The sequence below is a fragment of the Lampris incognitus genome, chromosome 12 (assembly GCF_029633865.1).
Source record: "Lampris incognitus isolate fLamInc1 chromosome 12, fLamInc1.hap2, whole genome shotgun sequence".
In the NCBI taxonomy this organism is placed as follows: Eukaryota; Metazoa; Chordata; class Actinopteri; order Lampriformes; family Lampridae; genus Lampris; species Lampris incognitus.
Window position 1 is genome coordinate 43,918,977 of NC_079222.1, and position 144,179 is coordinate 44,063,155.

Below are 144,179 nucleotides of genomic sequence, written 5' to 3' on the forward strand. Positions count from 1 at the left end.
GAGGATGAAGAGCAGTCAAACTGATTTATAATCCGACGAAGAGCAGTCAAACTGATTTATAATCGGACGAAGAGCAGTCAAACTGTTCTATAGGAGGATGAAGCGCAGTCAAACTGGTCTATAGGAGGATGAAGAGCAGTCAAACTGCTTTATAAAAGGATGAAGAGCAGTCAAACTGATTTATAAGAGGATGAAGAGCAGTCAAACTGCTTAATAAATGATGAAGAGCAGTCAAACTGTTTTATAAGCGGACAAGGAGCAGTCAAACTGATTTATAGTCGGACGAAGAGCAGTCAAACCGATTTATAATCGGACGAAGAGCAGTCAAACGGTTTTATAAGAGGATGAAGAGCAGTCAAATTGATTTATAAGAGGATGAAGAGCAGTCAAACTGATTTATAATTGGATGAAGAGCAGTCAAACTGTTTTATAAGAGGACGAAGAGCAGTCAAACTGTTCTATAGGAGGATGAAGCGCAGTCAAACTGGTTTATAGGAGGATGAAGAGCAGTCAAACTGCTTTATAAGAGGATGAAGAGCAGTGAAACTGATTTATAAGAGGACGAAGAGCAGTCAAACTGATTTATAATCGGACGAAGAGCAGTCAAACTGATTTATAAACGGACGAAGAGCAGTCAAACGGTTTTATAAAAGGATGAAGAGCAGTCAAACTGTTTTATACGAGGATGTAGAGCAGTCAGACTGTTTGACAAGAGGATGAAGAGCAGTCAACCTGTTTTACAAGAAGATGAAGAGCAGTCAAAGTGTTTTATAAGAGGATGAACAGCAGTCAACTTGCGTTATAAAAGCATTCAGAGCAGTCAAACTGTTTTATAATCGGACGAAGAGCAGTCAAACTGTTCTATAGGAGGATGAAGCGCAGTCAAACTGGTTTATAGGAGGATGAAGAGCAGTCAAACTGCTTTATAAGAGGATGAAGAGCAGTCAAACTGATTTATAAGAGGATGAAGAGCAGTCAAACTGCTTTATAAAAGAATGAAGAGCAGTCAAACTGTTTTATAAGCGGACGAAGAGCAGTCAAACTGATTTATAATCGGACGAAGAGCAGTCAAACTGATTTATAATTGGACGAAGAGCATTCTAACGGATTTATAATCGGATGAATAGCAGTCAAACTGATTTATAAGAGGATGAAGAGCAGTCAAACTGCTTTATAAAAGGATGAAGAGCAGTCATATTGTTTTATAAGAGGATGAAGAGCAGTCAAACTGATTTATAATCGGATGAAGAGCAGTCAGACTGTTTTACAAGAGGAGAAAGAGCAGTCAAACTGCTTTATAAAAGGATGAAGAGCAGTCAAACTGCTTTATAAGAGGATGAAGAGCAGTCAAACTGATTTATAAGAGGATGAAGAGCAGTCAAACTGCTTTATAAAAGGATGAAGAGCAGTCAAACTGTTTTAAAAGCGGACGAAGAGCAGTCAAACTGATTTATAATCGGACAAAAAGCAGTCAAACTGATTTATAATCGGACGAAGAGCAGTCAAACTGATTTATAATTGGATGAATAGCAGTCAAACAGATTTATAAGAGGATGTAGAGCAGTCAAACTGCTTTATAAAAGGATGAAGAGCAGTCAAACGGTTTTATAAAAGGATGAAGAGCAGTCAAACTGTTTTATACGAGGATGTAGAGCAGTCAGACTGTTTTACAAGAGGATGAAGAGCAGTCAACCTGTTTTACAAGAAGATGAAGAGCAGTCAAAGTGTTTTATAAGAGGATGAAGAGCAGTCAAACTGCGTTATAAAAGCATTAAGAGCAGTCAAACTGTTTTATAAGAGGACGAAGAGCAGTCAAACTTATTTATAATCGGATGTAGAGCAGTCAAACTGATTTATAAGAGGATGAAGAGCAGTCAAACTGCTTTATAAGAGGATGAGGAGCAGTCAAACTGATTTATAAGAGGATGAATAGCAGTCAAACTGCTTTATAAAAGGATGAAGAGCAGTCAAACTATTTTATAAGCGGACGAAGAGCAGTCAAACTGATTTATAATCGGACGAAGAGCAGTCAAACTGATTTATAATCCGACGAAGAGCAGTCAAACTGATTTATAATCGGATGAATAGCAGTCAAACTGATTTATAAGAGGATGTAGAGCAGTCAAACTGCTTTATAAAAGGATGAAGAGCAGTCAAACTGTTTTATAAGAGGACGAAGAGCAGTCAAACTATTTTTTAATCGGACGAAGAGCAGTCAAACTGGTTTATAGGAGGATGAAGAGCAGTCAAACTGCTTTATAAGAGGATGAAGAGCAGTCAAACTGATTTATAAGAGGATGAAGAGCAGTCAAACTGCTTTATAAAAGGATGAAGAAAAGTCAAACTGTTTTATAAGCGGACGAAGAGCAGTCAAACTGATTTATAATCGGACGAAGAGCAGTCAAACTGATTTATAATTGGACGAAGAGCATTCTAACGGATTTATAATCGGATGAATAGCAGTCAAACTGATTTATAAGAGGATGAAGATCAGTCAAACTGCTTTATAAAAGGATGAAGAGCAGTCATATTGTTTTATAAGAGGATGAAGAGCAGTCAAACTGATTTATAATCGGATGAAGAGCAGTCAGACTGTTTTACAAGAGGAGAAAGAGCAGTCAAACTGCTTTATAAAAGGATGAAGAGCAGTCAAACTGCTTTATAAGAGGATGAAGAGCAGTCAAACTGATTTATAAGAGGATGAAGAGCAGTCAAACTGCTTTATAAAAGGATGAAGAGCAGTCAAACTGTTTTAAAAGCGGACGAAGAGCAGTCAAACTGATTTATAATCGGACAAAAAGCAGTCAAACTGATTTATAATCGGACGAAGAGCAGTCAAACTGATTTATAATTGGATGAATAGCAGTCAAACAGATTTATAAGAGGATGTAGAGCAGTCAAACTGCTTTATAAAAGGATGAAGAGCAGTCAAACGGTTTTATAAAAGGATGAAGAGCAGTCAAACTGTTTTATACGAGGATGTAGAGCAGTCAGACTGTTTTACAAGAGGATGAAGAGCAGTCAACCTGTTTTACAAGAAGATGAAGAGCAGTCAAAGTGTTTTATAAGAGGATGAAGAGCAGTCAAACTGCGTTATAAAAGCATTAAGAGCAGTCAAACTGTTTTATAAGAGGACGAAGAGCAGTCTAACTGATTTATAATCGGATGTAGAGCAGTCAAACTGATTTATAAGAGGATGAAGAGCAGTCAAACTGCTTTATAAGAGGATGAAGAGCAGTCAAACTGATTTATAAGAGGATGAACAGCAGTCAACTTGCGTTATAAAAGCATTCAGAGCAGTCAAACTGTTTTATAATCGGACGAAGAGCAGTCAAACTGTTCTATAGGAGGATGAAGCGCAGTCAAACTGATTTATAGGAGGATGAAGAGCAGTCAAACTGCTTTATAAGAGGATGAAGAGCAGTCAAACTGATTTATAAGAGGATGAAGAGCAGTCAAACTGCTTTATAAAAGGATGAAGAGCAGTCAAACTGTTTTATAAGCGGACGAAGAGCAGTCAAACTGATTTATAATCGGACGAAGAGCAGTCAAACTGATTTATAATTGGACGAAGAGCAGTCAGACTGTTTTACAAGAGGAGAAAGAGCAGTCAAACTGCTTTATAAAAGGATGAAGAGCAGTCAAACTGCTTTATAAGAGGATGAAGAGCAGTCAAACTGATTTATAAGAGGATGAAGAGCAGTCAAACTGCTTTATAAAAGGATGAAGAGCAGTCAAACTGTTTTAAAAGCGGACGAAGAGCAGTCAAACTGATTTATAATCGGACAAAAAGCAGTCAAACTGATTTATAATCGGACGAAGAGCAGTCAAACTGATTTATAATTGGATGAATAGCAGTCAAACAGATTTATAAGAGGATGTAGAGCAGTCAAACTGCTTTATAAAAGGATGAAGAGCAGTCAAACGGTTTTATAAAAGGATGAAGAGCAGTCAAACTGTTTTATACGAGGATGTAGAGCAGTCAGACTGTTTAACAAGAGGATGAAGAGCAGTCAACCTGTTTTACAAGAAGATGAAGAGCAGTCAAAGTGTTTTATAAGAGGATGAAGAGCAGTCAAACTGCGTTATAAAAGCATTAAGAGCAGTCAAACTGTTTTATAAGAGGACGAAGAGCAGTCTAACTGATTTATAATCGGATGTAGAGCAGTCAAAATGATTTATAAGAGGATGAAGAGCAGTCAAACTGCTTTATAAGAGGATGAAGAGCAGTCAAACTGATTTATAAGAGGATGAACAGCAGTCAACTTGCGTTATAAAAGCATTCAGAGCAGTCAAACTGTTTTATAATCGGACGAAGAGCAGTCAAACTGTTCTATAGGAGGATGAAGCGCAGTCAAACTGGTTTATAGGAGGATGAAGAGCAGTCAAACTGCTTTATAAGAGGATGAAGAGCAGTCAAACTGATTTATAAGAGGATGAAGAGCAGTCAAACTGCTTTATAAAAGGATGAAGAGCAGTCAAACTGTTTTATAAGCGGACGAAGAGCAGTCAAACTGATTTATAATCGGACGAAGAGCAGTCAAACTGATTTATAATTGGACGAAGAGCATTCTAACGGATTTATAATCGGATGAATAGCAGTCAAACTGATTTATAAGAGGATGAAGAGCAGTCAAACTGCTTTATAAAAGGATGAAGAGCAGTCATATTGTTTTATAAGAGGATGAAGAGAAGTCAAACTGATTTATAATCGGATGAAGAGCAGTCAGACTGTTTTACAAGAGGAGAAAGAGCAGTCAAACTGCTTTATAAAAGGATGAAGAGCAGTCAAACTGCTTTATAAGAGGATGAAGAGCAGTCAAACTGATTTATAAGAGGATGAAGAGCAGTCAAACTGCTTTATAAAAGGATGAAGAGCAGTCAAACTGTTTTAAAAGCGGACGAAGAGCAGTCAAACTGATTTATAATCGGACAAAGAGCAGTCAAACTGATTTATAATCGGACGAAGAGCAGTCAAACTGATTTATAATTGGATGAATAGCAGTCAAACAGATTTATAAGAGGATGTAGAGCAGTCAAACTGCTTTATAAAATGATGAAGAGCAGTCAAACGGTATATAAAAGGATGAAGAGCAGTCAAACTGTTTTATACGAGGATGTAGAGCAGTCAGACTGTTTTACAAGAGGATGAAGAGCAGTCAACCTGTTTTACAAGAAGATGAAGAGCAGTCAAAGTGTTTTATAAGAGGATGAAGAGCAGTCAAACTGCGTTATAAAAGCATTAAGAGCAGTCAAACTGTTTTATAAGAGGACGAAGAGCAGTCAAACTGATTTATAATCGGATGTAGAGCAGTCAAACTGATTTATAAGAGGATGAAGAGCAGTCAAACTGCTTTATAAGAGGATGAAGAGCAGTCAAACTGATTTATAAGAGGATGAATAGCAGTCAAACTGCTTTATAAAAGGATGAAGAGCAGTCAAACTATTTTATAAGCGGACGAAGAGCAGTCAAACTGATTTATAATCGGACGAAGAGCATTCAAACTGATTTATAATCCGACGAAGAGCAGTCAAACTGATTTATAATCGGATGAATAGCAGTCAAACTGATTTATAAGAGGATGTAGAGCAGTCAAACTGCTTTATAAAAGGATGAAGAGAAGTCAAACTGTTTTATAAGAGGACGAAGAGCAGTCAAACTATTTTATAATCGGACGAAGAGCAGTCAAACTATTCTATAGGAGGATGAAGCGCAGTCAAACTGGTCTATAGGAGGATGAAGAGCAGTCAAACTGTTTTATAAAAGGATGAAGAGTAGTCAATCTGTTTTATAAGAGGATGAAGAGCAGTCAAACTGCTTTATAAAAGGATGAAGAGCAGTCAAACTGTTTTATAAGAGGACGAAGAGCAGTAAAACTGATTTATAATCGATGAAGAGCAGTCAAACTGATATATAAGAGGATGAAGAGCAGTCAAACTGCTTTATAAAAGGATGAATAGCAGTCAAACTGTTTTATAAGAGGATGAAGAGCAGTCAAACTGATTTATAAGAGGATGAAGAGCAGTCAAACTGATTTATAAGAGGATGAAGAGCAGTCAAACTGCTTTATAAAAGGATGAAGAGCAGTCAAACTGTTTTATAAGCGGACGAAGAGCAGTCAAACTGTTTTATAATCGGACGAAGAGCAGTCAAACTGTTCTATAGGAGGATGAAGCGCAGTCAAACTGATTTATAGGAGGATGAAGAGCAGTCAAACTGCTTTATAAGAGGATGAAGAGCAGTCAAACTGATTTATAAGAGGATGAAGAGCAGTCAAACTGCTTTATAAAAGGATGAAGAGCAGTCAAACTGTTTTATAAGCGGACGAAGAGCAGTCAAACTGATTTATAATCGGACGAAGAGCAGTCAAACTGATTTATAATTGGACGAAGAGCAGTCAGACTGTTTTACAAGAGGAGAAAGAGCAGTCAAACTGCTTTATAAAAGGATGAAGAGCAGTCAAACTGCTTTATAAGAGGATGAAGAGCAGTCAAACTGATTTATAAGAGGATGAAGAGCAGTCAAACTGCTTTATAAAAGGATGAAGAGCAGTCAAACTGTTTTAAAAGCGGACGAAGAGCAGTCAAACTGATTTATAATCGGACAAAAAGCAGTCAAACTGATTTATAATCGGACGAAGAGCAGTCAAACTGATTTATAATTGGATGAATAGCAGTCAAACAGATTTATAAGAGGATGTAGAGCAGTCAAACTGCTTTATAAAAGGATGAAGAGCAGTCAAACGGTTTTATAAAAGGATGAAGAGCAGTCAAACTGTTTTATACGAGGATGTAGAGCAGTCAGACTGTTTAACAAGAGGATGAAGAGCAGTCAACCTGTTTTACAAGAAGATGAAGAGCAGTCAAAGTGTTTTATAAGAGGATGAAGAGCAGTCAAACTGCGTTATAAAAGCATTAAGAGCAGTCAAACTGTTTTATAAGAGGACGAAGAGCAGTCTAACTGATTTATAATCGGATGTAGAGCAGTCAAAATGATTTATAAGAGGATGAAGAGCAGTCAAACTGCTTTATAAGAGGATGAAGAGCAGTCAAACTGATTTATAAGAGGATGAACAGCAGTCAACTTGCGTTATAAAAGCATTCAGAGCAGTCAAACTGTTTTATAATCGGACGAAGAGCAGTCAAACTGTTCTATAGGAGGATGAAGCGCAGTCAAACTGGTTTATAGGAGGATGAAGAGCAGTCAAACTGCTTTATAAGAGGATGAAGAGCAGTCAAACTGATTTATAAGAGGATGAAGAGCAGTCAAACTGCTTTATAAAAGGATGAAGAGCAGTCAAACTGTTTTATAAGCGGACGAAGAGCAGTCAAACTGATTTATAATCGGACGAAGAGCAGTCAAACTGATTTATAATTGGACGAAGAGCATTCTAACGGATTTATAATCGGATGAATAGCAGTCAAACTGATTTATAAGAGGATGAAGAGCAGTCAAACTGCTTTATAAAAGGATGAAGAGCAGTCATATTGTTTTATAAGAGGATGAAGAGAAGTCAAACTGATTTATAATCGGATGAAGAGCAGTCAGACTGTTTTACAAGAGGAGAAAGAGCAGTCAAACTGCTTTATAAAAGGATGAAGAGCAGTCAAACTGCTTTATAAGAGGATGAAGAGCAGTCAAACTGATTTATAAGAGGATGAAGAGCAGTCAAACTGCTTTATAAAAGGATGAAGAGCAGTCAAACTGTTTTAAAAGCGGACGAAGAGCAGTCAAACTGATTTATAATCGGACAAAGAGCAGTCAAACTGATTTATAATCGGACGAAGAGCAGTCAAACTGATTTATAATTGGATGAATAGCAGTCAAACAGATTTATAAGAGGATGTAGAGCAGTCAAACTGCTTTATAAAATGATGAAGAGCAGTCAAACGGTATATAAAAGGATGAAGAGCAGTCAAACTGTTTTATACGAGGATGTAGAGCAGTCAGACTGTTTTACAAGAGGATGAAGAGCAGTCAACCTGTTTTACAAGAAGATGAAGAGCAGTCAAAGTGTTTTATAAGAGGATGAAGAGCAGTCAAACTGCGTTATAAAAGCATTAAGAGCAGTCAAACTGTTTTATAAGAGGACGAAGAGCAGTCAAACTGATTTATAATCGGATGTAGAGCAGTCAAACTGATTTATAAGAGGATGAATAGCAGTCAAACTGCTTTATAAAAGGATGAAGAGCAGTCAAACTATTTTATAAGCGGACGAAGAGCAGTCAAACTGATTTATAATCGGACGAAGAGCATTCAAACTGATTTATAATCCGACGAAGAGCAGTCAAACTGATTTATAATCGGATGAATAGCAGTCAAACTGATTTATAAGAGGATGTAGAGCAGTCAAACTGCTTTATAAAAGGATGAAGAGAAGTCAAACTGTTTTATAAGAGGACGAAGAGCAGTCAAACTATTTTATAATCGGACGAAGAGCAGTCAAACTATTCTATAGGAGGATGAAGCGCAGTCAAACTGGTCTATAGGAGGATGAAGAGCAGTCAAACTGTTTTATAAAAGGATGAAGAGTAGTCAATCTGTTTTATAAGAGGATGAAGAGCAGTCAAACTGCTTTATAAAAGGATGAAGAGCAGTCAAACTGTTTTATAAGAGGACGAAGAGCAGTAAAACTGATTTATAATCGATGAAGAGCAGTCAAACTGATATATAAGAGGATGAAGAGCAGTCAAACTGCTTTATAAAAGGATGAATAGCAGTCAAACTGTTTTATAAGAGGATGAAGAGCAGTCAAACTGATTTATAAGAGGATGAAGAGCAGTCAAACTGATTTATAAGAGGATGAAGAGCAGTCAAACTGCTTTATAAAAGGATGAAGAGCAGTCAAACTGTTTTATAAGCGGACGAAGAGCAGTCAAACTGATTTATAATCGGACGAAGAGCAGTCAAACTGATTTATAATTGGACGAAGAGCATTCTAACGGATTTATAATCGGATGAATAGCAGTCAAACTGATTTATAAGAGGATGAAGAGCAGTCAAACTGCTTTATAAAAGGATGAAGAGCAGTCAAACTGCTTTATAAGAGGATGAAGAGCAGTCAAACTGATTTATAAGAGGATGAAGAGCAGTCAAACTGCTTTATAAAAGGATGAAGAGCCGTCAAACTGTTTTAAAAGCGGACGAAGAGCAGTCAAACTGATTTATAATCGGACAAAAAGCAGTCAAACTGATTTATAATCGGACGAAGAGCAGTCAAACTGATTTATAATTGGATGAATAGCAGTCAAACAGATTTATAAGAGGATGTAGAGCAGTCAAACTGCTTTATAAAAGGATGAAGAGCAGTCAAACGGTTTTATAAAAGGATGAAGAGCAGTCAAACTGTTTTATACGAGGATGTAGAGCAGTCAGACTGTTTTACAAGAGGATGAAGAGCAGTCAACCTGTTTTACAAGAAGATGAAGAGCAGTCAAAGTGTTTTATAAGAGGATGAAGAGCAGTCAAACTGCGTTATAAAAGCATTAAGAGCAGTCAAACTGTTTTATAAGAGGACGAAGAGCAGTCTAACTGATTTATAATCGGATGTAGAGCAGTCAAACTGATTTATAAGAGGATGAAGAGCAGTCAAACTGCTTTATAAGAGGATGAAGAGCAGTCAAACTGATTTATAAGAGGATGAACAGCAGTCAACTTGCGTTATAAAAGCATTCAGAGCAGTCAAACTGTTTTATAATCGGACGAAGAGCAGTCAAACTGTTCTATAGGAGGATGAAGCGCAGTCAAACTGGTTTATAGGAGGATGAAGAGCAGTCAAACTGCTTTATAAGAGGATGAAGAGCAGTCAAACTGATTTATAAGAGGATGAAGAGCAGTCAAACTGCTTTATAAAAGGATGAAGAGCAGTCAAACTGTTTTATAAGCGGACGAAGAGCAGTCAAACTGATTTATAATCGGACGAAGAGCAGTCAAACTGATTTATAATTGGACGAAGAGCATTCTACCGGATATATAATCGGATGAATAGCAGTCAAACTGATTTATAAGAGGATGAAGAGCAGTCAAACTGCTTTATAAAAGGATGAAGAGCAGTCATATTGTTTTATAAGAGGATGAAGAGAAGTCAAACTGATTTATAATCGGATGAAGAGCAGTCAGACTGTTTTACAAGAGGAGAAAGAGCAGTCAAACTGCTTTATAAAAGGATGAAGAGCAGTCAAACTGCTTTATAAGAGGATGAAGAGCAGTCAAACTGATTTATAAGAGGATGAAGAGCAGTCAAACTGCTTTATAAAAGGATGAAGAGCAGTCAAACTGTTTTAAAAGCGGACGAAGAGCAGTCAAACTGATTTATAATCGGACAAAGAGCAGTCAAACTGATTTATAATCGGACATTGAGCAGTCAAACTGATTTATAATTGGAAGAATAGCAGTCAAACAGATTTATAAGAGGATGTAGAGCAGTCAAACTGCTTTATAAAATGATGAAGAGCAGTCAAACGGTTTTATAAAAGGATGAAGAGCAGTCAAACTGTTTTATACGAGGATGTAGAGCAGTCAGACTGTTTTACAAGAGGATGAAGAGCAGTCAACCTGTTTTACAAGAAGATGAAGAGCAGTCAAAGTGTTTTATAAGAGGATGAAGAGCAGTCAAACTGCGTTATAAAAGCATTAAGAGCAGTCAAACTGTTTTATAAGAGGACGAAGAGCAGTCAAACTGATTTATAATCGGATGTAGAGCAGTCAAACTGATTTATAAGAGGATGAAGAGCAGTCAAACTGCTTTATAAGAGGATGAAGAGCAGTCAAACTGATTTATAAGAGGATGAATAGCAGTCAAACTGCTTTATAAAAGGATGAAGAGCAGTCAAACTATTTTATAAGCGGACGAAGAGCAGTCAAACTGATTTATAATCGGACGAAGAGCATTCAAACTGATTTATAATCCGACGAAGAGCAGTCAAACTGATTTATAATCGGATGAATAGCAGTCAAACTGATTTATAAGAGGATGTAGAGCAGTCAAACTGCTTTATAAAAGGATGAAGAGAAGTCAAACTGTTTTATAAGAGGACGAAGAGCAGTCAAACTATTTTATAATCGGACGAAGAGCAGTCAAACTATTCTATAGGAGGATGAAGCGCAGTCAAACTGGTCTATAGGAGGATGAAGAGCAGTCAAACTGTTTTATAAAAGGATGAAGAGTAGTCAATCTGTTTTATAAGAGGATGAAGAGCAGTCAAACTGCTTTATAAAAGGATGAAGAGCAGTCAAACTGTTTTATAAGAGGACGAAGAGCAGTAAAACTGATTTATAATCGATGAAGAGCAGTCAAACTGATATATAAGAGGATGAAGAGCAGTCAAACTGCTTTATAAAAGGATGAATAGCAGTCAAACTGTTTTATAAGAGGACGAAGAGCAGTCAAACTGATTTATAATCGTACGAAGAGCAGTCAAACTGTTCTATAGGAGGATGAAGCGCAGTCAAACTGGTTTATAGGAGGATGAAGAGCAGTCAAACTGCTTTATAAGAGGATGAAGAGCAGTCAAACTGATTAATAAGAGGATAAAGAGCAGTCAAGCTGCTTTATAAAAGGATGAAGAGCAGTCAAACTGTTTTATAAGCGGACGAAGAGCAGTCAAACTGATTTATAATCGGACGAAGAGCAGTCAAACTGATTTATAATCGGACGAAGAGCAGTCAAACTGATTTATAATCGGACGAAGAGCAGTCAAATGGTTTTATAAGAGGATGAAGAGCAGTCAAACTGCGTTATAAAAGGATGAAGAGCAGTCAAACTGTTTTATAAGAGGACAAAGAGCAGTCAAACTGATTTATAATCGGATGAAGAGCAGTCAAACTGTTTTATAAGAGGATGAAGAGCAGTCAAACTGATTTATATTCGGATGAAGAGCAGTCAAACTGATTTATAAGCGGACGAAGAGCAGTCAAACTGATTTATAATCGGACGAAGAGCAGTCAAACTGATTTATAATCGGACGAAGAGCAGTCAAACGGTTTTATAAGAGGATGAAGAGCAGTCAAATTGATTTATAAGAGGATGAAGAGCAGTCAAACTGCTTTATAAAAGGATGAAGAGCAGTCAAACTGTTTTATACGAGGACGTAGAGCAGTCAGACTGTTTTACAAGAGGATGAAGAGCAGTCAACCTGTTTTACAAGAGGATGAAGAGCAGTCAAACTGATTTATAAGCGGACGAAGAGCAGTCAAACTGATTTATAATCGGACGAAGAGCAGTCAAACTGATTTATAATCGGACGAAGAGCAGTCAAACGGTTTTATAAGAGGATCAAGAGCAGTCAAATTGATTTATAAGAGGATGAAGAGCAGTCAAACTGCTTTATAAAAGGACGAAGAGCAGTCAAACTGTTTTATACGAGGACGTAGAGCAGTCAGACTGTTTTACAAGAGGATGAAGAGCAGTCAACCTGTTTTACAAGAGGATGAAGAGCAGTCAAATTGATTTATAATCGGACGAAGAGCAGTCAAACTGATTTATAATCGGACGAAGAGCAGTCAAACTGTTCTATAGGAGGATGAAGCGCAGTCAAAATGGTCTATAGGAGGATGAAGAGCAGTCAAACTGCTTAATGAAAGGATGAAGAGCAGTCAAACTGATTTATAAGAGGATGAAGAGCAGTCAAACTGCTTTATAAAAGGATGAAGAGCAGTCAAACTGTTTTATAAGCGGACGAAGAGCAGTCAAACTGATTTATAATTGGACGAAGAGCAGTCAAACTGATTTATAATCGGACGAAGAGCAGTCAAACGGTTTTATAAGAGGATGAAGAGCAGTCAAATTGATTTATAAGAGGATGAAGAGCAGTCAAACTGCTTTATAAAAGGATGAAGAGCAGTCAAACTGTTTTATACGAGGACGTAGAGCAGTCAGACTGTTTTACAAGAGGATGAAGAGCAGTCAACCTGTTTTACAAGAGGATGAAGAGCAGTCAATCTGTTTTATAAGAGGACCAAGAGCAGTCAAACTGATTTATAATCGATGAAGAGCAGTCAAACTGATTTATAAGAGGATGAAGAGCAGTCAAACTGCTTTATAAAAGGATGAAGAGCAGTCAAATTGTTTTATAAGAGGATGAAGAGCAGTCAAACTGATTTATAATCGGATGAAGAGCAGTCAGACTGTTTTACAACTGGAGAAAGAGCAGTCAAACTGCTTTATAAAAGGATGAAGAGCAGTCAAACTGCTTTATAAGAGGATGAAGAGCAGTCAAACTGATTTATAAGAGGATGAAGAGCAGTCAAACTGCTTTATAAAAGGATGAAGAGCAGTCAAACTGTTTTATAAGCGGACGAAGAGCAGTCAAACTGATTTATAATCGGACAGAGAGCAGCCAAACTGATTTATAATCGGACGAAGAGCAGTCAAACTGATTTATAATTGGATGAATAGCAGTCAAACTGCTTTATAAAAGGATGAAGAGCAGTCACACTGTTTTATAAGAGGATGAAGAGCAGTCAAGCTGCTTTATAAAAGGATGAAGAGCAGTCAAACTGTTTTATAAGCGGACGAAGAGCAGTCAAACTGATTTATAATCGGACGAAGAGCAGTCAAACTGATTTATAATCGGACGAAGAGCAGTCAAACGGTTTTATAAGAGGATGAAGAGCAGTCAAATTGATTTATAAGAGGATGAAGAGCAGTCAAACTGCTTTATAAAAGGATGAAGAGCAGTCGAACTGTTTTATACGAGGATGTAGAGCAGTCAGACTGTTTTACAAGAGGATGAAGAGCAGTCAACCTGTTTTACAAGAGGATGAAGAGCAGTCAAACTGTTTTATAAGAGGATGAAGCGCAGTCAAACTGCTTTATAAAAGGATGAACAGCAGTCAAATAGTTTTATAAGAGGACGAAGAGCAGTCAAACTGATTTATAATCGGATGAAGAGCAGTCAAACTGAGTTATAAGAGGATGAAGAGCAGTCAAACTGCATTATAAAAAGATGAAGAGCAGTCAAATTGTTTTATAAGAGGATGAAGAGCAGTCAAACTGATTTATAATCGGATGAAGAGAAGTCAGACTGTTTTACAAGAGGAGAAAGAGCAGTCAAACTGCTTTATAAAAGCATGAAGAGCAGTCAAACTGCTTTATAAGAGGATGAAGAGCAGTCAAACTGATTAATAAGAGGATGAAGAGCAGTCAAACTGCTTTATAAAAGGATGAGGAGCAGTCAAACTGTTTTATAATCGGACGAAGAGCAGTCAAACTGATTTATAATCGGACGAAGAGAAGTCAAACTGATTTATAATCGGACGAAGAGCAGTCAAACTGATTTATAATTGGATGAATAGCAGTCAAACTGATTTATAAGAGGATGTAGAGCAGTCAAACTGCTTTATAAAAGGATGAAGAGCAGTCAAACTGTTTTATAAGAGGACGAAGAGCAGTCAAACTGATTTATAATCGGACGAAGAGCAGTCAAACTGTTCTATAGGGGGATGAAGCGCAGTCAAACTGGTTTATAGGAGGATGAAGAGCAAGCAAACTGCTTTATAAGAGGATGAAGAGCAGTCAAACTGATTGATAAGCGGACGAAGAGCAGTCAAACTGATTTATAATCGGACGAAGAGCAGTCAAACTGATTCATAAACGGACGAAGAGCAGTCAAACGGTTTTAAAAAAGGATAAAGAGCGGTCAAAATGTTTTATACGAGGCTGTAGACCAGTCAGACTGTTTTACAAGAGGATGAAGAGCAGTCAACCTGTTTTACAAGAGGATGAAGAGCAGTCAAACTGTTTTATAAGAGGATGAAGAGCAGTCAAACTGATTTATAAGAGGATGAATAGCAGTCAAACTGCTTTATAAAATGATGAAGAGCAGTCAAACTGATTTATAATTGGACGAAGAGCAGTCAAACTGATTTATAATCGGACGAAGAGCAGTCAAACGGTTTTATAAGAGGATGAAGAGCAGTCAAATTGATTTATAAGAGGATGAAGAGCAGTCAAACTGCTTTATAAAAGGATGAAGAGCAGTCAAACTGTTTTATACGAGGACGTAGAGCAGTCAGACTGTTTTACAAGAGGATGTAGAGCAGTCAACCTGTTTTACAAGAGGATGAAGAGCAGTCAATCTGTTTTATAAGAGGACCAAGAGCAGTCAAACTGATTTATAATCGATGAAGAGCAGTCAAACTGATTTATAAGAGGATGAAGAGCAGTCAAACTGCTTTATAAAAGGATGAAGAGCAGTCAAATTGTTTTATAAGAGGATGAAGAGCAGTCAAACTGATTTATAATCGGATGAAGAGCAGTCAGACTGTTTTACAACTGGAGAAAGAGCAGTGAAACTGCTTTATAAAAGGATGAAGAGCATTCAAACTGCTTTATAAGAGGATGAAGAGCAGTCAAACTGATTTATAAGAGGATGAAGAGCAGTCAAACTGCTTTATAAAAGGATGAAGAGCAGTCAAACTGTTTTATAAGCGGACGAAGAGCAGTCAAACTGATTTATAATCGGACAGAGAGCAGCCAAACTGATTTATAATCGGACGAAGAGCAGTCAAACTGATTTATAATTGGATGAATAGCAGTCAAACTGCTTTATAAAAGGATGAAGAGCAGTCACACTGTTTTATAAGAGGATGAAGAGCAGTCAAGCTGCTTTATAAAAGGATGAAGAGCAGTCAAACTGTTTTATAAGCGGACGAAGAGCAGTCAAACTGATTTATAATCGGACGAAGAGCAGTCAAACTGATTTATAATCGGACGAAGAGCAGTCAAACGGTTTTATAAGAGGATGAAGAGCAGTCAAATTGATTTATAAGAGGATGAAGAGCAGTCAAACTGCTTTATAAAAGGATGAAGAGCAGTCGAACTGTTTTATACGAGGATGTAGAGCAGTCAGACTGTTTTACAAGAGGATGAAGAGCAGTCAACCTGTTTTACAAGAGGATGAAGAGCAGTCAAACTGTTTTATAAGAGGATGAAGAGCAGTCAAACTGATTTATAAGAGGATGAATAGCAGTCAAACTGCTTTATAAAATGATGAAGAGCAGTCAAACTGATTTATAATTGGACGAAGAGCAGTCAAACTGATTTATAATCGGACGAAGAGCAGTCAAACGGTTTTATAAGAGGATGAAGAGCAGTCAAATTGATTTATAAGAGGATGAAGAGCAGTCAAACTGCTTTATAAAAGGATGAAGAGCAGTCAAACTGTTTTATACGAGGACGTAGAGCAGTCAGACTGTTTTACAAGAGGATGAAGAGCAGTCAACCTGTTTTACAAGAGGATGAAGAGCAGTCAATCTGTTTTATAAGAGGACCAAGAGCAGTCAAACTGATTTATAATCGATGAAGAGCAGTCAAACTGATTTATAAGAGGATGAAGAGCAGTCAAACTGCTTTATAAAAGGATGAAGAGCAGTCAAATTGTTTTATAAGAGGATGAAGAGCAGTCAAACTGATTTATAATCGGATGAAGAGCAGTCAGACTGTTTTACAACTGGAGAAAGAGCAGTCAAACTGCTTTATAAAAGGATGAAGAGCAGTCAAACTGCTTTATAAGAGGATGAAGAGCAGTCAAACTGATTTATAAGAGGATGAAGAGCAGTCAAACTGCTTTATAAAAGGATGAAGAGCAGTCAAACTGTTTTATAAGCGGACGAAGAGCAGTCAAACTGATTTATAATCGGACAGAGAGCAGCCAAACTGATTTATAATCGGACGAAGAGCAGTCAAACTGATTTATAATTGGATGAATAGCAGTCAAACTGCTTTATAAAAGGATGAAGAGCAGTCACACTGTTTTATAAGAGGATGAAGAGCAGTCAAGCTGCTTTATAAAAGGATGAAGAGCAGTCAAACTGTTTTATAAGCGGACGAAGAGCAGTCAAACTGATTTATAATCGGACGAAGAGCAGTCAAACTGATTTATAATCGGACGAAGAGCAGTCAAACGGTTTTATAAGAGGATGAAGAGCAGTCCAATTGATTTATAAGAGGATGAAGAGCAGTCAAACTGCTTTATAAAAGGATGAAGAGCAGTCGAACTGTTTTATACGAGGATGTAGAGCAGTCAGACTGTTTTACAAGAGGATGAAGAGCAGTCAACCTGTTTTACAAGAGGATGAAGAGCAGTCAAACTGTTTTATAAGAGGATGAAGCGCAGTCAAACTGCTTTATAAAAGGATGAACAGCAGTCAAATAGTTTTATAAGAGGACGAAGAGCAGTCAAACTGATTTATAAAAGGATGAAGAGCAGTCAAACTGTTTTATACGAGGACGTAGAGCAGTCAGACTGTTTTACAAGAGGATGTAGAGCAGTCAACCTGTTTTACAAGAGGATGAAGAGCAGTCAATCTGTTTTATAAGAGGACCAAGAGCAGTCAAACTGATTTATAATCGATGAAGAGCAGTCAAACTGATTTATAAGAGGATGAAGAGCAGTCAAACTGCTTTATAAAAGGATGAAGAGCAGTCAAATTGTTTTATAAGAGGATGAAGAGCAGTCAAACTGATTTATAATCGGATGAAGAGCAGTCAGACTGTTTTACAACTGGAGAAAGAGCAGTGAAACTGCTTTATAAAAGGATGAAGAGCAGTCAAACTGCTTTATAAGAGGATGAAGAGCAGTCAAACTGATTTATAAGAGGATGAAGAGCAGTCAAACTGCTTTATAAAAGGATGAAGAGCAGTCAAACTGTTTTATAAGCGGACGAAGAGCAGTCAAACTGATTTATAATCGGACAGAGAGCAGCCAAACTGATTTATAATCGGACGAAGAGCAGTCAAACTGATTTATAATTGGATGAATAGCAGTCAAACTGCTTTATAAAAGGATGAAGAGCAGTCACACTGTTTTATAAGAGGATGAAGAGCAGTCAAGCTGCTTTATAAAAGGATGAAGAGCAGTCAAACTGTTTTATAAGCGGACGAAGAGCAGTCAAACTGATTTATAATCGGACGAAGAGCAGTCAAACTGATTTATAATCGGACGAAGAGCAGTCAAACGGTTTTATAAGAGGATGAAGAGCAGTCAAATTGATTTATAAGAGGATGAAGAGCAGTCAAACTGCTTTATAAAAGGATGAAGAGCAGTCGAACTGTTTTATACGAGGATGTAGAGCAGTCAGACTGTTTTACAAGAGGATGAAGAGCAGTCAACCTGTTTTACAAGAGGATGAAGAGCAGTCAAACTGTTTTATAAGAGGATGAAGAGCAGTCAAACTGATTTATAAGAGGATGAATAGCAGTCAAACTGCTTTATAAAATGATGAAGAGCAGTCAAACTGATTTATAATTGGACGAAGAGCAGTCAAACTGATTTATAATCGGACGAAGAGCAGTCAAACGGTTTTATAAGAGGATGAAGAGCAGTCAAATTGATTTATAAGAGGATGAAGAGCAGTCAAACTGCTTTATAAAAGGATGAAGAGCAGTCAAACTGTTTTATACGAGGACGTAGAGCAGTCAGACTGTTTTACAAGAGGATGAAGAGCAGTCAACCTGTTTTACAAGAGGATGAAGAGCAGTCAATCTGTTTTATAAGAGGACCAAGAGCAGTCAAACTGATTTATAATCGATGAAGAGCAGTCAAACTGATTTATAAGAGGATGAAGAGCAGTCAAACTGCTTTATAAAAGGATGAAGAGCAGTCAAATTGTTTTATAAGAGGATGAAGAGCAGTCAAACTGATTTATAATCGGATGAAGAGCAGTCAGACTGTTTTACAACTGGAGAAAGAGCAGTCAAACTGCTTTATAAAAGGATGAAGAGCAGTCAAACTGCTTTATAAGAGGATGAAGAGCAGTCAAACTGATTTATAAGAGGATGAAGAGCAGTCAAACTGCTTTATAAAAGGATGAAGAGCAGTCAAACTGTTTTATAAGCGGACGAAGAGCAGTCAAACTGATTTATAATCGGACAGAGAGCAGCCAAACTGATTTATAATCGGACGAAGAGCAGTCAAACTGATTTATAATTGGATGAATAGCAGTCAAACTGCTTTATAAAAGGATGAAGAGCAGTCACACTGTTTTATAAGAGGATGAAGAGCAGTCAAGCTGCTTTATAAAAGGATGAAGAGCAGTCAAACTGTTTTATAAGCGGACGAAGAGCAGTCAAACTGATTTATAATCGGACGAAGAGCAGTCAAACTGATTTATAATCGGACGAAGAGCAGTCAAACGGTTTTATAAGAGGATGAAGAGCAGTCCAATTGATTTATAAGAGGATGAAGAGCAGTCAAACTGCTTTATAAAAGGATGAAGAGCAGTCGAACTGTTTTATACGAGGATGTAGAGCAGTCAGACTGTTTTACAAGAGGATGAAGAGCAGTCAACCTGTTTTACAAGAGGATGAAGAGCAGTCAAACTGTTTTATAAGAGGATGAAGCGCAGTCAAACTGCTTTATAAAAGGATGAACAGCAGTCAAATAGTTTTATAAGAGGACGAAGAGCAGTCAAACTGATTTATAATCGGATGAAGAGCAGTCAAACTGAGTTATAAGAGGATGAAGAGCAGTCAAACTGCTTTATAAAAGGATGAGGAGCAGTCAAACTGTTTTATAATCGGACGAAGAGCAGTCAAACTGATTTATAATCGGACGAAGAGAAGTCAAACTGATTTATAATCGGACGAAGAGCAGTCAAACTGATTTATAATTGGATGAATAGCAGTCAAACTGATTTATAAGAGGATGTAGAGCAGTCAAACTGCTTTATAAAAGGATGAACAGCAGTCAAACTGTTTTATAAGAGGACGAAGAGCAGTCAAACTGATTTATAATCGGACGAAGAGCAGTCAAACTGTTCTATAGGAGGATGAAGCGCAGTCAAACTGGTTTATAGGAGGATGAAGAGCAAGCAAACTGCTTTATAAGAGGATGAAGAGCAGTCAAACTGATTTATAAGCGGACGAAGAGCAGTCAAACTGATTTATAATCGGACGAAGAGCAGTCAAACTGATTTATAAACGGACGAAGAGCAGTCAAACGGTTTTAAAAAAGGATAAAGAGCAGTCAAACTGTTTTATACGAGGATGTAGACCAGTCAGACTGTTTTACAAGAGGATGAAGAGCAGTCAACCTGTTTTACAAGAGGATGAAGAGCAGTCAAACTGTTTTATAAGAGGATGAAGAGCAGTCAAACTGATTTATAAGAGGATGAATAGCAGTCAAACTGCTTTATAAAAGGATGAAGAGCAGTCAAACTATTTTATAAGCGGACGAAGAGCAGTCAAACTGATTTATAATCGGACGAAGAGCAGTCAAACTGATTTATAATCGGACGAAGAGCAGTCAAACTGATTTATAATCGGATGAATAGCAGTCAAACTGATTTATAAGAGGATGTAGAGCAGTCAAACTGCTTTATAAAATGATGAAGAGCAGTCAAACTGTTTTATAAGAGGACGAAGAGCAGTCAAACTATTTTATAATCGGACGAAGAGCAGTCAAACTATTCTATAGGAGGATGAAGCGCAGTCAAACTGGTCTATAGGAGGATGAAGAGCAGTCAAACTGTTTTATAAAAGGATGAAGAGTACTCAAACTGATTTATAAGAGGATGAAGAGCAGTCAAACTGCTTTATAAAAGGATGAAGAGCAGTCAAACTGTTTTATAAGCGGATGAAGAGCAGTCAAACTGATTTATAACCGGACGAAGAGCAGTCAAACTGATTTATAATCGAACGAAGAGCAGTCAAACGGTTTTATAAGAGGATGAAGAGCAGTCAAATTGATTTATAAGAGGATGAAGAGCAGTCAAACTGCTTTATAAAAGGATGAAGAGCAGTCAAACTGTTTTATACGAGGACGTAGAGCAGTCAGACTGTTTTACAAGAGGATGAAGAGCAGTCAACCTGTTTTACAAGAGGATGAAGAGCAGTCAATCTGTTTTATAAGAGGATGAAGAGCAGTCAAACTGCTTTATAAAAGGATGAAGAGCAGTCAAACTGTTTTATAAGAGGACGAAGAGCAGTAAAACTGATTTATAATCGATGAAGAGCAGTCAAACTGATATATAAGAGGATGAAGAGCAGTCAAACTGCTTTATAAAAGGATGAATAGCAGTCAAACTGTTTTATAAGAGGACGAAGAGCAGTCAATCTGATTTATAATCGTACGAAGAGCAGTCAAACTGTTCTATAGGAGGATGAAGCGCAGTCAAACTGGTTTATAATCGGACAGAGAGCAGCCAAACTGATTTATAATCGGACGAAGAGCAGTCAAACTGATTTATAATTGGATGAATAGCAGTCAAATTGATTTATAAAAGGATGAAGAGCAGTCACACTGTTTTATAAGAGGATGAAGAGCAGTCAAGCTGCTTTATAAAAGGATGAAGAGCAGTCAAACTGTTTTATAAGCGGACGAAGAGCGGTCAAACTGATTTATAATCGGACGAAGAGCAGTCAAACTGATTTATAATCGGACGAAGAGCAGTCAAACGGTTTTATAAGAGGATGAAGAGCAGTCAAATTGATTTATAAGAGGATGAAGAGCAGTCAAACTGCTTTATAAAAGGATGAAGAGCAGTCAAACTGTTTTATACGAGGATGTAGAGCAGTCAGACTGTTTTACAAGAGGATGAAGAGCAGTCAACCTGTTTTACAAGAGGATGAAGAGCAGTCAAACTGTTTTATAAGAGGATGAAGCGCAGTCAAACTGCTTTATAAAAGGATGAACAGCAGTCAAACAGTTTTATAAGAGGACGAAGAGCAGTCAAACTGATTTATAATCGGATGAAGAGCAGTCAAACTGAGTTATAAGAGGATGAAGAGCAGTCAAACTGCATTATAAAAAGATGAAGAGCAGTCAAATTGTTTTATAAGAGGATGAAGAGCAGTCAAACTGATTTATAATCGGATGAAGAGAAGTCAGACTGTTTTACAAGAGGAGAAAGAGCAGTCAAACTGCTTTATAAAAGGATGAAGAGCAGTCAAACTGCTTTATAAGAGGATGAAGAGCAGTCAAACTGATTAATAAGAGGATGAAGAGCAGTCAAACTGCTTTATAAAAGGATGAGGAGCAGTCAAACTGATTTATAAGAGGACGAAGAGCAGTCAAACTGATTTATAATCGGACGAAGAGAAGTCAAACTGATTTATAATCGGACGAAGAGCAGTCAAACTGATTTATAATTGGATGAATAGCAGTCAAACTGATTTATAAGAGGATGTAGAGCAGTCAAACTGCTTTATAAAAGGATGAAGAGCAGTCAAACTGTTTTATAAGAGGACGAAGAGCAGTCAAACTGATTTATAATCGGACGAAGAGCAGTCAAACTGTTCTATAGGAGGATGAAGCGCAGTCAAACTGGTTTATAGGAGGATGAAGAGCAAGCAAACTGCTTTATAAGAGGATGAAGAGCAGTCAAACTGATTTATAAGCGGACGAAGAGCAGTCAAACTGATTTATAATCGGACGAAGAGCAGTCAAACTGATTTATAAACGGACGAAGAGCAGTCAAACGGTTTTAAAAAAGGATAAAGAGCAGTCAAACTGTTTTATACGAGGATGTAGACCAGTCAGACTGTTTTACAAGAGGATGAAGAGCAGTCAACCTGTTTTACAAGAGGATGAAGAGCAGTCAAACTGTTTTATAAGAGGATGAAGAGCAGTCAAACTGATTTATAAGAGGATGAATAGCAGTCAAACTGCTTTATAAAAGGATGAAGAGCAGTCAAACTATTTTATAAGCGGACGAAGAGCAGTCAAACTGATTTATAATCGGACGAAGAGCAGTCAAACTGATTTATAATCGGACGAAGAGCAGTCAAACTGATTTATAATCGGATGAATAGCAGTCAAACTGATTTATAAGAGGATGTAGAGCAGTCAAACTGCTTTATAAAAGGATGAAGAGCAGTCAAACTGTTTTATAAGAGGACGAAGAGCAGTCAAACTATTTTATAATCGGACGAAGAGCAGTCAAACTATTCTATAGGAGGATGAAGAGCAGTCAAACTGGTCTATAGGAGGATGAAGAGCAGTCAAACTGTTTTATAAAAGGATGAAGAGTACTCAAACTGATTTATAAGAGGATGAAGAGCAGTCAAACTGCTTTATAAAAGGATGAAGAGCAGTCAAACTGTTTTATAAGCGGATGAAGAGCAGTCAAACTGATTTATAATCGGACGAAGAGCAGTCAAACTGATTTATAATCGAACGAAGAGCAGTCAAACGGTTTTATAAGAGGATGAAGAGCAGTCAAATTGATTTATAAGAGGATGAAGAGCAGTCAAACTGCTTTATAAAAGGATGAAGAGCAGTCAAACTGTTTTATACGAGGACGTAGAGCAGTCAGACTGTTTTACAAGAGGATGAAGAGCAGTCAACCTGTTTTACAAGAGGATGAAGAGCAGTCAATCTGTTTTATAAGAGGATGAAGAGCAGTCAAACTGCTTTATAAAAGGATGAAGAGCAGTCAAACTGTTTTATAAGAGGACGAAGAGCAGTAAAACTGATTTATAATCGATGAAGAGCAGTCAAACTGATATATAAGAGGATGAAGAGCAGTCAAACTGCTTTAAAAAAGGATGAATAGCAGTCAAACTGTTTTATAAGAGGACGAAGAGCAGTCAATCTGATTTATAATCGTACGAAGAGCAGTCAAACTGTTCTATAGGAGGATGAAGCGCAGTCAAACTGGTTTATAGGAGGATGAAGAGCAGTCAAACTGCTTTATAAGAGGATGAAGAGCAGTCAAACTGATTAATAAGAGGATAAAGAGCAGTCAAGCTGCTTTATAAAAGGATGAAGAGCAGTCAAACTGTTTTATAAGCGGACGAAGAGCAGTCAAACTGATTTATAATCGGACGAAGAGCAGTCAAACTGATTTATAATCGGACGAAGAGCAGTCAAACGGTTTTATAAGAGGATGAAGAGCAGTCAAACTGCGTTATAAAAGGATGAAGAGCAGTCAAACTGTTTTATAAGAGGACAAAGAGCAGTCAAACTGATTTATAATCGGATGAAGAGCAGTCAAACTGTTTTATAAGAGGATGAAGAGCAGTCAAACTGATTTATATTCGGATGAAGAGCAGTCAAACTGATTTATAAGCGGACGAAGAGCAGTCAAACTGATTTATAATCGGACGAAGAGCAGTCAAACTGATTTATAATCGGACGAAGAGCAGTCAAACGGTTTTATAAGAGGATGAAGAGCAGTCAAATTGATTTATAAGAGGATGAAGAGCAGTCAAGCTGCTTTATAAAAGGATGAAGAGCAGTCAAACTGTTTTATAAGCGGACGAAGAGCAGTCAAACTGATTTATAATCGAACGAAGAGCAGTCAAACTGATTTATAATCGGACGAAGAGCAGTCAAACGGTTTTATAAGAGGATGAAGAGCAGTCAAATTGATTTATAAGAGGATGAAGAGCAGTCAAACTGCTTTATAAAAGGATGAAGAGCAGTCAAACTGTTTTATACGAGGATGTAGAGCAGTCAGACTGTTTTACAAGAGGATGAAGAGCAGTCAACCTGTTTTACAAGAGGATGAAGAGCAGTCAAACTGTTTTATAAGAGGATGAAGCGCAGTCAAACTGCTTTATAAAAGGATGAACAGCAGTCAAACAGTTTTATAAGAGGACGAAGAGCAGTCAAACTGATTTATAATCGGATGAAGAGCAGTCAAACTGAGTTATAAGAGGATGAAGAGCAGTCAAACTGCATTATAAAAAGATGAGGAGCAGTCAAATTGTTTTATAAGAGGATGAAGAGCAGTCAAACTGATTTATAATCGGACGAAGAGCAGTCAAATGGTTTTAGAAGAGGATGAAGAGCAGTCAAACTGCGTTATAAAAGGATGAAGAGAAGTCAAACTGTTTTATAAGAGGACAAAGAGCAGTCAAACTGATTTATAATCGGATGAAGAGCAGTCAAACTGTTTTATAAGAGGATGAAGAGCAGTCAAACTGATTTATATTCGGATGAAGAGCAGTCAAACTGATTTATAAGCGGACGAAGAGCAGTCAAACTGATTTATAATCGGACGAAGAGCAGTCAAACTGATTTATAATCGGACGAAGAGCAGTCAAACGGTTTTATAAGAGGATGAAGAGCAGTCAAATTGATTTATAATAGGATGAAGAGCAGTCAAACTGCTTTATAAAAGGATGAAGAGCAGTCAAACTGTTTTATACGAGGACGTAGAGCAGTCAGACTGTTTTACAAGAGGATGAAGAGCAGTCAACCTGTTTTACAAGAGGATGAAGAGCAGTCAAACTGATTTATAAGCGGACGAAGAGCAGTCAAACTGATTTATAATCGGACGAAGAGCAGTCAAACTGATTTATAATCGGACGAAGAGCAGTCAAACGGTTTTATAAGAGGATCAAGAGCAGTCAAATTGATTTATAAGAGGATGAAGAGCAGTCAAACTGCTTTATAAAAGTACGAAGAGCAGTCAAACTGTTTTATACGAGGACGTAGAGCAGTCAGACTGTTTTACAAGAGGATGAAGAGCAGTCAACCTGTTTTACAAGAGGATGAAGAGCAGTCAAATTGATTTATAATCGGACGAAGAGCAGTCAAACTGATTTATAATCGGACGAAGAGCAGTCAAACTGTTCTATAGGAGGATGAAGCGCAGTCAAAATGGTCTATAGGAGGATGAAGAGCAGTCAAACTGCTTTATGAAAGGATGAAGAGCAGTCAAACTGATTTATAAGGGGATGAAGAGCAGTCAAACTGCTTTATAAAAGGATGAAGAGCAGTCAAACTGTTTTATAAGCGGACGAAGAGCAGTCAAACTGATTTATAATCGGACGAAGAGCAGTCAAACTGATTTATAATCGGACGAAGAGCAGTCAAACGGTTTTATAAGAGGATGAAGAGCAGTCCAATTGATTTATAAGAGGATGAAGAGCAGTCAAACTGCTTTATAAAAGGATGAAGAGCAGTCGAACTGTTTTATACGAGGATGTAGAGCAGTCAGACTGTTTTACAAGAGGATGAAGAGCAGTCAACCTGTTTTACAAGAGGATGAAGAGCAGTCAAACTGTTTTATAAGAGGATGAAGCGCAGTCAAACTGCTTTATAAAAGGATGAACAGCAGTCAAATAGTTTTATAAGAGGACGAAGAGCAGTCAAACTGATTTATAATCGGATGAAGAGCAGTCAAACTGAGTTATAAGAGGATGAAGAGCAGTCAAACTGCTTTATAAAAGGATGAGGAGCAGTCAAACTGTTTTATAATCGGACGAAGAGCAGTCAAACTGATTTATAATCGGACGAAGAGAAGTCAAACTGATTTATAATCGGACGAAGAGCAGTCAAACTGATTTATAATTGGATGAATAGCAGTCAAACTGATTTATAAGAGGATGTAGAGCAGTCAAACTGCTTTATAAAAGGATGAACAGCAGTCAAACTGTTTTATAAGAGGACGAAGAGCAGTCAAACTGATTTATAATCGGACGAAGAGCAGTCAAACTGTTCTATAGGAGGATGAAGCGCAGTCAAACTGGTTTATAGGAGGATGAAGAGCAAGCAAACTGCTTTATAAGAGGATGAAGAGCAGTCAAACTGATTTATAAGCGGACGAAGAGCAGTCAAACTGATTTATAATCGGACGAAGAGCAGTCAAACTGATTTATAAACGGACGAAGAGCAGTCAAACGGTTTTAAAAAAGGATAAAGAGCAGTCAAACTGTTTTATACGAGGATGTAGACCAGTCAGACTGTTTTACAAGAGGATGAAGAGCAGTCAACCTGTTTTACAAGAGGATGAAGAGCAGTCAAACTGTTTTATAAGAGGATGAAGAGCAGTCAAACTGATTTATAAGAGGATGAATAGCAGTCAAACTGCTTTATAAAAGGATGAAGAGCAGTCAAACTATTTTATAAGCGGACGAAGAGCAGTCAAACTGATTTATAATCGGACGAAGAGCAGTCAAACTGATTTATAATCGGACGAAGAGCAGTCAAACTGATTTATAATCGGATGAATAGCAGTCAAACTGATTTATAAGAGGATGTAGAGCAGTCAAACTGCTTTATAAAATGATGAAGAGCAGTCAAACTGTTTTATAAGAGGACGAAGAGCAGTCAAACTATTTTATAATCGGACGAAGAGCAGTCAAACTATTCTATAGGAGGATGAAGCGCAGTCAAACTGGTCTATAGGAGGATGAAGAGCAGTCAAACTGTTTTATAAAAGGATGAAGAGTACTCAAACTGATTTATAAGAGGATGAAGAGCAGTCAAACTGCTTTATAAAAGGATGAAGAGCAGTCAAACTGTTTTATAAGCGGATGAAGAGCAGTCAAACTGATTTATAACCGGACGAAGAGCAGTCAAACTGATTTATAATCGAACGAAGAGCAGTCAAACGGTTTTATAAGAGGATGAAGAGCAGTCAAATTGATTTATAAGAGGATGAAGAGCAGTCAAACTGCTTTATAAAAGGATGAAGAGCAGTCAAACTGTTTTATACGAGGACGTAGAGCAGTCAGACTGTTTTACAAGAGGATGAAGAGCAGTCAACCTGTTTTACAAGAGGATGAAGAGCAGTCAATCTGTTTTATAAGAGGATGAAGAGCAGTCAAACTGCTTTATAAAAGGATGAAGAGCAGTCAAACTGTTTTATAAGAGGACGAAGAGCAGTAAAACTGATTTATAATCGATGAAGAGCAGTCAAACTGATATATAAGAGGATGAAGAGCAGTCAAACTGCTTTATAAAAGGATGAATAGCAGTCAAACTGTTTTATAAGAGGACGAAGAGCAGTCAATCTGATTTATAATCGTACGAAGAGCAGTCAAACTGTTCTATAGGAGGATGAAGCGCAGTCAAACTGGTTTATAATCGGACAGAGAGCAGCCAAACTGATTTATAATCGGACGAAGAGCAGTCAAACTGATTTATAATTGGATGAATAGCAGTCAAATTGATTTATAAAAGGATGAAGAGCAGTCACACTGTTTTATAAGAGGATGAAGAGCAGTCAAGCTGCTTTATAAAAGGATGAAGAGCAGTCAAACTGTTTTATAAGCGGACGAAGAGCGGTCAAACTGATTTATAATCGGACGAAGAGCAGTCAAACTGATTTATAATCGGACGAAGAGCAGTCAAACGGTTTTATAAGAGGATGAAGAGCAGTCAAATTGATTTATAAGAGGATGAAGAGCAGTCAAACTGCTTTATAAAAGGATGAAGAGCAGTCAAACTGTTTTATACGAGGATGTAGAGCAGTCAGACTGTTTTACAAGAGGATGAAGAGCAGTCAACCTGTTTTACAAGAGGATGAAGAGCAGTCAAACTGTTTTATAAGAGGATGAAGCGCAGTCAAACTGCTTTATAAAAGGATGAACAGCAGTCAAACAGTTTTATAAGAGGACGAAGAGCAGTCAAACTGATTTATAATCGGATGAAGAGCAGTCAAACTGAGTTATAAGAGGATGAAGAGCAGTCAAACTGCATTATAAAAAGATGAAGAGCAGTCAAATTGTTTTATAAGAGGATGAAGAGCAGTCAAACTGATTTATAATCGGATGAAGAGAAGTCAGACTGTTTTACAAGAGGAGAAAGAGCAGTCAAACTGCTTTATAAAAGGATGAAGAGCAGTCAAACTGCTTTATAAGAGGATGAAGAGCAGTCAAACTGATTAATAAGAGGATGAAGAGCAGTCAAACTGCTTTATAAAAGGATGAGGAGCAGTCAAACTGATTTATAAGAGGACGAAGAGCAGTCAAACTGATTTATAATCGGACGAAGAGAAGTCAAACTGATTTATAATCGGACGAAGAGCAGTCAAACTGATTTATAATTGGATGAATAGCAGTCAAACTGATTTATAAGAGGATGTAGAGCAGTCAAACTGCTTTATAAAAGGATGAAGAGCAGTCAAACTGTTTTATAAGAGGACGAAGAGCAGTCAAACTGATTTATAATCGGACGAAGAGCAGTCAAACTGTTCTATAGGAGGATGAAGCGCAGTCAAACTGGTTTATAGGAGGATGAAGAGCAAGCAAACTGCTTTATAAGAGGATGAAGAGCAGTCAAACTGATTTATAAGCGGACGAAGAGCAGTCAAACTGATTTATAATCGGACGAAGAGCAGTCAAACTGATTTATAAACGGACGAAGAGCAGTCAAACGGTTTTAAAAAAGGATAAAGAGCAGTCAAACTGTTTTATACGAGGATGTAGACCAGTCAGACTGTTTTACAAGAGGATGAAGAGCAGTCAACCTGTTTTACAAGAGGATGAAGAGCAGTCAAACTGTTTTATAAGAGGATGAAGAGCAGTCAAACTGATTTATAAGAGGATGAATAGCAGTCAAACTGCTTTATAAAAGGATGAAGAGCAGTCAAACTATTTTATAAGCGGACGAAGAGCAGTCAAACTGATTTATAATCGGACGAAGAGCAGTCAAACTGATTTATAATCGGACGAAGAGCAGTCAAACTGATTTATAATCGGATGAATAGCAGTCAAACTGATTTATAAGAGGATGTAGAGCAGTCAAACTGCTTTATAAAAGGATGAAGAGCAGTCAAACTGTTTTATAAGAGGACGAAGAGCAGTCAAACTATTTTATAATCGGACGAAGAGCAGTCAAACTATTCTATAGGAGGATGAAGAGCAGTCAAACTGGTCTATAGGAGGATGAAGAGCAGTCAAACTGTTTTATAAAAGGATGAAGAGTACTCAAACTGATTTATAAGAGGATGAAGAGCAGTCAAACTGCTTTATAAAAGGATGAAGAGCAGTCAAACTGTTTTATAAGCGGATGAAGAGCAGTCAAACTGATTTATAATCGGACGAAGAGCAGTCAAACTGATTTATAATCGAACGAAGAGCAGTCAAACGGTTTTATAAGAGGATGAAGAGCAGTCAAATTGATTTATAAGAGGATGAAGAGCAGTCAAACTGCTTTATAAAAGGATGAAGAGCAGTCAAACTGTTTTATACGAGGACGTAGAGCAGTCAGACTGTTTTACAAGAGGATGAAGAGCAGTCAACCTGTTTTACAAGAGGATGAAGAGCAGTCAATCTGTTTTATAAGAGGATGAAGAGCAGTCAAACTGCTTTATAAAAGGATGAAGAGCAGTCAAACTGTTTTATAAGAGGACGAAGAGCAGTAAAACTGATTTATAATCGATGAAGAGCAGTCAAACTGATATATAAGAGGATGAAGAGCAGTCAAACTGCTTTAAAAAAGGATGAATAGCAGTCAAACTGTTTTATAAGAGGACGAAGAGCAGTCAATCTGATTTATAATCGTACGAAGAGCAGTCAAACTGTTCTATAGGAGGATGAAGCGCAGTCAAACTGGTTTATAGGAGGATGAAGAGCAGTCAAACTGCTTTATAAGAGGATGAAGAGCAGTCAAACTGATTAATAAGAGGATAAAGAGCAGTCAAGCTGCTTTATAAAAGGATGAAGAGCAGTCAAACTGTTTTATAAGCGGACGAAGAGCAGTCAAACTGATTTATAATCGGACGAAGAGCAGTCAAACTGATTTATAATCGGACGAAGAGCAGTCAAACGGTTTTATAAGAGGATGAAGAGCAGTCAAACTGCGTTATAAAAGGATGAAGAGCAGTCAAACTGTTTTATAAGAGGACAAAGAGCAGTCAAACTGATTTATAATCGGATGAAGAGCAGTCAAACTGTTTTATAAGAGGATGAAGAGCAGTCAAACTGATTTATATTCGGATGAAGAGCAGTCAAACTGATTTATAAGCGGACGAAGAGCAGTCAAACTGATTTATAATCGGACGAAGAGCAGTCAAACTGATTTATAATCGGACGAAGAGCAGTCAAACGGTTTTATAAGAGGATGAAGAGCAGTCAAATTGATTTATAAGAGGATGAAGAGCAGTCAAGCTGCTTTATAAAAGGATGAAGAGCAGTCAAACTGTTTTATAAGCGGACGAAGAGCAGTCAAACTGATTTATAATCGAACGAAGAGCAGTCAAACTGATTTATAATCGGACGAAGAGCAGTCAAACGGTTTTATAAGAGGATGAAGAGCAGTCAAATTGATTTATAAGAGGATGAAGAGCAGTCAAACTGCTTTATAAAAGGATGAAGAGCAGTCAAACTGTTTTATACGAGGATGTAGAGCAGTCAGACTGTTTTACAAGAGGATGAAGAGCAGTCAACCTGTTTTACAAGAGGATGAAGAGCAGTCAAACTGTTTTATAAGAGGATGAAGCGCAGTCAAACTGCTTTATAAAAGGATGAACAGCAGTCAAACAGTTTTATAAGAGGACGAAGAGCAGTCAAACTGATTTATAATCGGATGAAGAGCAGTCAAACTGAGTTATAAGAGGATGAAGAGCAGTCAAACTGCATTATAAAAAGATGAGGAGCAGTCAAATTGTTTTATAAGAGGATGAAGAGCAGTCAAACTGATTTATAATCGGACGAAGAGCAGTCAAATGGTTTTAGAAGAGGATGAAGAGCAGTCAAACTGCGTTATAAAAGGATGAAGAGCAGTCAAACTGTTTTATAAGAGGACAAAGAGCAGTCAAACTGATTTATAATCGGATGAAGAGCAGTCAAACTGTTTTATAAGAGGATGAAGAGCAGTCAAACTGATTTATATTCGGATGAAGAGCAGTCAAACTGATTTATAAGCGGACGAAGAGCAGTCAAACTGATTTATAATCGGACGAAGAGCAGTCAAACTGATTTATAATCGGACGAAGAGCAGTCAAACGGTTTTATAAGAGGATGAAGAGCAGTCAAATTGATTTATAATAGGATGAAGAGCAGTCAAACTGCTTTATAAAAGGATGAAGAGCAGTCAAACTGTTTTATACGAGGACGTAGAGCAGTCAGACTGTTTTACAAGAGGATGAAGAGCAGTCAACCTGTTTTACAAGAGGATGAAGAGCAGTCAAACTGATTTATAAGCGGACGAAGAGCAGTCAAACTGATTTATAATCGGACGAAGAGCAGTCAAACTGATTTATAATCGGACGAAGAGCAGTCAAACGGTTTTATAAGAGGATCAAGAGCAGTCAAATTGATTTATAAGAGGATGAAGAGCAGTCAAACTGCTTTATAAAAGTACGAAGAGCAGTCAAACTGTTTTATACGAGGACGTAGAGCAGTCAGACTGTTTTACAAGAGGATGAAGAGCAGTCAACCTGTTTTACAAGAGGATGAAGAGCAGTCAAATTGATTTATAATCGGACGAAGAGCAGTCAAACTGATTTATAATCGGACGAAGAGCAGTCAAACTGTTCTATAGGAGGATGAAGCGCAGTCAAAATGGTCTAGAGGAGGATGAAGAGCAGTCAAACTGCTTTATGAAAGGATGAAGAGCAGTCAAACTGATTTATAAGGGGATGAAGAGCAGTCAAACTGCTTTATAAAAGGATGAAGAGCAGTCAAACTGTTTTATAAGCGGACGAAGAGCAGTCAAACTGATTTATAATTGGACGAAGAGCAGTCAAACTGATTTATAATCGGACGAAGAGCAGTCAAACTGATTTATAAACGGACGAAGAGCAGTCAAACGGTTTTAAAAAAGGATAAAGAGCAGTCAAACTGTTTTATACGAGGATGTAGACCAGTCAGACTGTTTTACAAGAGGATGAAGAGCAGTCAACCTGTTTTACAAGAGGATGAAGAGCAGTCAAACTGTTTTATAAGAGGATGAAGAGCAGTCAAACTGATTTATAAGAGGATGAATAGCAGTCAAACTGCTTTATAAAAGGATGAAGAGCAGTCAAACTATTTTATAAGCGGACGAAGAGCAGTCAAACTGATTTATAATCGGACGAAGAGCAGTCAAACTGATTTATAATCGGACGAAGAGCAGTCAAACTGATTTATAATCGGATGAATAGCAGTCAAACTGATTTATAAGAGGATGTAGAGCAGTCAAACTGCTTTATAAAAGGATGAAGAGCAGTCAAACTGTTTTATAAGAGGACGAAGAGCAGTCAAACTATTTTATAATCGGACGAAGAGCAGTCAAACTATTCTATAGGAGGATGAAGAGCAGTCAAACTGGTCTATAGGAGGATGAAGAGCAGTCAAACTGTTTTATAAAAGGATGAAGAGTACTCAAACTGATTTATAAGAGGATGAAGAGCAGTCAAACTGCTTTATAAAAGGATGAAGAGCAGTCAAACTGTTTTATAAGCGGATGAAGAGCAGTCAAACTGATTTATAATCGGACGAAGAGCAGTCAAACTGATTTATAATCGAACGAAGAGCAGTCAAACGGTTTTATAAGAGGATGAAGAGCAGTCAAATTGATTTATAAGAGGATGAAGAGCAGTCAAACTGCTTTATAAAAGGATGAAGAGCAGTCAAACTGTTTTATACGAGGACGTAGAGCAGTCAGACTGTTTTACAAGAGGATGAAGAGCAGTCAACCTGTTTTACAAGAGGATGAAGAGCAGTCAATCTGTTTTATAAGAGGATGAAGAGCAGTCAAACTGCTTTATAAAAGGATGAAGAGCAGTCAAACTGTTTTATAAGAGGACGAAGAGCAGTAAAACTGATTTATAATCGATGAAGAGCAGTCAAACTGATATATAAGAGGATGAAGAGCAGTCAAACTGCTTTAAAAAAGGATGAATAGCAGTCAAACTGTTTTATAAGAGGACGAAGAGCAGTCAATCTGATTTATAATCGTACGAAGAGCAGTCAAACTGTTCTATAGGAGGATGAAGCGCAGTCAAACTGGTTTATAGGAGGATGAAGAGCAGTCAAACTGCTTTATAAGAGGATGAAGAGCAGTCAAACTGATTAATAAGAGGATAAAGAGCAGTCAAGCTGCTTTATAAAAGGATGAAGAGCAGTCAAACTGTTTTATAAGCGGACGAAGAGCAGTCAAACTGATTTATAATCGGACGAAGAGCAGTCAAACTGATTTATAATCGGACGAAGAGCAGTCAAACGGTTTTATAAGAGGATGAAGAGCAGTCAAACTGCGTTATAAAAGGATGAAGAGCAGTCAAACTGTTTTATAAGAGGACAAAGAGCAGTCAAACTGATTTATAATCGGATGAAGAGCAGTCAAACTGTTTTATAAGAGGATGAAGAGCAGTCAAACTGATTTATATTCGGATGAAGAGCAGTCAAACTGATTTATAAGCGGACGAAGAGCAGTCAAACTGATTTATAATCGGACGAAGAGCAGTCAAACTGATTTATAATCGGACGAAGAGCAGTCAAACGGTTTTATAAGAGGATGAAGAGCAGTCAAATTGATTTATAAGAGGATGAAGAGCAGTCAAGCTGCTTTATAAAAGGATGAAGAGCAGTCAAACTGTTTTATAAGCGGACGAAGAGCAGTCAAACTGATTTATAATCGAACGAAGAGCAGTCAAACTGATTTATAATCGGACGAAGAGCAGTCAAACGGTTTTATAAGAGGATGAAGAGCAGTCAAATTGATTTATAAGAGGATGAAGAGCAGTCAAACTGCTTTATAAAAGGATGAAGAGCAGTCAAACTGTTTTATACGAGGATGTAGAGCAGTCAGACTGTTTTACAAGAGGATGAAGAGCAGTCAACCTGTTTTACAAGAGGATGAAGAGCAGTCAAACTGTTTTATAAGAGGATGAAGCGCAGTCAAACTGCTTTATAAAAGGATGAACAGCAGTCAAACAGTTTTATAAGAGGACGAAGAGCAGTCAAACTGATTTATAATCGGATGAAGAGCAGTCAAACTGAGTTATAAGAGGATGAAGAGCAGTCAAACTGCATTATAAAAAGATGAGGAGCAGTCAAATTGTTTTATAAGAGGATGAAGAGCAGTCAAACTGATTTATAATCGGACGAAGAGCAGTCAAATGGTTTTAGAAGAGGATGAAGAGCAGTCAAACTGCGTTATAAAAGGATGAAGAGCAGTCAAACTGTTTTATAAGAGGACAAAGAGCAGTCAAACTGATTTATAATCGGATGAAGAGCAGTCAAACTGTTTTATAAGAGGATGAAGAGCAGTCAAACTGATTTATATTCGGATGAAGAGCAGTCAAACTGATTTATAAGCGGACGAAGAGCAGTCAAACTGATTTATAATCGGACGAAGAGCAGTCAAACTGATTTATAATCGGACGAAGAGCAGTCAAACGGTTTTATAAGAGGATGAAGAGCAGTCAAATTGATTTATAATAGGATGAAGAGCAGTCAAACTGCTTTATAAAAGGATGAAGAGCAGTCAAACTGTTTTATACGAGGACGTAGAGCAGTCAGACTGTTTTACAAGAGGATGAAGAGCAGTCAACCTGTTTTACAAGAGGATGAAGAGCAGTCAAACTGATTTATAAGCGGACGAAGAGCAGTCAAACTGATTTATAATCGGACGAAGAGCAGTCAAACTGATTTATAATCGGACGAAGAGCAGTCAAACGGTTTTATAAGAGGATCAAGAGCAGTCAAATTGATTTATAAGAGGATGAAGAGCAGTCAAACTGCTTTATAAAAGTACGAAGAGCAGTCAAACTGTTTTATACGAGGACGTAGAGCAGTCAGACTGTTTTACAAGAGGATGAAGAGCAGTCAACCTGTTTTACAAGAGGATGAAGAGCAGTCAAATTGATTTATAATCGGACGAAGAGCAGTCAAACTGATTTATAATCGGACGAAGAGCAGTCAAACTGTTCTATAGGAGGATGAAGCGCAGTCAAAATGGTCTAGAGGAGGATGAAGAGCAGTCAAACTGCTTTATGAAAGGATGAAGAGCAGTCAAACTGATTTATAAGGGGATGAAGAGCAGTCAAACTGCTTTATAAAAGGATGAAGAGCAGTCAAACTGTTTTATAAGCGGACGAAGAGCAGTCAAACTGATTTATAATTGGACGAAGAGCAGTCAAACTGATTTATAATCGGACGAAGAGCAGTCAAACGGTTTTATAAGAGGATGAAGAGCAGTCAAATTGATTTATAAGAGGATGAAGAGCAGTCAAACTGCTTTATAAAAGGATGAAGAGCAGTCAAACTGTTTTATACGAGGACGTAGAGCAGTCAGACTGTTTTACAAGAGGATGAAGAGCAGTCAACCTGTTTTACAAGAGGATGAAGAGCAGTCAATCTGTTTTATAAGAGGACCAAGAGCAGTCAAACTGATTTATAATCGATGAAGAGCAGTCAAACTGATTTATAAGAGGATGAAGAGCAGTCAAACTGCTTTATAAAAGGATGAAGAGCAGTCAAATTGTTTTATAAGAGGATGAAGAGCAGTCAAACTGATTTATAATCGGATGAAGAGCAGTCAGACTGTTTTACAAGTGGAGAAAGAGCAGTCAAACTGCTTTATAAAAGGATGAAGAGCAGTCAAACTGCTTTATAAGAGGATGAAGAGCAGTCAAACTGATTTATAAGATGATGAAGAGCAGTCAAACTGCTTTATAAAAGGATGAAGAGCAGTCAAACTGTTTTATAAGCGGACGAAGAGCAGTCAAACTGATTTATAATCGGACAGAGAGCAGCCAAACTGATTTATAATCGGACGAAGAGCAGTCAAACTGATTTATAATTGGATGAATAGCAGTCAAACTGCTTTATAAAAGGATGAAGAGCAGTCACACTGTTTTATAAGAGGATGAAGAGCAGTCAAGCAGCTTTATAAAAGGATGAAGAGCAGTCAAACTGTTTTATAAGCGGACGAAGAGCAGTCAAACTGATTTATAATCGGACGAAGAGCAGTCAAACTGATTTATAATCGGACGAAGAGCAGTCAAACGGTTTTATAAGAGGATGAAGAGCAGTCAAATTGATTTATAAGAGGATGAAGAGCAGTCAAACTGCTTTATAAAAGGATGAAGAGCAGTCAAACTGTTTTATACGAGGATGTAGAGCAGTCAGACTGTTTTACAAGAGGATGAAGAGCAGTCAACCTGTTTTACAAGAGGATGAAGAGCAGTCAAACTGTTTTATAAGAGGATGAAGCGCAGTCAAACTGCTTTATAAAAGGATGAACAGCAGTCAAACAGTTTTATAAGAGGACGAAGAGCAGTCAAACTGATTTATAATCGGATGAAGAGCAGTCAAACTGAGTTATAAGAGGATGAAGAGCAGTCAAACTGCTTTATAAAAGGATGAAGAGCAGTCAAACTGCTTTATAAGAGGATGAAGAGCAGTCAAACTGATTAATAAGAGGATGAAGAGCAGTCAAACTGCTTTATAAAAGGATGAGGAGCAGTCAAACTGATTTATAAGAGGACGAAGAGCAGTCAAACTGATTTATAATCGGACGAAGAGAAGTCAAACTGATTTATAATCGGACGAAGAGCAGTCAAACTGATTTATAATTGGATGAATAGCAGTCAAACTGATTTATAAGAGGATGTAGAGCAGTCAAACTGCTTTATAAAAGGATGAAGAGCAGTCAAACTGTTTTATAAGAGGACGAAGAGCAGTCAAACTGATTTATAATCGGACGAAGAGCAGTCAAACTGTTCTATAGGAGGATGAAGCGCAGTCAAACTGGTTTATAGGAGGATGAAGAGCAAGCAAACTGCTTTATAAGAGGATGAAGAGCAGTCAAACCGATTTATAAGCGGACGAAGAGCAGTCAAACTGATTTATAATCGGACGAAGAGCAGTCAAACTGATTTATAAACGGACGAAGAGCAGTCAAACGGTTTTAAAAAAGGATAAAGAGCAGTCAAACTGTTTTATACGAGGATGTAGACCAGTCAGACTGTTTTACAAGAGGATGAAGAGCAGTCAACCTGTTTTACAAGAGGATGAAGAGCAGTCAAACTGTTTTATAAGAGGATGAAGAGCAGTCAAACTGATTTATAAGAGGATGAATAGCAGTCAAACTGCTTTATAAAAGGATGAAGAGCAGTCAAACTATTTTATAAGCGGACGAAGAGCAGTCAAACTGATTTATAATCGGACGAAGAGCAGTCAAACTGATTTATAATCGGACGAAGAGCAGTCAAACTGATTTATAATCGGATGAATAGCAGTCAAACTGATTTATAAGAGGATGTAGAGCAGTCAAACTGCTTTATAAAAGGATGAAGAGCAGTCAAACTGTTTTATAAGAGGACGAAGAGCAGTCAAACTATTTTATAATCGGACGAAGAGCAGTCAAACTATTCTATAGGAGGATGAAGAGCAGTCAAACTGGTCTATAGGAGGATGAAGAGCAGTCAAACTGTTTTATAAAAGGATGAAGAGTACTCAAACTGATTTATAAGAGGATGAAGAGCAGTCAAACTGCTTTATAAAAGGATGAAGAGCAGTCAAACTGTTTTATAAGCGGATGAAGAGCAGTCAAACTGATTTATAATCGGACGAAGAGCAGTCAAACTGATTTATAATCGAACGAAGAGCAGTCAAACGGTTTTATAAGAGGATGAAGAGCAGTCAAATTGATTTATAAGAGGATGAAGAGCAGTCAAACTGCTTTATAAAAGGATGAAGAGCAGTCAAACTGTTTTATACGAGGACGTAGAGCAGTCAGACTGTTTTACAAGAGGATGAAGAGCAGTCAACCTGTTTTACAAGAGGATGAAGAGCAGTCAATCTGTTTTATAAGAGGATGAAGAGCAGTCAAACTGCTTTATAAAAGGATGAAGAGCAGTCAAACTGTTTTATAAGAGGACGAAGAGCAGTAAAACTGATTTATAATCGATGAAGAGCAGTCAAACTGATATATAAGAGGATGAAGAGCAGTCAAACTGCTTTAAAAAAGGATGAATAGCAGTCAAACTGTTTTATAAGAGGACGAAGAGCAGTCAATCTGATTTATAATCGTACGAAGAGCAGTCAAACTGTTCTATAGGAGGATGAAGCGCAGTCAAACTGGTTTATAGGAGGATGAAGAGCAGTCAAACTGCTTTATAAGAGGATGAAGAGCAGTCAAACTGATTAATAAGAGGATAAAGAGCAGTCAAGCTGCTTTATAAAAGGATGAAGAGCAGTCAAACTGTTTTATAAGCGGACGAAGAGCAGTCAAACTGATTTATAATCGGACGAAGAGCAGTCAAACTGATTTATAATCGGACGAAGAGCAGTCAAACGGTTTTATAAGAGGATGAAGAGCAGTCAAACTGCGTTATAAAAGGATGAAGAGCAGTCAAACTGTTTTATAAGAGGACAAAGAGCAGTCAAACTGATTTATAATCGGATGAAGAGCAGTCAAACTGTTTTATAAGAGGATGAAGAGCAGTCAAACTGATTTATATTCGGATGAAGAGCAGTCAAACTGATTTATAAGCGGACGAAGAGCAGTCAAACTGATTTATAATCGGACGAAGAGCAGTCAAACTGATTTATAATCGGACGAAGAGCAGTCAAACGGTTTTATAAGAGGATGAAGAGCAGTCAAATTGATTTATAAGAGGATGAAGAGCAGTCAAGCTGCTTTATAAAAGGATGAAGAGCAGTCAAACTGTTTTATAAGCGGACGAAGAGCAGTCAAACTGATTTATAATCGAACGAAGAGCAGTCAAACTGATTTATAATCGGACGAAGAGCAGTCAAACGGTTTTATAAGAGGATGAAGAGCAGTCAAATTGATTTATAAGAGGATGAAGAGCAGTCAAACTGCTTTATAAAAGGATGAAGAGCAGTCAAACTGTTTTATACGAGGATGTAGAGCAGTCAGACTGTTTTACAAGAGGATGAAGAGCAGTCAACCTGTTTTACAAGAGGATGAAGAGCAGTCAAACTGTTTTATAAGAGGATGAAGCGCAGTCAAACTGCTTTATAAAAGGATGAACAGCAGTCAAACAGTTTTATAAGAGGACGAAGAGCAGTCAAACTGATTTATAATCGGATGAAGAGCAGTCAAACTGAGTTATAAGAGGATGAAGAGCAGTCAAACTGCATTATAAAAAGATGAGGAGCAGTCAAATTGTTTTATAAGAGGATGAAGAGCAGTCAAACTGATTTATAATCGGACGAAGAGCAGTCAAATGGTTTTAGAAGAGGATGAAGAGCAGTCAAACTGCGTTATAAAAGGATGAAGAGCAGTCAAACTGTTTTATAAGAGGACAAAGAGCAGTCAAACTGATTTATAATCGGATGAAGAGCAGTCAAACTGTTTTATAAGAGGATGAAGAGCAGTCAAACTGATTTATATTCGGATGAAGAGCAGTCAAACTGATTTATAAGCGGACGAAGAGCAGTCAAACTGATTTATAATCGGACGAAGAGCAGTCAAACTGATTTATAATCGGACGAAGAGCAGTCAAACGGTTTTATAAGAGGATGAAGAGCAGTCAAATTGATTTATAATAGGATGAAGAGCAGTCAAACTGCTTTATAAAAGGATGAAGAGCAGTCAAACTGTTTTATACGAGGACGTAGAGCAGTCAGACTGTTTTACAAGAGGATGAAGAGCAGTCAACCTGTTTTACAAGAGGATGAAGAGCAGTCAAACTGATTTATAAGCGGACGAAGAGCAGTCAAACTGATTTATAATCGGACGAAGAGCAGTCAAACTGATTTATAATCGGACGAAGAGCAGTCAAACGGTTTTATAAGAGGATCAAGAGCAGTCAAATTGATTTATAAGAGGATGAAGAGCAGTCAAACTGCTTTATAAAAGTACGAAGAGCAGTCAAACTGTTTTATACGAGGACGTAGAGCAGTCAGACTGTTTTACAAGAGGATGAAGAGCAGTCAACCTGTTTTACAAGAGGATGAAGAGCAGTCAAATTGATTTATAATCGGACGAAGAGCAGTCAAACTGATTTATAATCGGACGAAGAGCAGTCAAACTGTTCTATAGGAGGATGAAGCGCAGTCAAAATGGTCTAGAGGAGGATGAAGAGCAGTCAAACTGCTTTATGAAAGGATGAAGAGCAGTCAAACTGATTTATAAGGGGATGAAGAGCAGTCAAACTGCTTTATAAAAGGATGAAGAGCAGTCAAACTGTTTTATAAGCGGACGAAGAGCAGTCAAACTGATTTATAATTGGACGAAGAGCAGTCAAACTGATTTATAATCGGACGAAGAGCAGTCAAACGGTTTTATAAGAGGATGAAGAGCAGTCAAATTGATTTATAAGAGGATGAAGAGCAGTCAAACTGCTTTATAAAAGGATGAAGAGCAGTCAAACTGTTTTATACGAGGACGTAGAGCAGTCAGACTGTTTTACAAGAGGATGAAGAGCAGTCAACCTGTTTTACAAGAGGATGAAGAGCAGTCAATCTGTTTTATAAGAGGACCAAGAGCAGTCAAACTGATTTATAATCGATGAAGAGCAGTCAAACTGATTTATAAGAGGATGAAGAGCAGTCAAACTGCTTTATAAAAGGATGAAGAGCAGTCAAATTGTTTTATAAGAGGATGAAGAGCAGTCAAACTGATTTATAATCGGATGAAGAGCAGTCAGACTGTTTTACAAGTGGAGAAAGAGCAGTCAAACTGCTTTATAAAAGGATGAAGAGCAGTCAAACTGCTTTATAAGAGGATGAAGAGCAGTCAAACTGATTTATAAGATGATGAAGAGCAGTCAAACTGCTTTATAAAAGGATGAAGAGCAGTCAAACTGTTTTATAAGCGGACGAAGAGCAGTCAAACTGATTTATAATCGGACAGAGAGCAGCCAAACTGATTTATAATCGGACGAAGAGCAGTCAAACTGATTTATAATTGGATGAATAGCAGTCAAACTGCTTTATAAAAGGATGAAGAGCAGTCACACTGTTTTATAAGAGGATGAAGAGCAGTCAAGCAGCTTTATAAAAGGATGAAGAGCAGTCAAACTGTTTTATAAGCGGACGAAGAGCAGTCAAACTGATTTATAATCGGACGAAGAGCAGTCAAACTGATTTATAATCGGACGAAGAGCAGTCAAACGGTTTTATAAGAGGATGAAGAGCAGTCAAATTGATTTATAAGAGGATGAAGAGCAGTCAAACTGCTTTATAAAAGGATGAAGAGCAGTCAAACTGTTTTATACGAGGATGTAGAGCAGTCAGACTGTTTTACAAGAGGATGAAGAGCAGTCAACCTGTTTTACAAGAGGATGAAGAGCAGTCAAACTGTTTTATAAGAGGATGAAGCGCAGTCAAACTGCTTTATAAAAGGATGAACAGCAGTCAAACAGTTTTATAAGAGGACGAAGAGCAGTCAAACTGATTTATAATCGGATGAAGAGCAGTCAAACTGAGTTATAAGAGGATGAAGAGCAGTCAAACTGCATTATAAAAATATGAAGAGCAGTCAAATTGTTTTATAAGAGGATGAAGAGCAGTAAAACTGATTTATAATCGGATGAAGAGCAGTCAGACTGTTTTACAAGAGGAGAAAGAGCAGTCAAACTGCTTTATAAAAGGATGAAGAGCAGTCAAACTGCTTTATAAGAGGATGAAGAGCAGTCAAACTGATTAATAAGAGGATGAAGAGCAGTCAAACTGCTTTATAAAAGGATGAGGAGCAGTCAAACTGTTTTATAATCGGACGAAGAGCAGTCAAACTGATTTATAATCGGACGATGAGAAGTCAAACTGATTTATAATCGGACGAAGAGCAGTCAAACTGATTTATAATTGGATGAATAGCAGTCAAACTGATTTATAAGAGGATGAAGAGCAGTCAAACTGTTTTATAAGCGGACGAAGAGCAGTCAAACTGATTTATAATTGGACGAAGAGCAGTCAAACTGATTTATAATCGGACGAAGAGCAGTCAAACGGTTTTATAAGAGGATGAAGAGCAGTCAAATTGATTTATAAGAGGATGAAGAGCAGTCAAACTGCTTTATAAAAGGATGAAGAGCAGTCAAACTGTTTTATACGAGGACGTAGAGCAGTCAGACTGTTTTACAAGAGGATGAAGAGCAGTCAACCTGTTTTACAAGAGGATGAAGAGCAGTCAATCTGTTTTATAAGAGGACCAAGAGCAGTCAAACTGATTTATAATCGATGAAGAGCAGTCAAACTGATTTATAAGAGGATGAAGAGCAGTCAAACTGCTTTATAAAAGGATGAAGAGCAGTCAAATTGTTTTATAAGAGGATGAAGAGCAGTCAAACTGATTTATAATCGGATGAAGAGCAGTCAGACTGTTTTACAAGTGGAGAAAGAGCAGTCAAACTGCTTTATAAAAGGATGAAGAGCAGTCAAACTGCTTTATAAGAGGATGAAGAGCAGTCAAACTGATTTATAAGAGGATGAAGAGCAGTCAAACTGCTTTATAAAAGGATGAAGAGCAGTCAAACTGTTTTATAAGCGGACGAAGAGCAGCCAAACTGATTTATAATCCGACGAAGAGCAGTCAAACTGATTTATAATCGGACGAAGAGCAGTCAAACTGATTTATAATTGGATGAATAGCAGTCAAACTGATTTATAAGAGGATGAAGAGCAGTCAAACTGTTTTATAAGCGGACGAAGAGCAGTCAAACTGATTTATAATTGGACGAAGAGCAGTCAAACTGATTTATAATCGGACGAAGAGCAGTCAAACGGTTTTATAAGAGGATGAAGAGCAGTCAAATTGATTTATAAGAGGATGAAGAGCAGTCAAACTGCTTTATAAAAGGATGAAGAGCAGTCAAACTGTTTTATACGAGGACGTAGAGCAGTCAGACTGTTTTACAAGAGGATGAAGAGCAGTCAACCTGTTTTACAAGAGGATGAAGAGCAGTCAAACTGATTTATAAGCGGACGAAGAGCAGTCAAACTGATTTATAATCGGACGAAGAGCAGTCAAACTGATTTATAATCGGACGAAGAGCAGTCAAACGGTTTTATAAGAGGATCAAGAGCAGTCAAATTGATTTATAAGAGGATGAAGAGCAGTCAAACTGCTTTATAAAAGGACGAAGAGCAGTCAAACTGTTTTATACGAGGACGTAGAGCAGTCAGACTGTTTTACAAGAGGATGAAGAGCAGTCAACCTGTTTTACAAGAGGATGAAGAGCAGTCAAATTGATTTATAATCGGACGAAGAGCAGTCAAACTGATTTATAATCGGACGAAGAGCAGTCAAACTGTTCTATAGGAGGATGAAGCGCAGTCAAAATGGTCTATAGGAGGATGAAGAGCAGTCAAACTGCTTTATGAAAGGATGAAGAGCAGTCAAACTGATTTATAAGGGGATGAAGAGCAGTCAAACTGCTTTATAAAAGGATGAAGAGCAGTCAAACTGTTTTATAAGCGGACGAAGAGCAGTCAAACTGATTTATAATTGGACGAAGAGCAGTCAAACTGATTTATAATCGGACGAAGAGCAGTCAAACGGTTTTATAAGAGGATGAAGAGCAGTCAAATTGATTTATAAGAGGATGAAGAGCAGTCAAACTGCTTTATAAAAGGATGAAGAGCAGTCAAACTGTTTTATACGAGGACGTAGAGCAGTCAGACTGTTTTACAAGAGGATGAAGAGCAGTCAACCTGTTTTACAAGAGGATGAAGAGCAGTCAATCTGTTTTATAAGAGGACCATGAGCAGTCAAACTGATTTATAATCGATGAAGAGCAGTCAAACTGATTTATAAGAGGATGAAGAGCAGTCAAACTGCTTTATAAAAGGATGAAGAGCAGTCAAATTGTTTTATAAGAGGATGAAGAGCAGTCAAACTGATTTATAATCGGATGAAGAGCAGTCAGACTGTTTTACAAGTGGAGAAAGAGCAGTCAAACTGCTTTATAAAAGGATGAAGAGCAGTCAAACTGCTTTATAAGAGGATGAAGAGCAGTCAAACTGTTTTATAAGCGGACGAAGAGCAGTCAAACTGATTTACAAGTGGAGAAAGAGCAGTCAAACTGCTTTATAAAAGGATGAAGAGCAGTCAAACTGCTTTATAAAAGGATGAAGAGCAGTCAAACTGTTTTATAAGCGGACGAAGAGCAGTCAAACTGATTTATAATCGGACAGAGAGCAGCCAAACTGATTTATAATCGGACGAAGAGCAGTCAAACTGATTTATAATTGGATGAATAGCAGTCAAACTGCTTTATAAAAGGATGAAGAGCAGTCACACTGTTTTATAAGAGGATGAAGAGCAGTCAAGCTGCTTTATAAAAGGATGAAGAGCAGTCAAACTGTTTTATAAGCGGACGAAGAGCAGTCAAACTGATTTATAATCGGACGAAGAGCAGTCAAACTGATTTATTATCGGACGAAGAGCAGTCAAACGGTTTTATAAGAGGATGAAGAGCAGTCAAATTGATTTATAAGAGGATGAAGAGCAGTCAAACTGCTTTATAAAAGGATGAAGAGCAGTCAAACTGTTTTATACGAGGATGTAGAGCAGTCAGACTGTTTTACAAGAGGATGAAGAGCAGTCAACCTGTTTTACAAGAGGATGAAGAGCAGTCAAACTGTTTTATAAGAGGATGAAGCGCAGTCAAACTGCTTTATAAAAGGATGAACAGCAGTCAAACAGTTTTATAAGAGGACGAAGAGCAGTCAAACTGATTTATAATCGGATGAAGAGCAGTCAAACTGAGTTATAAGAGGATGAAGAGCAGTCAAACTGCATTATAAAAATATGAAGAGCAGTCAAATTGTTTTATAAGAGGATGAAGAGCAGTCAAACTGATTTATAATCGGATGAAGAGCAGTCAGACTGTTTTACAAGAGGAGAAAGAGCAGTCAAACTGCTTTATAAAAGGATGAAGAGCAGTCAAACTGCTTTATAAGAGGATGAAGAGCAGTCAAACTGATTAATAAGAGGATGAAGAGCAGTCAAACTGCTTTATAAAAGGATGAGGAGCAGTCAAACTGTTTTATAATCTGACGAAGAGCAGTCAAACTGATTTATAATCGGACGATGAGAAGTCAAACTGATTTATAATCGGACGAAGAGCAGTCAAACTGATTTATAATTGGATGAATAGCAGTCAAACTGATTTATAAGAGGATGAAGAGCAGTCAAACTGTTTTATAAGCGGACGAAGAGCAGTCAAACTGATTTATAATTGGACGAAGAGCAGTCAAACTGATTTATAATCGGACGAAGAGCAGTCAAACGGTTTTATAAGAGGATGAAGAGCAGTCAAATTGATTTATAAGAGGATGAAGAGCAGTCAAACTGCTTTATAAAAGGATGAAGAGCAGTCAAACTGTTTTATACGAGGACGTAGAGCAGTCAGACTGTTTTACAAGAGGATGAAGAGCAGTCAACCTGTTTTACAAGAGGATGAAGAGCAGTCAATCTGTTTTATAAGAGGACCAAGAGCAGTCAAACTGATTTATAATCGATGAAGAGCAGTCAAACTGATTTATAAGAGGATGAAGAGCAGTCAAACTGCTTTATAAAAGGATGAAGAGCAGTCAAATTGTTTTATAAGAGGATGAAGAGCAGTCAAACTGATTTATAATCGGATGAAGAGCAGTCAGACTGTTTTACAAGTGGAGAAAGAGCAGTCAAACTGCTTTATAAAAGGATGAAGAGCAGTCAAACTGCTTTATAAAAGGATGAAGAGCAGTCAAACTGTTTTATAAGCGGACGAAGAGCAGCCAAACTGATTTATAATCCGACGAAGAGCAGTCAAACTGATTTATAATTGGATGAATAGCAGTCAAACTGCTTTATAAAAGGATGAAGAGCAGTCACACTGTTTTATAAGAGGATGAAGAGCAGTCAAGCTGCTTTATAAAAGGATGAAGAGCAGTCAAACTGTTTTATAAGCGGACGAAGAGCAGTCAAACTGATTTATAATCGGACGAAGAGCAGTCAAACTGATTTATAATCGGACGAAGAGCAGTCAAACGGTTTTATAAGAGGATGAAGAGCAGTCAAATTGATTTATAAGAGGATGAAGAGCAGTCAAACTGCTTTATAAAAGGATGAAGAGCAGTCAAACTGTTTTATACGAGGATGTAGAGCAGTCAGACTGTTTTACAAGAGAATGAAGAGCAGTCAACCTGTTTTACAAGAGGATGAAGAGCAGTCAAACTGTTTTATAAGAGGATGAAGCGCAGTCAAACTGCTTTATAAAAGGATGAACAGCAGTCAAACAGTTTTATAAGAGGACGAAGAGCAGTCAAACTGATTTATAATCGGATGAAGAGCAGTCAAACTGAGTTATAAGAGGATGAAGAGCAGTCAAACTGCATTATAAAAAGATGAAGAGCAGTCAAATTGTTTTATAAGAGGATGAAGAGCAGTCAAACTGATTTATAATCGGATGAAGAGCAGTCAGACTGTTTTACAAGAGGAGAAAGAGCAGTCAAACTGCTTTATAAAAGGATGAAGAGCAGTCAAACTGCTTTATAAGAGGATGAAGAGCAGTCAAACTGATTAATAAGAGGATGAAGAGCAGTCAAACTGCTTTATAAAAGGATGAGGAGCAGTCAAACTGTTTTATAATCGGACGAAGAGCAGTCAAACTGATTTATAATCGGACGAAGAGAAGTCAAACTGATTTATAATCGGACGAAGAGCAGTCAAACTGATTTATAATTGGATGAATAGCAGTCAAACTGATTTATAAGAGGATGTAGAGCAGTCAAACTGCTTTATAAAAGGATGAAGAGCAGTCAAACTGTTTTATAAGAGGACGAAGAGCAGTCAAACTGATTTATAATCGGACGAAGAGCAGTCAAACTGTTCTATAGGAGGATGAAGCGCAGTCAAACTGGTTTATAGGAGGATGAAGAGCAAGCAAACTGCTTTATAAGAGGATGAAGAGCAGTCAAACTGATTTATAAGCGGACGAAGAGCAGTCAAACTGATTTATAATCGGACGAAGAGCAGTCAAACTGATTTATAAACGGACGAAGAGCAGTCAAACGGTTTTAAAAAAGGATAAAGAGCAGTCAAACTGTATTATACGAGGATGTAGACCAGTCACACTGTTTTAAAAGAGGATGAAGAGCAGTCAACCTGTTTTACAAGAGGATGAAGAGCAGTCAAACTGTTTTATAAGAGGATGAAGAGCAGTCAAACTGATTTATAAGAGGATGAATAGCAGTCAAACTGCTTTATAAAAGGATGAAGAGCAGTCAAACTATTTTATAAGCGGACGAAGAGCAGTCAAACTGATTTATAATCGGACGAAGAGCAGTCAAACTGATTTATAATCGGACGAAGAGCAGTCAAACTGATTTATAATCGGATGAATAGCAGTCAAACTGATTTATAAGAGGATGTAGAGCAGTCAAACTGCTTTATAAAAGGATGAAGAGCAGTCAAACTGTTTTATAAGCGGATGAAGAGCAGTCAAACTGATTTATAATCGGACGAAGAGCAGTCAAACTGATTTATAAACGGACGAAGAGCAGTCAAACGGTTTTAAAAAAGGATAAAGAGCAGTCAAACTGTTTTATACGAGGATGTAGACCAGTCACACTGTTTTAAAAGAGTATGAAGAGCAGTCAACCTGTTTTACAAGAGGATGAAGAGCAGTCAAACTGTTTTATAAGAGGATGAAGAGCAGTCAAACTGATTTATAAGAGGATGAATAGCAGTCAAACTGCTTTATAAAAGGATGAAGAGCAGTCAAACTATTTTATAAGCGGACGAAGAGCAGTCAAACTGATTTATAATCGGACGAAGAGCAGTCAAACTGATTTATAATCGGACGAAGAGCAGTCAAACTGATTTATAATCGGATGAATAGCAGTCAAACTGATTTATAAGAGGATGTAGAGCAGTCAAACTGCTTTATAAAAGGATGAAGAGCAGTCAAACTGTTTTATAAGAGGACGAAGAGCAGTCAAACTATTTTATAATCGGACGAAGAGCAGTCAAACTATTCTATAGGAGGATGAAGCGCAGTCAAACTGGTCTATAGGAGGATGAAGAGCAGTCAAACTGTTTTATAAAAGGATGAAGAGTACTCAAACTGATTTATAAGAGGATGAAGAGCAGTCAAACTGCTTTATAAAAGGATGAAGAGCAGTCAAACTGTTTTATAAGCGGATGAAGAGCAGTCAAACTGATTTATAATCGGACGAAGAGCAGTCAAACTGATTTATAATCGAACGAAGAGCAGTCAAACGGTTTTATAAGAGGATGAAGAGCAGTCAAATTGATTTATAAGAGGATGAAGAGCAGTCAAACGGTTTTATAAGAGGATGAAGAGCAGTCAAACTGCGTTATAAAAGGATGAAGAGCAGTCAAACTGTTTTATAAGAGGACAAAGAGCAGTCAAACTGATTTATAATCGGATGAAGAGCAGTCAAACTGTTTTATAAGAGGATGAAGAGCAGTCAAACTGATTTATATTCGGATGAAGAGCAGTCAAACTGATTTATAAGCGGACGAAGAGCAGTCAAACTGATTTATAATCGGACGAAGAGCAGTCAAACTGATTTATAATCGGACGAAGAGCAGTCAAACGGTTTTATAAGAGGATGAAGAGCAGTCAAATTGATTTATAAGAGGATGAAGAGCAGTCAAACTGCTTTATAAAAGGATGAAGAGCAGTCAAACTGTTTTATACGAGGACGTAGAGCAGTCAGACTGTTTTACAAGAGGATGAAGAGCAGTCAACCTGTTTTACAAGAGGATGAAGAGCAGTCAATCTGTTTTATAAGAGGATGAAGAGCAGTCAAACTGCTTTATAAAAGGATGAAGAGCAGTCAAACTGTTTTATAAGAGGACGAAGAGCAGTAAAACTGATTTATAATCGATGAAGAGCAGTCAAACTGATATATAAGAGGATGAAGAGCAGTCAAACTGCTTTATAAAAGGATGAATAGCAGTCAAACTGTTTTATAGGAGGATGAAGAGCAGTCAAACTGCTTTATAAGAGGACGAAGAGCAGTCAAACTGATTTATAATCGTACGAAGAGCAGTCAAACTGTTCTATAGGAGGATGAAGCGCAGTCAAACTGGTTTATAGGAGGATGAAGAGCAGTCAAACTGCTTTATAAGAGGATGAAGAGCAGTCAAACTGATTAATAAGAGGATAAAGAGCAGTCAAGCTGCTTTATAAAAGGATGAAGAGCAGTCAAACTGATTTATAATCGGACGAAGAGCAGTCAAACTGATTTATAATCGGACGAAGAGCAGTCAAACGGTTTTATAAGAGGATGAAGAGCAGTCAAACTGCTTTATAAAAGGATGAAGAGCAGTCAAACTGATTTATAAGAGGATGAAGAGCAGTCAAACTGCTTTATAAAGGGATGAAGAGCTGTCAAACTGTTTTATAAGCGGACGAAGAGCAGTCAAACTGATTTATAATCGGATGAAGAGCAGTCAGACTGTTTTACAAGAGGAGAAAGAGCAGTCAAACTGCTTTATAAAAGGATGAAGAGCAGTCAAACTGCTTTATAAGAGGATGAAGAGCAGTCAAACTGATTAATAAGAGGATGAAGAGCAGTCAAACTGCTTTATAAAAGGATGAGGGGCAGTCAAACTGTTTTATAAGCGGACGAAGAGCAGTCAAACTGATTTATAATCGGACGAAGAGAAGTCAAACTGATGTCTAATCGGACGAAGAGCAGTCAAACTGATTTATAATTGGATGAATAGCAGTCAAACTGATTTATAAGAGGATGTAGAGCAGTCAAACTGCTTTATAAAAGGATGAAGAGCAGTCAAACTGTTTTATAATCGGACGAAGAGCAGTCAAACTGATTTATAAACGGACGAAGAGCAGTCAAACGGTTTTAAAAAAGGATAAAGAGCAGTCAAACTGTTTTATACGAGGATGTAGACCAGTCAGACTGTTTTACAAGAGGACGAAGAGCAGTCAAACTGATTTATAATTGGATGAATAGCAGTCAAACTGATTTATAAGAGGATGTAGAGCAGTCAAACTGCTTTATAAAAGGATGAAGAGCAGTCAAACTGTTTTATAATCGGACGAAGAGCAGTCAAACTGATTTATAAACGGACGAAGAGCAGTCAAACGGTTTTAAAAAAGGATAAAGAGCAGTCAAACTGTTTTATACGAGGATGTAGACCAGTCAGACTGTTTTACAAGAGGATGAAGAGCAGTCAACCTGTTTTACAAGAGGATGAAGAGCAGGCAAACTGATTTATAAGAGGATGAAGAGCAGTCAAACTGATTTATAATCGGATGAAGAGCAGGCAAACTGATTTATAAGAGGATGAAGAGCAGTCAAACTGCTTTATAAAAGGATGAATAGTAGTCAAACTGTTTTATAAGAGGATGAAGAGCAGTCAAACTGATTTATAATCGGACGAAGAGCAGTCAAACTGTTCTATAGGAGGATGAAGCGCATTCAAACTGGTCTATAGGAGGATGAAGAGCAGTCAAACTGCTTTATAAAAGGATGAAGAGCAGTCAAACTGATTTATAAGAGGATGAAGAGCAGTCAAACTGCTTTATAAAAGGATGAAGAGCTGTCAAACTGTTTTATAAGCGGACGAAGAGCAGTCAAACTGATTTATAATTGGATGAAGAGCAGTCAGACTGTTTTACAAGAGGAGGAAGAGCAGTCACACTGCTTTATAAAAGGATGAAGAGCAGTCAAACTGCTTTATAAGAGGATGAAGAGCAGTCAAACTGATTAATAAGAGGATGAAGAGCAGTCAAACTGCTTTATAAAAGGATGAGGAGCAGTCAAACTGTTTTATAAGCGGACGAAGAGCAGTCAAACTGATTTATAATCGGACGCAGAGAAGTCAAACTGATTTATAATCGGACGAAGAGCAGTCAAACTGATTTATAATTGGATGAATAGCAGTCAAACTGATTTATAAGAGGATGTAGAGCAGTCAAACTGCTTTATAAAAGGATGAAGAGCAGTCAAACTGTTTTATAAGAGGACGAAGAGCAGTCAAACTGATTTATAATCGGACGAAGAGCAGTCAAACTGTTCTATAGGAGGATGAAGCGCAGTCAAACTGGTTTATAGGAGGATGAAGAGCAGTCAAACTGCTTTATAAGAGGATGAAGAGCAGTCAAACTGATTTATAAGCGGACGAAGAGCAGTCAAACGTATTTATAATCGGACGAAGAGCAGTCAAACTGATTTATAAACGGACGAAGAGCAGTCAAACGGTTTTATAAAAGGATAAAGAGCAGTCAAACTGTTTTATACGAGGATGTAGACCAGTGAGACTGTTTTACAAGAGGATGAAGAGCAGTCAACCTGTTTTACAAGAGGATGAAGAGCAGTCAAACTGTTTTATAAGAGGATGAAGAGCAGTCAAACTGCGTTATAAAAGGATGAAGAGCAGTCAAACTGTTTTATAAGAGGACGAAGAGCAGTCAAACTGATTTATAATCGGATGAAGAGCAGGCAAACTGATTTATAAGAGGATGAAGAGCAGTCAAACTGCTTTATAAAAGGATGAAGAGCAGTCAAACTGTTTTATAAGAGGATGAAGAGCAGTCAAACTGATTTATAATCGGACGAAGAGCAGTCAAACTGTTCTATAGGAGGATGAAGCGCAGTCAAACTGGTCTATAGGAGGATGAAGAGCAGTCAAACTGCTTTATAAAAGGATGAAGAGCAGTCAAACTGATTTATAAGAGGATGAAGAGCAGTCAAACTGCTTTATAAAAGGATGAAGAGCTGTCAAACTGTTTTATAATCGGACGAAGAGCAGTCAAACTGTTCTATAGGAGGATGAAGCGCAGTCAAACTGGTTTATAGGAGGATGAAGAGCAGTCAAACTGCTTTATAAGAGGATGAAGAGCAGTCAAACTGATTTATAAGAGGATGAAGAGCAGTCAAACTTTTTTATAAAAGGATGAAGAACAGTCAAACTGTTTTATAAGCGGACGAAGAGCAGTCAAACTGATTTATAATCGGACGAAGAGCAGTCAAACTGATTTATAATCGGACGAAGAGCAGTCAAACTGATTTATAATCGGATGAATAGCAGTCAAACTGATTTATAAGAGGATGTAGAGCAGTCACACTGCTTTATAAAAGGATGAAGAGCAGTCAAACTGTTTTATAAGATGACGAAGAGCAGTCAAACTGATTTATAATCGGACGAAGAGCAGTCAAACTGTTCTATAGGAGGATTAAGCGCAGTCAAACTGGTTTATAGGAGGATGAAGAGCAGACAAACTGCTTTATAAGAGGATGAAGAGCAGTCAAACTGATTTATAAGAGGATGAAGAGCAGTCAAACTTCTTTATAAAAGGATGAAGAGCAGTCAAACTGTTTTATAAGCGGACGAAGAGCAGTCAAACTGATTTATAATCGGACGAAAAGCAGTCAAACTGATTTATAATCGGACGAAGAGCAGTCAAACGGTTTTATAAGAGGATGAAGAGCAGTCAAATTGATTTATAAGAGGATGAAGAGCAGTCAAACTGATTTATAAAAGGATGAAGAGCAGTCAAACTGTTTTATACGAGGATGTAGAGTGGTCAGACTGTTTTACAAGAGGATGAAGAGCAGTCAACCTGTTTTACAAGAGGATGAAGAGCAGTCAAACTGATTTATAAGAGGATGAAGAGCAGTCAAACTGCTTTATAAAGGGATGAAGAGCAGTCAAAGAGTTTTATAAGAGGACGAAAAGCAGTCAAACTCATTTATAATCGGATGAAGAGCAGTCAAACTGTTTTATACGAGGATGTAGAGCGGTCAGACTGTTTTACAAGAGGATGAAGAGCAGTCAACCTGTTTTACAAGAGGATGAAGAGCAGTCAATCTGTTTTATAAGAGGATGAAGAGCAGTCAAACTGCTTTATAAAAGGATGAAGAGCAGTCAAACTGTTTTAAAAGATGACGAAGAGCAGTCAAACTGATTTATAATCGGATGAAGAGCAGTCAAACTGATTTATAAGAGGATGAAGAGCAGTCAAACTGCTTTATAAAAGGATGAAGAGCAGTCAAACTGTTTTATAAGAGGACGAAGAGCAGTCAAACTGATTTATAATCGGACGAAGAGCAGTCACACTGTTCTATAGGAGGATGAAGCGCAGTCAAACTGGTTTATAGGAGGATGAAGAGCAGTCAAACTGCTTTATAAGAGGATGAAGAGCAGTCAAACTGATTTATAAGAGGATGAAGAGCAGTCAAACTTCTTTATAAAAGAATGAAGAGCAGTCAAACTGTTTTATAAGAGGACGAAGAGCAGTCAAACTGATTTATAATCGTACGAAGAGCAGTCAAACTGTTCTATAGGAGGATGAAGTGCAGTCAAACTGGTTTATAGGAGGATGAAGAGCAGTCAAACTGCTTTATAAGAGGATGAAGAGCAGTCAAACTGATTTATAAGAGGATGAAGAGCAGTCAAACTTTTTTATAAAAGGATGAAGAACAGTCAAACTGTTTTATAAGCGGACGAAGAGCAGTCAAACTGATTTATAATCGGACGAAGAGCAGTCAAACTGATTTATAATCGGACGAAGAGCAGTCAAACTGATTTATAATCGGATGAATAGCAGTCAAACTGATTTATAAGAGGATGTAGAGCAGTCACACTGCTTTATAAAAGGATGAAGAGCAGTCAAACTGTTTTATAAGATGACGAAGAGCAGTCAAACTGATTTATAATCGGACGAAGAGCAGTCAAACTGTTCTATAGGAGGATTAAGCGCAGTCAAACTGGTTTATAGGAGGATGAAGAGCAGACAAACTGCTTTATAAGAGGATGAAGAGCAGTCAAACTGATTTATAAGAGGATGAAGAGCAGTCAAACTTCTTTATAAAAGGATGAAGAGCAGTCAAACTGTTTTATAAGCGGACGAAGAGCAGTCAAACTGATTTATAATCGGACGAAGAGCAGTCAAACTGATTTATAATCGGACGAAGAGCAGTCAAACGGTTTTATAAGAGGATGAAGAGCAGTCAAATTGATTTATAAGAGGATGAAGAGCAGTCAAACTGATTTATAAAAGGATGAAGAGCAGTCAAACTGTTTTATACGAGGATGTAGAGCGGTCAGACTGTTTTACAAGAGGATGAAGAGCAGTCAACCTGTTTTACAAGAGGATGAAGAGCAGTCAAACTGTTTTATAAGAGGATGAAGAGCAGTCAAACTGCTTTATAAAGGGATGAAGAGCAGTCAAACAGTTTTATAAGAGGACGAAAAGCAGTCAAACTGATTTATAATCGGATGAAGAGCAGTCAAACTGTTTTATACGAGGATGTAGAGCGGTCAGACTGTTTTACAAGAGGATGAAGAGCAGTCAACCTGTTTTACAAGAGGATGAAGAGCAGTCAGTCTGTTTTATGAGAGGATGAAGAGCAGTCAAACTGCTTTATAAAAGGATGAAGAGCAGTCAAACTGTTTTAAAAGATGACGAAGAGCAGTCAAACTGATTTATAATCGGATGAAGAGCAGTCAAACTGATTGATAAGAGGATGAAGAGCAGTCAAACTGCTTTATAAAAGGATGAAGAGCAGTCAAACTGTTTTATAAGAGGACGAAGAGCAGTCAAACTGATTTATAATCGGACGAAGAGCAGTCAAACTGTTCTATAGGAGGATGAAGCGCAGTCAAACTGGTTTATAGGAGGATGAAGAGCAGTCAAACTGCTTTATAAGAGGATGAAGCGCAGTCAAACTGATTTATAATCGGATGAAGAGCAGTCAAACTGATTTATAATCGGACGAAGAGCAGTCAAACGGTTTTATAAGAGGATGAAGAGCAGTCAAATTGATTTTTAAGAGGATAAAGAGCAGTCAAACTGCTTTATAAAAGGATGAAGAGCAGTCAAACTGTTTTATACGAGGATGTAGAGCGGTCAGATTGTTTTACAAGAGGATGAAGAGCAGTCAACCTGTTTTACAAGAGGATGAAGAGCAGTCAAACTGTTTTATAAGAGGATGAAGAGCAGTCAAACTGCTTTATAAAAGGATGAAGAGCAGTCAAACAGTTTTATAAGAGGACGAAAAGCAGTCAAACTGATTTATAATCGGATGAAGAGCAGTCAAACTGATTTATAAGAGGATGAAGAGCAGTCAAACTGCGTTATAAGCGGACGAAGAGCAGTCAAACTGTTCTATAGGAGGATGAAGCGCAGTCAAACTGTTTTATAATCGGACGAAGAGCAGTCAAACTGATTTATAATCGGATGAATAGCACTCAAACTGATTTATAATCGGATGAAGATAAGTCAAACTTCTTTATAAAAGCATGAAGAGCAGTCAAACTGCGTTATAAAAAGATGAAGAGCAGTCAAACTGTTTTATAAGAGGATGAAGAGCAGTCAAATTGTTTTATAAGAGGACGAAAAGCAGTCAAACTGTTCTATAGGAGGATGAAGCGCAGTCAAACTGGTTTATAGGAGGATGAAGAGCAGTCAAACTGCTTTATAAAAGGATGAAGAGCAGTCAAACTGATTTATAAGAGGATGAAGAGCAGTCAAACTTCTTTATAAAAGGATGAAGAGCAGTCAAACTGTTTTATAAGAGGACGAAGAGCAGTCAAACTGATTTATAATCGTACGAAGAGCAGTCAAACTGTTCTATAGGAGGATGAAGTGCAGTCAAACTGGTTTATAGGAGGATGAAGAGCAGTCAAACTGCTTTATAAGAGGATGAAGAGCAGTCAAACTGATTTATAAGAGGATGAAGAGCAGTCAAACTTTTTTATAAAAGGATGAAGAACAGTCAAACTGTTTTATAAGCGGACGAAGAGCAGTCAAACTGATTTATAATCGGACGAAGAGCAGTCAAACTGATTTATAATCGGACGAAGAGCAGTCAAACTGATTTATAATCGGATGAATAGCAGTCAAACTGATTTATAAGAGGATGTAGAGCAGTCACACTGCTTTATAAAAGGATGAAGAGCAGTCAAACTGTTTTATAAGATGACGAAGAGCAGTCAAACTGATTTATAATCGGACGAAGAGCAGTCAAACTGTTCTATAGGAGGATTAAGCGCAGTCAAACTGGTTTATAGGAGGATGAAGAGCAGTCAAACTTCTTTATAAAAGGATGAAGAGCAGTCAAACTGTTTTATAAGCGGACGAAGAGCAGTCAAACTGATTTATAATCGGACGAAGAGCAGTCAAACTGATTTATAATCGGACGAAGAGCAGTCAAACGGTTTTATAAGAGGATGAAGAGCAGTCAAATTGATTTATAAGAGGATGAAGAGCAGTCAAACTGATTTATAAAAGGATGAAGAGCAGTCAAACTGTTTTATACGAGGATGTAGAGCGGTCAGACTGTTTTACAAGAGGATGAAGAGCAGTCAACCTGTTTTACAAGAGGATGAAGAGCAGTCAAACTGTTTTATAAGAGGATGAAGAGCAGTCAAACCGCTTTATAAAGGGATGAAGAGCAGTCAAACAGTTTTATAAGAGGACGAAAAGCAGTCAAATTGATTTATAATCGGATGAAGAGCAGTCAAACTGTTTTATACGAGGATGTAGAGCGGTCAGACTGTTTTACAAGAGGATGAAGAGCAGTCAACCTGTTTTACAAGAGGATGAAGAGCAGTCAATCTGTTTTATAAGAGGATGAAGAGCAGTCAAACTGCTTTATAAAAGGATGAAGAGCAGTCAAACTGTTTTAAAAGATGACGAAGAGCAGTCAAACTGATTTATAATCGGATGAAGAGCAGTCAAACTGATTTATAAGAGGATGAAGAGCAGTCAAACTGCTTTATAAAAGGATGAAGAGCAGTCAAACTGTTTTATAAGAGGACGAAGAGCAGTCAAACTGATTTATAATCGGACGAAGAGCAGTCAAACTGTTCTATAGGAGGATGAAGCGCAGTCAAACTGGTTTATAGGAGGATGAAGAGCAGTCAAACTGCTTTATAAGAGGATGAAGCGCAGTCAAACTGATTTATAATCGGACGAAGAGCAGTCAAACGGTTTTATAAGAGGATGAAGAGCAGTCAAATTGATTTATAAGAGGATGAAGAGCAGTCAAACTGCTTTATAAAAGGATGAAGAGCAGTCAAACTGTTTTATACGAGGATGTAGAGCGGTCAGACTGCTTTATAAAAGGATGAAGAGCAGTCAAACAGTTTTATAAGAGGACGAAAAGCAGTCAAACTGATTTATAATCGGATGAAGAGCAGTCAAACTGATTTATAAGAGGATGAAGAGCAGTCAAACTGCGTTATAAGCGGACGAAGAGCAGTCAAACTGTTCTATAGGAGGATGAAGCGCAGTCAAACTGTTTTATAATCGGACGAAGAGCAGTCAAACTGATTTATAATCGGATGAATAGCAATCAAACTGATTTATAAGAGGATGTAGAGCAGTCAAACTGTTTTATAAGAGGACGAAGAGCAGTCAAACTGATTTATAGTCGGACGAAGAGCAGTCAAACTGTCCTATAGAAGGATGAAGCGCAGTCAAACTGGTTTATAGGAGGATGAAGAGCAGTCAAACTGCTTTATAAAAGGATGAAGAGCAGTCAAACTTCTTTATAAAAGGATGAAGAGCAGTCAAACTGTTTTATAAGAGGACGAAGAGCAGTCAAACTGATTTATAATCGGACGAAGAGCAGTCAAACTGTTCTATAGGAGGATGAAGCGCAGTCAAACTGATTTATAATCGGACGAAGAGCAGTCAAACTGATTTATAATCGGACGAAGAGCAGTCAAACGGTTTTATAGGAGGATGAAGAGCAGTCAAACTGCTTTATAAGAGGATGAAGAGCAGTCAAACTGCTTTATAAAAGGATGAAGAGCAGTCAAACTGATTTATAAGAGGATGAAGAGCAGTCAAACTTCTTTATAAAAGGATGAAGAGCAGTCAAACTGTTTTATAAGAGGACGAAGAGCAGTCAAACTGATTTATAATCGTACGAAGAGCAGTCAAACGGTTTTATAGGAGGATGAAGTGCAGTCAAACTGGTTTATAGGAGGATGAAGAGCAGTCAAACTGCTTTATAAGAGGATGAAGAGCAGTCAAACTGATTTATAAGAGGATGAAGAGCAGTCAAACTTTTTTATAAAAGGATGAAGAACAGTCAAACTGTTTTATAAGCGGACGAAGAGCAGTCAAACTGATTTATAATCGGACGAAGAGCAGTCAAACTGATTTATAATCGGACGAAGAGCAGTCAAACTGATTTATAATCGGATGAATAGCAGTCAAACTGATTTATAAGAGGATGTAGAGCAGTCACACTGCTTTATAAAAGGATGAAGAGCAGTCAAACTGTTTTATAAGATGACGAAGAGCAGTCAAACTGATTTATAATCGGACGAAGAGCAGTCAAACTGTTCTATAGGAGGATTAAGCGCAGTCAAACTGGTTTATAGGAGGATGAAGAGCAGACAAACTGCTTTATAAGAGGATGAAGAGCAGTCAACCTGTTTTACAAGAGGATGAAGAGCAGTCAAACTGTTTTATAAGAGGATGAAGAGCAGTCAAACTTCTTTATAAAAGCATGAAGAGCAGTCAAACTGCGTTATAAAAAGATGAAGAGCAGTCAAACTGTTTTATAAGAGGATGAAGAGCAGTCAAACTGTTTTATAAGAGGACGAAAAGCAGTCAAACTGTTCTATAGGAGGATGAAGCGCAGTCAAACTGGTTTATAAAAGGATGAAGAGCAGTCAAACTGTTTTATACGAGGATGTAGAGTGGTCAGACTGTTTTACAAGAGGATGAAGAGCAGTCAACCTGTTTTACAAGAGGATGAAGAGCAGTCAAACTGTTTTATAAGAGGATGAAGAGCAGTCAAACTGCTTTATAAAGGGATGAAGAGCAGTCAAACAGTTTTATAAGAGGACGAAAAACAGTCAAACTGATTTAGAATCGGATGAAGAGCAGTCAAACTGTTTTATACGAGGATGTAGAGCGGTCAGACTGTTTTACAAGAGGATGAAGAGCAGTCAACCTGTTTTACAAGAGGATGAAGAGCAGTCAATCTGTTTTATAAGAGGATGAAGGGCAGTCAAACTGCTTTATAAAAGGATGAAGAGCAGTCAAACTGTTTTAAAAGAGGACGAAGAGCAGTCAAACTGATTTATAATCGGATGAAGAGCAGTCAAACTGATTTATAAGAGGATGAAGAGCAGTCAAACTGCTTTATAAAAGGATGAAGAGCAGTCAAACTGTTTTATAAGAGGACGAAGAGCAGTCAAACTGATTTATAATCGGACGAAGAGCAGTCAAACTGTTCTATAGGAGGATGAAGCGCAGTCAAACTGGTTTATAGGAGGATGAAGAGCAGTCAAACTGCTTTATAAGAGGATGAAGCGCAGTCAAACTGATTTATAATCGGATGAAGAGCAGTCAAACTGATTTATAATCGGACGAAGAGCAGTCAAACTGCTTTATAAAAGGATGAAGAGCAGTCAAACTGTTTTATACGAGGATGTAGAGCGGTCAGACTGTTTTACAAGAGGATGAAGAGCAGTCAACCTGTTTTACAAGAGGATGAAGAGCAGTCAAACTGTTTTATAAGAGGATGAAGAGCAGTCAAACTGCTCTATAAAAGGATGAAGAGCAGTCAAACAGTTTTATAAGAGGACGAAAAGCAGTCAAACTGATTTATAATCGGATGAAGAGCAGTCAAACTGATTTATAAGAGGATGAAGAGCAGTCAAACTGTGTTTTAAAATGATGAAGAGCAGTCAAACTGTTTTATAAGAGGATGAAGAGCAGTCAAACTGATTTATAATCGGATGAAGAGCAGTCAAACTGATTTACAAGAGGATGAAGAGCAGTCGAACTGCTTTATAAAAGGATGAAGAGCAGTCAGACTGTTTTATAAGAGGACGAAGAGCAGTCAAATTGATTTATAATCGGAGGAAGAGCAGTCAAACTGTTCTATAGGAGGATGAAGCGCAGTCAAACTGGTTTATAGGAGGATGAAGAGCAGTCAAACTGCTTTATAAAAGGATGAAGAGCAGTCAAACTGATTTATAAGAGGATGAAGAGCAGTCAAACTGCTTTATAAAAGGATGAAGAGCAGTCAAACTGTTTTATAAGCGGACGAAGAGCAGTCAAACTGTTCTATAGGAGGATGAAGCGCAGTCAAACTGTTTTATAATCGGACGAAGAGCAGTCAAACTGATGTATAATCGGATGAATAGCACTCAAACTGATTTATAAGAGGATGTAGAGCAGTCAAACTGTTTTATAAGAGGACGAAGAGCAGTCAAACTGATTTATAATCGGACGAAGAGCAGTCAAACTGTCCTATAGAAGGATGAAGCGCAGTCAAACTGGTTTATAGGAGGATGAAGAGCAGTCAAACTGCTTTATAAGATGATGAAGAGCAGTCAAACTGATTTATAAGAGGATGAAGAGCAGTCAAACTGCTTTATAAAAGGATGAAGAGCAGTCAAACTGTTTTATACGAGGATGTAGAGCGGTCAGACTGTTTTACAAGAGGATGAAGAGCAGTCAACCTGTTTTACAAGAGGATGAAGAGCAGTCAATCTGTTTTATAAGAGGATGAAGGGCAGTCAAACTGCTTTATAAAAGGATGAAGAGCAGTCAAACTGTTTTAAAATAGGACGAAGAGCAGTCAAACTGATTTATAATCGGATGAAGAGCAGTCAAACTGATTTATAAGAGGATGAAGAGCAGTCAAACTGCTTTATAAAAGGATGAAGAGCAGTCAAACAGTTTTATAAGAGGACGAAGAGCAGTCAAACTGATTTATAATCGGACGAAGAGCAGTCAAACTGTTCTATAGGAGGATGAAGCGCAGTCAAACTGGTTTATAGGAGGATGAAGAGCAGTCAAACTGCTTTATAAGAGGATGAAGCGCAGTCAAACTGATTTATAATCGGATGAAGAGCAGTCAAACTGATTTATAATCGGACGAAGAGCAGTCAAACGGTTTTATAAGAGGATGAAGAGCAGTCAAATTGATTTATAAGAGGATGAAGAGCAGTCAAACTGCTTTATAAAAGGATGAAGAGCAGTCAAACTGTTTTATACGAGGATGTAGAGCGGTCAGACTGTTTTACAAGAGGATGAAGAGCAGTCAACCTGTTTTACAAGAGGATGAAGAGCAGTCAAACTGTTTTATAAGAGGATGAAGAGCAGTCAAACTGCTTTATAAAAGGATGAAGAGCAGTCAAACAGTTTTATAAGAGGACGAAAAGCAGTCAAACTGATTTATAATCGGATGAAGAGCAGTCAAACTGATTTATAAGAGGATGAAGAGCAGTCAAACTGCGTTTTAAAATGATGAAGAGCAGTCAAACTGTTTTAAAAGAGGATGAAGAGCAGTCAAACTGATTTATAATCGGATGAAGAGCAGTCAGACTGTTTTACAAGAGGATGGAGAGCAGTCGAACTGCTTTATAAAAGGATGAAGAGTTGTCAGACTGTTTTATAAGAGGACGAAGAGCAGTCAAATTGATTTATAATCGGACGAAAAGCAGTTAAACTATTCTATAGGAGGATGAAGCGCAGTCAAACTGGTTTATAGGAGGATGAAGCGCAGTCAAACTGATTTATAATCGGACGAAGAGCAGTCAAACTGATTTATAATCGGACGAAGAGCAGTCAAACGGTTTTATAGGAGGATGAAGAGCAGTCAAACTGCTTTATAAGAGGATGAAGAGCAGTCAAACTGCTTTATAAAAGGATGAAGAGCAGTCAAACTGATTTATAAGAGGATGAAGAGCAGTCAAACTTCTTTATAAAAGGATGAAGAGCAGTCAAACTGTTTTATAAGAGGACGAAGAGCAGTCAAACTGATTTATAATCGTACGAAGAGCAGTCAAACGGTTTTATAGGAGGATGAAGTGCAGTCAAACTGGTTTATAGGAGGATGAAGAGCAGTCAAACTGCTTTATAAGAGGATGAAGAGCAGTCAAACTGATTTATAAGAGGATGAAGAGCAGTCAAACTTTTTTATAAAAGGATGAAGAACAGTCAAACTGTTTTATAAGCGGACGAAGAGCAGTCAAACTGATTTATAATCGGACGAAGAGCAGTCAAACTGATTTATAATCGGACGAAGAGCAGTCAAACTGATTTATAATCGGATGAATAGCAGTCAAACTGATTTATAAGAGGATGTAGAGCAGTCACACTGCTTTATAAAAGGATGAAGAGCAGTCAAACTGTTTTATAAGATGACGAAGAGCAGTCAAACTGATTTATAATCGGACGAAGAGCAGTCAAACTGTTCTATAGGAGGATTAAGCGCAGTCAAACTGGTTTATAGGAGGATGAAGAGCAGACAAACTGCTTTATAAGAGGATGAAGAGCAGTCAACCTGTTTTACAAGAGGATGAAGAGCAGTCAAACTGTTTTATAAGAGGATGAAGAGCAGTCAAACTTCTTTATAAAAGCATGAAGAGCAGTCAAACTGCGTTATAAAAAGATGAAGAGCAGTCAAACTGTTTTATAAGAGGATGAAGAGCAGTCAAACTGTTTTATAAGAGGACGAAAAGCAGTCAAACTGTTCTATAGGAGGATGAAGCGCAGTCAAACTGGTTTATAAAAGGATGAAGAGCAGTCAAACTGTTTTATACGAGGATGTAGAGTGGTCAGACTGTTTTACAAGAGGATGAAGAGCAGTCAACCTGTTTTACAAGAGGATGAAGAGCAGTCAAACTGTTTTATAAGAGGATGAAGAGCAGTCAAACTGCTTTATAAAGGGATGAAGAGCAGTCAAACAGTTTTATAAGAGGACGAAAAACAGTCAAACTGATTTAGAATCGGATGAAGAGCAGTCAAACTGTTTTATACGAGGATGTAGAGCGGTCAGACTGTTTTACAAGAGGATGAAGAGCAGTCAACCTGTTTTACAAGAGGATGAAGAGCAGTCAATCTGTTTTATAAGAGGATGAAGGGCAGTCAAACTGCTTTATAAAAGGATGAAGAGCAGTCAAACTGTTTTAAAAGAGGACGAAGAGCAGTCAAACTGATTTATAATCGGATGAAGAGCAGTCAAACTGATTTATAAGAGGATGAAGAGCAGTCAAACTGCTTTATAAAAGGATGAAGAGCAGTCAAACTGTTTTATAAGAGGACGAAGAGCAGTCAAACTGATTTATAATCGGACGAAGAGCAGTCAAACTGTTCTATAGGAGGATGAAGCGCAGTCAAACTGGTTTATAGGAGGATGAAGAGCAGTCAAACTGCTTTATAAGAGGATGAAGCGCAGTCAAACTGATTTATAATCGGATGAAGAGCAGTCAAACTGATTTATAATCGGACGAAGAGCAGTCAAACTGCTTTATAAAAGGATGAAGAGCAGTCAAACTGTTTTATACGAGGATGTAGAGCGGTCAGACTGTTTTACAAGAGGATGAAGAGCAGTCAACCTGTTTTACAAGAGGATGAAGAGCAGTCAAACTGTTTTATAAGAGGATGAAGAGCAGTCAAACTGCTCTATAAAAGGATGAAGAGCAGTCAAACAGTTTTATAAGAGGACGAAAAGCAGTCAAACTGATTTATAATCGGATGAAGAGCAGTCAAACTGATTTATAAGAGGATGAAGAGCAGTCAAACTGTGTTTTAAAATGATGAAGAGCAGTCAAACTGTTTTATAAGAGGATGAAGAGCAGTCAAACTGATTTATAATCGGATGAAGAGCAGTCAAACTGATTTACAAGAGGATGAAGAGCAGTCGAACTGCTTTATAAAAGGATGAAGAGCAGTCAGACTGTTTTATAAGAGGACGAAGAGCAGTCAAATTGATTTATAATCGGAGGAAGAGCAGTCAAACTGTTCTATAGGAGGATGAAGCGCAGTCAAACTGGTTTATAGGAGGATGAAGAGCAGTCAAACTGCTTTATAAAAGGATGAAGAGCAGTCAAACTGATTTATAAGAGGATGAAGAGCAGTCAAACTGCTTTATAAAAGGATGAAGAGCAGTCAAACTGTTTTATAAGCGGACGAAGAGCAGTCAAACTGTTCTATAGGAGGATGAAGCGCAGTCAAACTGTTTTATAATCGGACGAAGAGCAGTCAAACTGATGTATAATCGGATGAATAGCACTCAAACTGATTTATAAGAGGATGTAGAGCAGTCAAACTGTTTTATAAGAGGACGAAGAGCAGTCAAACTGATTTATAATCGGACGAAGAGCAGTCAAACTGTCCTATAGAAGGATGAAGCGCAGTCAAACTGGTTTATAGGAGGATGAAGAGCAGTCAAACTGCTTTATAAGATGATGAAGAGCAGTCAAACTGATTTATAAGAGGATGAAGAGCAGTCAAACTGCTTTATAAAAGGATGAAGAGCAGTCAAACTGTTTTATACGAGGATGTAGAGCGGTCAGACTGTTTTACAAGAGGATGAAGAGCAGTCAACCTGTTTTACAAGAGGATGAAGAGCAGTCAATCTGTTTTATAAGAGGATGAAGGGCAGTCAAACTGCTTTATAAAAGGATGAAGAGCAGTCAAACTGTTTTAAAATAGGACGAAGAGCAGTCAAACTGATTTATAATCGGATGAAGAGCAGTCAAACTGATTTATAAGAGGATGAAGAGCAGTCAAACTGCTTTATAAAAGGATGAAGAGCAGTCAAACTGTTTTATAAGAGGACGAAGAGCAGTCAAACTGATTTATAATCGGACGAAGAGCAGTCAAACTGTTCTATAGGAGGATGAAGCGCAGTCAAACTGGTTTATAGGAGGATGAAGAGCAGTCAAACTGCTTTATAAGAGGATGAAGCGCAGTCAAACTGATTTATAATCGGATGAAGAGCAGTCAAACTGATTTATAATCGGACGAAGAGCAGTCAAACGGTTTTATAAGAGGATGAAGAGCAGTCAAATTGATTTATAAGAGGATGAAGAGCAGTCAAACTGCTTTATAAAAGGATGAAGAGCAGTCAAACTGTTTTATACGAGGATGTAGAGCGGTCAGACTGTTTTACAAGAGGATGAAGAGCAGTCAACCTGTTTTACAAGAGGATGAAGAGCAGTCAAACTGTTTTATAAGAGGATGAAGAGCAGTCAAACTGCTTTATAAAAGGATGAAGAGCAGTCAAACAGTTTTATAAGAGGATGAAGAGCAGTCAAACTGCGTTTTAAAATGATGAAGAGCAGTCAAACTGTTTTAAAAGAGGATGAAGAGCAGTCAAACTGATTTATAATCGGATGAAGAGCAGTCAGACTGTTTTACAAGAGGATGGAGAGCAGTCGAACTGCTTTATAAAAGGATGAAGAGTTGTCAGACTGTTTTATAAGAGGACGAAGAGCAGTCAAATTGATTTATAATCGGACGAAAAGCAGTTAAACTATTCTATAGGAGGATGAAGCGCAGTCAAACTGGTTTATAGGAGGATGAAGAGCAGTCAAACTGCTTTATAAAAGGATGAAGAGCAGTCAAACTGATTTATAAGAGGATGAAGAGCAGTCAAACTGCTTTATAAAAGGATGAAGAGCAGTCAAACTGTTTTATAAGCGGACGGAGAGCAGTCAAACTGTTCTATAGGAGGATGAAGCGCAGTCAAACTGTTTTATAATCGGACGAAGAGCAGTCAAACTGATTTATAATCGGATGAATAGCACTCAAACTGATTTATAAGAGGATGTAGAGCAGTCAAACTGTTTTATAAGAGGACGAAGAGCAGTCAAACTGATTTATAATCGGACGAAGAGCAGTCAAACTGTCCTATAGAAGGATGAAGCGCAGTCAAACTGGTTTATAGGAGGATGAAGAGCAGTCAAACTGCTTTATAAGATGATGAAGAGCAGACAAACTGATTTATAAGAGGATGAAGAGCAGTCAAACTGCTTTATAAAAGGATGAAGAGCAGTCAAACTGTTTTATAAGCGGACGAAGAGCAGTCAAACTGATTTATAATCGGACGAAAAGCAGTCAAACTGATTTATAATCGGACGAAGAACATTCAAACGGTTTTATAAGAGGATGAAGAGCAGTCAAATTTATTTATAAGAGGATGAAGAGCAGTCAAACTGCTTTATAAAAGGATGAAGAGCAGTCAAACTGTTTTATACGAGGATGTAGAGCGGTCAGACTGTTTTACAAGAGGATGAAGAGCAGTCAACCTGTTTTACAAGAGGATGAAGAGCAGTCAAACTGATTTATAATCGGATGAAGAGCAGTCAGACTGTTTTACAAGAGGATGAAGAGCAGTCAAACTGCTTTATAAAAGGATGAAGAGCAGTCAAACTGTTTTAAAAGAGGACGAAGAGCAGTCAAACTGATTTATAATCGGACGAAGAGCAGTCAAACTGTTCTATAGGAGGATGAAGCGCAGTCAAACTGGTTTATAGGAGGATGAAGAGCAGTCAAACTGCTTTATAAAAGGATGAAGAGCAGTCAAACTGTTTTAAAAGAGGATGAAGAGCAGTCAAACTGATTTATAATCGGATGAAGAGCAGTCAGACTGTTTTACAAGAGGATGGAGAGCAGTCGAACTGCTTTATAAAAGGATGAAGAGTTGTCAGACTGTTTTATAAGAGGACGAAGAGCAGTCAAATTGATTTATAATCGGACGAAAAGCAGTCAAACTGTTCTATAGGAGGATGAAGCGCAGTCAAACTGGTTTATAGGAGGATGAAGAGCAGTCAAACTGCTTTATAAAAGGATGAAGAGCAGTCAAACTGATTTATAAGAGGATGAAGAGCAGTCAAACTGCTTTATAAAAGGATGAAGAGCAGTCAAACTGTTTTATAAGCGGACGAAGAGCAGTCAAACTGTTCTATAGGAGGATGAAGCGCAGTCAAACTGTTTTATAATCGGACGAAGAGCAGTCAAACTGATTTATAATCGGATGAATAGCACTCAAACTGATTTATAAGAGGATGTAGAGCAGTCAAACTGTTTTATAAGAGGACGAAGAGCAGTCAAACTGATTTATAATCGGACGAAGAGCAGTCAAACTGTCCTATAGAAGGATGAAGCGCAGTCAAACTGGTTTATAGGAGGATGAAGAGCAGTCAAACTGCTTTATAAGATGATGAAGAGCAGTCAAACTGATTTATAAGAGGATGAAGAGCAGTCAAACTGCTTTATAAAAGGATGAAGAGCAGTCAAACTGTTTTATAAGCGGACGAAGAGCAGTCAAACTGATTTATAATCGGACGAAAAGCAGTCAAACTGATTTATAATCGGACGAAGAACAGTCAAACGGTTTTATAAGAGGATGAAGAGCAGTCAAATTTATTTATAAGAGGATGAAGAGCAGTCAAACTGCTTTATAAAAGGATGAAGAGCAGTCAAACTGTTTTATAAGAGGATGTAGAGCGGTCAGACTGTTTTACAAGAGGATGAAGAGCAGTCAACCTGTTTTACAAGAGGATGAAGAGCAGTCAAACTGATTTATAAGAGGATGAAGAGCAGTCAAACTGCGTTATAAAAAGATGAAGAGCAGTCAAACTGTTTTATAAGAGGATGAAGAGCAGTCAAACTGATTTATAATCGGATGAAGAGCAGTCAGACTGTTTTACAAGAGGATGAAGAGCAGTCAAACTGCTTTATAAAAGGATGAAGAGCAGTCAAACTGATTTATAATCGGACGAAGAGCAGTCAAACTGTTCTATAGGAGGATGAAGCGCAGTCAAACTGGTTTATAGGAGGATGAAGAGCAGTCAAACTGCTTTATAAGAGGAAGAAGAGCAGTCAAACTGATTTATAAGCGGACGAAGAGCAGTCAAACTGATTTATAATCGGACGAAGAGCAGTCAAACTGATTTATAAACGGACGATGAGCAGTCAAACGGTTTTATAAAAGGATGAAGAGCAGTCAAACTGTTTTATACGAGGATGTAGACCAGTCAGACTGTTTTACAAGAGGATGAAGAGCAGTCAACCTGTTTTACAAGAGGAGGAAGAGCAGTCAAACTGTTTTATAAGAGGACGAAGAGCAGTCAAACTGATTTATAATCGGACGAAGAGCAGTCAAACAGTTCTATAGGAGGATGAAGCGCAGTCAAATTGTTTTATAGGAGGATGAAGAGCAGTCAAACTGCTTTATAAGAGGATGAAGAGCAGTCAAACTGATTTATAAGAGGATGAAGAGCAGTCAAACTGCTTTATAAAAGGATGAAGAGCAGTCAAACTGTTTTATAAGCGGACGAAGAGCAGTCAAACTGATTTATAATCGGACGAAGAGCAGTCAAACTGATTTATAATCTGACGAAGAGCAGTCAAACTGATTTATAATCGGACGAAGAACAGTCAAACGGTTTTATAAGAGGATGAAGAGCAGTCAAACTGCGTTATAAAAGGATGAAGAGCAGTCAAACTGTTTTATAAGAGGACAAAGAGCAGTCAAACTGATTTATAATCGGATGAAGAGCAGCCAAATTTTTTATAAGAGGATGAAGAGCAGTCAAACTGCGTTATAAAAGGATGAAGAGCAGTCAAACTGTTTTATAAGAGGACGAAGCGCAGTCAAACTGATTTATATTCGGATGAAGAGCAGTCAAACTGATTTATAAGCGGACGGAGAGCAGTCAAACTGATTTATAAGAGGATGAAGAGCAGTCAAACTGATTTATAATCGGACGAAGAGAAGTCAAACGGTTTTATAAGAGGATGAAGAGCAGTGAAATTGATTTATAAGAGGATGAAGAGCAGTCAAACTGCTTTATAAAAGGATGAAGAGCAGTCAAACTGTTTTATACGAGGACGAAGAGCAGTCAGACTGTTTTACAAGAGGATGAAGAGCAGTCAACCTGTTTTACAAGAGGATGAAGAGCAGTCAAACTGATTTATAATCCGACGAAGAGCAGTCAAACTGATTTATAATCGGACGAAGAGCAGTCAAACTGTTCTATAGGAGGATGAAGCGCAGTCAAACTGGTCTATAGGAGGATGAAGAGCAGTCAAACTGCTTTATAAAAGGATGAAGAGCAGTCAAACTGATTTATAAGAGGATGAAGAGCAGTCAAACTGCTTAATAAATGATGAAGAGCAGTCAAACTGTTTTATAAGCGGACAAGGAGCAGTCAAACTGATTTATAGTCGGACGAAGAGCAGTCAATCCGATTTATAATCGGACGAAGAGCAGTCAAACGGTTTTATAAGAGGATGAAGAGCAGTCAAATTGATTTATAAGAGGATGAAGAGCAGTCAAACTGATTTATAATTGGATGAAGAGCAGTCAAACTGTTTTATAAGAGGACGAAGAGCAGTCAAACTGTTCTATAGGAGGATGAAGCGCAGTCAAACTGGTTTATAGGAGGATGAAGAGCAGTCAAACTGCTTTATAAGAGGATGAAGAGCAGTGAAACTGATTTATAAGAGGACGAAGAGCAGTCAAACTGATTTATAATCGGACGAAGAGCAGTCAAACTGATTTATAAACGGACGAAGAGCAGTCAAACGGTTTTATAAAAGGATGAAGAGCAGTCAAACTGTTTTATACGAGGATGTAGAGCAGTCAGACTGTTTGACAAGAGGATGAAGAGCAGTCAACCTGTTTTACAAGAAGATGAAGAGCAGTCAAAGTGTTTTATAAGAGGATGAACAGCAGTCAACTTGCGTTATAAAAGCATTCAGAGCAGTCAAACTGTTTTATAATCGGACGAAGAGCAGTCAAACTGTTCTATAGGAGGATGAAGCGCAGTCAAACTGGTTTATAGGAGGATGAAGAGCAGTCAAACTGCTTTATAAGAGGATGAAGAGCAGTCAAACTGATTTATAAGAGGATGAAGAGCAGTCAAACTGCTTTATAAAAGGATGAAGAGCAGTCAAACTGTTTTAAAAGAGGATGAAGAGCAGTCAAACTGATTTATAATCGGATGAAGAGCAGTCAGACTGTTTTACAAGAGGATGGAGAGCAGTCGAACTGCTTTATAAAAGGATGAAGAGTTGTCAGACTGTTTTATAAGAGGACGAAGAGCAGTCAAATTGATTTATAATCGGACGAAAAGCAGTCAAACTGTTCTATAGGAGGATGAAGCGCAGTCAAACTGGTTTATAGGAGGATGAAGAGCAGTCAAACTGCTTTATAAAAGGATGAAGAGCAGTCAAACTGATTTATAAGAGGATGAAGAGCAGTCAAACTGCTTTATAAAAGGATGAAGAGCAGTCAAACTGTTTTATAAGCGGACGAAGAGCAGTCAAACTGTTCTATAGGAGGATGAAGCGCAGTCAAACTGTTTTATAATCGGACGAAGAGCAGTCAAACTGATTTATAATCGGATGAATAGCACTCAAACTGATTTATAAGAGGATGTAGAGCAGTCAAACTGTTTTATAAGAGGACGAAGAGCAGTCAAACTGATTTATAATCGGACGAAGAGCAGTCAAACTGTCCTATAGAAGGATGAAGCGCAGTCAAACTGGTTTATAGGAGGATGAAGAGCAGTCAAACTGCTTTATAAGATGATGAAGAGCAGTCAAACTGATTTATAAGAGGATGAAGAGCAGTCAAACTGCTTTATAAAAGGATGAAGAGCAGTCAAACTGTTTTATAAGCGGACGAAGAGCAGTCAAACTGATTTATAATCGGACGAAAAGCAGTCAAACTGATTTATAATCGGACGAAGAACAGTCAAACGGTTTTATAAGAGGATGAAGAGCAGTCAAATTTATTTATAAGAGGATGAAGAGCAGTCAAACTGCTTTATAAAAGGATGAAGAGCAGTCAAACTGTTTTATAAGAGGATGTAGAGCGGTCAGACTGTTTTACAAGAGGATGAAGAGCAGTCAACCTGTTTTACAAGAGGATGAAGAGCAGTCAAACTGATTTATAAGAGGATGAAGAGCAGTCAAACTGCGTTATAAAAAGATGAAGAGCAGTCAAACTGTTTTATAAGAGGATGAAGAGCAGTCAAACTGATTTATAATCGGATGAAGAGCAGTCAGACTGTTTTACAAGAGGATGAAGAGCAGTCAAACTGCTTTATAAAAGGATGAAGAGCAGTCAAACTGATTTATAATCGGACGAAGAGCAGTCAAACTGTTCTATAGGAGGATGAAGCGCAGTCAAACTGGTTTATAGGAGGATGAAGAGCAGTCAAACTGCTTTATAAGAGGAAGAAGAGCAGTCAAACTGATTTATAAGCGGACGAAGAGCAGTCAAACTGATTTATAATCGGACGAAGAGCAGTCAAACTGATTTATAAACGGACGAAGAGCAGTCAAACGGTTTTATAAAAGGATGAAGAGCAGTCAAACTGTTTTATACGAGGATGTAGACCAGTCAGACTGTTTTACAAGAGGATGAAGAGCAGTCAACCTGTTTTACAAGAGGAGGAAGAGCAGTCAAACTGTTTTATAAGAGGACGAAGAGCAGTCAAACTGATTTATAATCGGACGAAGAGCAGTCAAACAGTTCTATAGGAGGATGAAGCGCAGTCAAATTGTTTTATAGGAGGATGAAGAGCAGTCAAACTGCTTTATAAGAGGATGAAGAGCAGTCAAACTGATTTATAAGAGGATGAAGAGCAGTCAAACTGCTTTATAAAAGGATGAAGAGCAGTCAAACTGTTTTATAAGCGGACGAAGAGCAGTCAAACTGATTTATAATCGGACGAAGAGCAGTCAAACTGATTTATAATCTGACGAAGAGCAGTCAAACTGATTTATAATCGGACGAAGAACAGTCAAACGGTTTTATAAGAGGATGAAGAGCAGTCAAACTGCGTTATAAAAGGATGAAGAGCAGTCAAACTGTTTTATAAGAGGACAAAGAGCAGTCAAACTGATTTATAATCGGATGAAGAGCAGCCAAATTTTTTATAAGAGGATGAAGAGCAGTCAAACTGCGTTATAAAAGGATGAAGAGCAGTCAAACTGTTTTATAAGAGGACGAAGCGCAGTCAAACTGATTTATATTCGGATGAAGAGCAGTCAAACTGATTTATAAGCGGACGGAGAGCAGTCAAACTGATTCATAAGAGGATGAAGAGCAGTCAAACTGATTTATAATCGGACGAAGAGAAGTCAAACGGTTTTATAAGAGGATGAAGAGCAGTGAAATTGATTTATAAGAGGATGAAGAGCAGTCAAACTGCTTTATAAAAGGATGAAGAGCAGTCAAACTGTTTTATACGAGGACGAAGAGCAGTCAGACTGTTTTACAAGAGGATGAAGAGCAGTCAACCTGTTTTACAAGAGGATGAAGAGCAGTCAAACTGATTTATAATCCGACGAAGAGCAGTCAAACTGATTTATAATCGGACGAAGAGCAGTCAAACTGTTCTATAGGAGGATGAAGCGCAGTCAAACTGGTCTATAGGAGGATGAAGAGCAGTCAAACTGCTTTATAAAAGGATGAAGAGCAGTCAAACTGATTTATAAGAGGATGAAGAGCAGTCAAACTGCTTAATAAATGATGAAGAGCAGTCAAACTGTTTTATAAGCGGACAAGGAGCAGTCAAACTGATTTATAGTCGGACGAAGAGCAGTCAATCCGATTTATAATCGGACGAAGAGCAGTCAAACGGTTTTATAAGAGGATGAAGAGCAGTCAAATTGATTTATAAGAGGATGAAGAGCAGTCAAACTGATTTATAATTGGATGAAGAGCAGTCAAACTGTTTTATAAGAGGACGAAGAGCAGTCAAACTGTTCTATAGGAGGATGAAGCGCAGTCAAACTGGTTTATAGGAGGATGAAGAGCAGTCAAACTGCTTTATAAGAGGATGAAGAGCAGTGAAACTGATTTATAAGAGGACGAAGAGCAGTCAAACTGATTTATAATCGGACGAAGAGCAGTCAAACTGATTTATAAACGGACGAAGAGCAGTCAAACGGTTTTATAAAAGGATGAAGAGCAGTCAAACTGTTTTATACGAGGATGTAGAGCAGTCAGACTGTTTGACAAGAGGATGAAGAGCAGTCAACCTGTTTTACAAGAAGATGAAGAGCAGTCAAAGTGTTTTATAAGAGGATGAACAGCAGTCAACTTGCGTTATAAAAGCATTCAGAGCAGTCAAACTGTTTTATAATCGGACGAAGAGCAGTCAAACTGTTCTATAGGAGGATGAAGCGCAGTCAAACTGGTTTATAGGAGGATGAAGAGCAGTCAAACTGCTTTATAAGAGGATGAAGAGCAGTCAAACTGATTTATAAGAGGATGAAGAGCAGTCAAACTGCTTTATAAAAGGATGAAGAGCAGTCAAACTGTTTTATAAGCGGACGAAGAGCAGTCAAACTGATTTATAATCGGACGAAGAGCAGTCAAACTGATTTATAATTGGACGAAGAGCATTCTAACGGATTTATAATCGGATGAATAGCAGTCAAACTGATTTATAAGAGGATGAAGATCAGTCAAACTGCTTTATAAAAGGATGAAGAGCAGTCATATTGTTTTATAAGAGGATGAAGAGCAGTCAAACTGATTTATAATCGGATGAAGAGCAGTCAGACTGTTTTACAAGAGGAGAAAGAGCAGTCAAACTGCTTTATAAAAGGATGAAGAGCAGTCAAACTGATTTATAAGAGGATGAAGAGCAGTCAGACTGTTTTACAAGAGGAGAAAGAGCAGTCAAACTGCTTTATAAAAGGATGAAGAGCAGTCAAACTGCTTTATAAGAGGATGAAGAGCAGTCAAACTGATTTATAAGAGGATGAAGAGCAGTCAAACTGCTTTATAAAAGGATGAAGAGCAGTCAAACTGTTTTAAAAGCGGACGAAGAGCAGTCAAACTGATTTATAATCGGACAAAAAGCAGTCAAACTGATTTATAATCGGACGAAGAGCAGTCAAACTGATTTATAATTGGATGAATAGCAGTCAAACAGATTTATAAGAGGATGTAGAGCAGTCAAACTGCTTTATAAAAGGATGAAGAGCAGTCAAACGGTTTTATAAAAGGATGAAAAGCAGTCAAACTGTTTTATACGAGGATGTAGAGCAGTCAGACTGTTTTACAAGAGGATGAAGAGCAGTCAACCTGTTTTACAAGAAGATGAAGAGCAGTCAAAGTGTTTTATGAGAGGATGAAGAGCAGTCAAACTGCGTTATAAAAGCATTAAGAGCAGTCAAACTGTTTTATAAGAGGACGAAGAGCAGTCTAACTGATTTATAATCGGATGTAGAGCAGTCAAACTGATTTATAAGAGGATGAAGAGCAGTCAAACTGCTTTATAAGAGGATGAAGAGCAGTCAAACTGATTTATAAGAGGATGAACAGCAGTCAACTTGCGTTATAAAAGCATTCAGAGCAGTCAAACTGTTTTATAATCGGACGAAGAGCAGTCAAACTGTTCTATAGGAGGATGAAGCGCAGTCAAACTGGTTTATAGGAGGATGAAGAGCAGTCAAACTGCTCTATAAGAGGATGAAGAGCAGTCAAACTGATTTATAAGAGGATGAAGAGCAGTCAAACTGCTTTATAAAAGGATGAAGAGCAGTCAAACTGTTTTATAAGCGGACGAAGAGCAGTCAAACTGATTTATAATCGGACGAAGAGCAGTCAAACTGATTTATAATTGGACGAAGAGCAGTCAGACTGTTTTACAAGAGGAGAAAGAGCAGTCAAACTGCTTTATAAAAGGATGAAGAGCAGTCAAACTGCTTTATAAGAGGATGAAGAGCAGTCAAACTGATTTATAAGAGGATGAAGAGCAGTCAAACTGCTTTATAAAAGGATGAAGAGCAGTCAAACTGTTTTAAAAGCGGACGAAGAGCAGTCAAACTGATTTATAATCGGACAAAAAGCAGTCAAACTGATTTATAATCGGACGAAGAGCAGTCAAACTGATTTATAATTGGATGAATAGCAGTCAAACAGATTTATAAGAGGATGTAGAGCAGTCAAACTGCTTTATAAAAGGATGAAGAGCAGTCAAACGGTTTTATAAAAGGATGAAGAGCAGTCAAACTGTTTTATACGAGGATGTAGAGCAGTCAGACTGTTTTACAAGAGGATGAAGAGCAGTCAACCTGTTTTACAAGAAGATGAAGAGCAGTCAAAGTGTTTTATAAGAGGATGAAGAGCAGTCAAACTGCGTTATAAAAGCATTAAGAGCAGTCAAACTGTTTTATAAGAGGACGAAGAGCAGTCTAACTGATTTATAATCGGATGTAGAGCAGTCAAAATGATTTATAAGAGGATGAAGAGCAGTCAAACTGCTTTATAAGAGGATGAAGAGCAGTCAAACTGATTTATAAGAGGATGAACAGCAGTCAACTTGCGTTATAAAAGCATTCAGAGGAGTCAAACTGTTTTATAATCGGACGAAGAGCAGTCAAACTGTTCTATAGGAGGATGAAGCGCAGTCAAACTGGTTTATAGGAGGATGAAGAGCAGTCAAACTGCTTTATAAGAGGATGAAGAGCAGTCAAACTGATTTATAAGAGGATGAAGAGCAGTCAAACTGCTTTATAAAAGGATGAACAGCAGTCAAACTGTTTTATAAGCGGACGAAGAGCAGTCAAACTGATTTATAATCGGACGAAGAGCAGTCAAACTGATTTATAATTGGACGAAGAGCATTCTAACGGATTTATAATCGGATGAATAGCAGTCAAACTGATTTATAAGAGGATGAAGAGCAGTCAAACTGCTTTATAAAAGGATGAAGAGCAGTCATATTGTTTTATAAGAGGATGAAGAGAAGTCAAACTGATTTATAATCGGATGAAGAGCAGTCAGACTGTTTTACAAGAGGAGAAAGAGCAGTCAAACTGCTTTATAAAAGGATGAAGAGCAGTCAAACTGCTTTATAAGAGGATGAAGAGCAGTCAAACTGATTTATAAGAGGATGAAGAGCAGTCAAACTGCTTTATAAAAGGATGAAGAGCAGTCAAACTGTTTTAAAAGCGGACGAAGAGCAGTCAAACTGATTTATAATCGGACAGAGCAGTCAAACTGATTTATAATCGGACGAAGAGCAGTCAAACTGATTTATAATTGGATGAATAGCAGTCAAACAGATTTATAAGAGGATGTAGAGCAGTCAAACTGCTTTATAAAATGATGAAGAGCAGTCAAACGGTTTTATAAAAGGATGAAGAGCAGTCAAACTGTTTTATACGAGGATGTAGAGCAGTCAGACTGTTTTACAAGAGGATGAAGAGCAGTCAATCTGTTTTACAAGAAGATGAAGAGCAGTCAAAGTGTTTTATAAGAGGATGAAGAGCAGTCAAACTGCGTTATAAAAGCATTAAGAGCAGTCAAACTGTTTTATAAGAGGACGAAGAGCAGTCAAACTGATTTATAATCGGATGTAGAGCAGTCAAACTGATTTATAAGAGGATGAAGAGCAGTCAAACTGCTTTATAAGAGGATGAAGAGCAGTCAAACTGATTTATAAGAGGATGAATAGCAGTCAAACTGCTTTATAAAAGGATGAAGAGCAGTCAAACTATTTTATAAGCGGACGAAGAGCAGTCAAACTGATTTATAATCGGACGAAGAGCATTCAAACTGATTTATAATCCGACGAAGAGCAGTCAAACTGATTTATAATCGGATGAATAGCAGTCAAACTGATTTATAAGAGGATGTAGAGCAGTCAAACTGCTTTATAAAAGGATGAAGAGAAGTCAAACTGTTTTATAAGAGGACGAAGAGCAGTCAAACTATTTTATAATCGGACGAAGAGCAGTCAAACTATTCTATAGGAGGATGAAGCGCAGTCAAACTGGTCTATAGGAGGATGAAGAGCAGTCAAACTGTTTTATAAAAGGATGAAGAGTAGTCAATCTGTTTTATAAGAGGATGAAGAGCAGTCAAACTGCTTTATAAAAGGATGAAAAGCAGTCAAACTGTTTTATAAGAGGACGAAGAGCAGTAAAACTGATTTATAATCGATGAAGAGCAGTCAAACTGATATATAAGAGGATGAAGAGCAGTCAAACTGCTTTATAAAAGGATGAATAGCAGTCAAACTGTTTTATAAGAGGATGAAGAGCAGACAAACTGATTTATAAGAGGATGAAGAGCAGTCAAACTGATTTATAATCGGATGAAGAGCAGTCAGACTGTTTTACAAGAGGAGAAAGAGCAGTCAAACTGCTTTATAAAAGGATGAAGAGCAGTCAAACTGCTTTATAAGAGGATGAAGAGCAGTCAAACTGATTTATAAGAGGATGAAGAGCAGTCAAACTGCTTTATAAAAGGATGAAGAGCAGTCAAACTGTTTTAAAAGCGGACGAAGAGCAGTCAAACTGATTTATAATCGGACAAAGAGCAGTCAAACTGATTTATAATCGGACGAAGAGCAGTCAAACTGATTTATAATTGGATGAATAGCAGTCAAACAGATTTATAAGAGGATGTAGAGCAGTCAAACTGCTTTATAAAATGATGAAGAGCAGTCAAACGGTTTTATAAAAGGATGAAGAGCAGTCAAACTGTTTTATACGAGGATGTAGAGCAGTCAGACTGTTTTACAAGAGGATGAAGAGCAGTCAACCTGTTTTACAAGAAGATGAAGAGCAGTCAAAGTGTTTTATAAGAGGATGAAGAGCAGTCAAACTGCGTTATAAAAGCATTAAGAGCAGTCAAACTGTTTTATAAGAGGACGAAGAGCAGTCAAACTGATTTATAATCGGATGTAGAGCAGTCAAACTGATTTATAAGAGGATGAAGAGCAGTCAAACTGCTTTATAAGAGGATGAAGAGCAGTCAAACTGATTTATAAGAGGATGAATAGCAGTCAAACTGCTTTATAAAAGGATGAAGAGCAGTCAAACTATTTTATAAGCGGACGAAGAGCAGTCAAACTGATTTATAATCGGACGAAGAGCATTCAAACTGATTTATAATCCGACGAAGAGCAGTCAAACTGATTTATAATCGGATGAATAGCAGTCAAACTGATTTATAAGAGGATGTAGAGCAGTCAAACTGCTTTATAAAAAGGATGAAGAGAAGTCAAACTGTTTTATAAGAGGACGAAGAGCAGTCAAACTATTTTATAATCGGACGAAGAGCAGTCAAACTATTCTATAGGAGGATGAAGCGCAGTCAAACTGGTCTATAAGAGGATGTAGAGCAGTCAAACTGCTTTATAAAATGATGAAGAGCAGTCAAACGGTTTTATAAAAGGATGAAGAGCAGTCAAACTGTTTTATACGAGGATGTAGAGCAGTCAGACTGTTTTACAAGAGGATGAAGAGCAGTCAACCTGTTTTACAAGAAGATGAAGAGCAGTCAAAGTGTTTTATAAGAGGATGAAGAGCAGTCAAACTGATTTATAATCGGATGTAGAGCAGTCAAACTGATTTATAAGAGGATGAAGAGCAGTCAATCCGATTTATAATCGGACGAAGAGCAGTCAAACGGTTTTATAAGAGGATGAAGAGCAGTCAAATTGATTTATAAGAGGATGAAGAGCAGTCAAACTGATTTATAATTGGATGAAGAGCAGTCAAACTGTTTTATAAGAGGACGAAGAGCAGTCAAACTGTTCTATAGGAGGATGAAGCGCAGTCAAACTGGTTTATAGGAGGATGAAGAGCAGTCAAACTGCTTTATAAGAGGATGAAGAGCAGTGAAACTGATTTATAAGAGGACGAAGAGCAGTCAAACTGATTTATAATCGGACGAAGAGCAGTCAAACTGATTTATAAACGGACGAAGAGCAGTCAAACGGTTTTATAAAAGGATGAAGAGCAGTCAAACTGTTTTATACGAGGATGTAGAGCAGTCAGACTGTTTGACAAGAGGATGAAGAGCAGTCAACCTGTTTTACAAGAAGATGAAGAGCAGTCAAAGTGTTTTATAAGAGGATGAACAGCAGTCAACTTGCGTTATAAAAGCATTCAGAGCAGTCAAACTGTTTTATAATCGGACGAAGAGCAGTCAAACTGTTCTATAGGAGGATGAAGCGCAGTCAAACTGGTTTATAGGAGGATGAAGAGCAGTCAAACTGCTTTATAAGAGGATGAAGAGCAGTCAAACTGATTTATAAGAGGATGAAGAGCAGTCAAACTGCTTTATAAAAGGATGAAGAGCAGTCAAACTGTTTTATAAGCGGACGAAGAGCAGTCAAACTGATTTATAATCGGACGAAGAGCAGTCAAACTGATTTATAATTGGACGAAGAGCATTCTAACGGATTTATAATCGGATGAATAGCAGTCAAACTGATTTATAAGAGGATGAAGATCAGTCAAACTGCTTTATAAAAGGATGAAGAGCAGTCATATTGTTTTATAAGAGGATGAAGAGCAGTCAAACTGATTTATAATCGGATGAAGAGCAGTCAGACTGTTTTACAAGAGGAGAAAGAGCAGTCAAACTGCTTTATAAAAGGATGAAGAGCAGTCAAACTGCTTTATAAGAGGATGAAGAGCAGTCAAACTGATTTATAAGAGGATGAAGAGCAGTCAAACTGCTTTATAAAAGGATGAAGAGCAGTCAAACTGTTTTAAAAGCGGACGAAGAGCAGTCAAACTGATTTATAATCGGACAAAAAGCAGTCAAACTGATTTATAATCGGACGAAGAGCAGTCAAACTGATTTATAATTGGATGAATAGCAGTCAAACAGATTTATAAGAGGATGTAGAGCAGTCAAACTGCTTTATAAAAGGATGAAGAGCAGTCAAACGGTTTTATAAAAGGATGAAAAGCAGTCAAACTGTTTTATACGAGGATGTAGAGCAGTCAGACTGTTTTACAAGAGGATGAAGAGCAGTCAACCTGTTTTACAAGAAGATGAAGAGCAGTCAAAGTGTTTTATGAGAGGATGAAGAGCAGTCAAACTGCGTTATAAAAGCATTAAGAGCAGTCAAACTGTTTTATAAGAGGACGAAGAGCAGTCTAACTGATTTATAATCGGATGTAGAGCAGTCAAACTGATTTATAAGAGGATGAAGAGCAGTCAAACTGCTTTATAAGAGGATGAAGAGCAGTCAAACTGATTTATAAGAGGATGAACAGCAGTCAACTTGCGTTATAAAAGCATTCAGAGCAGTCAAACTGTTTTATAATCGGACGAAGAGCAGTCAAACTGTTCTATAGGAGGATGAAGCGCAGTCAAACTGGTTTATAGGAGGATGAAGAGCAGTCAAACTGCTCTATAAGAGGATGAAGAGCAGTCAAACTGATTTATAAGAGGATGAAGAGCAGTCAAACTGCTTTATAAAAGGATGAAGAGCAGTCAAACTGTTTTATAAGCGGACGAAGAGCAGTCAAACTGATTTATAATCGGACGAAGAGCAGTCAAACTGATTTATAATTGGACGAAGAGCAGTCAGACTGTTTTACAAGAGGAGAAAGAGCAGTCAAACTGCTTTATAAAAGGATGAAGAGCAGTCAAACTGCTTTATAAGAGGATGAAGAGCAGTCAAACTGATTTATAAGAGGATGAAGAGCAGTCAAACTGCTTTATAAAAGGATGAAGAGCAGTCAAACTGTTTTAAAAGCGGACGAAGAGCAGTCAAACTGATTTATAATCGGACAAAAAGCAGTCAAACTGATTTATAATCGGACGAAGAGCAGTCAAACTGATTTATAATTGGATGAATAGCAGTCAAACAGATTTATAAGAGGATGTAGAGCAGTCAAACTGCTTTATAAAAGGATGAAGAGCAGTCAAACGGTTTTATAAAAGGATGAAGAGCAGTCAAACTGTTTTATACGAGGATGTAGAGCAGTCAGACTGTTTTACAAGAGGATGAAGAGCAGTCAACCTGTTTTACAAGAAGATGAAGAGCAGTCAAAGTGTTTTATAAGAGGATGAAGAGCAGTCAAACTGCGTTATAAAAGCATTAAGAGCAGTCAAACTGTTTTATAAGAGGACGAAGAGCAGTCTAACTGATTTATAATCGGATGTAGAGCAGTCAAAATGATTTATAAGAGGATGAAGAGCAGTCAAACTGCTTTATAAGAGGATGAAGAGCAGTCAAACTGATTTATAAGAGGATGAACAGCAGTCAACTTGCGTTATAAAAGCATTCAGAGGAGTCAAACTGTTTTATAATCGGACGAAGAGCAGTCAAACTGTTCTATAGGAGGATGAAGCGCAGTCAAACTGGTTTATAGGAGGATGAAGAGCAGTCAAACTGCTTTATAAGAGGATGAAGAGCAGTCAAACTGATTTATAAGAGGATGAAGAGCAGTCAAACTGCTTTATAAAAGGATGAACAGCAGTCAAACTGTTTTATAAGCGGACGAAGAGCAGTCAAACTGATTTATAATCGGACGAAGAGCAGTCAAACTGATTTATAATTGGACGAAGAGCATTCTAACGGATTTATAATCGGATGAATAGCAGTCAAACTGATTTATAAGAGGATGAAGAGCAGTCAAACTGCTTTATAAAAGGATGAAGAGCAGTCATATTGTTTTATAAGAGGATGAAGAGAAGTCAAACTGATTTATAATCGGATGAAGAGCAGTCAGACTGTTTTACAAGAGGAGAAAGAGCAGTCAAACTGCTTTATAAAAGGATGAAGAGCAGTCAAACTGCTTTATAAGAGGATGAAGAGCAGTCAAACTGATTTATAAGAGGATGAAGAGCAGTCAAACTGCTTTATAAAAGGATGAAGAGCAGTCAAACTGTTTTAAAAGCGGACGAAGAGCAGTCAAACTGATTTATAATCGGACAGAGCAGTCAAACTGATTTATAATCGGACGAAGAGCAGTCAAACTGATTTATAATTGGATGAATAGCAGTCAAACAGATTTATAAGAGGATGTAGAGCAGTCAAACTGCTTTATAAAATGATGAAGAGCAGTCAAACGGTTTTATAAAAGGATGAAGAGCAGTCAAACTGTTTTATACGAGGATGTAGAGCAGTCAGACTGTTTTACAAGAGGATGAAGAGCAGTCAATCTGTTTTACAAGAAGATGAAGAGCAGTCAAAGTGTTTTATAAGAGGATGAAGAGCAGTCAAACTGCGTTATAAAAGCATTAAGAGCAGTCAAACTGTTTTATAAGAGGACGAAGAGCAGTCAAACTGATTTATAATCGGATGTAGAGCAGTCAAACTGATTTATAAGAGGATGAAGAGCAGTCAAACTGCTTTATAAGAGGATGAAGAGCAGTCAAACTGATTTATAAGAGGATGAATAGCAGTCAAACTGCTTTATAAAAGGATGAAGAGCAGTCAAACTATTTTATAAGCGGACGAAGAGCAGTCAAACTGATTTATAATCGGACGAAGAGCATTCAAACTGATTTATAATCCGACGAAGAGCAGTCAAACTGATTTATAATCGGATGAATAGCAGTCAAACTGATTTATAAGAGGATGTAGAGCAGTCAAACTGCTTTATAAAAGGATGAAGAGAAGTCAAACTGTTTTATAAGAGGACGAAGAGCAGTCAAACTATTTTATAATCGGACGAAGAGCAGTCAAACTATTCTATAGGAGGATGAAGCGCAGTCAAACTGGTCTATAGGAGGATGAAGAGCAGTCAAACTGTTTTATAAAAGGATGAAGAGTAGTCAATCTGTTTTATAAGAGGATGAAGAGCAGTCAAACTGCTTTATAAAAGGATGAAAAGCAGTCAAACTGTTTTATAAGAGGACGAAGAGCAGTAAAACTGATTTATAATCGATGAAGAGCAGTCAAACTGATATATAAGAGGATGAAGAGCAGTCAAACTGCTTTATAAAAGGATGAATAGCAGTCAAACTGTTTTATAAGAGGATGAAGAGCAGACAAACTGATTTATAAGAGGATGAAGAGCAGTCAAACTGATTTATAATCGGATGAAGAGCAGTCAGACTGTTTTACAAGAGGAGAAAGAGCAGTCAAACTGCTTTATAAAAGGATGAAGAGCAGTCAAACTGCTTTATAAGAGGATGAAGAGCAGTCAAACTGATTTATAAGAGGATGAAGAGCAGTCAAACTGCTTTATAAAAGGATGAAGAGCAGTCAAACTGTTTTAAAAGCGGACGAAGAGCAGTCAAACTGATTTATAATCGGACAAAGAGCAGTCAAACTGATTTATAATCGGACGAAGAGCAGTCAAACTGATTTATAATTGGATGAATAGCAGTCAAACAGATTTATAAGAGGATGTAGAGCAGTCAAACTGCTTTATAAAATGATGAAGAGCAGTCAAACGGTTTTATAAAAGGATGAAGAGCAGTCAAACTGTTTTATACGAGGATGTAGAGCAGTCAGACTGTTTTACAAGAGGATGAAGAGCAGTCAACCTGTTTTACAAGAAGATGAAGAGCAGTCAAAGTGTTTTATAAGAGGATGAAGAGCAGTCAAACTGCGTTATAAAAGCATTAAGAGCAGTCAAACTGTTTTATAAGAGGACGAAGAGCAGTCAAACTGATTTATAATCGGATGTAGAGCAGTCAAACTGATTTATAAGAGGATGAAGAGCAGTCAAACTGCTTTATAAGAGGATGAAGAGCAGTCAAACTGATTTATAAGAGGATGAATAGCAGTCAAACTGCTTTATAAAAGGATGAAGAGCAGTCAAACTATTTTATAAGCGGACGAAGAGCAGTCAAACTGATTTATAATCGGACGAAGAGCATTCAAACTGATTTATAATCCGACGAAGAGCAGTCAAACTGATTTATAATCGGATGAATAGCAGTCAAACTGATTTATAAGAGGATGTAGAGCAGTCAAACTGCTTTATAAAAAGGATGAAGAGAAGTCAAACTGTTTTATAAGAGGACGAAGAGCAGTCAAACTATTTTATAATCGGACGAAGAGCAGTCAAACTATTCTATAGGAGGATGAAGCGCAGTCAAACTGGTCTATAAGAGGATGTAGAGCAGTCAAACTGCTTTATAAAATGATGAAGAGCAGTCAAACGGTTTTATAAAAGGATGAAGAGCAGTCAAACTGTTTTATACGAGGATGTAGAGCAGTCAGACTGTTTTACAAGAGGATGAAGAGCAGTCAACCTGTTTTACAAGAAGATGAAGAGCAGTCAAAGTGTTTTATAAGAGGATGAAGAGCAGTCAAACTGATTTATAATCGGATGTAGAGCAGTCAAACTGATTTATAAGAGGATGAAGAGCAGTCAAACTGCTTTATAAGAGGATGAAGAGCAGTCAAACTGATTTATAAGAGGATGAATAGCAGTCAAACTGCTTTATAAAAGGATGAAGAGCAGTCAAACTATTTTATAAGCGGACGAAGAGCAGTCAAACTGATTTATAATCGGACGAAGAGCATTCAAACTGATTTATAATCCGACGAAGAGCAGTCAAACTGATTTATAAGAGGATGTAGAGCAGTCAAACTGCTTTATAAAAGGATGAAGAGAAGTCAAACTGTTTTATAAGAGGACGAAGAGCTGTCAAACTATTTTATAATCGGACGAAGAGCAGTCAAACTATTCTATAGGAGGATGAAGCGCAGTCAAACTGGTCTATAGGAGGATGAAGAGCAGTCAAACTGTTTTATAAAAGGATGAAGAGTAGTCAATCTGTTTTATAAGTGGATGAAGAGCAGTCAAACTGCTTTATAAAAGGATGAAGAGCAGTCAAACTGTTTTATAAGAGGACGAAGAGCAGTAAAACTGATTTATAATCGATGAAGAGCAGTCAAACTGATATATAAGAGGATGAAGAGCAGTCAAACTGCTTTATAAAAGGATGAATAGCAGTCAAACTGTTTTATAAGAGGATGAAGAGCAGTCAAACTGATTTATAAGAGGATGAAGAGCAGTCAAACTGATTTATAAGAGGATGAAGAGCAGTCAAACTGCTTTATAAAAGGATGAACAGCAGTCAAACTGTTTTATAAGCGGACGAAGAGCAGTCAAACTGATTTATAATCGGACGAAGAGCAGTCAAACTGATTTATAATTGGACGAAGAGCATTCTAACGGATTTATAATCGGATGAATAGCAGTCAAACTGATTTATAAGAGGATGAAGAGCAGTCAAACTGCTTTATAAAAGGATGAAGAGCAGTCATATTGTTTTATAAGAGGATGAAGAGAAGTCAAACTGATTTATAATCGGATGAAGAGCAGTCAGACTGTTTTACAAGAGGAGAAAGAGCAGTCAAACTGCTTTATAAAAGGATGAAGAGCAGTCAAACTGCTTTATAAGAGGATGAAGAGCAGTCAAACTGATTTATAAGAGGATGAAGAGCAGTCAAACTGCTTTATAAAAGGATGAAGAGCAGTCAAACTGTTTTAAAAGCGGACGAAGAGCAGTCAAACTGATTTATAATCGGACAAAGAGCAGTCAAACTGATTTATAATCGGACGAAGAGCAGTCAAACTGATTTATAATTGGATGAATAGCAGTCAAACAGATTTATAAGAGGATGTAGAGCAGTCAAACTGCTTTATAAAATGATGAAGAGCAGTCAAACGGTTTTATAAAAGGATGAAGAGCAGTCAAACTGTTTTATACGAGGATGTAGAGCAGTCAGACTGTTTTACAAGAGGATGAAGAGCAGTCAACCTGTTTTACAAGAAGATGAAGAGCAGTCAAAGTGTTTTATAAGAGGATGAAGAGCAGTCAAACTGCGTTATAAAAGCATTAAGAGCAGTCAAACTGTTTTATAAGAGGACGAAGAGCAGTCAAACTGATTTATAATCGGATGTAGAGCAGTCAAACTGATTTATAAGAGGATGAAGAGCAGTCAAACTGCTTTATAAGAGGATGAAGAGCAGTCAAACTGATTTATAAGAGGATGAATAGCAGTCAAACTGCTTTATAAAAGGATGAAGAGCAGTCAAACTATTTTATAAGCGGACGAAGAGCAGTCAAACTGATTTATAATCGGACGAAGAGCATTCAAACTGATTTATAATCCGACGAAGAGCAGTCAAACTGATTTATAATCGGATGAATAGCAGTCAAACTGATTTATAAGAGGATGTAGAGCAGTCAAACTGCTTTATAAAAGGATGAAGAGAAGTCAAACTGTTTTATAAGAGGACGAAGAGCAGTCAAACTATTTTATAATCGGACGAAGAGCAGTCAAACTATTCTATAGGAGGATGAAGCGCAGTCAAACTGGTCTATAGGAGGATGAAGAGCAGTCAAACTGTTTTATAAAAGGATGAAGAGTAGTCAATCTGTTTTATAAGAGGATGAAGAGCAGTCAAACTGCTTTATAAAAGGATGAAGAGCAGTCAAACTGTTTTATAAGAGGACGAAGAGCAGTAAAACTGATTTATAATCGATGAAGAGCAGTCAAACTGATATATAAGAGGATGAAGAGCAGTCAAACTGCTTTATAAAAGGATGAATAGCAGTCAAACTGTTTTATAAGAGGATGAAGAGCAGTCAAACTGATTTATAAGAGGATGAAGAGCAGTCAAACTGATTTATAAGAGGATGAAGAGCAGTCAAACTGCTTTATAAAAGGATGAAGAGCAGTCAAACTGTTTTATAAGCGGACGAAGAGCAGTCAAACTGATTTATAATCGGACGAAGAGCAGTCAAACTGATTTATAATTGGACGAAGAGCATTCTAACGGATTTATAATCGGATGAATAGCAGTCAAACTGATTTATAAGAGGATGAAGAGCAGTCAAACTGCTTTATAAAAGGATGAAGAGCAGTCATATTGTTTTATAAGAGGATGAAGAGCAGTCAAACTGATTTATAATCGGATGAAGAGCAGTCAGACTGTTTTACAAGAGGAGAAAGAGCAGTCAAACTGCTTTATAAAAGGATGAAGAGCAGTCAGACTGCTTTATAAGAGGATGAAGAGCAGTCAAACTGATTTATAAGAGGATGAAGAGCAGTCAAACTGCTTTATAAAAGGATGAAGAGCAGTCAAACTGTTTTAAAAGCGGACGAAGAGCAGTCAAACTGATTTATAATCGGACAAAAAGCAGTCAAACTGATTTATAATCGGACGAAGAGCAGTCAAACTGATTTATAATTGGATGAATAGCAGTCAAACAGATTTATAAGAGGATGTAGAGCAGTCAAACTGCTTTATAAAAGGATGAAGAGCAGTCAAACGGTTTTATAAAAGGATGAAGAGCAGTCAAACTGTTTTATACGAGGATGTAGAGCAGTCAGACTGTTTTACAAGAGGATGAAGAGCAGTCAACCTGTTTTACAAGAAGATGAAGAGCAGTCAAAGTGTTTTATAAGAGGATGAAGAGCAGTCAAACTGCGTTATAAAAGCATTAAGAGCAGTCAAACTGTTTTATAAGAGGACGAAGAGCAGTCTAACTGATTTATAATCGGATGTAGAGCAGTCAAACTGATTTATAAGAGGATGAAGAGCAGTCAAACTGCTTTATAAGAGGATGAAGAGCAGTCAAACTGATTTATAAGAGGATGAACAGCAGTCAACTTGCGTTATAAAAGCATTCAGAGCAGTCAAACTGTTTTATAATCGGACGAAGAGCAGTCAAACTGTTCTATAGGAGGATGAAGCGCAGTCAAACTGGTTTATAGGAGGATGAAGAGCAGTCAAACTGCTTTATAAGAGGATGAAGAGCAGTCAAACTGATTTATAAGAGGATGAAGAGCAGTCAAACTGCTTTATAAAAGGATGAAGAGCAGTCAAACTGTTTTATAAGCGGACGAAGAGCAGTCAAACTGATTTATAATCGGACGAAGAGCAGTCAAACTGATTTATAAGAGGATGAATAGCAGTCAAACTGCTTTATAAAAGGATGAAGAGCAGTCAAACTATTTTATAAGCGGACGAAGAGCAGTCAAACTGATTTATAATCGGACGAAGAGCATTCAAACTGATTTATAATCCGACGAAGAGCAGTCAAACTGATTTATAATCGGATGAATAGCAGTCAAACTGATTTATAAGAGGATGTAGAGCAGTCAAACTGCTTTATAAAAGGATGAAGAGAAGTCAAACTGTTTTATAAGAGGACGAAGAGCAGTCAAACTATTTTATAATCGGACGAAGAGCAGTCAAACTATTCTGTAGGAGGATGAAGCGCAGTCAAACTGGTCTATAGGAGGATGAAGAGCAGTCAAACTGTTTTATAAAAGGATGAAGAGTAGTCAATCTGTTTTATAAGAGGATGAAGAGCAGTCAAACTGCTTTATAAAAGGATGAAGAGCAGTCAAACTGTTTTATAAGAGGACGAAGAGCAGTAAAACTGATTTATAATCGATGAAGAGCAGTCAAACTTATATATAAGAGGATGAAGAGCAGTCAAACTGCTTTATAAAAGGATGAATAGCAGTCAAACTGTTTTATAAGAGGACGAAGAGCAGTCAAACTGATTTATAATCGTACGAAGAGCAGTCAAACTGTTCTATAGGAGGATGAAGCGCAGTCAAACTGGTTTATAGGAGGATGAAGAGCAGTCAAACTGCTTTATAAGAGGATGAAGAGCAGTCAAACTGATTAATAAGAGGATAAAGAGCAGTCAAGCTGCTTTATAAAAGGATGAAGAGCAGTCAAACTGTTTTATAAGCGGACGAAGAGCAGTCAAACTGATTTATAATCGGACGAAGAGCAGTCAAACTGATTTATAATCGGACGAAGAGCAGTCAAATGGTTTTATAAGAGGATGAAGAGCAGTCAAACTGCGTTATAAAAGGATGAAGAGCAGTCAAACTGTTTTATAAGAGGACAAAGAGCAGTCAAACTGATTTATAATCGGATGAAGAGCAGTCAAACTGTTTTATAAGAGGATGAAGAGCAGTCAAACTGATTTATATTCGGATGAAGAGCAGTCAAACTGATTTATAATCTGACGAAGAGCAGTCAAACTGATTTATAATCGGACGAAGAACAGTCAAACGGTTTTATAAGAGGATGAAGAGCAGTCAAACTGCGTTATAAAAGGATGAAGAGCAGTCAAACTGTTTTATAAGAGGACAAAGAGCAGTCAAACTGATTTATAATCGGATGAAGAGCAGTCAAACTTTTTTATAAGAGGATGAAGAGCAGTCAAACTGCGTTATAAAAGGATGAAGAGCAGTCAAACTGTTTTATAAGAGGACGAAGCGCAGTCAAACTGATTTATATTCGGATGAAGAGCAGTCAAACTGATTTATAAGCGGACGAAGAGCAGTCAAACTGATTTATAAGAGGATGAAGAGCAGTCAAACTGATTTATAATCGGACGAAGAGCAGTCAAACGGTTTTATAAGAGGATGAAGAGCAGTGAAATTGATTTATAAGAGGATGAAGAGCAGTCAAACTGCTTTATAAAAGGATGAAGAGCAGTCAAACTGTTTTATACGAGGACGAAGAGCAGTCAGACTGTTTTACAAGAGGATGAAGAGCAGTCAACCTGTTTTACAAGAGGATGAAGAGCAGTCAAACTGATTTATAATCCGACGAAGAGCAGTCAAACTGATTTATAATCGGACGAAGAGCAGTCAAACTGTTCTATAGGAGGATGAAGCGCAGTCAAACTGGTCTATAGGAGGATGAAGAGCAGTCAAACTGCTTTATAAAAGGATGAAGAGCAGTCAAACTGATTTATAAGAGGATGAAGAGCAGTCAAACTGCTTAATAAATGATGAAGAGCAGTCAAACTGTTTTATAAGCGGACAAGGAGCAGTCAAACTGATTTATAGTCGGACGAAGAGCAGTCAAACCGATTTATAATCGGACGAAGAGCAGTCAAACGGTTTTATAAGAGGATGAAGAGCAGTCAAATTGATTTATAAGAGGATGAAGAGCAGTCAAACTGATTTATAATTGGATGAAGAGCAGTCAAACTGTTTTATAAGAGGACGAAGAGCAGTCAAACTGTTCTATAGGAGGATGAAGCGCAGTCAAACTGGTTTATAGGAGGATGAAGAGCAGTCAAACTGCTTTATAAGAGGATGAAGAGCAGTGAAACTGATTTATAAGAGGACGAAGAGCAGTCAAACTGATTTATAATCGGACGAAGAGCAGTCAAACTGATTTATAAACGGACGAAGAGCAGTCAAACGGTTTTATAAAAGGATGAAGAGCAGTCAAACTGTTTTATACGAGGATGTAGAGCAGTCAGACTGTTTGACAAGAGGATGAAGAGCAGTCAACCTGTTTTACAAGAAGATGAAGAGCAGTCAAAGTGTTTTATAAGAGGATGAACAGCAGTCAACTTGCGTTATAAAAGCATTCAGAGCAGTCAAACTGTTTTATAATCGGACGAAGAGCAGTCAAACTGTTCTATAGGAGGATGAAGCGCAGTCAAACTGGTTTATAGGAGGATGAAGAGCAGTCAAACTGCTTTATAAGAGGATGAAGAGCAGTCAAACTGATTTATAAGAGGATGAAGAGCAGTCAAACTGCTTTATAAAAGAATGAAGAGCAGTCAAACTGTTTTATAAGCGGACGAAGAGCAGTCAAACTGATTTATAATCGGACGAAGAGCAGTCAAACTGATTTATAATTGGACGAAGAGCATTCTAACGGATTTATAATCGGATGAATAGCAGTCAAACTGATTTATAAGAGGATGAAGAGCAGTCAAACTGCTTTATAAAAGGATGAAGAGCAGTCATATTGTTTTATAAGAGGATGAAGAGCAGTCAAACTGATTTATAATCGGATGAGGAGCAGTCAGACTGTTTTACAAGAGGATGAAGAGCAGTCAACCTGTTTTACAAGAAGATGAAGAGCAGTCAAATTGTTTTATAAGAGGATGAAGAGCAGTCAAACTGCGTTATAAAAGCATTAAGAGCAGTCAAACTGTTTTATAAGAGGACGAAGAGCAGTCAAACTGATTTATAATCGGATGTAGAGCAGTCAAACTGATTTATAAGAGGATGAAGAGCAGTCAAACTGCTTTATAAGAGGATGAAGAGCAGTCAAACTGATTTATAAGAGGATGAATAGCAGTCAAACTGCTTTATAAAAGGATGAAGAGCAGTCAAACTATTTTATAAGCGGACGAAGAGCAGTCAAACTGATTTATAATCGGACGAAGAGCAGTCAAACTGATTTATAATCCGACGAAGAGCAGTCAAACTGATTTATAATCGGATGAATAGCAGTCAAACTGATTTATAAGAGGATGTAGAGCAGTCAAACTGCTTTATAAAAGGATGAAGAGCAGTCAAACTGTTTTATAAGAGGACGAAGAGCAGTCAAACTATTTTATAATCGGACGAAGAGCAGTCAAACTGGTTTATAGGAGGATGAAGAGCAGTCAAACTGCTTTTATAAGAGGATGAAGAGCAGTCAAACTGATTTATAAGAGGATGAAGAGCAGTCAAACTGCTTTATAAAAGGATGAAGAGCAGTCAAACTGTTTTATAAGCGGACGAAGAGCAGTCAAACTGATTTATAATCGGACGAAGAGCAGTCAAACTGATTTATAATTGGACGAAGAGCATTCTAACGGATTTATAATCGGATGAATAGCAGTCAAACTGATTTATAAGAGGATGAAGATCAGTCAAACTGCTTTATAAAAGGATGAAGAGCAGTCATATTGTTTTATAAGAGGATGAAGAGCAGTCAAACTGATTTATAATCGGATGAAGAGCAGTCAGACTGTTTTACAAGAGGAGAAAGAGCAGTCAAACTGCTTTATAAAAGGATGAAGAGCAGTCAAACTGCTTTATAAGAGGATGAAGAGCAGTCAAACTGATTTATAAGAGGATGAAGAGCAGTCAAACTGCTTTATAAAAGGATGAAGAGCAGTCAAACTGTTTTAAAAGCGGACGAAGAGCAGTCAAACTGATTTATAATCGGACAAAAAGCAGTCAAACTGATTTATAATCGGACGAAGAGCAGTCAAACTGATTTATAATTGGATGAATAGCAGTCAAACAGATTTATAAGAGGATGTAGAGCAGTCAAACTGCTTTATAAAAGGATGAAGAGCAGTCAAACGGTTTTATAAAAGGATGAAGAGCAGTCAAACTGTTTTATACGAGGATGTAGAGCAGTCAGACTGTTTTACAAGAGGATGAAGAGCAGTCAACCTGTTTTACAAGAAGATGAAGAGCAGTCAAAGTGTTTTATAAGAGGATGAAGAGCAGTCAAACTGCGTTATAAAAGCATTAAGAGCAGTCAAACTGTTTTATAAGAGGACGAAGAGCAGTCTAACTGATTTATAATCGGATGTAGAGCAGTCAAACTGATTTATAAGAGGATGAAGAGCAGTCAAACTATTTTATAATTGGACGAAGAGCAGTCAAACTGGTTTATAGGAGGATGAAGAGCAGTCAAACTGCTTTATAAGAGGATGAAGAGCAGTCAAACTGATTTATAAGAGGATGAAGAGCAGTCAAACTGCTTTATAAAAGGATGAAGAGCAGTCAAACTGTTTTATAAGCGGACGAAGAGCAGTCAAACTGATTTATAATCGGACGAAGAGCAGTCAAACTGATTTATAATTGGACGAAGAGCATTCTAACAGATTTATAATCGGATGAATAGCAGTCAAACTGATTTATAAGAGGATGAAGATCAGTCAAACTGCTTTATAAAATGATGAAGAGCAGTCATATTGTTTTATAAGAGGATGAAGAGCAGTCAAACTGATTTATAATCGGATGAAGAGCAGTCAGACTGTTTTACAAGAGGAGAAAGAGCAGTCAAACTGCTTTATAAAAGGATGAAGAGCAGTCAAACTGCTTTATAAGAGGATGAAGAGCAGTCAAACTGATTTATAAGAGGATGAAGAGCAGTCAAACTGCTTTATAAAAGGATGAAGAGCAGTCAAACTGTTTTAAAAGCGGACGAAGAGCAGTCAAACTGATTTATAATCGGACAAAAAGCAGTCAAACTGATTTATAATCGGACGAAGAGCAGTCAAACTGATTTATAATTGGATGAATAGCAGTCAAACAGATTTATAAGAGGATGTAGAGCAGTCAAACTGCTTTATAAAAGGATGAAGAGCAGTCAAACGGTTTTATAAAAGGATGAAGAGCAGTCAAACTGTTTTATACGAGGATGTAGAGCAGTCAGACTGTTTTACAAGAGGATGAAGAGCAGTCAACCTGTTTTACAAGAAGATGAAGAGCAGTCAAAGTGTTTTATAAGAGGATGAAGAGCAGTCAAACTGCGTTATAAAAGCATTAAGAGCAGTCAATCTGTTTTATAAGAGGACGAAGAGCAGTCTAACTGATTTATAATCGGATGTAGAGCAGTCAAACTGATTTATAAGAGGATGAAGAGCAGTCAAACTGCTTTATAAGAGGATGAAGAGCAGTCAAACTGATTTATAAGAGGATGAACAGCAGTCAACTTGCGTTATAAAAGCATTCAGAGCAGTCAAACTGTTTTATAATCGGACGAAGAGCAGTCAAACTGTTCTATAGGAGGATGAAGCGCAGTCAAACTGGTTTATAGGAGGATGAAGAGCAGTCAAACTGCTTTATAAGAGGATGAAGAGCAGTCAAACTGATTTATAAGAGGATGAAGAGCAGTCAAACTGCTTTATAAAAGGATGAAGAGCAGTCAAACTGTTTTATAAGCGGACGAAGAGCAGTCAAACTGATTTATAATCGGACGAAGAGCAGTCAAACTGATTTATAATTGGACGAAGAGCAGTCAGACTGTTTTACAAGAGGAGAAAGAGCAGTCAAACTGCTTTATAAAAGGATGAAGAGCAGTCAAACTGCTTTATAAGAGGATGAAGAGCAGTCAAACTGATTTATAAGAGGATGAAGAGCAGTCAAACTGCTTTATAAAAGGATGAAGAGCAGTCAAACTGTTTTATAATCGGACAAAAAGCAGTCAAACTGATTTATAATCGGACGAAGAGCAGTCAAACTGATTTATAATTGGATGAATAGCAGTCAAACAGATTTATAAGAGGATGTAGAGCAGTCAAACTGCTTTATAAAAGGATGAAGAGCAGTCAAACGGTTTTATAAAAGGATGAAGAGCAGTCAAACTGTTTTATACGAGGATGTAGAGCAGTCAGACTGTTTTACAAGAGGATGAAGAGCAGTCAACCTGTTTTACAAGAAGATGAAGAGCAGTCAAAGTGTTTTATAAGAGGATGAAGAGCAGTCAAACTGCGTTATAAAAGCATTAAGAGCAGTCAAACTGTTTTATAAGAGGACGAAGAGCAGTCTAACTGATTTATAATCGGATGAAGAGCAGTCAAAATGATTTATAAGAGGATGAAGAGCAGTCAAACTGCTTTATAAGAGGATGAAGAGCAGTCAAACTGATTTATAAGAGGATGAACAGCAGTCAACTTGCGTTATAAAAGCATTCAGAGCAGTCAAACTGTTTTATAATCGGACGAAGAGCAGTCAAACTGTTCTATAGGAGGATGAAGCGCAGTCAAACTGGTTTATAGGAGGATGAAGAGCAGTCAAACTGCTTTATAAGAGGATGAAGAGCAGTCAAACTGATTTATAAGAGGATGAAGAGCAGTCAAACTGCTTTATAAAAGGATGAAGAGCAGTCAAACTGTTTTATAAGCGGACGAAGAGCAGTCAAACTGATTTATAATCGGACGAAGAGCAGTCAAACTGATTTATAATTGGACGAAGAGCATTCTAACGGATTTATAATCGGATGAATAGCAGTCAAACTGATTTATAAGAGGATGAAGAGCAGTCAAACTGCTTTATAAAAGGATGAAGAGCAGTCATATTGTTTTATAAGAGGATGAAGAGAAGTCAAACTGATTTATAATCGGATGAAGAGCAGTCAGACTGTTTTACAAGAGGAGAAAGAGCAGTCAAACTGCTTTATAAAAGGATGAAGAGCAGTCAAACTGCTTTATAAGAGGATGAAGAGCAGTCAAACTGATTTATAAGAGGATGAAGAGCAGTCAAACTGCTTTATAAAAGGATGAAGAGCAGTCAAACTGTTTTAAAAGCGGACGAAGAGCAGTCAAACTGATTTATAATCGGACAAAGAGCAGTCAAACTGATTTATAATCGGACGAAGAGCAGTCAAACTGATTTATAATTGGATGAATAGCAGTCAAACAGATTTATAAGAGGATGTAGAGCAGTCAAACTGCTTTATAAAATGATGAAGAGCAGTCAAACGGTTTTATAAAAGGATGAAGAGCAGTCAAACTGTTTTATACGAGGATGTAGAGCAGTCAAACTGATTTATAATCGGATGAAGAGCAGTCAGACTGTTTTACAAGAGGAGAAAGAGCAGTCAAACTGCTTTATAAAAGGATGAAGAGCAGTCAAACTGCTTTATAAGAGGATGAAGAGCAGTCAAACTGATTTATAAGAGGATGAAGAGCAGTCAAACTGCTTTATAAAAGGATGAAGAGCAGTCAAACTGTTTTAAAAGCGGACGAAGAGCAGTCAAACTGATTTATAATCGGACAAAAAGCAGTCAAACTGATTTATAATCGGACGAAGAGCAGTCAAACTGATTTATAATTGGATGAATAGCAGTCAAACAGATTTATAAGAGGATGTAGAGCAGTCAAACTGCTTTATAAAAGGATGAAGAGCAGTCAAACGGTTTTATAAAAGGATGAAGAGCAGTCAAACTGTTTTATACGAGGATGTAGAGCAGTCAGACTGTTTTACAAGAGGATGAAGAGCAGTCAACCTGTTTTACAAGAAGATGAAGAGCAGTCAAAGTGTTTTATAAGAGGATGAAGAACAGTCAAACTGCGTTATAAAAGCATTAAGAGCAGTCAAACTGTTTTATAAGAGGACGAAGAGCAGTCTAACTGATTTATAATCGGATGTAGAGCAGTCAAAATGATTTATAAGAGGATGAAGAGCAGTCAAACTGCTTTATAAGAGGATGAAGAGCAGTCAAACTGATTTATAAGAGGATGAACAGCAGTCAACTTGCGTTATAAAAGCATTCAGAGCAGTCAAACTGTTTTATAATCGGACGAAGAGCAGTCAAACTGTTCTATAGGAGGATGAAGCGCAGTCAAACTGGTTTATAGGAGGATGAAGAGCAGTCAAACTGCTTTATAAGAGGATGAAGAGCAGTCAAACTGATTTATAAGAGGATGAAGAGCAGTCAAACTGCTTTATAAAAGGATGAAGAGCAGTCAAACTGTTTTATAAGCGGACGAAGAGCAGTCAAACTGATTTATAATCGGACGAAGAGCAGTCAAACTGATTTATAATTGGACGAAGAGCATTCTAACGGATTTATAATCGGATGAATAGCAGTCAAACTGATTTATAAGAGGATGAAGAGCAGTCAAACTGCTTTATAAAAGGATGAAGAGCAGTCATATTGTTTTATAAGAGGATGAAGAGAAGTCAAACTGATTTATAATCGGATGAAGAGCAGTCAGACTGTTTTACAAGAGGAGAAAGAGCAGTCAAACTGCTTTATAAAAGGATGAAGAGCAGTCAAACTGCTTTATAAGAGGATGAAGAGCAGTCAAACTGATTTATAAGAGGATGAAGAGCAGTCAAACTGCTTTATAAAAGGATGAAGAGCAGTCAAACTGTTTTAAAAGCGGACGAAGAGCAGTCAAACTGATTTATAATCGGACAAAAAGCAGTCAAACTGATTTATAATCGGACGAAGAGCAGTCAAACTGATTTATAATTGGATGAATAGCAGTCAAACAGATTTATAAGAGGATGTAGAGCAGTCAAACTGCTTTATAAAAGGATGAAGAGCAGTCAAACGGTTTTATAAAAGGATGAAGAGCAGTCAAACTGTTTTATACGAGGATGTAGAGCAGTCAGACTGTTTTACAAGAGGATGAAGAGCAGTCAACCTGTTTTACAAGAAGATGAAGAGCAGTCAAACTGCTTTATAAAAGGATGAAGAGCAGTCAAACTGCTTTATAAGAGGATGAAGAGCAGTCAAACTGATTTATAAGAGGATGAAGAGCAGTCAAACTGCTTTATAAAAGGATGAAGAGCAGTCAAACTGTTTTAAAAGCGGACGAAGAGCAGTCAAACTGATTTATAATCGGACAAAAAGCAGTCAAACTGATTTATAATCGGACGAAGAGCAGTCAAACTGATTTATAATTGGATGAATAGCAGTCAAACAGATTTATAAGAGGATGTAGAGCAGTCAAACTGCTTTATAAAAGGATGAAGAGCAGTCAAACGGTTTTATAAAAGGATGAAGAGCAGTCAAACTGTTTTATACGAGGATGTAGAGCAGTCAGACTGTTTTACAAGAGGATGAAGAGCAGTCAACCTGTTTTACAAGAAGATGAAGAGCAGTCAAAGTGTTTTATAAGAGGATGAAGAGCAGTCAAACTGCGTTATAAAAGCATTAAGAGCAGTCAAACTGTTTTATAAGAGGACGAAGAGCAGTCTAACTGATTTATAATCGGATGTAGAGCAGTCAAAATGATTTATAAGAGGATGAAGAGCAGTCAAACTGCTTTATAAGAGGATGAAGAGCAGTCAAACTGATTTATAAGAGGATGAACAGCAGTCAACTTGCGTTATAAAAGCATTCAGAGCAGTCAAACTGTTTTATAATCGGACGAAGAGCAGTCAAACTGTTCTATAGGAGGATGAAGCGCAGTCAAACTGGTTTATAGGAGGATGAAGAGCAGTCAAACTGCTTTATAAGAGGATGAAGAGCAGTCAAACTGATTTATAAGAGGATGAAGAGCAGTCAAACTGCTTTATAAAAGGATGAAGAGCAGTCAAACTGTTTTATAAGCGGACGAAGAGCAGTCAAACTGATTTATAATCGGACGAAGAGCAGTCAAACTGATTTATAATTGGACGAAGAGCATTCTAACGGATTTATAATCGGATGAATAGCAGTCAAACTGATTTATAAGAGGATGAAGAGCAGTCAAACTGCTTTATAAAAGGATGAAGAGCAGTCATATTGTTTTATAAGAGGATGAAGAGAAGTCAAACTGATTTATAATCGGATGAAGAGCAGTCAGACTGTTTTACAAGAGGAGAAAGAGCAGTCAAACTGCTTTATAAAAGGATGAAGAGCAGTCAAACTGTTTTATAAGCGGACGAAGAGCAGTCAAACTGATTTATAATCGGACGAAGAGCAGTCAAACTGCTTTATAAAAGGATGAAGAGCAGTCAAACTGTTTTAAAAGCGGACGAAGAGCAGTCAAACTGATTTATAATCGGACAAAGAGCAGTCAAACTGATTTATAATCGGACGAAGAGCAGTCAAACTGATTTATAATTGGATGAATAGCAGTCAAACAGATTTATAAGAGGATGTAGAGCAGTCAAACTGCTTTATAAAATGATGAAGAGCAGTCAAACGGTTTTATAAAAGGATGAAGAGCAGTCAAACTGTTTTATACGAGGATGTAGAGCAGTCAAACTTATTTATAATCGGATGAAGAGCAGTCAGACTGTTTTACAAGAGGAGAAAGAGCAGTCAAACTGCTTTATAAAAGGATGAAGAGCAGTCAAACTGCTTTATAAGAGGATGAAGAGCAGTCAAACTGATTTATAAGAGGATGAAGAGCAGTCAAACTGCTTTATAAAAGGATGAAGAGCAGTCAAACTGTTTTAAAAGCGGACGAAGAGCAGTCAAACTGATTTATAATCGGACAAAAAGCAGTCAAACTGATTTATAATCGGACGAAGAGCAGTCAAACTGATTTATAATTGGATGAATAGCAGTCAAACAGATTTATAAGAGGATGTAGAGCAGTCAAACTGCTTTATAAAAGGATGAAGAGCAGTCAAACGGTTTTATAAAAGGATGAAGAGCAGTCAAACTGTTTTATACGAGGATGTAGAGCAGTCAGACTGTTTTACAAGAGGATGAAGAGCAGTCAACCTGTTTTACAAGAAGATGAAGAGCAGTCAAAGTGTTTTATAAGAGGATGAAGAGCAGTCAAACTGCGTTATAAAAGCATTAAGAGCAGTCAAACTGTTTTATAAGCGGACGAAGAGCAGTCAAACTGATTTATAATCGGACGAAGAGCAGTCAAACTGATTTATAATTGGACGAAGAGCATTCTAACAGATTTATAATCGGATGAATAGCAGTCAAACTGATTTATAAGAGGATGAAGATCAGTCAAACTGCTTTATAAAAGGATGAAGAGCAGTCATATTGTTTTATAAGAGGATGAAGAGCAGTCAAACTGATTTATAATCGGATGAAGAGCAGTCAGACTGTTTTACAAGAGGAGAAAGAGCAGTCAAACTGCTTTATAAAAGGATGAAGAGCAGTCAAACTGCTTTATAAGAGGATGAAGAGCAGTCAAACTGATTTATAAGAGGATGAAGAGCAGTCAAACTGCTTTATAAAAGGATGAAGAGCAGTCAAACTGTTTTAAAAGCGGACGAAGAGCAGTCAAACTGATTTATAATCGGACAAAAAGCAGTCAAACTGATTTATAATCGGACGAAGAGCAGTCAAACTGATTTATAATTGGATGAATAGCAGTCAAACAGATTTATAAGAGGATGTAGAGCAGTCAAACTGCTTTATAAAAGGATGAAGAGCAGTCAAACGGTTTTATAAAAGGATGAAGAGCAGTCAAACTGTTTTATACGAGGATGTAGAGCAGTCAGACTGTTTTACAAGAGGATGAAGAGCAGTCAACCTGTTTTACAAGAAGATGAAGAGCAGTCAAAGTGTTTTATAAGAGGATGAAGAGCAGTCAAACTGCGTTATAAAAGCATTAAGAGCAGTCAATCTGTTTTATAAGAGGACGAAGAGCAGTCTAACTGATTTATAATCGGATGTAGAGCAGTCAAACTGATTTATAAGAGGATGAAGAGCAGTCAAACTGCTTTATAAGAGGATGAAGAGCAGTCAAACTGATTTATAAGAGGATGAACAGCAGTCAACTTGCGTTATAAAAGCATTCAGAGCAGTCAAACTGTTTTATAATCGGACGAAGAGCAGTCAAACTGTTCTATAGGAGGATGAAGCGCAGTCAAACTGGTTTATAGGAGGATGAAGAGCAGTCAAACTGCTTTATAAGAGGATGAAGAGCAGTCAAACTGATTTATAAGAGGATGAAGAGCAGTCAAACTGCTTTATAAAAGGATGAAGAGCAGTCAAACTGTTTTATAAGCGGACGAAGAGCAGTCAAACTGATTTATAATCGGACGAAGAGCAGTCAAACTGATTTATAATTGGACGAAGAGCAGTCAGACTGTTTTACAAGAGGAGAAAGAGCAGTCAAACTGCTTTATAAAAGGATGAAGAGCAGTCAAACTGCTTTATAAGAGGATGAAGAGCAGTCAAACTGATTTATAAGAGGATGAAGAGCAGTCAAACTGCTTTATAAAAGGATGAAGAGCAGTCAAACTGTTTTAAAAGCGGACGAAGAGCAGTCAAACTGATTTATAATCGGACAAAAAGCAGTCAAACTGATTTATAATCGGACGAAGAGCAGTCAAACTGATTTATAATTGGATGAATAGCAGTCAAACAGATTTATAAGAGGATGTAGAGCAGTCAAACTGCTTTATAAAAGGATGAAGAGCAGTCAAACGGTTTTATAAAAGGATGAAGAGCAGTCAAACTGTTTTATACGAGGATGTAGAGCAGTCAGACTGTTTTACAAGAGGATGAAGAGCAGTCAACCTGTTTTACAAGAAGATGAAGAGCAGTCAAAATGTTTTATAAGAGGATGAAGAGCAGTCAAACTGCGTTATAAAAGCATTAAGAGCAGTCAAACTGTTTTATAAGAGGACGAAGAGCAGTCTAACTGATTTATAATCGGATGTAGAGCAGTCAAAATGATTTATAAGAGGATGAAGAGCAGTCAAACTGCTTTATAAGAGGATGAAGAGCAGTCAAACTGATTTATAAGAGGATGAACAGCAGTCAACTTGCGTTATAAAAGCATTCAGAGCAGTCAAACTGTTTTATAATCGGACGAAGAGCAGTCAAACTGTTCTATAGGAGGATGAAGCGCAGTCAAACTGGTTTATAGGAGGATGAAGAGCAGTCAAACTGCTTTATAAGAGGATGAAGAGCAGTCAAACTGATTTATAAGAGGATGAAGAGCAGTCAAACTGCTTTATAAAAGGATGAAGAGCAGTCAAACTGTTTTATAAGCGGACGAAGAGCAGTCAAACTGATTTATAATCGGACGAAGAGCAGTCAAACTGATTTATAATTGGACGAAGAGCATTCTAACGGATTTATAATCGGATGAATAGCAGTCAAACTGATTTATAAGAGGATGAAGAGCAGTCAAACTGCTTTATAAAAGGATGAAGAGCAGTCATATTGTTTTATAAGAGGATGAAGAGAAGTCAAACTGATTTATAATCGGATGAAGAGCAGTCAGACTGTTTTACAAGAGGAGAAAGAGCAGTCAAACTGCTTTATAAAAGGATGAAGAGCAGTCAAACTGCTTTATAAGAGGATGAAGAGCAGTCAAACTGATTTATAAGAGGATGAAGAGCAGTCAAACTGCTTTATAAAAGGATGAAGAGCAGTCAAACTGTTTTAAAAGCGGACGAAGAGCAGTCAAACTGATTTATAATCGGACAAAGAGCAGTCAAACTGATTTATAATCGGACGAAGAGCAGTCAAACTGATTTATAATTGGATGAATAGCAGTCAAACAGATTTATAAGAGGATGTAGAGCAGTCAAACTGCTTTATAAAATGATGAAGAGCAGTCAAACGGTTTTATAAAAGGATGAAGAGCAGTCAAACTGTTTTATACGAGGATGTAGAGCAGTCAGACTGTTTTACAAGAGGATGAAGAGCAGTCAACCTGTTTTACAAGAAGATGAAGAGCAGTCAAAGTGTTTTATAAGAGGATGAAGAGCAGTCAAACTGCGTTATAAAAGCATTAAGAGCAGTCAAACTGTTTTATAAGAGGACGAAGAGCAGTCAAACTGATTTATAATCGGATGTAGAGCAGTCAAACTGATTTATAAGAGGATGAAGAGCAGTCAAACTGCTTTATAAGAGGATGAAGAGCAGTCAAACTGATTTATAAGAGGATGAATAGCAGTCAAACTGCTTTATAAAAGGATGAAGAGCAGTCAAACTATTTTATAAGCGGACGAAGAGCAGTCAAACTGATTTATAATCGGACGAAGAGCATTCAAACTGATTTATAATCCGACGAAGAGCAGTCAAACTGATTTATAATCGGATGAATAGCAGTCAAACTGATTTATAAGAGGATGTAGAGCAGTCAAACTGCTTTATAAAAGGATGAAGAGAAGTCAAACTGTTTTATAAGAGGACGAAGAGCAGTCAAACTATTTTATAATCGGACGAAGAGCAGTCAAACTATTCTATAGGAGGATGAAGCGCAGTCAAACTGGTCTATAGGAGGATGAAGAGCAGTCAAACTGTTTTATAAAAGGATGAAGAGTAGTCAATCTGTTTTATAAGAGGATGAAGAGCAGTCAAACTGCTTTATAAAAGGATGAAGAGCAGTCAAACTGTTTTATAAGAGGACGAAGAGCAGTAAAACTGATTTATAATCGATGAAGAGCAGTCAAACTGATATATAAGAGGATGAAGAGCAGTCAAACTGCTTTATAAAAGGATGAATAGCAGTCAAACTGTTTTATAAGAGGATGAAGAGCAGTCAAACTGATTTATAAGAGGATGAAGAGCAGTCAAACTGATTTATAAGAGGATGAAGAGCAGTCAAACTGCTTTATAAAAGGATGAAGAGCAGTCAAACTGTTTTATAAGCGGACGAAGAGCAGTCAAACTGATTTATAATCGGACGAAGAGCAGTCAAACTGATTTATAATTGGACGAAGAGCATTCTAACGGATTTATAATCGGATGAATAGCAGTCAAACTGATTTATAAGAGGATGAAGAGCAGTCAAACTGCTTTATAAAAGGATGAAGAGCAGTCATATTGTTTTATAAGAGGATGAAGAGCAGTCAAACTGATTTATAATCGGATGAAGAGCAGTCAGACTGTTTTACAAGAGGAGAAAGAGCAGTCAAACTGCTTTATAAAAGGATGAAGAGCAGTCAAACTGCTTTATAAGAGGATGAAGAGCAGTCAAACTGATTTATAAGAGGATGAAGAGCAGTCAAACTGCTTTATAAAAGGATGAAGAGCAGTCAAACTGTTTTAAAAGCGGACGAAGAGCAGTCAAACTGATTTATAATCGGACAAAAAGCAGTCAAACTGATTTATAATCGGACGAAGAGCAGTCAAACTGATTTATAATTGGATGAATAGCAGTCAAACAGATTTATAAGAGGATGTAGAGCAGTCAAACTGCTTTATAAAAGGATGAAGAGCAGTCAAACGGTTTTATAAAAGGATGAAGAGCAGTCAAACTGTTTTATACGAGGATGTAGAGCAGTCAGACTGTTTTACAAGAGGATGAAGAGCAGTCAACCTGTTTTACAAGAAGATGAAGAGCAGTCAAAGTGTTTTATAAGAGGATGAAGAGCAGTCAAACTGCGTTATAAAAGCATTAAGAGCAGTCAAACTGTTTTATAAGAGGACGAAGAGCAGTCTAACTGATTTATAATCGGATGTAGAGCAGTCAAACTGATTTATAAGAGGATGAAGAGCAGTCAAACTGCTTTATAAGAGGATGAAGAGCAGTCAAACTGATTTATAAGAGGATGAACAGCAGTCAACTTGCGTTATAAAAGCATTCAGAGCAGTCAAACTGTTTTATAATCGGACGAAGAGCAGTCAAACTGTTCTATAGGAGGATGAAGCGCAGTCAAACTGGTTTATAGGAGGATGAAGAGCAGTCAAACTGCTTTATAAGAGGATGAAGAGCAGTCAAACTGATTTATAAGAGGATGAAGAGCAGTCAAACTGCTTTATAAAAGGATGAAGAGCAGTCAAACTGTTTTATAAGCGGACGAAGAGCAGTCAAACTGATTTATAATCGGACAAAAAGCAGTCAAACTGATTTATAATCGGACGAAGAGCAGTCAAACTGATTTATAATTGGATGAATAGCAGTCAAACAGATTTATAAGAGGATGTAGAGCAGTCAAACTGCTTTATAAAAGGATGAAGAGCAGTCAAACGGTTTTATAAAAGGATGAAGAGCAGTCAAACTGTTTTATACGAGGATGTAGAGCAGTCAGACTGTTTTACAAGAGGATGAAGAGCAGTCAACCTGTTTTACAAGAAGATGAAGAGCAGTCAAAGTGTTTTATAAGAGGATGAAGAGCAGTCAAACTGCGTTATAAAAGCATTAAGAGCAGTCAAACTGTTTTATAAGAGGACGAAGAGCAGTCTAACTGATTTATAATCGGATGTAGAGCAGTCAAAATGATTTATAAGAGGATGAAGAGCAGTCAAACTGCTTTATAAGAGGATGAAGAGCAGTCAAACTGATTTATAAGAGGATGAACAGCAGTCAACTTGCGTTATAAAAGCATTCAGAGCAGTCAAACTGTTTTATAATCGGACGAAGAGCAGTCAAACTGTTCTATAGGAGGATGAAGCGCAGTCAAACTGGTTTATAGGAGGATGAAGAGCAGTCAAACTGCTTTATAAGAGGATGAAGAGCAGTCAAACTGATTTATAAGAGTATGAAGAGCAGTCAAACTGCTTTATAAAAGGATGAAGAGCAGTCAAACTGTTTTATAAGCGGACGAAGAGCAGTCAAACTGATTTATAATCGGACGAAGAGCAGTCAAACTGATTTATAATTGGACGAAGAGCATTCTAACGGATTTATAATCGGATGAATAGCAGTCAAACTGATTTATAAGAGGATGAAGAGCAGTCAAACTGCTTTATAAAAGGATGAAGAGCAGTCATATTGTTTTATAAGAGGATGAAGAGAAGTCAAACTGATTTATAATCGGATGAAGAGCAGTCAGACTGTTTTACAAGAGGAGAAAGAGCAGTCAAACTGCTTTATAAAAGGATGAAGAGCAGTCAAACTGCTTTATAAGAGGATGAAGAGCAGTCAAACTGATTTATAAGAGGATGAAGAGCAGTCAAACTGCTTTATAAAAGGATGAAGAGCAGTCAAACTGTTTTAAAAGCGGACGAAGAGCAGTCAAACTGATTTATAATCGGACAAAGAGCAGTCAAACTGATTTATAATCGGACGAAGAGCAGTCAAACTGATTTATAATTGGATGAATAGCAGTCAAACAGATTTATAAGAGGATGTAGAGCAGTCAAACTGCTTTATAAAATGATGAAGAGCAGTCAAACGGTTTTATAAAAGGATGAAGAGCAGTCAAACTGTTTTATACGAGGATGTAGAGCAGTCAGACTGTTTTACAAGAGGATGAAGAGCAGTCAACCTGTTTTACAAGAAGATGAAGAGCAGTCAAAGTGTTTTATAAGAGGATGAAGAGCAGTCAAACTGCGTTATAAAAGCATTAAGAGCAGTCAAACTGTTTTATAAGAGGACGAAGAGCAGTCAAACTGATTTATAATCGGATGTAGAGCAGTCAAACTGATTTATAAGAGGATGAAGAGCAGTCAAACTGCTTTATAAGAGGATGAAGAGCAGTCAAACTGATTTATAAGAGGATGAATAGCAGTCAAACTGCTTTATAAAAGGATGAAGAGCAGTCAAACTATTTTATAAGCGGACGAAGAGCAGTCAAACTGATTTATAATCGGACGAAGAGCATTCAAACTGATTTATAATCCGACGAAGAGCAGTCAAACTGATTTATAATCGGATGAATAGCAGTCAAACTGATTTATAAGAGGATGTAGAGCAGTCAAACTGCTTTATAAAAGGATGAAGAGAAGTCAAACTGTTTTATAAGAGGACGAAGAGCAGTCAAACTATTTTATAATCGGACGAAGAGCAGTCAAACTATTCTATAGGAGGATGAAGCGCAGTCAAACTGGTCTATAGGAGGATGAAGAGCAGTCAAACTGTTTTATAAAAGGATGAAGAGTAGTCAATCTGTTTTATAAGAGGATGAAGAGCAGTCAAACTGCTTTATAAAAGGATGAAGAGCAGTCAAACTGTTTTATAAGAGGACGAAGAGCAGTAAAACTGATTTATAATCGATGAAGAGCAGTCAAACTGATATATAAGAGGATGAAGAGCAGTCAAACTGCTTTATAAAAGGATGAATAGCAGTCAAACTGTTTTATAAGAGGATGAAGAGCAGTCAAACTGATTTATAAGAGGATGAAGAGCAGTCAAACTGATTTATAAAAGGATGAAGAGCAGTCAAACTGTTTTATAAGCGGACGAAGAGCAGTCAAACTGATTTATAATCGGACGAAGAGCAGTCAAACTGATTTATAATTGGACGAAGAGCATTCTAACGGATTTATAATCGGATGAATAGCAGTCAAACTGATTTATAAGAGGATGAAGAGCAGTCAAACTGCTTTATAAAAGGATGAAGAGCAGTCATATTGTTTTATAAGAGGATGAAGAGCAGTCAAACTGATTTATAATCGGATGAAGAGCAGTCAGACTGTTTTACAAGAGGAGAAAGAGCAGTCAAACTGCTTTATAAAAGGATGAAGAGCAGTCAAACTGCTTTATAAGAGGATGAAGAGCAGTCAAACTGATTTATAAGAGGATGAAGAGCAGTCAAACTGCTTTATAAAAGGATGAAGAGCAGTCAAACTGTTTTAAAAGCGGACGAAGAGCAGTCAAACTGATTTATAATCGGACAAAAAGCAGTCAAACTGATTTATAATCGGACGAAGAGCAGTCAAACTGATTTATAATTGGATGAATAGCAGTCAAACATATTTATAAGAGGATGTAGAGCAGTCAAACTGCTTTATAAAAGGATGAAGAGCAGTCAAACGGTTTTATAAAAGGATGAAGAGCAGTCAAACTGTTTTATACGAGGATGTAGAGCAGTCAGACTGTTTTACAAGAGGATGAAGAGCAGTCAACCTGTTTTACAAGAAGATGAAGAGCAGTCAAAGTGTTTTATAAGAGGATGAAGAGCAGTCAAACTGCGTTATAAAAGCATTAAGAGCAGTCAAACTGTTTTATAAGAGGACGAAGAGCAGTCTAACTGATTTATAATCGGATGTAGAGCAGTCAAACTGATTTATAAGAGGATGAAGAGCAGTCAAACTGCTTTATAAGAGGATGAAGAGCAGTCAAACTGATTTATAAGAGGATGAACAGCAGTCAACTTGCGTTATAAAAGCATTCAGAGCAGTCAAACTGTTTTATAATCGGACGAAGAGCAGTCAAACTGTTCTATAGGAGGATGAAGCGCAGTCAAACTGGTTTATAGGAGGATGAAGAGCAGTCAAACTGCTTTATAAGAGGATGAAGAGCAGTCAAACTGATTTATAAGAGGATGAAGAGCAGTCAAACTGCTTTATAAAAGGATGAAGAGCAGTCAAACTGTTTTATAAGCGGACGAAGAGCAGTCAAACTGATTTATAATCGGACGAAGAGCAGTCAAACTGATTTATAATTGGACGAAGAGCATTCTACCAGATTTATAATCGGATGAATAGCAGTCAAACTGATTTATAAGAGGATGAAGAGCAGTCAAACTGCTTTATAAAAGGATGAAGAGCAGTCATATTGTTTTATAAGAGGATTAAGAGAAGTCAAACTGATTTATAATCGGATGAAGAGCAGTCAGACTGTTTTACAAGAGGAGAAAGAGCAGTCAAACTGCTTTATAAAAGGATGAAGAGCAGTCAAACTGCTTTATAAGAGGATGAAGAGCAGTCAAACTGATTTATAAGAGGATGAAGAGCAGTCAAACTGCTTTATAAAAGGATGAAGAGCAGTCAAACTGTTTTAAAAGCGGACGAAGAGCAGTCAAACTGATTTATAATCGGACAAAGAGCAGTCAAACTGATTTATAATCGGACGAAGAGCAGTCAAACTGATTTATAATTGGATGAATAGCAGTCAAACAGATTTATAAGAGGATGTAGAGCAGTCAAACTGCTTTATAAAATGATGAAGAGCAGTCAAACGGTTTTATAAAAGGATGAAGAGCAGTCAAACTGTTTTATACGAGGATGTAGAGCAGTCAGACTGTTTTACAAGAGGATGAAGAGCAGTCAACCTGTTTTACAAGAAGATGAAGAGCAGTCAAAGTGTTTTATAAGAGGATGAAGAGCAGTCAAACTGCGTTATAAAAGCATTAAGAGCAGTCAAACTGTTTTATAAGAGGACGAAGAGCAGTCAAACTGATTTATAATCGGATGTAGAGCAGTCAAACTGATTTATAAGAGGATGAAGAGCAGTCAAACTGCTTTATAAGAGGATGAAGAGCAGTCAAACTGATTTATAAGAGGATGAATAGCAGTCAAACTGCTTTATAAAAGGATGAAGAGCAGTCAAACTATTTTATAAGCGGACGAAGAGCAGTCAAACTGATTTATAATCGGACGAAGAGCATTCAAACTGATTTATAATCCGACGAAGAGCAGTCAAACTGATTTATAATCGGATGAATAGCAGTCAAACTGATTTATAAGAGGATGTAGAGCAGTCAAACTGCTTTATAAAAGGATGAAGAGAAGTCAAACTGTTTTATAAGAGGACGAAGAGCAGTCAAACTATTTTATAATCGGACGAAGAGCAGTCAAACTATTCTATAGGAGGATGAAGCGCAGTCAAACTGGTCTATAGGAGGATGAAGAGCAGTCAAACTGTTTTATAAAAGGATGAAGAGTAGTCAATCTGTTTTATAAGAGGATGAAGAGCAGTCAAACTGCTTTATAAAAGGATGAAGAGCAGTCAAACTGTTTTATAAGAGGACGAAGAGCAGTAAAACTGATTTATAATCGATGAAGAGCAGTCAAACTGATATATAAGAGGATGAAGAGCAGTCAAACTGCTTTATAAAAGGATGAATAGCAGTCAAACTGTTTTATAAGAGGACGAAGAGCAGTCAAACTGATTTATAATCGTACGAAGAGCAGTCAAACTGTTCTATAGGAGGATGAAGCGCAGTCAAACTGGTTTATAGGAGGATGAAGAGCAGTCAAACTGCTTTATAAGAGGATGAAGAGCAGTCAAACTGATTAATAAGAGGATAAAGAGCAGTCAAGCTGCTTTATAAAAGGATGAAGAGCAGTCAAACTGTTTTATAAGCGGACGAAGAGCAGTCAAACTGATTTATAATCGGACGAAGAGCAGTCAAACTGATTTATAATCGGACGAAGAGCAGTCAAATGGTTTTATAAGAGGACGAAGAGCAGTCAAACTGCGTTATAAAAGGATGAAGAGCAGTCAAACTGTTTTATAAGAGGACAAAGAGCAGTCAAACTGATTTATAATCGGATGAAGAGCAGTCAAACTGTTTTATAAGAGGATGAAGAGCAGTCAAACTGATTTATATTCGGATGAAGAGCAGTCAAACTGATTTATAAGCGGACGAAGAGCAGTCAAACTGATTTATAATCGGACGAAGAGCAGTCAAACTGATTTATAATCGGACGAAGAGCAGTCAAACGGTTTTATAAGAGGATGAAGAGCAGTCAAATTGATTTATAAGAGGATGAAGAGCAGTCAAACTGCTTTATAAAAGGATGAAGAGCAGTCAAACTGTTTTATACGAGGACGTAGAGCAGTCAGACTGTTTTACAAGAGGATGAAGAGCAGTCAACCTGTTTTACAAGAGGATGAAGAGCAGTCAAACTGATTTATAAGCGGACGAAGAGCAGTCAAACTGATTTATAATCGGACGAAGAGCAGTCAAACTGCTTTATAAGAGGATGAAGAGCAGTCAAACTGATTTATAAGAGGACGAAGAGCAGTCAAACTGCTTTATAAAAGGATGAAGAGCAGTCAAACTGTTTTATAAGCGGACGAAGAGCAGTCAAACTGATTTATAATCGGACGAAGAGCAGTCAAACTGATTTATAATTGGACGAAGAGCATTCTACCGGATTTATAATCGGATGAATAGCAGTCAAACTGATTTATAAGAGGATGAAGAGCAGTCAAACTGCTTTATAAAAGGATGAAGAGCAGTCATATTGTTTTATAAGAGGATTAAGAGAAGTCAAACTGATTTATAATCGGATGAAGAGCAGTCAGACTGTTTTACAAGAGGAGAAAGAGCAGTCAAACTGCTTTATAAAAGGATGAAGAGCAGTCAAACTGCTTTATAAGAGGATGAAGAGCAGTCAAACTGATTTATAAGAGGATGAAGAGCAGTCAAACTGCTTTATAAAAGGATGAAGAGCAGTCAAACTGTTTTAAAAGCGGACGAAGAGCAGTCAAACTGATTTATAATCGGACAAAGAGCAGTCAAACTGATTTATAATCGGACGAAGAGCAGTCAAACTGATTTATAATTGGATGAATAGCAGTCAAACAGATTTATAAGAGGATGTAGAGCAGTCAAACTGCTTTATAAAATGATGAAGAGCAGTCAAACGGTTTTATAAAAGGATGAAGAGCAGTCAAACTGTTTTATACGAGGATGTAGAGCAGTCAGACTGTTTTACAAGAGGATGAAGAGCAGTCAACCTGTTTTACAAGAAGATGAAGAGCAGTCAAAGTGTTTTATAAGAGGATGAAGAGCAGTCAAACTGCGTTATAAAAGCATTAAGAGCAGTCAAACTGTTTTATAAGAGGACGAAGAGCAGTCAAACTGATTTATAATCGGATGTAGAGCAGTCAAACTGATTTATAAGAGGATGAAGAGCAGTCAAACTGCTTTATAAGAGGATGAAGAGCAGTCAAACTGATTTATAAGAGGATGGATAGCAGTCAAACTGCTTTATAAAAGGATGAAGAGCAGTCAAACTATTTTATAAGCGGACGAAGAGCAGTCAAACTGATTTATAATCGGACGAAGAGCATTCAAACTGATTTATAATCCGACGAAGAGCAGTCAAACTGATTTATAATCGGATGAATAGCAGTCAAACTGATTTATAAGAGGATGTAGAGCAGTCAAACTGCTTTATAAAAGGATGAAGAGAAGTCAAACTGTTTTATAAGAGGACGAAGAGCAGTCAAACTATTTTATAATCGGACGAAGAGCAGTCAAACTATTCTATAGGAGGATGAAGCGCAGTCAAACTGGTCTATAGGAGGATGAAGAGCAGTCAAACTGTTTTATAAAAGGATGAAGAGTAGTCAATCTGTTTTATAAGAGGATGAAGAGCAGTCAAACTGCTTTATAAAAGGATGAAGAGCAGTCAAACTGTTTTATAAGAGGACGAAGAGCAGTAAAACTGATTTATAATCGATGAAGAGCAGTCAAACTGATATATAAGAGGATGAAGAGCAGTCAAACTGCTTTATAAAAGGATGAATAGCAGTCAAACTGTTTTATAAGAGGACGAAGAGCAGTCAAACTGATTTATAATCGTACGAAGAGCAGTCAAACTGTTCTATAGGAGGATGAAGCGCAGTCAAACTGGTTTATAGGAGGATGAAGAGCAGTCAAACTGCTTTATAAGAGGATGAAGAGCAGTCAAACTGATTAATAAGAGGATAAAGAGCAGTCAAGCTGCTTTATAAAAGGATGAAGAGCAGTCAAACTGTTTTATAAGCGGACGAAGAGCAGTCAAACTGATTTATAATCGGACGAAGAGCAGTCAAACTGATTTATAATCGGACGAAGAGCAGTCAAATGGTTTTATAAGAGGATGAAGATCAGTCAAACTGCGTTATAAAAGGATGAAGAGCAGTCAAACTGTTTTATAAGAGGACAAAGAGCAGTCAAACTGATTTATAATCGGATGAAGAGCAGTCAAACTGTTTTATAAGAGGATGAAGAGCAGTCAAACTGATTTATATTCGGATGAAGAGCAGTCAAACTGATTTATAAGCGGACGAAGAGCAGTCAAACTGATTTATAATCGGACGAAGAGCAGTCAAACTGATTTATAATCGGACGAAGAGCAGTCAAACGGTTTTATAAGAGGATGAAGAGCAGTCAAATTGATTTATAAGAGGATGAAGAGCAGTCAAACTGCTTTATAAAAGGATGAAGAGCAGTCAAACTGTTTTATACGAGGACGTAGAGCAGTCAGACTGTTTTACAAGAGGATGAAGAGCAGTCAACCTGTTTTACAAGAGGATGAAGAGCAGTCAAACTGATTTATAAGCGGACGAAGAGCAGTCAAACTGATTTATAATCGGACGAAGAGCAGTCAAACTGATTTATAATCGGACGAAGAGCAGTCAAACGGTTTTATAAGAGGATCAAGAGCAGTCAAATTGATTTATAAGAGGATGAAGAGCAGTCAAACTGCTTTATAAAAGGACGAAGAGCAGTCAAACTGTTTTATACGAGGACGTAGAGCAGTCAGACTGTTTTACAAGAGGATGAAGAGCAGTCAACCTGTTTTACAAGAGGATGAAGAGCAGTCAAATTGATTTATAATCGGACGAAGAGCAGTCAAACTGATTTATAATCGGACGAAGAGCAGTCAAACTGTTCTATAGGAGGATGAAGCGCAGTCAAAATGGTCTATAGGAGGATGAAGAGCAGTCAAACTGCTTTATGAAAGGATGAAGAGCAGTCAAACTGATTTATAAGAGGATGAAGAGCAGTCAAACTGCTTTATAAAAGGATGAAGAGCAGTCAAACTGTTTTATAAGCGGACGAAGAGCAGTCAAACTGATTTATAATTGGACGAAGAGCAGTCAAACTGATTTATAATCGGACGAAGAGCAGTCAAACGGTTTTATAAGAGGATGAAGAGCAGTCAAATTGATTTATAAGAGGATGAAGAGCAGTCAAACTGCTTTATAAAAGGATGAAGAGCAGTCAAACTGTTTTATACGAGGACGTAGAGCAGTCAGACTGTTTTACAAGAGGATGAAGAGCAGTCAACCTGTTTTACAAGAGGATGAAGAGCAGTCAATCTGTTTTATAAGAGGACCAAGAGCAGTCAAACTGATTTATAATCGATGAAGAGCAGTCAAACTGATTTATAAGAGGATGAAGAGCAGTCAAACTGCTTTATAAAAGGATGAAGAGCAGTCAAATTGTTTTATAAGAGGATGAAGAGCAGTCAAACTGATTTATAATCGGATGAAGAGCAGTCAGACTGTTTTACAACTGGAGAAAGAGCAGTCAAACTGCTTTATAAAAGGATGAAGAGCAGTCAAACTGCTTTATAAGAGGATGAAGAGCAGTCAAACTGATTTATAAGAGGATGAAGAGCAGTCAAACTGCTTTATAAAAGGATGAAGAGCAGTCAAACTGTTTTATAAGCGGACGAAGAGCAGTCAAACTGATTTATAATCGGACAGAGAGCAGCCAAACTGATTTATAATCGGACGAAGAGCAGTCAAACTGATTTATAATTGGATGAATAGCAGTCAAACTGCTTTATAAAAGGATGAAGAGCAGTCACACTGTTTTATAAGAGGATGAAGAGCAGTCAAGCTGCTTTATAAAAGGATGAAGAGCAGTCAAACTGTTTTATAATCGGACGAAGAGCAGTCAAACTGATTTATAATCGGACGAAGAGCAGTCAAACGGTTTTATAAGAGGATGAAGAGCAGTCAAATTGATTTATAAGAGGATGAAGAGCAGTCAAACTGCTTTATAAAAGGATGAAGAGCAGTCGAACTGTTTTATACGAGGATGTAGAGCAGTCAGACTGTTTTACAAGAGGATGAAGAGCAGTCAACCTGTTTTACAAGAGGATGAAGAGCAGTCAAACTGTTTTATAAGAGGATGAAGCGCAGTCAAACTGCTTTATAAAAGGATGAACAGCAGTCAAATAGTTTTATAAGAGGACGAAGAGCAGTCAAACTGATTTATAATCGGATGAAGAGCAGTCAAACTGAGTTATAAGAGGATGAAGAGCAGTCAAACTGCATTATAAAAAGATGAAGAGCAGTCAAATTGTTTTATAAGAGGATGAAGAGCAGTCAAACTGATTTATAATCGGATGAAGAGAAGTCAGACTGTTTTACAAGAGGAGAAAGAGCAGTCAAACTGCTTTATAAAAGCATGAAGAGCAGTCAAACTGCTTTATAAGAGGATGAAGAGCAGTCAAACTGATTAATAAGAGGATGAAGAGCAGTCAAACTGCTTTATAAAAGGATGAGGAGCAGTCAAACTGTTTTATAATCGGACGAAGAGCAGTCAAACTGATTTATAATCGGATGAAGAGAAGTCAAACTGATTTATAATCGGACGAAGAGCAGTCAAACTGATTTATAATTGGATGAATAGCAGTCAAACTGATTTATAAGGGGATGTAGAGCAGTCAAACTGCTTTATAAAAGGATGAAGAGCAGTCAAACTGTTTTATAAGAGGACGAAGAGCAGTCAAACTGATTTATAATCGGACGAAGAGCAGTCAAACTGTTCTATAGGGGGATGAAGCGCAGTCAAACTGGTTTATAGGAGGATGAAGAGCAAGCAAACTGCTTTATAAGAGGATGAAGAGCAGTCAAACTGATTGATAAGCGGACGAAGAGCAGTCAAACTGATTTATAATCGGACGAAGAGCAGTCAAACTGATTCATAAACGGACGAAGAGCAGTCAAACGGTTTTAAAAAAGGATAAAGAGCGGTCAAAATGTTTTATACGAGGCTGTAGACCAGTCAGACTGTTTTACAAGAGGATGAAGAGCAGTCAACCTGTTTTACAAGAGGATGAAGAGCAGTCAAACTGTTTTATAAGAGGATGAAGAGCAGTCAAACTGATTTATAAGAGGATGAATAGCAGTCAAACTGCTTTATAAAATGATGAAGAGCAGTCAAACTGATTTATAATTGGACGAAGAGCAGTCAAACTGATTTATAATCGGACGAAGAGCAGTCAAACGGTTTTATAAGAGGATGAAGAGCAGTCAAATTGATTTATAAGAGGATGAAGAGCAGTCAAACTGCTTTATAAAAGGATGAAGAGCAGTCAAACTGTTTTATACGAGGACGTAGAGCAGTCAGACTGTTTTACAAGAGGATGAAGAGCAGTCAACCTGTTTTACAAGAGGATGAAGAGCAGTCAATCTGTTTTATAAGAGGACCAAGAGCAGTCAAACTGATTTATAATCGATGAAGAGCAGTCAAACTGATTTATAAGAGGATGAAGAGCAGTCAAACTGCTTTATAAAAGGATGAAGAGCAGTCAAATTGTTTTATAAGAGGATGAAGAGCAGTCAAACTGATTTATAATCGGATGAAGAGCAGTCAGACTGTTTTACAACTGGAGAAAGAGCAGTCAAACTGCTTTATAAAAGGATGAAGAGCAGTCAAACTGCTTTATAAGAGGATGAAGAGCAGTCAAACTGATTTATAAGAGGATGAAGAGCAGTCAAACTGCTTTATAAAAGGATGAAGAGCAGTCAAACTGTTTTATAAGCGGACGAAGAGCAGTCAAACTGATTTATAATCGGACAGAGAGCAGCCAAACTGATTTATAATCGGACGAAGAGCAGTCAAACTGATTTATAATTGGATGAATAGCAGTCAAACTGCTTTATAAAAGGATGAAGAGCAGTCACACTGTTTTATAAGAGGATGAAGAGCAGTCAAGCTGCTTTATAAAAGGATGAAGAGCAGTCAAACTGTTTTATAAGCGGACGAAGAGCAGTCAAACTGATTTATAATCGGACGAAGAGCAGTCAAACTGATTTATAATCGGACGAAGAGCAGTCAAACGGTTTTATAAGAGGATGAAGAGCAGTCAAATTGATTTATAAGAGGATGAAGAGCAGTCAAACTGCTTTATAAAAGGATGAAGAGCAGTCGAACTGTTTTATACGAGGATGTAGAGCAGTCAGACTGTTTTACAAGAGGATGAAGAGCAGTCAACCTGTTTTACAAGAGGATGAAGAGCAGTCAAACTGTTTTATAAGAGGATGAAGAGCAGTCAAACTGATTTATAAGAGGATGAATAGCAGTCAAACTGCTTTATAAAATGATGAAGAGCAGTCAAACTGATTTATAATTGGACGAAGAGCAGTCAAACTGTTTTATAAAAGGATGAAGAGTAGTCAATCTGTTTTATAAGAGGATGAAGAGCAGTCAAACTGCTTTATAAAAGGATGAAGAGCAGTCAAACTGTTTTATAAGAGGACGAAGAGCAGTAAAACTGATTTATAATCGATGAAGAGCAGTCAAACTGATATATAAGAGGATGAAGAGCAGTCAAACTGCTTTATAAAAGGATGAATAGCAGTCAAACTGTTTTATAAGAGGACGAAGAGCAGTCAAACTGATTTATAATCGTACGAAGAGCAGTCAAACTGTTCTATAGGAGGATGAAGCGCAGTCAAACTGGTTTATAGGAGGATGAAGAGCAGTCAAACTGCTTTATAAGAGGATGAAGAGCAGTCAAACTGATTAATAAGAGGATAAAGAGCAGTCAAGCTGCTTTATAAAAGGATGAAGAGCAGTCAAACTGTTTTATAAGCGGACGAAGAGCAGTCAAACTGATTTATAATCGGACGAAGAGCAGTCAAACTGATTTATAATCGGACGAAGAGCAGTCAAATGGTTTTATAAGAGGATGAAGAGCAGTCAAACTGCGTTATAAAAGGATGAAGAGCAGTCAAACTGTTTTATAAGAGGACAAAGAGCAGTCAAACTGATTTATAATCGGATGAAGAGCAGTCAAACTGTTTTATAAGAGGATGAAGAGCAGTCAAACTGATTTATATTCGGATGAAGAGCAGTCAAACTGATTTATAAGCGGACGAAGAGCAGTCAAACTGATTTATAATCGGACGAAGAGCAGTCAAACTGATTTATAATCGGACGAAGAGCAGTCAAACGGTTTTATAAGAGGATGAAGAGCAGTCAAATTGATTTATAAGAGGATGAAGAGCGGTCAAACTGCTTTATAAAAGGATGAAGAGCAGTCAAACTGTTTTATACGAGGACGTAGAGCAGTCAGACTGTTTTACAAGAGGATGAAGAGCAGTCAACCTGTTTTACAAGAGGATGAAGAGCAGTCAAACTGATTTATAAGCGGACGAAGAGCAGTCAAACTGATTTATAATCGGACGAAGAGCAGTCAAACTGATTTATAATCGGACGAAGAGCAGTCAAACGGTTTTATAAGAGGATCAAGAGCAGTCAAATTGATTTATAAGAGGATGAAGAGCAGTCAAACTGCTTTATAAAAGGACGAAGAGCAGTCAAACTGTTTTATACGAGGACGTAGAGCAGTCAGACTGTTTTACAAGAGGATGAAGAGCAGTCAACCTGTTTTACAAGAGGATGAAGAGCAGTCAAATTGATTTATAATCGGACGAAGAGCAGTCAAACTGATTTATAATCGGACGAAGAGCAGTCAAACTGTTCTATAGGAGGATGAAGCGCAGTCAAAATGGTCTATAGGAGGATGAAGAGCAGTCAAACTGCTTTATGAAAGGATGAAGAGCAGTCAAACTGATTTATAAGAGGATGAAGAGCAGTCAAACTGCTTTATAAAAGGATGAAGAGCAGTCAAACTGTTTTATAAGCGGACGAAGAGCAGTCAAACTGATTTATAATTGGACGAAGAGCAGTCAAACTGATTTATAATCGGACGAAGAGCAGTCAAACGGTTTTATAAGAGGATGAAGAGCAGTCAAATTGATTTATAAGAGGATGAAGAGCAGTCAAACTGCTTTATAAAAGGATGAAGAGCAGTCAAACTGTTTTATACGAGGACGTAGAGCAGTCAGACTGTTTTACAAGAGGATGAAGAGCAGTCAACCTGTTTTACAAGAGGATGAAGAGCAGTCAATCTGTTTTGTAAGAGGACCAAGAGCAGTCAAACTGATTTATAATCGATGAAGAGCAGTCAAACTGATTTATAAGAGGATGAAGAGCAGTCAAACTGCTTTATAAAAGGATGAAGAGCAGTCAAATTGTTTTATAAGAGGATGAAGAGCAGTCAAACTGATTTATAATCGGATGAAGAGCAGTCAGACTGTTTTACAACTGGAGAAAGAGCAGTCAAACTGCTTTATAAAAGGATGAAGAGCAGTCAAACTGCTTTATAAGAGGATGAAGAGCAGTCAAACTGATTTATAAGAGGATGAAGAGCAGTCAAACTGCTTTATAAAAGGATGAAGAGCAGTCAAACTGTTTTATAAGCGGACGAAGAGCAGTCAAACTGATTTATAATCGGACAGAGAGCAGCCAAACTGATTTATAATCGGACGAAGAGCAGTCAAACTGATTTATAATTGGATGAATAGCAGTCAAACTGCTTTATAAAAGGATGAAGAGCAGTCACACTGTTTTATAAGAGGATGAAGAGCAGTCAAGCTGCTTTATAAAAGGATGAAGAGCAGTCAAACTGTTTTATAAGCGGACGAAGAGCAGTCAAACTGATTTATAATCGGACGAAGAGCAGTCAAACTGATTTATAATCGGACGAAGAGCAGTCAAACGGTTTTATAAGAGGATGAAGAGCAGTCAAATTGATTTATAAGAGGATGAAGAGCAGTCAAACTGCTTTATAAAAGGATGAAGAGCAGTCGAACTGTTTTATACGAGGATGTAGAGCAGTCAGACTGTTTTACAAGAGGATGAAGAGCAGTCAACCTGTTTTACAAGAGGATGAAGAGCAGTCAAACTGTTTTATAAGAGGATGAAGCGCAGTCAAACTGCTTTATAAAAGGATGAACAGCAGTCAAATAGTTTTATAAGAGGACGAAGAGCAGTCAAACTGATTTATAATCGGATGAAGAGCAGTCAAACTGAGTTATAAGAGGATGAAGAGCAGTCAAACTGCATTATAAAAAGATGAAGAGCAGTCAAATTGTTTTATAAGAGGATGAAGAGCAGTCAAACTGATTTATAATCGGACGAAGAGCAGTCAAACTGTTCTATAGGGGGATGAAGCGCAGTCAAACTGGTTTATAGGAGGATGAAGAGCAAGCAAACTGCTTTATAAGAGGATGAAGAGCAGTCAAACTGATTGATAAGCGGACGAAGAGCAGTCAAACTGATTTATAATCGGACGAAGAGCAGTCAAACTGATTCATAAACGGACGAAGAGCAGTCAAACGGTTTTAAAAAAGGATAAAGAGCGGTCAAAATGTTTTATACGAGGCTGTAGACCAGTCAGACTGTTTTACAAGAGGATGAAGAGCAGTCAACCTGTTTTACAAGAGGATGAAGAGCAGTCAAACTGTTTTATAAGAGGATGAAGAGCAGTCAAACTGATTTATAAGAGGATGAATAGCAGTCAAACTGCTTTATAAAATGATGAAGAGCAGTCAAACTGATTTATAATTGGACGAAGAGCAGTCAAACTGATTTATAATCGGACGAAGAGCAGTCAAACGGTTTTATAAGAGGATGAAGAGCAGTCAAATTGATTTATAAGAGGATGAAGAGCAGTCAAACTGCTTTATAAAAGGATGAAGAGCAGTCAAACTGTTTTATACGAGGACGTAGAGCAGTCAGACTGTTTTACAAGAGGATGAAGAGCAGTCAACCTGTTTTACAATAGGATGAAGAGCAGTCAATCTGTTTTATAAGAGGACCAAGAGCAGTCAAACTGATTTATAATCGATGAAGAGCAGTCAAACTGATTTATAAGAGGATGAAGAGCAGTCAAACTGCTTTATAAAAGGATGAAGAGCAGTCAAATTGTTTTATAAGAGGATGAAGAGCAGTCAAACTGATTTATAATCGGATGAAGAGCAGTCAGACTGTTTTACAACTGGAGAAAGAGCAGTCAAACTGCTTTATAAAAGGATGAAGAGCAGTCAAACTGCTTTATAAGAGGATGAAGAGCAGTCAAACTGATTTATAAGAGGATGAAGAGCAGTCAAACTGCTTTATAAAAGGATGAAGAGCAGTCAAACTGTTTTATAAGCGGACGAAGAGCAGTCAAACTGATTTATAATCGGACAGAGAGCAGCCAAACTGATTTATAATCGGACGAAGAGCAGTCAAACTGATTTATAATTGGATGAATAGCAGTCAAACTGCTTTATAAAAGGATGAAGAGCAGTCACACTGTTTTATAAGAGGATGAAGAGCAGTCAAGCTGCTTTATAAAAGGATGAAGAGCAGTCAAACTGTTTTATAAGCGGACGAAGAGCAGTCAAACTGATTTATAATCGGACGAAGAGCAGTCAAACTGATTTATAATCGGACGAAGAGCAGTCAAACGGTTTTATAAGAGGATGAAGAGCAGTCAAATTGATTTATAAGAGGATGAAGAGCAGTCAAACTGCTTTATAAAAGGATGAAGAGCAGTCGAACTGTTTTATACGAGGATGTAGAGCAGTCAGACTGTTTTACAAGAGGATGAAGAGCAGTCAACCTGTTTTACAAGAGGATGAAGAGCAGTCAAACTGTTTTATAAGAGGATGAAGAGCAGTCAAACTGATTTATAAGAGGATGAATAGCAGTCAAACTGCTTTATAAAATGATGAAGAGCAGTCAAACTGATTTATAATTGGACGAAGAGCAGTCAAACTGTTTTATAAAAGGATGAAGAGTAGTCAATCTGTTTTATAAGAGGATGAAGAGCAGTCAGACTGCTTTATAAAAGGATGAAGAGCAGTCAAACTGTTTTATAAGAGGACGAAGAGCAGTAAAACTGATTTATAATCGATGAAGAGCAGTCAAACTGATATATAAGAGGATGAAGAGCAGTCAAACTGCTTTATAAAAGGATGAATAGCAGTCAAACTGTTTTATAAGAGGACGAAGAGCAGTCAAACTGATTTATAATCGTACGAAGAGCAGTCAAACTGTTCTATAGGAGGATGAAGCGCAGTCAAACTGGTTTATAGGAGGATGAAGAGCAGTCAAACTGCTTTATAAGAGGATGAAGAGCAGTCAAACTGATTAATAAGAGGATAAAGAGCAGTCAAGCTGCTTTATAAAAGGATGAAGAGCAGTCAAACTGTTTTATAAGCGGACGAAGAGCAGTCAAACTGATTTATAATCGGACGAAGAGCAGTCAAACTGATTTATAATCGGACGAAGAGCAGTCAAATGGTTTTATAAGAGGATGAAGAGCAGTCAAACTGCGTTATAAAAGGATGAAGAGCAGTCAAACTGTTTTATAAGAGGACAAAGAGCAGTCAAACTGATTTATAATCGGATGAAGAGCAGTCAAACTGTTTTATAAGAGGATGAAGAGCAGTCAAACTGATTTATATTCGGATGAAGAGCAGTCAAACTGATTTATAAGCGGACGAAGAGCAGTCAAACTGATTTATAATCGGACGAAGAGCAGTCAAACTGATTTATAATCGGACGAAGAGCAGTCAAACGGTTTTATAAGAGGATGAAGAGCAGTCAAATTGATTTATAAGAGGATGAAGAGCAGTCAAACTGCTTTATAAAAGGATGAAGAGCAGTCAAACTGTTTTATACGAGGACGTAGAGCAGTCAGACTGTTTTACAAGAGGATGAAGAGCAGTCAACCTGTTTTACAAGAGGATGAAGAGCAGTCAAACTGATTTATAAGCGGACGAAGAGCAGTCAAACTGATTTATAATCGGACGAAGAGCAGTCAAACTGATTTATAATCGGACGAAGAGCAGTCAAACGGTTTTATAAGAGGATCAAGAGCAGTCAAATTGATTTATAAGAGGATGAAGAGCAGTCAAACTGCTTTATAAAAGGACGAAGAGCAGTCAAACTGTTTTATACGAGGACGTAGAGCAGTCAGACTGTTTTACAAGAGGATGAAGAGCAGTCAACCTGTTTTACAAGAGGATGAAGAGCAGTCAAATTGATTTATAATCGGACGAAGAGCAGTCAAACTGATTTATAATCGGACGAAGAGCAGTCAAACTGTTCTATAGGAGGATGAAGCGCAGTCAAAATGGTCTATAGGAGGATGAAGAGCAGTCAAACTGCTTTATGAAAGGATGAAGAACAGTCAAACTGATTTATAAGAGGATGAAGAGCAGTCAAACTGCTTTATAAAAGGATGAAGAGCAGTCAAACTGTTTTATAAGCGGACGAAGAGCAGTCAAACTGATTTATAATTGGACGAAGAGCAGTCAAACTGATTTATAATCGGACGAAGAGCAGTCAAACGGTTTTATAAGAGGATGAAGAGCAGTCAAATTGATTTATAAGAGGATGAAGAGCAGTCAAACTGCTTTATAAAAGGATGAAGAGCAGTCAAACTGTTTTATACGAGGACGTAGAGCAGTCAGACTGTTTTACAAGAGGATGAAGAGCAGTCAATCTGTTTTGTAAGAGGACCAAGAGCAGTCAAACTGATTTATAATCGATGAAGAGCAGTCAAACTGATTTATAAGAGGATGAAGAGCAGTCAAACTGCTTTATAAAAGGATGAAGAGCAGTCAAATTGTTTTATAAGAGGATGAAGAGCAGTCAAACTGATTTATAATCGGATGAAGAGCAGTCAGACTGTTTTACAACTGGAGAAAGAGCAGTCAAACTGCTTTATAAAAGGATGAAGAGCAGTCAAACTGCTTTATAAGAGGATGAAGAGCAGTCAAACTGATTTATAAGAGGATGAAGAGCAGTCAAACTGCTTTATAAAAGGATGAAGAGCAGTCAAACTGTTTTATAAGCGGACGAAGAGCAGTCAAACTGATTTATAATCGGACAGAGAGCAGCCAAACTGATTTATAATCGGACGAAGAGCAGTCAAACTGATTTATAATTGGATGAATAGCAGTCAAACTGCTTTATAAAAGGATGAAGAGCAGTCACACTGTTTTATAAGAGGATGAAGAGCAGTCAAGCTGCTTTATAAAAGGATGAAGAGCAGTCAAACTGTTTTATAAGCGGACGAAGAGCAGTCAAACTGATTTATAATCGGACGAAGAGCAGTCAAACTGATTTATAATCGGACGAAGAGCAGTCAAACGGTTTTATAAGAGGATGAAGAGCAGTCAAATTGATTTATAAGAGGATGAAGAGCAGTCAAACTGCTTTATAAAAGGATGAAGAGCAGTCGAACTGTTTTATACGAGGATGTAGAGCAGTCAGACTGTTTTACAAGAGGATGAAGAGCAGTCAACCTGTTTTACAAGAGGATGAAGAGCAGTCAAACTGTTTTATAAGAGGATGAAGCGCAGTCAAACTGCTTTATAAAAGGATGAACAGCAGTCAAATAGTTTTATAAGAGGACGAAGAGCAGTCAAACTGATTTATAATCGGATGAAGAGCAGTCAAACTGAGTTATAAGAGGATGAAGAGCAGTCAAACTGCATTATAAAAAGATGAAGAGCAGTCAAATTGTTTTATAAGAGGATGAAGAGCAGTCAAACTGATTTATAATCGGATGAAGAGAAGTCAGACTGTTTTACAAGAGGAGAAAGAGCAGTCAAACTGCTTTATAAAAGCATGAAGAGCAGTCAAACTGCTTTATAAGAGGATGAAGAGCAGTCAAACTGATTAATAAGAGGATGAAGAGCAGTCAAACTGCTTTATAAAAGGATGAGGAGCAGTCAAACTGTTTTATAATCGGACGAAGAGCAGTCAAACTGATTTATAATCGGACGAAGAGAAGTCAAACTGATTTATAATCGGACGAAGAGCAGTCAAACTGATTTATAATTGGATGAATAGCAGTCAAACTGATTTATAAGGGGATGTAGAGCAGTCAAACTGCTTTATAAAAGGATGAAGAGCAGTCAAACTGTTTTATAAGAGGACGAAGAGCAGTCAAACTGATTTATAATCGGACGAAGAGCAGTCAAACTGTTCTATAGGGGGATGAAGCGCAGTCAAACTGGTTTATAGGAGGATGAAGAGCAAGCAAACTGCTTTATAAGAGGATGAAGAGCAGTCAAACTGATTGATAAGCGGACGAAGAGCAGTCAAACTGATTTATAATCGGACGAAGAGCAGTCAAACTGATTCATAAACGGACGAAGAGCAGTCAAACGGTTTTAAAAAAGGATAAAGAGCGGTCAAAATGTTTTATACGAGGCTGTAGACCAGTCAGACTGTTTTACAAGAGGATGAAGAGCAGTCAACCTGTTTTACAAGAGGATGAAGAGCAGTCAAACTGTTTTATAAGAGGATGAAGAGCAGTCAAACTGATTTATAAGAGGATGAATAGCAGTCAAACTGCTTTATAAAATGATGAAGAGCAGTCAAACTGATTTATAATTGGACGAAGAGCAGTCAAACTGATTTATAATCGGACGAAGAGCAGTCAAACGGTTTTATAAGAGGATGAAGAGCAGTCAAATTGATTTATAAGAGGATGAAGAGCAGTCAAACTGCTTTATAAAAGGATGAAGAGCAGTCAAACTGTTTTATACGAGGACGTAGAGCAGTCAGACTGTTTTACAAGAGGATGAAGAGCAGTCAACCTGTTTTACAAGAGGATGAAGAGCAGTCAATCTGTTTTATAAGAGGACCAAGAGCAGTCAAACTGATTTATAATCGATGAAGAGCAGTCAAACTGATTTATAAGAGGATGAAGAGCAGTCAAACTGCTTTATAAAAGGATGAAGAGCAGTCAAATTGTTTTATAAGAGGATGAAGAGCAGTCAAACTGATTTATAATCGGATGAAGAGCAGTCAGACTGTTTTACAACTGGAGAAAGAGCAGTCAAACTGCTTTATAAAAGGATGAAGAGCAGTCAAACTGCTTTATAAGAGGATGAAGAGCAGTCAAACTGATTTATAAGAGGATGAAGAGCAGTCAAACTGCTTTATAAAAGGATGAAGAGCAGTCAAACTGTTTTATAAGCGGACGAAGAGCAGTCAAACTGATTTATAATCGGACAGAGAGCAGCCAAACTGATTTATAATCGGACGAAGAGCAGTCAAACTGATTTATAATTGGATGAATAGCAGTCAAACTGCTTTATAAAAGGATGAAGAGCAGTCACACTGTTTTATAAGAGGATGAAGAGCAGTCAAGCTGCTTTATAAAAGGATGAAGAGCAGTCAAACTGTTTTATAAGCGGACGAAGAGCAGTCAAACTGATTTATAATCGGACGAAGAGCAGTCAAACTGATTTATAATCGGACGAAGAGCAGTCAAACGGTTTTATAAGAGGATGAAGAGCAGTCAAATTGATTTATAAGAGGATGAAGAGCAGTCAAACTGCTTTATAAAAGGATGAAGAGCAGTCGAACTGTTTTATACGAGGATGTAGAGCAGTCAACCTGTTTTACAAGAGGATGAAGAGCAGTCAATCTGTTTTATAAGAGGACCAAGAGCAGTCAAACTGATTTATAATCGATGAAGAGCAGTCAAACTGATTTATAAGAGGATGAAGAGCAGTCAAACTGCTTTATAAAAGGATGAAGAGCAGTCAAATTGTTTTATAAGAGGATGAAGAGCAGTCAAACTGATTTATAATCGGATGAAGAGCAGTCAGACTGTTTTACAACTGGAGAAAGAGCAGTCAAACTGCTTTATAAAAGGATGAAGAGCAGTCAAACTGCTTTATAAGAGGATGAAGAGCAGTCAAACTGATTTATAAGAGGATGAAGAGCAGTCAAACTGCTTTATAAAAGGATGAAGAGCAGTCAAACTGTTTTATAAGCGGACGAAGAGCAGTCAAACTGATTTATAATCGGACAGAGAGCAGCCAAACTGATTTATAATCGGACGAAGAGCAGTCAAACTGATTTATAATTGGATGAATAGCAGTCAAACTGCTTTATAAAAGGATGAAGAGCAGTCACACTGTTTTATAAGAGGATGAAGAGCAGTCAAGCTGCTTTATAAAAGGATGAAGAGCAGTCAAACTGTTTTATAAGCGGACGAAGAGCAGTCAAACTGATTTATAATCCGACGAAGAGCAGTCAAACTGATTTATAATCGGACGAAGAGCAGTCAAACGGTTTTATAAGAGGATGAAGAGCAGTCCAATTGATTTATAAGAGGATGAAGAGCAGTCAAACTGCTTTATAAAAGGATGAAGAGCAGTCGAACTGTTTTATACGAGGATGTAGAGCAGTCAGACTGTTTTACAAGAGGATGAAGAGCAGTCAACCTGTTTTACAAGAGGATGAAGAGCAGTCAAACTGTTTTATAAGAGGATGAAGCGCAGTCAAACTGCTTTATAAAAGGATGAACAGCAGTCAAACAGTTTTATAAGAGGACGAAGAGCAGTCAAACTGATTTATAATCGGATGAAGAGCAGTCAAACTGAGTTATAAGAGGATGAAGAGCAGTCAAACTGCATTATAAAAAGATGAGGAGCAGTCAAATTGTTTTATAAGAGGATGAAGAGCAGTCAAACTGATTTATAATCGGACGAAGAGCAGTCAAATGGTTTTAGAAGAGGATGAAGAGCAGTCAAACTGCGTTATAAAAGGATGAAGAGCAGTCAAACTGTTTTATAAGAGGACAAAGAGCAGTCAAACTGATTTATAATCGGATGAAGAGCAGTCAAACTGTTTTATAACGGATGAAGAGCAGTCAAACTGATTTATATTCGGATGAAGAGCAGTCAAACTGATTTATAAGCGGACGAAGAGCAGTCAAACTGATTTATAATCGGACGAAGAGCAGTCAAACTGATTTATAATCGGACGAAGAGCAGTCAAACGGTTTTATAAGAGGATGAAGAGCAGTCAAATTGATTTATAAGAGGATGAATAGCAGTCAAACTGCTTTATAAAAGGATGAAGAGCAGTCAAACTGTTTTATACGAGGACGTAGAGCAGTCAGACTGTTTTACAAGAGGATGAAGAGCAGTCAACCTGTTTTACAAGAGGATGAAGAGCAGTCAAATTGATTTATAATCGGACGAAGAGCAGTCAAACTGATTTATAATCGGACGAAGAGCAGTCAAACTGTTCTATAGGAGGATGAAGCGCAGTCAAAATGGTCTATAGGAGGATGAAGAGCAGTCAAACTGCTTTATGAAAGGATGAAGAGCAGTCAAACTGATTTATAAGGGGATGAAGAGCAGTCAAACTGCTTTATAAAAGGATGAAGAGCAGTCAAACTGTTTTATAATCGGACGAAGAGCAGTCAAACTGATTTATAATTGGACGAAGAGCAGTCAAACTGATTTATAATCGGACGAAGAGCAGTCAAACGGTTTTATAAGAGGATGAAGAGCAGTCAAATTGATTTATAAGAGGATGAAGAGCAGTCAAACTGCTTTATAAAAGGATGAAGAGCAGTCAAACTGTTTTATACGAGGACGTAGAGCAGTCAGACTGTTTTACAAGAGGATGAAGAGCAGTCAACCTGTTTTACAAGAGGATGAAGAGCAGTCAATCTGTTTTATAAGAGGACCAAGAGCAGTCAAACTGATTTATAATCGATGAAGAGCAGTCAAACTGATTTATAATCGGATGAAGAGCAGTCAGACTGTTTTACAAGTGGAGAAAGAGCAGTCAAACTGCTTTATAAAAGGATGAAGAGCAGTCAAACTGCTTTATAAGAGGATGAAGAGCAGTCAAACTGATTTATAAGAGGATGAAGAGCAGTCAAACTGCTTTATAAAAGGATGAAGAGCAGTCAAACTGTTTTATAAGCGGACGAAGAGCAGTCAAACTGATTTATAATCGGACAGAGAGCAGCCAAACTGATTTATAATCGGACGAAGAGCAGTCAAACTGATTTATAATTGGATGAATAGCAGTCAAACTGCTTTATAAAAGGATGAAGAGCAGTCACACTGTTTTATAAGAGGATGAAGAGCAGTCAAGCTGCTTTATAAAAGGATGAAGAGCAGTCAAACTGTTTTATAAGCGGACGAAGAGCAGTCAAACTGATTTATAATCGGACGAAGAGCAGTCAAACTGATTTATAATCGGACGAAGAGCAGTCAAACGGTTTTATAAGAGGATGAAGAGCAGTCAAATTGATTTATAAGAGGATGAAGAGCAGTCAAACTGCTTTATAAAAGGATGAAGAGCAGTCAAACTGTTTTATACGAGGATGTAGAGCAGTCAGACTGTTTTACAAGAGGAAGAAGAGCAGTCAACCTGTTTTACAAGAGGATGAAGAGCAGTCAAACTGTTTTATAAGAGGATGAAGCGCAGTCAAACTGCTTTATAAAAGGATGAACAGCAGTCAGACTGTTTTACAAGAGGAGAAAGAGCAGTCAAACTGCTTTATAAAAGGATGAAGAGCAGTCAAACTGCTTTATAAGAGGATGAAGAGCAGTCAAACTGATTAATAAGAGGATGAAGAGCAGTCAAACTGCTTTATAAAAGGATGAGGAGCAGTCAAACTGTTTTATAATCGGACGAAGAGCAGTCAAACTGATTTATAATCGGACGATGAGAAGTCAAACTGATTTATAATCGGACGAAGAGCAGTCAAACTGATTTATAATTGGATGATTAGCAGTCAAACTGATTTATAAGAGCATGAAGAGCAGTCAAACTGTTTTATAAGCGGACGAAGAGCAGTCAAACTGATTTATAATTGGACGAAGAGCAGTCAAACTGATTTATAATCGGACGAAGAGCAGTCAAACGGTTTTATAAGAGGATGAAGAGCAGTCAAATTGATTTATAAGAGGATGAAGAGCAGTCAAACTGCTTTATAAAAGGATGAAGAGCAGTCAAACTTTTTTATACGAGGACGTAGAGCAGTCAGACTGTTTTACAAGAGGATGAAGAGCAGTCAACCTGTTTTACAAGAGGATGAAGAGCAGTCAATCTGTTTTATAAGAGGACCAAGAGCAGTCAAACTGATTTATAATCGATGAAGAGCAGTCAAACTGATTTATAAGAGGATGAAGAGCAGTCAAACTGCTTTATAAAAGGATGAAGAGCAGTCAAATTGTTTTATAAGAGGATGAAGAGCAGTCAAACTGCTTTATAAAAGGACGAAGAGCAGTCAGACTGTTTTACAAGTGGAGAAAGAGCAGTCAAACTGCTTTATAAAAGGATGAAGAGCAGTCAAACTGCTTTATAAGAGGATGAAGAGCAGTCAAACTGATTTATAAGAGGATGAAGAGCAGTCAAACTGCTTTATAAAAGGATGAAGAGCAGTCAAACTGTTTTATAAGCGGACGAAGAGCAGCCAAACTGATTTATAATCCGACGAAGAGCAGTCAAACTGATTTATAATTGGATGAATAGCAGTCAAACTGCTTTATAAAAGGATGAAGAGCAGTCACACTGTTTTATAAGAGGATGAAGAGCAGTCAAGCTGCTTTATAAAAGGATGAAGAGCAGTCAAACTGTTTTATAAGCGGACGAAGAGCAGTCAAACTGATTTATAATCGGACGAAGAGCAGTCAAACTGATTTATAATCGGACGAAGAGCAGTCAAACGGTTTTATAAGAGGATGAAGAGCAGTCAAATTGATTTATAAGAGGATGAAGAGCAGTCAAACTGCTTTATAAAAGGATGAAGAGCAGTCAAACTGTTTTATACGAGGATGTAGAGCAGTCAGACTGTTTTACAAGAGGATGAAGAGCAGTCAACCTGTTTTACAAGAGGATGAAGAGCAGTCAAACTGTTTTATAAGAGGATGAAGCGCAGTCAAACTGCTTTATAAAAGGATGAACAGCAGTCAAACAGTTTTATAAGAGGACGAAGAGCAATCAAACTGATTTATAATCGGATGAAGAGCAGTCAAACTGAGTTATAAGAGGATGAAGAGCAGTCAAACTGCATTATAAAAAGATGAAGAGCAGTCAAATTGTTTTATAAGAGGATGAAGAGCAGTCAAACTGATTTATAATCGGATGAAGAGCAGTCAGACTGTTTTACAAGAGGAGAAAGAGCAGTCAAACTGCTTTATAAAAGGATGAAGAGCAGTCAAACTGCTTTATAAGAGGATGAAGAGCAGTCAAACTGATTAATAAGAGGATGAAGAGCAGTCAAACTGCTTTATAAAAGGATGAGGAGCAGTCAAACTGTTTTATAATCGGACGAAGAGCAGTCAAACTGATTTATAATCGGACGAAGAGAAGTCAAACTGATTTATAATCGGACGAAGAGCAGTCAAACTGATTTATAATTGGATGAATAGCAGTCAAACTGATTTATAAGAGGATGTAGAGCAGTCAAACTGCTTTATAAAAGGATGAAGAGCAGTCAAACTGTTTTATAAGAGGACGAAGAGCAGTCAAACTGATTTATAATCGGACGAAGAGCAGTCAAACTGTTCTATAGGAGGATGAAGCGCAGTCAAACTGGTTTATAGGAGGATGAAGAGCAAGCAAACAGCTTTATAAGAGGATGAAGAGCAGTCAAACTGATTTATAAGCGGACGAAGAGCAGTCAAACTGATTTATAATCGGACGAAGAGCAGTCAAACTGATTTATAAACGGACGAAGAGCAGTCAAACGGTTTTAAAAAAGGATAAAGAGCAGTCAAACTGTTTTATACGAGGATGTAGACCAGTCACACTGTTTTAAAAGAGGATGAAGAGCAGTCAACCTGTTTTACAAGAGGATGAAGAGCAGTCAAACTGTTTTATAAGAGGATGAAGAGCAGTCAAACTGATTTATAAGAGGATGAATAGCAGTCAAACTGCTTTATAAAAGGATGAAGAGCAGTCAAACTATTTTATAAGCGGACGAAGAGCAGTCAAACTGATTTATAATCGGACGAAGAGCAGTCAAACTGATTTATAATCGGACGAAGAGCAGTCAAACTGATTTATAATCGGATGAATAGCAGTCAAACTGATTTATAAGAGGATGTAGAGCAGTCAAACTGCTTTATAAAAGGATGAAGAGCAGTCAAACTGTTTTATAAGAGGACGAAGAGCAGTCAAACTATTTTATAATCGGACGAAGAGCAGTCAAACTATTCTATAGGAGGATGAAGCGCAGTCAAACTGGTCTATAGGAGGATGAAGAGCAGTCAAACTGTTTTATAAAAGGATGAAGAGTACTCAAACTGATTTATAAGAGGATGAAGAGCAGTCAAACTGCTTTATAAAAGGATGAAGAGCAGTCAAACTGTTTTATAAGCGGATGAAGAGCAGTCAAACTGATTTATAATCGGACGAAGAGCAGTCAAACTGATTTATAAACGGACGAAGAGCAGTCAAACGGTTTTAAAAAAGGATAAAGAGCAGTCAAACTGTTTTATACGAGGATGTAGACCAGTCACACTGTTTTAAAAGAGGATGAAGAGCAGTCAACCTGTTTTACAAGAGGATGAAGAGCAGTCAAACTGTTTTATAAGAGGATGAAGAGCAGTCAAACTGATTTATAAGAGGATGAATAGCAGTCAAACTGCTTTATAAAAGGATGAAGAGCAGTCAAACTATTTTATAAGCGGACGAAGAGCAGTCAAACTGATTTATAATCGGACGAAGAGCAGTCAAACTGATTTATAATCGGACGAAGAGCAGTCAAACTGATTTATAATCGGATGAATAGCAGTCAAACTGATTTATAAGAGGATGTAGAGCAGTCAAACTGCTTTATAAAAGGATGAAGAGCAGTCAAACTGTTTTATAAGATGACGAAGAGCAGTCAAACTATTTTATAATCGGACGAAGAGCAGTCAAACTATTCTATAGGAGGATGAAGCGCAGTCAAACTGGTCTATAGGAGGATGAAGAGCAGTCAAACTGTTTTATAAAAGGATGAAGAGTACTCAAACTGATTTATAAGAGGATGAAGAGCAGTCAAACTGCTTTATAAAAGGATGAAGAGCAGTCAAACTGTTTTATAAGCGGATGAAGAGCAGTCAAACTGATTTATAATCGGACGAAGAGCAGTCAAACTGATTTATAATCGAACGAAGAGCAGTCAAACGGTTTTATAAGAGGATGAAGAGCAGTCAAATTGATTTATAAGAGGATGAAGAGCAGTCAAACGGTTTTATAAGAGGATGAAGAGCAGTCAAACTGCGTTATAAAAGGATGAAGAGCAGTCAAACTGTTTTATAAGAGGACAAAGAGCAGTCAAACTGATTTATAATCGGATGAAGAGCAGTCAAACTGTTTTATAAGAGGATGAAGAGCAGTCAAACTGATTTATATTCGATGAAGAGCAGTCAAACTGATTTATAAGCGGACGAAGAGCAGTCAAACTGATTTATAATCGGACGAAGAGCAGTCAAACTGATTTATAATCGGATGAAGAGCAGTCAAACTGAGTTATAAGAGGATGAAGAGCAGTCAAACTGCATTATAAAAAGATGAAGAGCAGTCAAATTGTTTTATAAGAGGATGAAGAGCAGTCAAACTGATTTATAATCGGATGAAGAGCAGTCAGACTGTTTTACAAGAGGAGAAAGAGCAGTCAAACTGCTTTATAAAAGGATGAAGAGCAGTCAAACTGCTTTATAAGAGGATGAAGAGCAGTCAAACTGATTAATAAGAGGATGAAGAGCAGTCAAACTGCTTTATAAAAGGATGAGGAGCAGTCAAACTGTTTTCTAATCGGACGAAGAGCAGTCAAACTGATTTATAATCGGACGAAGAGAAGTCAAACTGATTTATAATCGGACGAAGAGCAGTCAAACTGATTTATAATTGGATGAATAGCAGTCAAACTGATTTATAAGAGGATGTAGAGCAGTCAAACTGCTTTATAAAAGGATGAAGAGCAGTCAAACTGTTTTATAAGAGGACGAAGAGCAGTCAAACTGATTTATAATCGGACGAAGAGCAGTCAAACTGTTCTATAGGAGGATGAAGCGCAGTCAAACTGGTTTATAGGAGGATGAAGAGCAAGCAAACAGCTTTATAAGAGGATGAAGAGCAGTCAAACTGATTTATAAGCGGACGAAGAGCAGTCAAACTGATTTATAATCGGACGAAGAGCAGTCAAACTGATTTATAAACGGACGAAGAGCAGTCAAACGGTTTTAAAAAAGGATAAAGAGCAGTCAAACTGTTTTATACGAGGATGTAGACCAGTCACACTGTTTTAAAAGAGGATGAAGAGCAGTCAACCTGTTTTACAAGAGGATGAAGAGCAGTCAAACTGTTTTATAAGAGGATGAAGAGCAGTCAAACTGATTTATAAGAGGATGAATAGCAGTCAAACTGCTTTATAAAAGGATGAAGAGCAGTCAAACTATTTTATAAGCGGACGAAGAGCAGTCAAACTGATTTATAATCGGACGAAGAGCAGTCAAACTGATTTATAATCGGACGAAGAGCAGTCAAACTGATTTATAATCGGATGAATAGCAGTCAAACTGATTTATAAGAGGATGTAGAGCAGTCAAACTGCTTTATAAAAGGATGAAGAGCAGTCAAACTGTTTTATAAGAGGACGAAGAGCAGTCAAACTATTTTATAATCGGACGAAGAGCAGTCAAACTATTCTATAGGAGGATGAAGCGCAGTCAAACTGGTCTATAGGAGGATGAAGAGCAGTCAAACTGTTTTATAAAAGGATGAAGAGTACTCAAACTGATTTATAAGAGGATGAAGAGCAGTCAAACTGCTTTATAAAAGGATGAAGAGCAGTCAAACTGTTTTATAAGCGGATGAAGAGCAGTCAAACTGATTTATAATCGGACGAAGAGCAGTCAAACTGATTTATAAACGGACGAAGAGCAGTCAAACGGTTTTAAAAAAGGATAAAGAGCAGTCAAACTGTTTTATACGAGGATGTAGACCAGTCACACTGTTTTAAAAGAGGATGAAGAGCAGTCAACCTGTTTTACAAGAGGATGAAGAGCAGTCAAACTGTTTTATAAGAGGATGAAGAGCAGTCAAACTGATTTATAAGAGGATGAATAGCAGTCAAACTGCTTTATAAAAGGATGAAGAGCAGTCAAACTATTTTATAAGCGGACGAAGAGCAGTCAAACTGATTTATAATCGGACGAAGAGCAGTCAAACTGATTTATAATCGGACGAAGAGCAGTCAAACTGATTTATAATCGGATGAATAGCAGTCAAACTGATTTATAAGAGGATGTAGAGCAGTCAAACTGCTTTATAAAAGGATGAAGAGCAGTCAAACTGTTTTATAAGATGACGAAGAGCAGTCAAACTATTTTATAATCGGACGAAGAGCAGTCAAACTATTCTATAGGAGGATGAAGCGCAGTCAAACTGGTCTATAGGAGGATGAAGAGCAGTCAAACTGTTTTATAAAAGGATGAAGAGTACTCAAACTGATTTATAAGAGGATGAAGAGCAGTCAAACTGCTTTATAAAAGGATGAAGAGCAGTCAAACTGTTTTATAAGCGGATGAAGAGCAGTCAAACTGATTTATAATCGGACGAAGAGCAGTCAAACTGATTTATAATCGAACGAAGAGCAGTCAAACGGTTTTATAAGAGGATGAAGAGCAGTCAAATTGATTTATAAGAGGATGAAGAGCAGTCAAACGGTTTTATAAGAGGATGAAGAGCAGTCAAACTGCGTTATAAAAGGATGAAGAGCAGTCAAACTGTTTTATAAGAGGACAAAGAGCAGTCAAACTGATTTATAATCGGATGAAGAGCAGTCAAACTGTTTTATAAGAGGATGAAGAGCAGTCAAACTGATTTATATTCGGATGAAGAGCAGTCAAACTGATTTATAAGCGGACGAAGAGCAGTCAAACTGATTTATAATCGGACGAAGAGCAGTCAAACTGATTTATAATCGGACGAAGAGCAGTCAAACGGTTTTATAAGAGGATGAAGAGCAGTCAAATTGATTTATAAGAGGATGAAGAGCAGTCAAACTGCTTTATAAAAGGATGAAGAGCAGTCAAACTGTTTTATACGAGGACGTAGAGCAGTCAGACTGTTTTACAAGAGGATGAAGAGCAGTCAACCTGTTTTACAAGAGGATGAAGAGCAGTCAATCTGTTTTATAAGAGGATGAAGAGCAGTCAAACTGCTTTATAAAAGGATGAATAGCAGTCAAACTGTTTTATAGGAGGATGAAGAGCAGTCAAACTGCTTTATAAGAGGATGAAGAGCAGTCAAACTGATTTATAATCGTACGAAGAGCAGTCAAACTGTTCTATAGGAGGATGAAGCGCAGTCAAACTGGTTTATAGGAGGATGAAGAGCAGTCAAACTGCTTTATAAGAGGATGAAGAGCAGTCAAACTGATTAATAAGAGGATAAAGAGCAGTCAAGCTGCTTTATAAAAGGATGAAGAGCAGTCAAACTGATTTATAATCGGACGAAGAGCAGTCAAACTGATTTATAATCGGACGAAGAGCAGTCAAACGGTTTTATAAGAGGATGAAGAGCAGTCAAACTGCGTTATAAAAGGATGAAGAGCAGTCAAACTGTTTTATAAGAGGACAAAGAGCAGTCAAACTGATTTATAATCGGATGAAGAGCAGTCAAACTGTTTTATAAGAGGATGAAGAGCAGTCAAACTGATTTATATTCGGATGAAGAGCAGTCAAACTGATTTATAAGCGGACGAAGAGCAGTCAAACTGATTCATAATCGGACGAAGAGCAGTCAAACTGATCTATAATCGGACGAATAGCAGTCAAACGGTTTTATAAGAGGATGAAGAGCAGTCAAATTGATTTATAAGAGGATGAATAGCAGTCAAACTGCTTTATAAAAGGATGAAGAGCAGTCAAACTATTTTATAAGCGGACGAAGAGCAGTCAAACTGATTTATAATCGGCCGAAGAGCAGTCAAACTGATTTATAATCGGACGAAGAGCAGTCAAACTGATTTATAATCGGATGAATAGCAGTCAAACTGATTTATAAGAGGATGTAGAGCAGTCAAACTGCTTTATAAAAGGATGAAGAGCAGTCAAACTGTTTTATAAGAGGACGAAGAGCAGTCAAACTGATTTTATAATCGGACGAAGAGCAGTCAAACTATTCTATAGGAGGATGAAGCGCAGTCAAACTGGTCTATAGGAGGATGAAGAGCAGTCAAACTGTTTTATAAAAGGATGAAGAGTACTCAAACTGATTTATAAGAGGATGAAGAGCAGTCAAACTGCTTTATAAAAGGATGAAGAGCAGTCAAACTGTTTTATAAGCGGATGAAGAGCAGTCAAACTGATTTATAATCGGACGAAGAGCAGTCAAACTGATTTATAATCGAACGAAGAGCAGTCAAACGGTTTTATAAGAGGATGAAGAGCAGTCAAATTGATTTATAAGAGGATGAAGAGCAGTCAAACTGCTTTATAAAAGGATGAAGAGCAGTCAAACTGTTTTATATGAGGACGTAGAGCAGTCAGACTGTTTTACAAGAGGATGAAGAGCAGTCAACCTGTTTTACAAGAGGATGAAGAGCAGTCAATCTGTTTTATAAGAGGATGAAGAGCAGTCAAACTGCTTTATAAAAGGATGAAGAGCAGTCAAACTGTTTTATAAGAGGACGAAGAGCAGTCAAACTGATTTATAATCGATGAAGAGCAGTCAAACTGATATGTAAGAGGATGAAGAGCAGTCAAACTGCTTTATAAAAGGATGAATAGCAGTCAAACTGTTTTATAAGAGGACGAAGAGCTGTCAAACTGATTTATAATCGTACGAAGAGCAGTCAAACTGTTCTATAGGAGGATGAAGCGCAGTCAAACTGGTTTATAGGAGGATGAAGAGCAGTCAAACTGCTTTATAAGAGGATGAAGAGCAGTCAAACTGATTAATAAGAGGATAAAGAGCAGTCAAGCTGCTTTATAAAAGGATGAAGAGCAGTCAAACTGATTTATAATCGGACGAAGAGCAGTCAAACTGATTTATAATCGGACGAAGAGCAGTCAAACGGTTTTATAAGAGGATGAAGAGCAGTCAAACTGCTTTATAAAAGGATGAAGAGCAGTCAAACTGATTTATAATCGGACGAAGAGCAGTCAAACTGATTTATAATCGGACGAAGAGCAGTCAAACGGTTTTATAAGAGGATGAAGAGCAGTCAAACTGCGTTATAAAAGGATGAAGAGCAGTCAAACTGTTTTATAAGAGGACAAAGAGCAGTCAAACTGATTTATAATCGGATGAAGAGCAGTCAAACTGTTTTATAAGAGGATGAAGAGCAGTCAAACTGATTTATATTCGGATGAAGAGCAGTCAAACTGATTTATAATCGGACGAAGAGCAGTCAAACTGATCTAAAATCGGACGAAGAGCAATCAAACGGTTTTATAAGAGGATGAAGAGCAGTCAAATTGATTTATAAGAGGATGAAGAGCAGTCAAACTGCTTTATAAAAGGATGAAGAGCAGTCAAACTGTTTTATACGAGGACGTAGAGCAGTCAGACTGTTTTACAAGAGGATGAAGAGCAGTCAACCTGTTTTACAAGAGGATGAAGAGCAGTCAAACTGATTTATAAGCGGACGAAGAGCAGTCAAACGGTTTTATAAGAGGATGAAGAGCAGTCAAACTGCGTTATAAAAGGATGAAGAGCAGTCAAACTGTTTTATAAGAGGACGAAGAGCTGTCAAACTGATTTATAATCGTACGAAGAGCAGTCAAACTGTTCTATAGGAGGATGAAGCGCAGTCAAACTGGTTTATAGGAGGATGAAGAGCAGTCAAACTGCTTTATAAGAGGATGAAGAGCAGTCAAACTGATTAATAAGAGGATAAAGAGCAGTCAAGCTGCTTTATAAAAGGATGAAGAGCAGTCAAACTGATTTATAATCGGACGAAGAGCAGTCAAACTGATTTATAATCGGACGAAGAGCAGTCAAACGGTTTTATAAGAGGATGAAGAGCAGTCAAACTGCTTTATAAAAGGATGAAGAGCAGTCAAACTGATTTATAATCGGACGAAGAGCAGTCAAACTGATTTATAATTCGACGAAGAGCAGTCAAACGGTTTTATAAGAGGATGAAGAGCAGTCAAACTGCGTTATAAAAGGATGAAGAGCAGTCAAACTGTTTTATAAGAGGACAAAGAGCAGTCAAACTGATTTATAATCGGATGAAGAGCAGTCAAACTGTTTTATAAGAGGATGAAGAGCAGTCAAACTGATTTATATTCGGATGAAGAGCAGTCAAACTGATTTATAATCGGACGAAGAGCAGTCAAACTGATCTAAAATCGGACGAAGAGCAATCAAACGGTTTTATAAGAGGATGAAGAGCAGTCAAATTGATTTATAAGAGGATGAAGAGCAGTCAAACTGCTTTATAAAAGGATGAAGAGCAGTCAAACTGTTTTATACGAGGACGTAGAGCAGTCAGACTGTTTTACAAGAGGATGAAGAGCAGTCAACCTGTTTTACAAGAGGATGAAGAGCAGTCAAACTGATTTATAAGCGGACGAAGAGCAGTCAAACGGTTTATAAGAGGATGAAGAGCAGTCAAACTGCGTTATAAAAGGATGAAGAGCAGTCAAACTGTTTTATAAGAGGACAAAGAGCAGTCAAACTGATTTATAATCGGATGAAGAGCAGTCAAACTGTTTTATAAGAGGATGAAGAGCAGTCAAACTAATTTATATTCGGATGAAGAGCAGTCAAACTGATTTATAAGCGGACGAAGAGCAGTCAAACTGATTTATAATCGGACGAAGAGCAGTCAAACTGATTTATAATCGGACGAAGAGCAGTCAAACGGTTTTATAAGAGGATGAAGAGCAGTCAAATTGATTTATAAGAGGATGAAGAGCAGTCAAACTGCTTTATAAAAGGATGAAGAGCAGTCAAACTGTTTTATACGAGGACGTAGAGCAGTCAGACTGTTTTACAAGAGGATGAAGAGCAGTCAACCTGTTTTACAAGAGGATGAAGAGCAGTCAAACTGATTTATAAGCGGACGAAGAGCAGTCAAACTGATTTATAATCGGACGAAGAGCAGTCAAACTGATTTATAATCGGACGAAGAGCAGTCAAACGGTTTTATAAGAGGATGAAGAGCAGTCAAATTGATTTATAAGAGGATGAAGAGCAGTCAAACTGCTTTATAAAAGGATGAAGAGCAGTCAAACTGTTTTATACGAGGACGTAGAGCAGTCAGACTGTTTTACAAGAGGATGAAGAGCAGTCAACCTGTTTTACAAGAGGATGAAGAGCAGTCAAATTGATTTATAATCGGACGAAGAGCAGTCAAACTGATTTATAATCGGACGAAGAGCAGTCAAACTGTTCTATAGGAGGATGAAGCGCAGTCAAAATGGTCTATAGGAGGATGAAGAGCAGTCAAACTGCTTTATGAAAGGATGAAGAGCAGTCAAACTGATTTATAAGAGGATGAAGAGCAGTCAAACTGCTTTATAAAAGGATGAACAGCAGTCAAACTGTTTTATAAGCGGACGAAGAGCAGTCAAACTGATTTATAATTGGACGAAGAGCAGTCAAACTGATTTATAATCGGACGAAGAGCAGTCAAACGGTTTTATAAGAGGATGAAGAGCAGTCAAATTGATTTATAAGAGGATGAAGAGCAGTCAAACTGCTTTATAAAAGGATGAAGAGCAGTCAAACTGTTTTATACGAGGACTTAGAGCAGTCAGACTGTTTTACAAGAGGATGAAGAGCAGTCAACCTGTTTTACAAGAGGATGAAGAGCAGTCAATCTGTTTTATAAGAGGATGAAGAGCAGTCAAACTGATTTATAATCGATGAAGAGCAGTCAAACTGATTTATAAGAGGATGAAGAGCAGTCAAACTGCTTTATAAAAGGATGAAGAGCAGTCAAATTGTTTTATAAGAGGATGAAGAGCAGTCAAACTGATTTATAATCGGATGAAGAGCAGTCAGACTGTTTTACAAGTGGAGAAAGAGCAGTCAAACTGCTTTATAAAAGGATGAAGAGCAGTCAAACTGCTTTATAAGAGGATGAAGAGCAGTCAAACTGATTTATAAGAGGATGGAGAGCAGTCAAACAGCTTTATAAAAGGATGAAGAGCAGTCAAACTGTTTTATAAGCGGACGAAGAGCAGTCAAACTGATTTATAATCGGACAGAGAGCAGCCAAACTGATTTATAATCGGACGAAGAGCAGTCAAACTGATTTATAATTGGATGAATAGCAGTCAAACTGCTTTATAAAAGGATGAAGAGCAGTCACACTGTTTTATAAGAGGATGAAGAGCAGTCAAGCTGCTTTATAAAAGGATGAAGAGCAGTCAAACTGTTTTATAAGCGGACGAAGAGCAGTCAAACTGATTTATAATCGGACGAAGAGCAGTCAAACTGATTTATAATCGGACGAAGAGCAGTCAAACGGTTTTATAAGAGGATGAAGAGCAGTCAAACTGTTCTATAAGAGGATGAAGCGCAGTCAAAATGGTCTATAGGAGGATGAAGAGCAGTCAAACTGCTTTATGAAAGGATGAAGAGCAGTCAAACTGATTTATAAGAGGATGAAGAGCAGTCAAACTGCTTTATAAAAGGATGAAGAGCAGTCAAACTGTTTTATAAGCGGACGAAGAGCAGTCAAACTGATTTATAATTGGACGAAGAGCAGTCAAACTGATTTATAATCGGACGAAGAGCAGTCAAACGGTTTTATAAGAGGATGAAGAGCAGTCAAATTGATTTATAAGAGGATGAAGAGCAGTCAAACTGCTTTATAAAAGGATGAAGAGCAGTCAAACTGTTTTATACGAGGACGTAGAGCAGTCAGACTGTTTTACAAGAGGATGAAGAGCAGTCAACCTGTTTTACAAGAGGATGAAGAGCAGTCAATCTGTTTTATAAGAGGACCAAGAGCAGTCAAACTGATTTATAATCGATGAAGAGCAGTCAAACTGATTTATAAGAGGATGAAGAGCAGTCAAACTGCTTTATAAAAGGATGAAGAGCAGTCAAATTGTTTTATAAGAGGATGAAGAGCAGTCAAACTGATTTATAATCGGATGAAGAGCAGTCAGACTGTTTTACAAGTGGAGAAAGAGCAGTCAAACTGCTTTATAAAAGGATGAAGAGCAGTCAAACTGCTTTATAAGAGGATGAAGAGCAGTCAAACTGATTTATAAGAGGATGAAGAGCAGTCAAACTGCTTTATAAAAGGATGAAGAGCAGTCAAACTGTTTTATAAGCGGACGAAGAGCAGTCAAACTGATTTATAATTGGATGAATAGCAGTCAAACTGCTTTATAAAAGGATGAAGAGTAGTCACACTGTTTTATAAGAGGATGAAGAGCAGTCAACCTGCTTTATAAAAGGATGAAGAGCAGTCAAACTGTTTTATAAGCGGACGAAGAGCAGTCAAACTGATTTATAATCGGACGAAGAGCAGTCAAACTGATTTATAATCGGACGAAGAGCAGTCAAACGTTTTTTTAAGAGGATGAAGAGCAGTCAAATTGATTTATAAGAGGATGAAGAGCAGTCAAACTGCTTTATAAAAGGATGAAGAGCAGTCAAACTGTTTTATACGAGGATGTAGAGCAGTCAGACTGTTTTACAAGAGGATGAAGAGCAGTCAACCTGTTTTACAAGAGGATGAAGAGCAGTCAAACTGTTTTATAAGAGGATGAAGAGCAGTCAAACTGCTTTATAAAAGGATGAAGAGCAGTCAAACTGTTTTATAAGAGGATGAAGAGCAGTCAAACTGCTTTATAAAAGGATGAAGAGCAGTCAAACTCTTTTATAAGCGGACGAAGAGCAGTCAAACTGATTTATAATCGGACGAAGAGCAGTCAAACTGTTCTATAGGAGGATGAAGCGCAGTCAAACTTGTTTATAGGAGGATGAAGAGCAGTCAAACTGCTTTATAAGAGGATGAAGAGCAGTCAAACTGATTTATAAGAGGATGAAGAGCAGTCAAACTGCTTTATAATCGGACGAAGAGCAGTCAAACTGATTTATAAACGGACGAAGAGCAGTCAAACGGTTTTATAAAAGGATGAAGAGCAGTCAAACTGTTTAATACGAGGATGTAGACCAGTCAGACTGTTTTACAAGAGGATGAAGAGCAGTCAACCTGTTTTACAAGAGGATGAAGAGCAGTCAAACTGTTTTATAAGAGGATGAAGAGCAGTCACACTGCGTTATAAAAGGATGAAGAGCAGTCAAACTGTTTTATAAGCGGACGAAGAGCAGTCAAACTGATTTATAATCGGACGAAGAGCAGTCAAACTGATTTATAATCGGACGAAGAGCAGTCAAACGGTTTTATAAGAGGATGAAGAGCAGTCAAATTGATTTATAAGAGGATGAAGAGCAGTCAAACTGCTTTATAAAAGGATGAAGAGCAGTCAAACTGTTTTATACGAGGATATAGAGCAGTCAGACTGTTTTACAAGAGGATGAAGAGCAGTCAACCTGTTTTACAAGAGGATGAAGAGCAGTCAAACTGTTTTATAAGAGGATGAAGCGCAGTCAAACTGCTTTATAAAAGGATGAACAGCAGTCAAACAGTTTTATAAGAGGACGAAGAGCAGTCAAACTGATTTATAATCGGATGAAGAGCAGTCAAACTGAGTTATAAGAGGATGAAGAGCAGTCAAACTGCATTATAAAAAGATGAAGAGCAGTCAAATTGTTTTATAAGAGGATGAAGAGCAGTCAAACTGATTTATAATCGGATGAAGAGCAGTCAGACTGTTTTACAAGAGGAGAAAGAGCAGTCAAACTGCTTTATAAAAGGATGAAGAGCAGTCAAACTGTTCTATAGGAGGATGAAGCGCAGTCAAACTGGTTTATAGGAGGATGAAGAGCAAGCAAACTGCTTTATAAGAGGATGAAGAGCAGTCAAACTGATTTATAAGCGGACGAAGAGCAGTCAAACTGATTTATAATCGGACGAAGAGCAGTCAAACTGATTTATAAACGGACGAAGAGCAGTCAAACGGTTTTAAAAAAGGATAAAGAGCAGTCAAACTGTTTTATACGAGGATGTAGACCAGTCAGACTGTTTTACAAGAGGATGAAGAGCAGTCAACCTGTTTTACAAGAGGATGAAGAGCAGTCAAACTGTTTTATAAGAGGATGAAGAGCAGTCAAACTGCGTTATAAAAGGATGAAGAGCAGTCAAACTGTTTTATAAGAGGACGAAGAGCAGTCAAACTGATTTATAATCGGATGAAGAGCAGGCAAACTGATTAATAAGAGGATGAAGAGCAGTCAAACTGCTTTATAAAAGGATGAATAGCAGTCAAACTGTTTTATAAGAGGATGAAGAGCAGTCAAACTGATTTATAATCAGACGAAGAGCAGTCAAACTAGTCTATAGGAGGATGAAGCGCAGTCAAACTGGTCTATAGGAGGATGAAGAGCAGTCAAACTGCTTTATAAAAGGATGAAGAGCAGTCAAACTGATTTATAAGAGGATGAAGAGCAGTCAAACTGCTTTATAAAAGGATGAAGAGCTGTCAAACTGTTTTATAAGCGGACGAAGAGCAGTCAAACTGATTTATAATCGGATGAAGAGCAGTCAGACTGTTTTACAAGAGGAGAAAGAGCATTCAAACTGCTTTATAAAAGGATGAAGAGCAGTCAAACTGCTTTATAAGAGGATGAAGAGCAGTCAAACTGATTAATAAGAGGATGAAGAGCAGTCAAACTGCTTTATAAAAGGATGAGGAGCAGTCAAACTGTTTTATAAGCGGACGAAGAGCAGTCAAACTGATTTATAATCGGACGAAGAGAAGTCAAACTGATTTATAATCGGACGAAGAGCAATCAAACTGATTTATAATTGGATGAATAGCAGTCAAACTGATTTATAAGAGGATGTAGAGCAGTCAAACTGCTTTATAAAAGGATGAAGAGCAGTCAAACTGTTTTATAAGCGGACGAAGAGCAGTCAAACTGATTTATAAACGGACGAAGAGCAGTCAAACGGTTTTAAAAAAGGATAAAGAGCAGTCAAACTGTTTTATACGAGGATGTAGACCAGTCAGACTGTTTTACAAGAGGATGAAGAGCAGTCAACCTGTTTTACAAGAGGATGAAGAGCAGTCAAACTGTTTTATAAGAGGATGAAGAGCAGTCAAACTGCGTTATAAAAGGATGAAGAGCAGTCAAACTGTTTTATAAGAGGATGAAGAGCAGTCAAACTGATTTATAATCGGATGAAGAGCAGGCAAACTGATTTATAAGAGGATGAAGAGCAGTCAAACTGCTTTATAAAAGGATGAATAGCAGTCAAACTGTTTTATAAGAGGATGAAGAGCAGTCAAACTGATTTATAATCGGACGAAGAGCAGTCAAACTGTTCTATAGGAGGATGAAGCGCAGTCAAACTGGTCTATAGGAGGATGAAGAGCAGTCAAACTGCTTTATAAAAGGATGAAGAGCAGTCAAACTGATTTATAAGAGGATGAAGAGCAGTCAAACTGCTTTATAAAAGGATGAAGAGCTGTCAAACTGTTTTATAAGCGGACGAAGAGCAGTCAAACTGATTTATAATCGGATGAAGAGCAGTCAGACTGTTTTACAAGAGGAGAAAGAGCAGTCAAACTGCTTTATAAAAGGATGAAGAGCAGTCAAACTGCTTTATAAGAGGATGAAGAGCAGTCAAACTGATTAATAAGAGGATGAAGAGCAGTCAAATTGCTTTATAAAAGGATGAGGAGCAGTCAAAC